This window comes from Mytilus trossulus, chromosome 6 (genome assembly GCF_036588685.1).
Source record: "Mytilus trossulus isolate FHL-02 chromosome 6, PNRI_Mtr1.1.1.hap1, whole genome shotgun sequence".
Lineage (NCBI taxonomy): Eukaryota > Metazoa > Mollusca > Bivalvia > Mytilida > Mytilidae > Mytilus > Mytilus trossulus.
The window spans coordinates 53,432,958-53,547,026 of NC_086378.1; the positions used below are offsets into that span (position 1 = coordinate 53,432,958).

General features: G+C 31.9%; 7 protein-coding genes across 8 annotated transcripts; all 7 read left to right on the forward strand.

Annotated features, from left to right (window-relative positions):
• Window positions 1-10,476: 10,476 nt before the first annotated feature.
• Window positions 10,477-19,144, forward strand: LOC134722812 (uncharacterized). Its single transcript, XM_063586437.1, has 2 exons — window positions 10,477-10,584; window positions 18,872-19,144. Exons 1-2 carry the CDS (start codon window positions 10,525-10,527, stop codon window positions 19,142-19,144), a joined length of 333 nt encoding a protein of 110 aa, XP_063442507.1. The 5' UTR covers window positions 10,477-10,524.
• Window positions 19,145-20,505: 1,361 nt separating this feature from the next.
• On the forward strand, window positions 20,506-41,405 carry LOC134721527 (deoxynucleoside triphosphate triphosphohydrolase SAMHD1-like). Of its 2 annotated transcripts, none has more exons than XM_063584610.1 (16): window positions 20,506-20,573; window positions 21,234-21,300; window positions 23,632-23,792; window positions 24,300-24,415; window positions 25,360-25,430; window positions 26,143-26,286; window positions 26,858-26,884; window positions 28,602-28,649; window positions 30,238-30,402; window positions 31,224-31,315; window positions 32,262-32,318; window positions 36,063-36,255; window positions 36,517-36,606; window positions 38,454-38,558; window positions 39,234-39,365; window positions 40,745-41,405. In XM_063584610.1, exons 1-16 carry the CDS (start codon window positions 20,536-20,538, stop codon window positions 40,868-40,870), a joined length of 1,632 nt encoding a protein of 543 aa, XP_063440680.1. In that variant the 5' UTR covers window positions 20,506-20,535; the 3' UTR covers window positions 40,871-41,405. The 2 variants fall into 2 exon arrangements, with proteins under 2 accessions (XP_063440680.1, XP_063440679.1); XM_063584609.1 differs by lacking the exon at window positions 26,858-26,884 and adding an exon at window positions 40,148-40,186.
• Window positions 41,406-50,680: 9,275 nt separating this feature from the next.
• LOC134723537 (microfibril-associated glycoprotein 4-like) lies at window positions 50,681-55,408 on the forward strand. The gene is made up of 5 exons (XM_063587123.1): window positions 50,681-51,027; window positions 52,481-52,602; window positions 53,673-53,769; window positions 54,125-54,289; window positions 55,031-55,408. Exons 1-5 carry the CDS (start codon window positions 50,721-50,723, stop codon window positions 55,276-55,278), a joined length of 939 nt encoding a protein of 312 aa, XP_063443193.1. The 5' UTR covers window positions 50,681-50,720; the 3' UTR covers window positions 55,279-55,408.
• Window positions 55,409-57,127: 1,719 nt separating this feature from the next.
• Window positions 57,128-64,526, forward strand: LOC134721529 (fibrinogen-like protein A). The gene is made up of 5 exons (XM_063584611.1): window positions 57,128-57,467; window positions 58,712-58,833; window positions 61,874-61,970; window positions 63,349-63,513; window positions 64,202-64,526. Exons 1-5 carry the CDS (start codon window positions 57,179-57,181, stop codon window positions 64,447-64,449), a joined length of 921 nt encoding a protein of 306 aa, XP_063440681.1. The 5' UTR covers window positions 57,128-57,178; the 3' UTR covers window positions 64,450-64,526.
• A 3,251-nt stretch (window positions 64,527-67,777) lies between these two features.
• On the forward strand, window positions 67,778-74,241 carry LOC134722813 (microfibril-associated glycoprotein 4-like). Its single transcript, XM_063586438.1, has 5 exons — window positions 67,778-68,072; window positions 69,130-69,251; window positions 70,554-70,650; window positions 73,032-73,196; window positions 73,931-74,241. The coding sequence occupies exons 1-5, from the start codon at window positions 67,778-67,780 to the stop codon at window positions 74,179-74,181; spliced, it is 930 nt and encodes a 309-aa protein (XP_063442508.1). The 3' UTR covers window positions 74,182-74,241.
• Window positions 74,242-80,410: 6,169 nt separating this feature from the next.
• Window positions 80,411-82,543, forward strand: LOC134722814 (uncharacterized). The gene has a single exon (XM_063586439.1). The coding sequence runs from the start codon at window positions 80,411-80,413 to the stop codon at window positions 82,541-82,543; it is 2,133 nt and encodes a 710-aa protein (XP_063442509.1).
• A 3,560-nt stretch (window positions 82,544-86,103) lies between these two features.
• Window positions 86,104-104,472, forward strand: LOC134723538 (lithocholate 6-beta-hydroxylase-like). The gene is made up of 14 exons (XM_063587124.1): window positions 86,104-86,237; window positions 87,018-87,114; window positions 88,317-88,369; window positions 89,115-89,211; window positions 89,922-90,038; window positions 90,591-90,679; window positions 91,752-91,900; window positions 97,218-97,339; window positions 98,552-98,654; window positions 100,001-100,158; window positions 100,651-100,739; window positions 101,673-101,810; window positions 103,577-103,739; window positions 104,301-104,472. The coding sequence occupies exons 1-14, from the start codon at window positions 86,164-86,166 to the stop codon at window positions 104,373-104,375; spliced, it is 1,524 nt and encodes a 507-aa protein (XP_063443194.1). The 5' UTR covers window positions 86,104-86,163; the 3' UTR covers window positions 104,376-104,472.
• The last annotated feature ends 9,597 nt before the right edge of the window (window positions 104,473-114,069 follow it).

Sequence of the window (114,069 nt, forward strand, 5' to 3'; positions counted from 1 at the left end):
TTAGTTAGTTAATGATATTTGATAATGCCGTATGATATGATAGCATATGCCTATAATTGGCCAAATCAACATCAGCTATAGATATGGAATAACACTGCAAAAACCGTTCAGCATTCGAAGCTTGGAACTGAAGATCACTTATAAACAGAAGAAAAATAAAGAAACAAACCACATACAAATAGTTTTGACAAATATTTCATGGTATGATACTATCAACTGGGACTAGTGTACTAGATCATACTAATCGGTATCAGACAGTATATTAGTCCTAGGTAACACTAGCCGAGAGAGAATACTTTAAACGGTAATAGTATTAGCTTGCTTAAAACAGGTATAAACTGTTCGATAGTAATTTAAACCCGGGTTAATCCACTAAGCCACTGTCTAAGGATGTACGTGTCCGTGTAACAAGTCAGGAATGTGACAGTTGTTTTACATTCGTATGATTTGTTTCAGACAGTTTTGCCATGATTTTTCCATTTATAAAGACAAAGGCGGATCCAGGGGGCCTCTGCGAAAAAAATCGTTGAATATATAGGGAATAACTGAAGCCATGATTAGTGATTTACAAAACTGAAGTTCTGGATCTTTAAATAACTAAAGTCCGGCAGTCTGGATCCGCCACTGTTTAAAGGGACTCTCCGTTTTTAATTTTCCTTCAGTTATCATAATGTCTATTTAATAAATCATAAAGATTTCCAACACTTTTAAAAAATGATAATCATCCAGGTGATGGAAATCTTTATGATTGAGTTGACAGACACCATATCTTGGCTTAATCCGAGTTATTAAACAGTACGTCAGTCTTTTTTTCTCTGTATCTTTAACCCCTCCATAGGCACAGTGTACAAGCGGACAGTGACACAAAACGGAAGTTGCTGATCTGTCCGACGGCGGTCGGCTCGTTGTTTTTCAAAAAAAATATAGAATATCAACACAAAGTGTCCCATAATGGATTGTTCAGCAGCTCAAGGTAAGTGAATAACTACAATGATGTATTTTTGACCATTTAAAGCTTATTTTATGCTTTTAGCATCAACCGTCTTTTTAAAATAACTCCTGATCATGAAGAGGGGTCAAAATTTTGCGATTTTTCGAGTCATAAATCTTAACAAAACTCCGAAAATTCAAACATTTTCAAGATTTTTAATCGATACATAGTTGAATAATCATATTCCGCATACACACACAAAAGTTTGGTTCATTTTTTTTTATTATATTGTCACAATTGAATCTTTTCTATTCAAAGTGTACTGTCCGCCTCGTTGCCACCGTATGTTTTCATACTGTCCGATTCGTTGGTCATATTCATGATCGATATCTTAAGCAAAAGTAAGATTGAAACATGCAATTTATCCACATTCATGACCGATTTCCTAGGAAATATCAACATTTATAAAATGTTACTGATTATTACATATAAAAAGCATTGTTAATGCATGCACATGAAAATTTAATATACCGTTTCTCTAGTTTGTTTTAGGAAAATGGGGCACCATGGTAGGTGATTTTTATGGTATATTTATTCATACATTCATGTGGAACATTGTTATTTTTATCACTTAAAAACATAAATAGGGGTAATAACTTTTCATGAAAAATACAACCATGCAACAAAAGTTATTTCTAGGCCTTTTATAGCTGACTATGCGGTATGGGCTTTGCTCATTGTTGAAGGCCGTACGGTGACCTATAGTTGTTCATTTCTGTGTCATTTAATTTGTTCTCTTGTTTACAGTTGTCTCATTGGCAATTACACCAAATCTTCTTTTTTATATTTATAAACGTTTGACACAGAAAATCAAAACAATAGTTTTTTACACCCAGTTTGCGTCTTATTTCGCCAATAATCAAACAAATCTCATGGCTTGGAATTCAAGTCAAAAAGAATCAATTGAAAAGTTACGGTGTACTTGAATGGTCCATGAGTTTGTTTTCCTATTGCCTTAGTAGAGGTAAGAATACTTATATACACACATTTAACATGAAGTATGCGGTGAGTGCTTGCTGTTTCCAAAAGATCACATGTTTTTCCTATATTAAGAGTTTCCTTATAATTGTCACTATGTATGTAATAACCATCCTTTTGTAGTTGGTTTGGTATAACACAAAAGTTTTTCGTCTGAAGAATGCATTTATTTTGAATATAAACCTTTATTTTAAGTGTTTGTTCCGGATGGCGAATTATATTGTGATCTATGTGGACAGTACACTTTGAATATAAAAGATTCAATTGTGACAATATAATAAAAAAAATGAACCAAACTTTTGTGTGTGTATGCGGAATATGATTATTCAACTATGTATCGATTAAAAATCTTGAAAATGTTTGAATTTTCGGAGTTTTGTTAAGATTTATGACTCGAAAAATCGCAAAATTTTGACCCCTCTTCATGATCAGGAGTTATTTTAAAAAGACGGTTGATGCTAAAAGCATAAAATAAGCTTTTAATGGTCAAAAATACATCATTGTAGTTATTCACTTACCTTGAGCTGCTGAACAATCCATTATGGGACACTTTGTGTTGATATTCTATATTTTTTTGAAAAACAACGAGCCGATCGCCGTCGGACAGATCAGCAACTTCCGTTTTGTGTCACTGTCCGCTTGTACACTGTGATAGGAGAATCACACAGTGTCTGCGTGTTGAACAGGACTTTGATTAAACTGCCGCGACCGGAATGGGAAAACTCAATTTAGGGACACCGAAGAAGAAGGGTCTCACTAATTAGCGACAAGAAGCGTCAAAAAGCGACAAGAAGCAAGAAGAAGCGTCAAGAAGCGACAAGAAGAATAATTTTAGCTACAAGAAGCAACCAGAAGACTATTGAACAACAAGAAAACATTTTTTTTATTAAATGTAAAAAAATATGCATTTTGTATTTAATATACGAGCTGAAATAAATTAAATTGTTTTATTATAGTGATAGATGAAGAAATTAAACATTTGAGAGGACGGAAAGGGGTTGAAACAAAAACAAGAAATATTTCTTTCTAACAGTACAATTCATTGTTCTAGATATGAACAGCATTAGATGTGGCTTCATCCTAAGGTAATAACAGAACACACAATGTGGAACATCAAATGAGATTAACGAGGCGCGTACGTGTCTCTTGTTTTATTGCCATGATAACATCCAATTAACCAGTTGTTAACACCTACAACTTTGTACACGCGTCAGACGATACAATTACAAGCGCCAGAATATACAATCTTTGTAAATAGTGAACACCTGACAGGCTTTTGAAATTTCAAGACTGTAATTAATTTGCTTTAATCTTCAATCGATATGCATTTATATATAAACATGATAAATATCGTAAAATGAGGCAATACAAAATGATGGAAAAATATTCACATTTTAATTATGTTTTCCTATTGTTTGATTTCAGTTCTTATTTTGTATTTCACAATTTGTTTCTGTATTTTCTGGACAAAAATAATGCATTTTGCAAATTTCTTTATATACAGTATAGTACCAAGGATTTGTATAGTAAGTGATTGTACGTGAAAGACTGAGAGTTTTAAAAACAAATTATAAGTTAAATATATTATTGTTCTAAAACACAAGTAAAAGTAATATCATAATACGACAGAGTAAACGTAATACTTGCTGTTATACATGATAAATAATAAAACATCAAATTATCATGTAAATAAATGTAGCAATTAGATCTATGTTTTAACTTGAACCCCCGGCCTGTATCAATATGATTTTATTTAACTTTGTTGTTGCTAAAATTGTTTTCTTTTGCATATTCTTTTAATCTTTAGTTGGATTAGCTATTTTAAGGAAAAAAAATGATATCTTCTTGTCGCTAAATAGTTTCTTGCTGCTTCTTGTCGCTAAAATTAGTCTTCTTGTCGCTTCTTGACGCTTCTTGTCGCTAAATTCTTCTTGTCGCTAATTAGTGAGACCGAAGAAGACGACTGCAACCAGTGATGTGGGAAGAGAGCGCCAAGTTACAAAGAGGTACATAATGCATATATCACAACTCTATTGTTTTATGTATTTAGCTCCAGTTATAACATTGTGTCTGTTGATACAATGTCGCAGACACGAAACAAAGTAGGAGTTTGATTGATCACTCATATCACAAGTCCTAGATGACCGGGTAACACGAATTACCGAATAACAGTGTTATTATCCGAATAACTCCTGTAATTACCGAATAACTCTTCAAATATCAATATTAACACATTTAAGTGACTTTTAAACATATATTATTGAATAAAATTATAATAGAAGTGTATTTTATAACCTAAAAATAAAAAAAAAGTTGCAGGTAAGTTAATATTGATCATTATAAAATTATGGATATCGGTGTGTACTCCCAAGATGGCGACCAAGGAAAACGTAAGAAATGAAGAAAAGAAAGATTGCATACAATCCCTCAACGTGTTCATCTTAGACCACCAAAGTGGAGCCCTCACGCCACGTCACGGCAATGAACAATGTGAGGGTGGGCATTTTTTAAAATAAAATATGGAATAGTAAACTATTTAAATTAGTTTTTGTTTTAATTTTAGTAATTAAAAAAAATATTATCTTTATCATATTTTTATATTTGTGATTTAGAAATGGATGTTAACTAAGCCCTTTTAAATCTATAAAATTACAACTATTAAGATATACTGCACAAGGCACGGGCTTATCTGTCATAGTCCGCGAAAATACTTTATTTAGAATTTATTGTAAAAAATTTATAACTACTAAGATATCCTGCACAAGGCAGGGGCTTATCTGTCATAGTCCGCGGAAATACTTTATTTAGAATTTCAACCTGAAAACATGCGAAACAATACTATACATGCATTATGTATCAAGTGCATAAAACAGCAGTGGGGAAACAATAAAAGAAAAATGCATTAAACAGAATACAAATAAATTGCATAAACAAAACTGTATACTTACTTAAACACTAAAATAATTGAAAAAAGATAATTAAACCTGCATTGGTTGCAACGTAAACATGTACTTACCAGTATAACTACATACGAAATGTACACAATAAAATTGAACATGAACAATATACGAAAATGTACACGAACAGTGATCACCAGTCAGAGCACACGACGATGCCTTGTTCCAGGTTGCAATTAACCTACACTATCATGGTTTGTATCTTCCGTGAATTAGAATTAGAATTTGCCAGAAGAAAGCTTTTTTTAACAGGAAAACTCAAATTAACTTTATTAAAATATCTTTTTTTAATAATTTTTTATTTTAAATAATCAAAAAATATTGGTGAAACATTGAACATTATTACCCTTTGACAGAAAACTAACATAGGATGTACATATTGTATATAGTTGTAAATATTTATTTGTGTTCTATTTTTCATTATTATAATTATTGGTGTTGGTAATGCAGCCTTGGTATACCAAGACAGTCACAAGCCTGTTTAATGCAGAGTGTCCATACTGTAATATAATTTCATTATCTCTTAATGATTAATTATGTAATGGGCACGTGTCAGTAAACAACAACCGAATTAACAATCTAACAGAAGTGTGAGGTAATGATTATTTTGTTTATTGGAACTAATTAACTCATTATCACTATCAAATTATTTAATGTATGAAAATAAATAAAAGTAGCAATAAAAAAAACGTAAATACTAATTTTAGAAGAATATTAATTGAGTATTATTTTATACGGATATAAAGCCATTTTGAAAATGGAAGACAGCACACATGTATTCATGGCTTTTTATACAAAATTAAAGTGACTTGTAAAAACATTTATATTTGCCAATGAAAATCGTATATTTAGTTTTGAGAAAATTTTATTAGAATAAACATAAAAATCATCCATTCAGAAGCTTTGTTTTTATTAAAACAATCAATTATAATAATTTTTTGATTAGATTTAAATTGAATATGTGAAAATTCTTAATTACATTTTATTTAATGTTGAGTAAATTGTTATGAAAAGTAATTAGTGATTGGAGTAATTGCATTGCTTTGATGTACTGGTTAAATTTTCAAATCCTTTCTGAAAAACAATTATTAGACAATTCTCTGTATATACAGTAAATTATTTAATACTATATTTTCATAGCGTTTTCCTTTGAAGGCATATATGCAATCTTTCTTTTATTCATTCCTTACGATTCCTTGGTCGCCATCTTGGAAGTACACACCGATATCCATAATTTTATAATGATCAATATTAACTTACCTGCAACTTTTTTTTAATTTTTAGGTTATAAAATACACTTCTATTATAATTTTATTCAATAATATATGTTTAAAAGTCATTTAAATGTGTTAATATTGATATTTGAAGAGTTATTCGGTAATTACATGAGTTATTCGGATAATAACACTGTTATTCGGTAATTCGAGGTACCGTAGATGACCCCCCCCTTTTTTCTATTACTTCGGTGTTTATATGGTCAGATCATACGTTTTCTTACGTCATATGTTTTCTTACTATGCATACTTTATGATATCCATGTGCTGCTCCTCCTGTGGTGGGTCTATGGTGGACAGGGGGGTTCTTGGGGTTTTATAATTATCTGGAGTAGGTATCAAATGGGGACATATATGTTTAGAACCCCTTCAAAATTGAAAATGACTGCCCTATGTCTATAAGGCTATGGATATATCAGCCTATAGTCTCTACTTCATCTGCTTCTGCCTTTTCCTGACTCCCATCTTTTCATCTGATCATTCTGCAACCTTTGGTCACCCAGTAAGTTAACAGTTTTACAGATGAGGAATTTAAAAGAAAACAAATTCTTATTTTCAACAAGTTCAGGACACAAGGCTGGAAATTTTGCTTACTGACATTGGTAGAAAATTGTATACACCTTATAAATCTCTATTTGTCCGCCATTTACTGATAAATAGACATCACAAAAGTTCCTGTAAAATTTTGACGTCTTAATAGAAAACATTTAAGCCACGTGACAACAGACATTATAGAAAAGCGATTGTTGTCTGATGACAACGATTCTTGTGTCAAATACAGTATATATACCATTGTAATCTTTTTATTGTCTTTTATTTCAAGCAAAATACAATATATAATTATGCCATGAAAAAGATTATGTTTGTTTGCCCTAACCCTACCTACCCCCCAAAAATAGCTGCCTACTCAAAATCTTTTTATTGCCCTGATGTGAAAATTTTTTTTTCTAAATCAGATAGACCTGGAGACTAAAAAAACATTTGACACTTTAATCACTCTCTGTCGAAAAAAAGGAAAAGAAAATGTGTACCTACCTACCCACTGTTTCCACCTTTGGGTAGGGGTTGGACAAACCAAAATGTTTTTGCATATAAGGGTGGCCTTGGCTCATTGTGTGTTATGCTGTTTTGAATTAAAATGTGATAAGTCGGTTACGAAACATGATTAGTGCAGAAACTGCCAAAAAAATAACCCACTATAAGTGAAAGTTTAAATCTGTTACCATATTCTACACCATGTTTATTGATTAGAAATCTGAGCTGATTGTCATGTGGTCTTTTTTTTATATTTTGTCATGCATCTACTTACTCTTATATTACACTAGGTTGAGGGTCTCTTTACTATCTGTTGCCTCTCTTTTGAAATTCAAAGTTTATTTACAAACATTAAAAAAAAAAAGTCTCTGAAAAAGAAATATATATATAATTTTTATACATTTATAGGCAGTTATACTTGCATATATTTAAATTCATATTCAAATTAACATTATAATACAAATATACTTTGTTACTTGGACAGGGAAAAAAAGCCACTGACTTCTATACATGTATATAAACCAAAAATTCTGTCCATAAATATATCGCAAAATACATGTATGTTAGTCAATATTATTTCTAACTTATAATTAGCCATCATGTACAGTTTAATGAAATTATATGTATCTTTAATATAAATTCAAAAGACACAGGAAAAAAAGAGGGTTGAATATATAACATGTATAATAGCACTGGACTCGATTGAGAAACATTTTGTTCAAAATTTTGACTGTGGACGTGCAAATGCCAGCTAGCAGATTGTCATGCTTTGTCCATGTTGTAAATTCTAGCTTACAAATCTGGCTTTCAAAAAACATAAAATTTGAAAATATCAGTATAAAAATATTAAAAATTGAATAAGATTGCAAAGTCATATGTTATAGAACTTACGACTAAGCATTTGTCATGTCAGCATTAAACATTACATGTTGATATTTGTAGGGTTTGAGCCCCACTAACCTTGAAAAGAAAATATTGATTTAAATTCTAATATAAATACAAATGTATCATCATTTTATATGTTTAACAAGTTTTAAATTTATTTTATCTATACACTTTTATCTAGTTTAAAATTAATATATTGTATTATCTATTATAGCATGTCACTGTTAGCATTCAACATTATATTTTTGGTTAATTTTAGGGCCAGTCCCAACTAACCTTGAATCAAGGAGAAATTTTAAAGATGATTTGTTTAAAACTTGTTCATGTTGTTATCAGTTATATTTCACAAGATATATATTGTAACTTAGAATTAAAAGACACAAATGAATCAAAGAGGATTCATGTATTTTGAAATCTATAAAAATGTGCTTGTCAATTAAAAAAAAAATCAACCAGGAAACTGAGTGATGGATTAAGAATTCTATAAATATACATGTACAAAAATTTGCTTGTCAATTGACTTCAAAGAATGCATAACATGTTGAATTAAACTTTTACATAATTGTCAAAATAAAGCTATAAATAGTAACATTTTTTACAAACTTTTAAATTCTGTGTCAGTGATGCAAAACTTTTAAGTTTATGATTATATTTAGATATATTTTGTAGCTAACTAGACCATATATGATCATGTATTTTGTAGATGCAGACACAGATTTGATTATGATATATTAGGCTAAAGATAGAGGCTGTTTGTCGTAAGTAATTTATAACTTATATAATTATTATAATTTAACATCCTGAGCTGTTGACATGTTTGTTGATTGACGTAAAATGACTTCATGGAAATGGGGAATGTATCAAAGAGACAACAACCCGACCATAGAAAAAACAACAGCAGAAGGTCACCAACAGGTCTTCAATGTAACGAGAAATTCCCGCACCCGGAGGCGTCCACCAGCTGGCCCCTAAACAAATATATTCTAGTTCAGTGATAATGAAAGCCATACTAATTTTTCAAATTGTACATACATGTTTTTTCCTCACCAATGAGCTCAGCATTGTTTCTTCTATCAAATACTTGCTCACTCAACCAAAGTATCGTAAACAAGTTCAACAATTAAAGTTTCCTATTATATGATTATATAGTATAAAAAAATAAGAAGAAAAAGCAATCCTTTTTTATAATAAATTGCTCCAATGACATGGGTATGGTAGTTAAAACAATGATGTGCTGTTACAGATTGGAACATTACTTTATAAAGGCATTATTAACATGATTAAAAATTTTCCATTTCTAATTACTTCTTTTCTGCTGAAGTGGCTAGAATTAGTTGAAAAAACAACCTTGTCAACGAGATAGGCAGCAATCTAACAACTATTGTCTGGGGAAAAAAAGAAAAAAAAATATTTTAGAAGATGGTGTTTCTTTTTATGCCCCACCTACAATTATGTTTTCTGGTCTGTGGGTCTGTTCATTCCTTCATCTGTTTGTTCGTCTGTTTGTCCCACTTCAGGTTAAAGTTTTTGGTCAAGGTAAAAGCCAAATTAGACTTTTGACCCCAATTTCACAGTCCACTGAACATAGAAAATGAAAGTAGGAGTTTTTTGTTGAAGTTTTTGGTCAAGAAAGATTTTGATGAAATTGAAGTCCAATCAACTTGGAACTTAGTACACATGTTCCCTATAAAAAAGGAAATGCCTGCTTTATGATATTGTACATGTTACTACCCAGGTACCCTAAGGGTAGGGTACAGGCAAACCAATATACTTTTGTTTTCTAAGTGTTAAAACTTTCCTATAGATTAATTTAGGAAGAGTGTCTGTCAGCAAAATGACCATATGTTATTTAAAAATAAAACTGACAAATGTAGGGTATGTTATAATTATCCCTTTTCATTTAAGACTTAAAAAAAATAAAAATGTCTTGCAATGTGTTTGTGCTTTTTAAACTGAGCACCTCCCTAGGCCTATTGCCAATATTTTGAATTTAAAAAAAAAATGCTCATTAATCTCAATTTTCAGGAAATCTTTCTAGGCTGGAATATTTTTTTTCATGACGCACACTTTCAATTTCCCAGAAATCTTATTTATTTAACGCGTTTTATCCATTTAATATTACAGCACCATGAAATGATTGACCTAAATTCTAGTACTAATATCTTACATTCCAAAATGTTGTTTGCTGTACATGTTAATTAATACCTGTAGTTTTTTTGTGAATTTATACATATACACACACATCTTATTTTAAGAATCTTATCTTTCACCGAAAACTTCTGTTTACAAGAAATCTTATTCATTAAACCAGCATATGTCAAAATTTATGATGATGCTAGCAGTCTGGAAAACCCCTGTTCTATAAATACCTAGGGAGTGACCTGATCATTTCCTTTAAATACACATGAGGATTCAATATTATCCATTCTCACATTCGAAATTATACATTGACTTTGTAAATCATGTAAGTTGACAATATTTCTTTTTATTTGATGCAGTATTTTGTAATTCTGTCAACTTTGATTTCTAGTTTCTATGGAACTTTCAAAACAAATTATTATATGTATAACTGTTTCTTTTGATATCATACTACATTTCCAATCGTGTTGTGAAGGTTTTTTTATATGTCAACTGCAAACAATATTCAATATTTATACACAGCACACGTACACATTTTTCATTCTATTTAATTGTCTATAAATATATATTTCTGTATAAAGAGATTGTGAAAAAGAAGTGAGAGAATTAGAGAGACAAAAAGAGATTTCTCTAGTTTTTGTGCTATTTTCACATTTCCTGACCGGTTTGAGAAAAAATATTTCTCCTCACGAGTGAAAAATTTGTTCTCGTCAAATGATTAGTGGAAATTTAATTATGATGTCTAAATGATTTGTTTTCTTCTGAAATTTCCTATTGTGACATCATGAAAAAAAGGCGACAATGCCTGATGATGTGACATATAAAGAACAAAAGTTTCTGAAAATCTTTGAAAAAGAAGGATACAAATTATTAGAGAAACAGATTTCGACACTATAACTTGTGTATATGATATTTCTCCACTCTCGACAGTTGAAATTTAGTTATTGAAAGAGCTCGGCAACCCTCACGCTTCAAATAATAAAAATTTTACTGTCTCAAGTGGAGAAATAGCGTAATACACTTGTTGCAGTGTTGGAATCTATATATCTACATGTATATCATTCATATTTTAGTTTTTCTTATCAAGCACGTCTTATTAAACAAATAGTCTTTTGTTGTTATAATTTCTTATAACTCTGTAACACCCTAGTCAGGTGGTAAAAGGCTGAAGTTACAACCTGACTATTGAACATGTTGAAAAAAGAAAAGAGAAAAAAAAAACTGAACTGCAAAATTTTTCAAATTAATTGCGATAGGAAATTTCTTTTTTTCCTGGAGAAGAAGACTATTTTTTAACTGGATAGGTGGCAGATGTTACTTATAGTATATAAACAATATTGATCATGCTCTAATAAACATAAATCATATTTATACTGATTAACTGACTTAATTATAGATAAACCGAAAGTATCTATGACAAAATCAATACATTGTGTTTGGCCAATTCTTTTTCATAAAATATGTAGCAAAAGCTAATCAAAGTGAAAATAAGGAAATAGTAAAAGTTATGATAAGGTTACTCTATTCTATGGCCCCATGACTAATAAAATTAAACAGGGTGCTGTTAATCTATTTTGTATTCTATTGAAAGATGTTTTGAAGAAAAGTATTTCTTTTCTTTATTTAAGTGTTTCTTTGGTTTAGGTTATAAAACGGAAATCTGTAGTGATTATGTAATGTTTAAGAAAAAGAAAAAAAACATTTGCAATTTCTGTTTTCTTTAATTTCTTGAATCTGAATTTTCAAGAAATTTTCAGAGCTTGATTTTTGGAAAGAAGCTTCTTGCCAGACAGCTTCAGTTTCCAAGAAATTGTTCTACAAAATGTTTAAATCAGCTGACATATTCAGAAAAACACATTGGAAAGATTGACCTAAATTCTAGTTCAAATTTCACAACTTTTAAATTTGTCTCCTTTAAACATTGATTTATATGGTTTGATTTTAAAGAGATTTGTCCTTAAATGCTTTTAACTTTCATAGTGTCCTCAATATTATATAATTGGATATTTGTAATGGAATTAAAGATTTATGTTTAAGGATAAATGTAGAGTACATTATATATATATGTCATAACCTAAAGATTTTGTTGTTTTTAAAGAATTACGTAATTATATGATTTATTAATATTAAGTCACTATAAGGCCACACCAATTTGATTCCTTGTTCGACGGACCCGCCCGCACCTATTTTTTTCAAAACAGATTTTTTTTATTTTTATTATATTCCCGCTTCCCGCATCCGGAAATAAAATCATGTCCATTTCCCGCACCGTTTTATTGTAAATATTATATCAAGATCGCTACATTTGTTTTTTAAAATCACAGTCTAGCCTTTATATAACGATTTTAAACCTATCAGCACTCCACAACACTGTAAATATCTGCGAGAATATTTGTTTCAGCATGAAACTAATTTATTTCAAGCGGGAGTGCTCTGATATAAACAGAAATACCAGTACAGAACAAAACGTTGGTTTCTCTCCCCCTAACTTATATTCCCTATAAAAAAAAATGTTCGTTGTAAAAATAAAGTACAAAGAACTTCTGAAGGATTTGCCTTCAACTGCAATTATAATGTATGGTGACGGTCATACTCGCTGCAGGTTTGTGCACCTGTCCTGGTTGATTCAGAGACCTGTCGCTCAGTAGTTATCGGTTGTTGATGTGGTTCATTGGTATTTTCCCGTTTGGAAATATAATTTAGATCGTTGGTTTTCCTGTTCGAATTGTGTACAATACTAAGTTGTGGTCCCTTATAGCTTGCTGGTTGGTCTTGATCAAAGCACTGTGTAAAAGGCCGTACTTTGACCTATGTTTGTTATTATCAGGTTGGGACCAACCCTCCCTCAGACAAGGGTCTTGAAGGGGTAATTTTACCATGTTTACTGTTTAGTCTGTTGTAGAAAAGAAAATAGAAATACTAAGGATTTGTACAGTGCTACTATATAAAACCTTTGACAACTTAGAATTTTTTACTCAAAAAGAGGAGAAATACATTATATTTTAAACAACTTTTCTAAAAGAGGGATGGGTCCACTTATTTTGAATAATATTAAACTGTTTAAGTAAATGTGTCAACATGGTTAAAGGAATATTACAAAATTCTTGGACATGTTTTGACCATTTGATACCAAATATTATAGTTCTTTGCCAGTTTGGGAAAATATAAGCCCTTTTGTACCTAAAGTGTTTTTACAAAAAAAAAATATTATAACTTTAATATTTTGACCCTTCAGAAAAGGGATATTCATAACATTAAGGGGTTGTTCTGAACCTGATTATGACTTGGATGGAAAATTGTCTCATTGTCAGTCACACATACATAGACCAGATTTAATTATTCAAGTATTTCTTGTTGAACAGGGAAAAAATACATAAATTAAAGAAATGTCAAGGTACAAGTGATAAATCAAGTTTTAATATAGTCAAAACCTACTATTTTATGTTTACAAAAAAAAATTATAATCGCTCGCCTTTACTTTTTAAGCTTCGCCTCAAAAATTTGCAAATTAAATATTTTTTTATTAAAATTTTCAAATCGCTCGCTCGCCCCAATTTTTGGAGTCCAAAAATCCGTAGAACAAGAAATTAAATTGGTGTGGCCTAAAGTGTATGTAAAATTTATTACTAAGTGTTGAAGGTCATTATAAATGATGATTGCTGCTGTCATGTGACTTTTTACATATGTTCACATGTTAGACTAGTGCAGTTTTTTGCGAATTTTGTGGGAATTTGTTCAGAAACTAACCAACCATCTTTAATGTCAATATTGAGGGTGTTGATATTAATCTTGAATTGATGGTATTGATGTTAATCTGGAAATCCCCATTCTAAAGATTTGTTTCTGGGTTGAGGGCGTGACCTATATATCCACTTTCTCTAAATACACCCTATGATTTTTGAAAAGTCATTTTCATATTTGGAGCAGATGTTGATAGTACTATATTGAATTTGTAAGTTTATTTTTTGGTTTTTGATAGTTTGAAATAGTTTTTAGAGTATTAACTAAAACTACATGTAGTTATATTTTGTTAATTATCTTTATACTAGCTATATTAATTCCAAGGAATTGTATATTAAGTCTTACTATACAAATCCTTTATACAATGCAGTTCTTAAAGAAAAAATAAGAAAACTATGCAAAAAAGTTGGTTAAAATTATAAAAGATGTACAAACTTCATTTTTAAAGGCAGTGCTTTAAGGCCTGACTTTTAAGTCATGAGGTTCATCTTTTCATACGCAATCTTTGCAGGGGGTCTTTTGGCCAGAAATAGATCCGGAAATGTTCGAATTTCTCCTCTTCTTTTTATGGTATAATATGGTTTTTGTTTCTTTCATTTACATTGGGGACTAAAGAAACGATCAGTGTGTATTGTTCGTTTTTTAGAACTTGTTATCAGTGTGTATTTTGCATTATAAGCAGTCAACCTGACTACAAACTATCATTATGTGTATTCCGTGTGGAAAGAGGTCGGGTCAATTTCGAGTGTTATCTGACATCTAAAGTTTCTTTAATTAGTTCAGACGTTGATATAACAATGAAAAGTCGACTGAACATGATTAATATTGCATCTTCTATTATTCAAAGCGGAATTCGGTTTATGAACGAGAAACCGTAAAGCGTTTTCAATTTCGGTTCTAGTTATGTATGTTGTCCACGTTTTATCCTGGTTCCCGGTACTACGTTCCGGGTATTAGCTATTTGATATATATGTGATGTGTAACATTACGATCGGGTACCAGCCAATCTACGTGTGTATGTGTACATGATTTCCCGCCAAAATGACACTTCCGGCAAATGACGGATAAAACCTAATCGACGATCCCGGGTCAATGGACAAAGCCAATGCAATGTTACGCGACTCGGGTTCGCATACTTATTTTATTTATTTTGGTAATCGATCTATTTCCGGTATCATGTAATATTTATCGTCATGAACATTGATGTTTTTACTTGCTGAACATTTGTTTCTCTTACATAAATTAAACATCTCTATACGTTTTGAAATTAATTTTATGTTTTTGTTGGATTTCAACTTTGTCTTGTGTATTTTTTTACTTGTCCACGGGCAACCAAGACAAAAATAATTACTTGTACGGTTGTTCAAATGTACGAGTCGGGCATAGCATTTCCACACCCCTGGTTATAAAACTTTTTTTTCAGGGCACAAACCCACTTTAAAGAGACTTGTCTACTGCCATACCCATCCTATTTTCATGCACCATTTGCAAGCAAGAGACTGAATGGTTTGCAAATTATAAATCAGGACGGTGTCCAATTAAAACAAAAGAACTAAACTGGATGAATATTGTAGGAGAAATCTAGAGGAAAGTTTTGATTTGTGAAATTGGTTTTCCTGAAAAGTCATTCATCCTAGCCTACAGAAAGGAACTATAACTGTCCACCACCAACTGACGAGCTAATGTTGAGCTTCACATATGGAATTACTCAAAAACCAATGTCTATTTTTTCAGCACAGATTTCACAAGTTATGACACAGCTGTGCTTTTTTTATACTTGTTAAAGAGTTGTATACTAAATTTTATTTTTTTATCAATAAATATATATTGTGTCATTTAAGAACTTGTATTTTGTCAAAAGATGCATACTAATGAATGAAAGTGGTGCAGTTCATTTTGCTTTGGTATATAGAATTGAATTACAATTGTTCATGTTATTGGAATGCTTATAAAAATAAGGAGATGTGGTACAATATATTTGATATTTAGTGAGTTTATCAAGCAAAAGTGAATAAGAAATAGGTATAAGCAGTTACAGGTACTACTGTACAATCTCAAACAATGAGAAAAACTCATACCGTAAAGAGAATTTCATATTTACAAGCAAGTTTTGTTTTTGCGTTAAATAATTTTCTTCTATTGTTTTAATTGCAAATATGGGAAGTGGTTAAAATGCTAATGAGACAGCTGTTATGGCCACATAGCCTTAATTGAAATTTTCTTTTTCATTCATACCGGTAGATTTTGCCTGGAGTTAGAAACATATCTGCCAACTTTTCAAAATGCACATGGGGGTTTTACGTGAAAGATGGTCCATATAGTCATACAAAACCTTCAAGGGGGCCTTCAAATGGAAGCAGGACAAGTTGCCCCACTGGCTAATCGCCCCACTTTTTAAAAAACCGCCACAAACTGATTTATCAAATCGCCCCACATGTGAAATTGGTTAAATCATGTTTAATATTACTCCTGCCAACTCGCCCTACTTATAAAAAAACAGTAATATTTAGATTAATATATATACAATTAAACATAAAAACTCGCACCACTTTAATGAAAACTAATCTACACAGAATACAAAAAAACCGAAAATTAATTTAATTACTATTATTGATATATACTGAGATTATAATTCTAAAATAAAACTGATTGTTGAAGAATAACTAAGTTTTGAAGCTTAGTTATTTGCATAACAATTGAAAAGTAACCAGTTAAATGTATCAAAATGCAATATAAGGAATTTAACTTATATTCAATGGAATAACATCTTTTTCCATAAGTGGGTCGGGTTGGCATTACTTAATTCATCCTGGTTAATAATATATTTATCTAGATTTCACCCATTTCCATTAGATGGGACCAGTTGGCAGGAGTAATATTAAAGGGATTTAACACAGTTCACAAGTGGGGTGATTTGGTAATCCAGGTTGGGGCAGTTTTTTTGTCGAGTCTGCGACTTTTGTCGCAGAAAGCTCGACAGGGATAGTGATACGGCTGCGGCGATGTTAGCTCAGTTCTTAAAAGCTTTATATTTTAGAAGGTGGGAGACCTGGATGCTTCATACTTTGTATATGGTTGCCTCATGTTACAAAGATTCCGTCAGTCACATGTCCAATGTCCTTGACCTCATTTTCATGGTTCAGTGACTACTTGAAAAAAAAGTTAAAATTTTTTGTAATGTTAAATTCTCTCTTATTATACATGTAAGTAATTGGATAACTATATTTGGTATGTGCGTACCTTGCAAGGTCCTCTTGCCTGTCAGACAGTTTTCACTTGACCTCGACCTCATTTCATGGATCAGCGAACAAGGTTAAGTTTTGGTGGTCAAGTCCATATCTGAGATACTATAAGCAATAGGTCTAGTATATTCGGTGTATGGAAGCACTGTAAGGTGTACATGTCCAACTGGCAGGTGTAATCTGACCTTGACCTCATTTTCATGGTTTAGTGGTTATAGTTAAGTTTTGTGTTTTGGTCTGTTTTTCTTATACTGTTTGCAATAGGTCTCCTATATTTTGTGTATGGCATGGTTGTAAGGTGTACAGGTCTACCTGGTAGGTGTCATATGACCTTGACCTCATTTTCATGGTTCAGTGGTTTAAGTTAAGTTCTTGAGTTTTGGCCTTTTTTTCTAATACTTTATGCAATAGGTCAACTATATTTGGTGTATGGAAATATTTCATGATTTACATGTCAGTCGCACAGGTTTTATTTGACCTTGATCTCATTTTTTACAGTTCATTGCTCAGTGTTAAGCTTTTGTGTTTTGGTCTGTTTTTCTTAAACTATAAGCAATTAGTCAATATTATTTGTTGTATGGAAGAATTGTAAGCTGTACATGCCTACCTGGCATGGTTTATCTGACCTTGACCTCATTTTCATGGTTCAAAGGTCAATGTTTAGTTTTCTTGGTTTATGTTAAGATTATGTGACAGTTGTAATAACGCTTTATTATTAGGACTATCAACAGACTATCAATGATTAGTAAAGAAGGCGAGACATTTCAGTGTGTGCACTCTTGTTTTTAAAGTGAGGCGAGTTAGTGAAAAAGTGGGGCGATTTGTCATGGATTCCCTTCAAATATATTCTAATGTGGTTTTTGGCTTCTTCATGCATTAACAAGCTCATAGCCATTGTTGAATTAATTGTTTTCCTTAAAATAGTCGACAAAATTGCTCTCACAAAATTTCCATTTGGGAGCCTTGAGCTCGATGGGGGAAATACTCTGCAAATACTGACAGTTGACAGGTATGGTCATCAAAAAAGTTGACATGTTACTATGTACATTTACCATTATGTTACTTGATGTCCTTGCTATACACACAGTACAGAGACTAGTCAATCTTTGTGAACTATTTTTTATGGGAGTGATAAAATATGTGTATACAATCAATAATTAAAAATAGTCTATTTATATTGAAAAGGAAAAGTTCTTATATGTCTAAAGAAGAGGGACGAAAGACACCAAAGGGACAGTCAAACTCATAAATTTAAAGCAAACTGACAAGGCCATGGCTAAAAATGCATTTCATGGGAGGCACAGAAAATATACTGTAAACAGTAGACTAGATATAGGTGAACTAGGTACAAAAGAACTCTAAATCTTAAATTCTACAAACCACCTCTGTTCTATGGAAGATAATGATATAACTGGACTAGAAATACACACAACCTGTAATTAACTGCCTTTACAGCGCTTTCGCGCTTTGATTTTTTATGAATTTAACAATCTTTTGTAAAGTAAAATTCAGCATTGTTGAAAAATGTTGTATGTATGCCAATGAGACAATTTCCCACTAAATTAAAATCCTATAAATATGTCAACTGAATCATGAATTTTTTATAAATTGTTTGGTTTTATTTTACAGAGATATATCACAATGAATGACAGAAAAAGAAAGGCAGAAGATATCCCCTTTACTAACGGTAATGGCGTGCATGTTCTGAAGAAAAATAACTCTGAAGTCTCACTCGGCCAGCCTGTTGTGGAAGAGGAAGATTTGTTATTGAATGGTTTTCCTTCCACACAGGAGAGTAACTATGGTGGAACAGGAGAGCAGTCGTGGTCAGCAGACCATCTTGCTCAGAAGTTGGAGGAAATTGGTTTGAGTGAAGTAGCTAAAAAGTTTAAAGGTGTTTAGCTTTATCTAATAAGTTTTGCTAATTGTGAACATATTATATACTTGTATCTAAGTGATTATAATTTGAATTTGAGTTGAGTCATTTTTGGTCCAGAGTTTTTTAAGGAAAATTGGTTCTGATAATTCATTAGTTAATTCTTCTGATGGAAATAGTCGAAATTTCCATTAGTATTTTTAACTTACTTCTTCTAGAATTCAGGAACGGACAAACTGATGTTTCCAGTTTTATTTAAATTCAGGAGTTCAATACTTCTGAAGTTTTAGAAGCAACTAAATTTGATATATGAGCCTTCTATTGTTTCCATAGAATGTCATACATTTTTAACGATAATATGTTCAAAATTCACAAGTTCACACAGATGTGATTATTTTGAATACATTTTAGAGTTTGAACCACCTTTGTATTAAATTATTTAACATGTTTTGAAAATATATAGACAATAACTTGTACTGTTTAGTGTCTTTTAATATTATCTGTATTTGTACCAAGCTAGAAAACAAGGTGTACGTGACCTTTTAGCGAGCTATTACACCTGTTTCGAGCAGAGTACAAATACAGCTGATATTTAAAGACACTAAACAGTTATTGTCTTTATCTTGCAATTAATTCTATGTATTATTTCTGTTTTGAAAGACACAAAAACACATGTTTTGCATTTAGTTTTGATTTGAAATCCCTTGAGGACCGTGTAGTAATACGATACAGTAATCATGCATTCAGCTGAATTTCGGGTTCGCAAAAAATAAGAATCACAAATGGTCAACAATAATACATCGCTCGATGGTGAATTATTATCTATTTTAACATAACAACTAATTTCAACAGTATAAACAGATAACAAAACATTGTTCAATTTGAAACAGGGATGTACTAATGGTCCTACACTCCAGACTGGACAATCACTATAAAACATGCATGCTGAAATTGACATGGTTGTTCTTGTCACACAATCATACACATTCAAGTTTTGAAATTGATAGTTGTCATTGTAAAAAAGACTGCTGTTCATGTATGTATGAATGTGTATGTTATCAGCATATTGGTATGATTCTTATTGCTTTAAAGAAATGTTTGAAAAAGTAATTGTTAATTCGCAATTAATACGTCATTGGAATGCGACTGTACTGCAATACACATTCTGAGGTCAAGCAGTTTCATATAATACTTAGTTTTGCAGTGGGCGGAGCTTTCAGACGATATCTGTATAGTACATGTATACAGATACAGCATAGCGATATCTGTAGGGCTGTATCTGTATAGACTAGTAGAACACCCAAATGCAGGATAAATACTTGAATTTTACAGCATTTTCATTTTATAATTGAGCAGTTGATTATAATTGTACTTTTCTGATTTTCCAGAACATAACATATCAGGAAAAGTAATAGACATGATAACAGAAGAAAAACTAACAGAAATGGGTATAGAGTAAGTAAAATATACCTCAAGACTTGTGTCAGGTTCTGTGACAACCTCACAACATTTGAAATGTCTGAACATGATTTTTCTTGACACAATTGTTTTCAAAGGCATTATACTATAAATTAACAAATGAAAGAATTCAGGTAGTCCTATCAAACATAACACTTAGCAGTATTAGAGCTAATGCTCAAGTCTTAAATAGGGGGACTTATTAAACTCATAAAATCTACAGTAATGACACAGTTCCATCTCAATATTATAGCCATCAACCAGGAACAAAAAATACAGCTATAAATAAGACTAGATTTTCTTAAACATGTATTAAGGTACAATGTAGCATAGCTAGGTAATATTTGCTTTTATTTATGTTAAAGGGCAATACCATTCTTGTTATTTTGTCTTTGTTGTTATATAATGGAGGACAAAGACAACAGTTAATAATCTTTGATGAATTTAAACTTTATAATAAATGCATAAAGATTTGGTTACACTTGCATTACCCTTTACATTTACATTCCACATCCTTATTATAGAGAGTTGTGTCCCCTGGATACTGACTCATAATTGTATAACTAGTTAAATGAAAAAGCCAGTCCTATGAAATACATTAAACATTCATATTGCATTGTATTTTAAAACTCAAATAAAAACATATTTATTTTTCAGTAAAATTGGTGATAGGTTAGAAGCTTTGAAGTTCATCAGAGGTATTTCTGAACAGCACCAGAGAAAGGTATGACACAATTTTATAATTTATCAGTTGAAAATAAATGTACAATATATTCCTTTTCAGTCTAATTTAGAAAGTCAGGAAAAACTCGGGTATTAGAGCCAAAAAACATACTCAGAATTTCAAGGAACTCTAATTTTAATCTTTCCAGTCTCTGATGAGTCTTATACAAGTCGGAGATAATAGTTTCAACATGTTCAAAGAGCATGACAAATTGGCTTCATCATTTTTGTTACTCTGAAGATGTATATGTGCAACAACTCATATTATGCAATATGTCACACATTTTGATGTTTAAGTCTTTAAGAACCCTATGTCTATTTAGAATGGCCAAAGATTCTCATACTTACAGTTTAACGGCATATACTGTGGATTGATATATTTTTGTGGGTACCAATTTTCGTGTATTGAAGAAAACTTTACACTTTTGTGGATATTTAATTTCTTGTTTTTTCCAATTCTGCATACAAGCCTATGGAATTTTTTGCAATTTGTGCTGAACCTTTAGCTGAAAAATCCACAAAAAAATAATGACTCCACAGTATCAGGGCCCACGCTACCAGGCGACCTGGGCAAAGAAGTTGCTTTTCCGACTGTCAATTTGCTTTCCCCTACCCCCAAAGCGAAAAACAAGTTGCCTTGTGGTTTTCAATACTCACTTTCAGTTGCTTCCGTCATCGGACATTTTCAATTTTTACCAATAGAATTGAGAATGGAAATGGGGAATGTGTCAAAGAGACAACAAACCGACCATATAAAAAAACAACAGCAGAAGGTCACCAACAGGTCTTCAATGTAGGGAGAAATTCCCACACCCGTAGGCGTCCTTCAGCTAGTCTATCAACAAATATATACTAGTTCAGTGATAATGAACGCCATACTAATTTCCAAATTGTACACAAGAAACTAAAATTAAAATTATACAAGACTAACAAAGGCCAGAGTTGATGAAACATCAATTTTTTATTGATAACTAAAGAAATTCAGACTTAAACAATTCAGTTTCTTAAAAAAAGAGGTTGAAGCATTTTCTTTGCAGTGTGCAGCAGGTAATTCAACTTTTCATTACTTCGTGCACTTTCCGCAAGTTCTGGTTCTTGTTACTCGAAAACCTACATTAACCTAATCTTTGACTGTAAAATAAGTTTGATACTTCATTTAAAAGTGATAAAAGTTGCCTTCAGTAAATGTTTAATCCATTTGTCATGTTCCTTTCCAAATAACTTGCCAAACATCGTTTATTTTGTAAATTTTCTTGCACTTGTCCACCATTGACTGTTTTCTAAACTCTGGATAGGAATGGGACCAGCTATGACCGAAATCTGTATTTTTACAATAATTACTACGGACCCATGGATGGAACAGCTGACAGAAGAATATTGATCCCAAAAGGAAAACTTACACATTCAACACGCATTAACAGACTTTTGGTTACATCTTATTGACTGGTGTATATAATTCCCTATAATTTTTTAAATGTTTCTTGTATTGTATACTCAGATATAAATTGAATAATATAAAAAGAGCATTATTTACATATGACCCTTTATACTACATTCTAACATGACGTCCTTCAAACGCTTTGAGTACACACCCGTGGTAAAATATGAATATATTTCATGGGCTGTTCCCATTGTACCCCCACGTCATATGTTTTTTTAATGAATGAGCGACTCGACGTCATAGAACAATGACGTCAGAATATAAGCAATTTACGGGAAAATACACGCTTGTGAAACGGAAAATCATCACAACAAGGAAACGTTAACAAATTATGCTAAAATGAGTTATAATAGCCGTTTTTGTATACATATGAGACATATAAATACAATAATAATTAGATTAATCTAAAATTATCTAAATATGTTATTATAAATAGTTTAAGCATCATCATTTATTCAGTTTGCTCCGTTATTTTACGTCAATTTAATAGTGCGTTTATATATTGGAACGACAAATAATGCCATCACCTAGAGCGCTTCGATCCAAAATAATTGCCGTATTTGTCCCATTAGAATCGAAATAATTCATGGGGGCTTGAATATATCTAGATTTTACCACGGGTTGTCCCTTTATGCCGATATTTTACCCCTCGCTATCGCTCAGGGTAAAATATTTGTCATAAAGGGCCAACCCGTGGTAAAATCACGATATATTCAAGCCCCCATGAATTATTTCTTAATTTTACTATAGTAAAATCCAAACATTCAAATCTCACCACTTCTCCCTATAATTCTGAAGTAGTGTGAGCACTACAGTATGTTCATAATTTGATAAATTATATCTATATATATTGTGATTTTTTTTTTGACTTTTCCAGTAATTTATTTGCAGGTATTTAATGATCCCGTCCATGGTCACACAGAAATCCACCCCCTATGTGTAAAGATAATTGATACTCCACAGTTCCAAAGGCTGAGATATTTAAAACAGCTAGGTGCTTGTTACTTTGTTTATCCTGGTGCTGGTCATAATAGATTTGAACACTGTATTGGGTAAGTGATTCTAGCTATAGGTTGTAAACTGTAAATATAATGGAGGAAAAGGTCTAAAAGATCCATCCACAATTAAACCTTACATTATTTTCATTATTTTGGAGCTTCACAAAAGAGTTAAGGTGGTACCCAACACTTTCACTAAAATTAATTTGACTTGTTTAATTTTCATAAAATTTTGTCGAAGTATTTACTCTGACCCTTTAACAAAAATATAAAAATTTCAAAAGTTTTGAAGCAACGGTTTTGTCAGAAAAATTACACTGGTTATATAGCAGTGAGACAAACACCAATTTTGATCATTGAGAAGCTTAATCTTTCTTTTAAATTTACAACACAACTTAATTAAAACATTTAGCTGACTTTACAGAGTTATCTCCCTGAAGTGTTAGGTACCACCTTAATATATATCTGTTTATGACAACTAATAAGTATTTTTCATTTTAAGTTATTACTTTTCAATACATTTCCTTTAATAAAGATTGATAATTTATCTTTACTTTTCAGTGTTTGTCATCTAGCTGGACAGTTAGCTCGGACATTGAAGAAAAGACAGCCAGAATTAGACATAACAAATAAAGATGTCTTGTGTGTAGAAATAGCAGGCCTATGTCATGATTTAGGTAGTTTATTAAGAAGTTTTTGTATTTGTTATATATTGTATTAACTGATTTATATTTAAAAAAAGACGATGTGGTATGATTACCAAAGATACCACCATTCACAAGAGACCAAATGACACCTAAATTAACAACTAAAATTCATCGTACAGCCTTTAACAATTGGCAACTGTGTTTAGAAAACAAAATAATGTCAAAATGAAGCCATAGGTTATCTTTTGAATTCTTAATGATGGGGCTAGTTTATCCTACTGAAAGGTATTGAATTTGCTCAATGTTGAAGGCATTTGGTGACTTGTAATTGTTCACATCTTTTAAGTCTTCATGGCTGGTTGTCTCATTTGCAATCATACCATATCTCATTATCTTAATTGTCAGAAAACATATTGCAATAATAAAGGAACAAAATATATACATGTTTATACATGGAAATATTAAAACGAGTCCTAATTGATTGTTTTTGTAGAGTAATAACATATAATTTGAATATTTATATATATATGAAATGGTACTTTATGAACTTCAATGTATAAGGCCCTGTATCCCAAAATGATTTAATCTCTTTAAAGAAGCTTTAAATTGAATTATCCTCCCAGTACCGACAATTTTTAAACCTTAATTATAGCACATGTGAGTTGGAAGCAGCCATTTTGATTGTTTCGACACTGTAAGATATGGATCTGGATCGAACCAGAAATAAAAAAATTTCAGGACCGGAAACAATATTTTTCTGGAATTGAATAAAAAGATCTAGGGTTGGGGGTTTGAGTCAGGGTCGGTTGGAAACAGGAAACAGACATATATTTTTTTTGGCCTATTATAAAATATGCAGGAAATATAACATGTACAAATCTGCAATTTAAAAGAAGGTTCAGTTTGTACAAAACATATGGGAAATGCTACATATATTTTAATTCTTAAAATCTTGTTTGAATTTATATTTGCAGGTCACGGACCCTTTTCACATTTATTTGATGGAAAATTTATACCGACAGTGAGACCAACATTGAAATGGAAGGTAAGTACCACAAAGCTGTTCAGCAATCTGATAGCAAACTTTAGACCTTGGGATGATATTTAATGCAAAAGTAATGTTAAAAAAAAAATGGGAGTCTGGAAAAGAATTTTGAAAGAGTAAAGCCTTAAGGAAGATATTTATTAAAACTGACATTTTTCCATGCCTTTTGATTAATGTTTCCTTTTGTTTATTGATGTTATTTTTGTATTTGTCATTGACATTTCTATTGTGAAAAAATGATTTTGATCATAGATTTACCAAAATAAAAATAAAAAATATGCCACTTAGAAATGAAAGTTTCAGGGAACAAATTTTTTATTTGAAATTAAAGAAAGCAATAAGGCCTGTTATCGCTATTTTACGAAATTTCCCTTTGATTTCACTGTCTGATATTTTTTTCTCTCAGTGGAATTGAGTGAAATGAAAATAATCTCTAGAAACTAAGGGAACATGTACTGTTGTTGATGAAATCAACATGAAATTAACACGTTGTCATAAGTAAAATAATGAGAAACAGATTATCATTGGTCATCTCAACTCCATTGCTTTTCTCACTTTTTTCCCGTACTGGCTCAAGCGTGAAAATCAATCTCGTTGAGATGAAAAACAATAATCTATGATAATACAAATGGTCCATACCCAAGTCCAGTATGTATATATTGGTAATATACTTTTTTATCAATAATTATAAACCAAGATGATTTTATTTTAGCATGAAGATGCCTCTGTTAAGATGTTTGATTACCTGATCGAGGAGAATGAACTGAGAGAAGAGTTTGAGAGATTTGGTTTGACAGAACAGGATATTAAATTCATAAAGGAACAGATTGGTGGTCCCTTAAAAAAGAATAAAAACGTAAGAATGTTTAAAATCATGTAATACATTGTTATAATTACAATTTTAAGATTTAATAATAATTTCTTTGTTGGACAGATCTGCTTTTCATTTCTATATTTATTGTCCAATTCAACCTAATTTGTGTGTAAAGTTTTATATTAAATTTTGTTAATGGTAACTTCTCCCACCTGCTTAAATTAGGGCTATTCCAGAAAAAAATGTATGGGGGGGTTGGAAGGCATTTTTTTCAGCACCCGCCACCCAGACAATTGTAATTGAGAATTATAGTGCATTATAGTGTGAAAAGTTGCTCTGATACCTATCACCCATGTATTATTGATACAATGTGCCTTCCAACCCCCCTATACATTTTTTTCTGGAATAGCCCTTAAGAAAAAACTAAAAATATGTAGGTTGAAAAGTAATTTAATTCAAAAAATATTTTAGCTAGGAAATACTTGTTAAAAAACTAATTTCCCAAGTAATCACTTTAAAAAAGGTTTAAGGTTAGTAACATTTATTTGCTTCTTTGGTCATATGACACTTTCATTATATTTTTAAATTATATTTTCAATGCTCGTTAAAACAGGAAAAACTTTTACAGGGTGCTACAGAAGTAAGTACAAAATATAAAAATTCTTCAGCTTAATCATTCATGCAAATTTCATCAGAGTATCTATATTATTTCACTTTGTTTTTCCATCCTCAAACAATTATCATCAGTTTGCTTTAAATTCATGTTAATTTACATTTCATTTCAAATGTATAACAGTAACTGAAGTTTCAGTGCTTTAAAAATTAATTGGTTAGCTCTGATTTTGAATAACTGTTTGCTGTTGCGCTTTTTCTTTTTTTTTTAAAGATGAAGAAAAAAACACAACTCATTGTTCCAATTAAAAGTTTGGAGAGACTAAAATTGCATGGCTATGCTTCTTATTCTTCTTATCGTCTTTTCCACTTTTTTTTACCAATTTTTCTGCAACACATTTCAAGAGCTGGTAGTCCTATCAAATTAATGCATGGTTGAATATTCTGGCTTTAGGTCTAGTTGTGTTAGTAATATTTATGTTATCAGCAGGGGACATTTACTGCCTTGATAGGACATTTTAGGTAAAAATGGAATAACCCCTTAATGGTGGACATCTGGCTGTTCTACTTGCCTTTAAGGACTGATCTATATGTCATATATATTTGAGATATTGTAAAAAAAAATATCAAGTGTTTCAAAACTCATTATTCTGTTTTAATTCTGCATAATTCAATAAGAGAGGTATTGGAATGGCATGACTAAATCTATCTTGTCTGTCAATGTTTAACATTAACAAATTGATATGCACATTTATATATAAATTCATAGTACATGAATGCACTTTGAAAGATGAGTTCAAACTGATTTGATTAAATGTGATAATTTATTGGGTTAGATAAAAAAAGATCTCTCAAATGTTTTTATGCCCCATTTATCTGATTATGTTTTCTGGTCTGTGCGTCAGTCTGTCCGTCCCGCTTCAGGTTAAAGTTTTTGGTCAAGGTAGATTTTGATGAAGTCAAAGGCCAATCAACTTGAAACTTAGTAAACATGTTCCGTATGATATGATCTTTCTAATTTTATTGCCAAATTAGAGTTTTTATCCCATTTTCACGGTCCATTGAACATAGATAATGATAGTGCGGATTGGGCATCCGTGTACTTGGGACACATTCTTGTTTGTAACTAATTTAATAAGTAGTGGCAGAGAATGCTTATGTTTAACACTTGACACTCTGTATGTGAGTCCATTCATTTCTATACATGTGTCTGTACGTCCCAAATTGATTTTCTGTTCTCTTACTTTAGTTTACGTTAATCATATGTTATAAATCTAATACACTATACTTCATACCACCAAACCAAGTTATGTCTCTTTATAAATGGAAAAATTGGCAATTTGATTGTTATGCAATCTAACTTTACTTTGTCTCTACTAAATGTAATGAAACTTGAATACAATACTTACATCCATCAAATACAGAGCCAGTTAGAATTTAAAAAAAAAAGTGTTGTAACATAGTTGAGTTGTGTCCCTTTATAAACTGAATACTTGCTAAATTTGCCGTTTCCACATTCTAGCTTAAGGTTGTCCTGACCAAATGTTATGAAACTGATATTGAATGCTTATTACACCCTACCACAGATCAATAGCTATCTTGCTTGCACATTTTGTCTTGAAAAATATGATTTTACAGAATGGACTATTTGTTTGATTTGATTTCAACTAATAATACACAGTATTCAAAAGTCTTGGCTGTAATAGTATTTCAAATTGCAATTGTTTATGTTGCTTGTTTTATAGGAATGGCCTTATCAAGGTAGAGAGGAAAAGAAAGGCTTTTTGTATGAGGTAATTGTAAAAAAAAATAATGATGGCAAAAAATGGATACACTATTGTCTAGCAAACATTGATTTGAGTTTTTATATATTTGTTGAATGGTGTAACTAGTACTGCTATTATAATGCAAAAGAATTTGGATTTAGCTTTAATAACATTTAAATGTCAAATGATAGGTTTATTTAAGGAAAAGATTCATAAAGAGTTAAAATTGGCCTTAATCTTTTATGTTTTTTCTAAATCTGACCAAAAAGTTACAAATTTCACATAGAAATAAATACTCTTGATAATACTATTAACACAAATATATTTTTTGGCACTTCATAGCAGTAACACCATTCAACAAATTTATGAATATATGGCCCCTCAAATAAACATTATTTGTATTTTAGGTCAGTTTTGGTAAAGTTTTCCATTATTTTAATTGTTTTTGGCATAATTAACTTTGGCCACCATCAATGATCTAAATTTGATTAAAATTACCAGCATCAAATGTCAGAAGAAATTATACACTATTTTATCCTTATGGATCACTCATTTTAATAAATAAGTATAAACACAGCAATAATAACATTTCAAGTTGTTTGTAGTTTAACCATTAACCCTTTCATCGCTATACACGGCATATGCCGCGATGACGTACACCGTTCGCCACTGCTATTCGCGGCATATGCCGCGATGAAAAAGGATTTTTCATTAGGACTCTTAAACCATTCGGTTTTCATTCGGGTTCTCTCTAATTTTTCATCGTTTGAATCTAGGATATGCAAGGTCTCATTTGCGCTTGAAATCCCGACAATTTTTATAGTAAAATCATGCAGTAGAAGGAAAATAGAAGGAAAATAAAAACAAATATTTTGACAAATGCAAATGGCGGAAATCGGAAACGAAGCTGTAAATATGGAAAAATTTCAGCATTTCCTTGGCGAAACTAACAACGAGGATTAGTTCAAAGGTTTCTTGTTATCTCAATGTATTTATTACATTAAGTTCGTGTGGGAAATATGATTTGATCGATCATTACGAGACGTAGAAAAAGGGGGGAAAACGGAGGTTGACTGAATTTTTTTAGGACGGAGCTATTTATTTGTGCCACTACTACATAAAACGTTATGTATGGTACAATACGCTACAGAATCAGGCAACTGGTGTCTTCTTTACAATATGGCAGATAAAACAACAAAATAAATGAAGACTAAAAGTGGTTTTTATTCAAAATTCAACACAAATGTAATTATTACACCTTTTACCTGTTAATTACCTGAAAACGCAGGTAACCTGATAAAAATTTCAGTAAAATAATTGCCTAACATTACAGTTCATGCTCTCCTGAGCATTTTTCATGCATTAACTTTCTCTGTATCTCATATAATAAAAAAGATACAGCAGTCTGAAAAGGAAAATACTGTTCTAATGAATGAACTAAAAAAAATGCAGCAGCAGCAGCCATTTTTTTATTTTTTTGTGTAGCGTTGAAAGGGTTAAGTAGTTCTGTGTTTAAGTCATTTATATCAAAATTTAAATCATATCTTAATTGGTTTGATCTTTTTAAATAAAAAAAAATGTTTAAATAAAAATCCTTATTTTTGCTGTATTACAGATAGTAGCAAATAAAAGAAATGGTATAGATGTAGATAAATGGGACTACTTTGCCAGGGACTGTCATGGTTTAGGAATAAAGAACAACTTTGATCACCACAGGTTTATGAAGTTTTCAAGGGTGTTGAAAGTAGATGGTTCACTACAGATCTGTTCTAGAGATAAGGTAACAATATATGTTAATGCTTGATGAGAAATTTGACCTATTTTTACAACTGGTTTAGAATTTAAAAGTTATAGTTTGACATATGGTCTAGATTATAACTTTAAATGCCCAGAGATATAAGTTTAAAACTAGAGTAGATGTGTCAAAGCGACATGAATACATGAATGGCCCCATTCCAAAAAGTTGAAAAATCAGCAATTTTAATAACACATGTGGACACAAACATGATGGTTATCTCATATATCAAAAATCATCTCAAAATCTGGAGGCGTATAGAAAAAAAGTCTGTATAACTGTGATTTTCAACAATTTCTCGAAGTCCAAAGCCTGTAATTTGACAAAAATTAGTGGAGTGGAACCAAACTTAAACTTGATCTGTAACTCATCATGGTTAAACACATACCAAAAATCATCCTAATATCTGAAGGCCTTTAGAAAAAAACTCCGAGTTAAGTAATTTTGGAATTACGGAATCACGGAATATTGGACAAGGGTAAAACTATTTGGCACCGACAACTTTATTGTGGGGCTATACAAAAAACAGTATACAAAAATATTATTAATGAATGATCATCAAAACTTTTTCATTTTTTTTGGCTGAACTAAATTGCAAGTACAAGTCTGTACAATTCAACTAAACTGCAAAACCAAAACAACTACTAAATAAAGCAAATTTTAACAAAAAGAAATCTGCAATCTGGCACAGTACATCTTTCTTACATAATATGGTTCATGATATATTCTCCTATGTTGCATGTTTTTGCATTCTTTATATAATTTTTTGGTTCAACCACAATTATTGGATTTTAATCTATTTTCAGGAAGCTGATACAGTTTACAGCATGTTTCAGATAAGAGCAACATTACATAGAAGGGCTTACCAACATCGAGTCTGTAATGCTATAGAAACTATGTAAGATTTACCCCAGAGTTTTGAACCAAAACCCATACATGTGTTAAGGGAGTTGTCTTCTCAGTTTCAAAGTAATTAACTTTTCAAAACACTACTTTATATTGATAGGGGATTAATAAAGGAATCCAAAGAGCAAAAAAAATATATAGGTCACCGTGCTTGTTTTTTGAAATATTAGCCATTGAAATTTGGGTGGGAAAATATTCTCTCTTGACTTTTTATAGCTTTATCATTGACAAGTTGAAGCTCTCAAAAACTGTTAAAAAGTAATTAAAATTTAATTAGACTTTTACAGATGGCTTATCATTATCGTTTGTACATGTAAAAGATTTACAAAAAGAAAAATGGGGGTTACTGGGCAAATTTTTTCAGACATTCAACCAGAGGATTCGAAAATCTGACAAAAAGTCTAAAAACAGGACAAGCCAGCTTCCTTAAACAAGTTTTTATTTTATAACTTACTGATAAATTCCAGTTTAATATGAGATGAAATGTAAAACAGATGTATAAAAAGACACACTCAAAATTTTGACTCAAGTTAATTGTTCATGATGGACATATAGATCATTGGCTTTAATGAAGTCATTTATAAAATTATTTTTCACAAAATAGGATCATACAAATGTCAAATTCAATATTCCTTCTCTTTTTCTTTTGTTTTTACTATAAAAAAGAAGCAAATTAAAAATTATGTGTTTGTTTGCCTGTTGTGGAAAATATACTACTGTTCTCCTTATACTTCAGAAAGCTATTTTTAAGTAAATCTGATTTATACACAATGAATTCAAAATATGCACTGAAATCAATAATTAGTTGAGAAAGTGAGTCTTCATAATAAGTCTAAATGATGTGTACTGATATCAAATTTAAGTTTTAAGTTATATGCCAACAAACCATGTTGCAGCAAATATTTGTTACGAAAATATTTACATATGATCTTTTTCAGGATAACAGACGCCTTCATTCATGCAGATAAGAAAGGGATTATACCAGGGAAAGATGGGTATGACATTTTTATCAGTTTAGGAATTATGTTTGTTTATGCCTTTAAAGATTTCTTCTGTCACAATATTGTTTTGCATTATATCAATTTATGCATACAGCCTGGAGAAGCATGAGGAAAATGTCTTAAAATATATATTCTACCATGTAATCCATTTGTGTAATGGGTTGTCTCAAATAATGGCATTTAAAACAATACAAATACCAATTTATATACAGTAGTGACTGCATCAGGACACTTTCTGAAATAAGCTCATAAGATATATGAGTTTTAGATACTGACATAAATATTCAATAACCTTACAAATTCCAAGGGTCTTCAATGACATCTAAATTGTTTTTTATTAGCTCACCTGGCCCAAAGGGTCAAGTGAGCTTTTCTCATCTCTTGGCGTACAAAGTTGTGTGTTGTATGTCGTCGTCGTCCATTGCCGTTAACTTTTTACAAAAATCTTCTTTTCTAAAACTAATGAGCCAAATTTAACTAAACTTGGCCAAAATCATCATTAAGGTATCTTGTTTTCAAAATGTGTCCAGTGACCGTGCAAACCAACCACAATAGCCACCATGGCTAAAAATAGAACATAGGGGGAAAATGTAGATTTTGGCTTATATCTCTGAAACCAAAGCCTTTAGAATGCTCGATGGATGCCTCATGTGGAGCAACAGATTCTGCTTACCCTTCAAGAGCACCTGATATCAACCCTAGTTTTTGGTTGGTTCTTGTTGCTTATTCTTTAGTTTTCTAAGTTGTGTCATGTGTACTTTTGTTTGTCTGTTTGTCTGTTTGTCTTTTTCATTTTTAGCCATGGTGTTGTCAGTTTATTTCCAATTAATGAGTTTGACTGACCCTCTGGTATCTTTCCTCTCTCTTTCAGAGCAAATCTGACATGGATTAAAATTGTTTATCAGGTGAAGATATATCTCCCCTGAAATTTTCAGTTGCATTGGATGAACTAAGGGCTGTTCCAGAAAATACTATGTCCCCCCCAGGGACGGCACTTTTTTTTAACCCCCACCACTCACAGAAATAAAATTTAATTAGAACAGTACTCCCTTTGCATTTTGGTATTTCAAATACAACCACCCACATAATATTTAAAAAAATTGCCTTCCCTGGGGGGGACATAGTATTTTCTGGAACAGCCCTAATGTTGGGTTGCTGCCCGTGAATTTGGAATTTTAAGGACATTTTGCAGCTTTTGGTTATTATCTTGAATATTATTATTGATAGAGATACTAAACACAGCAGTAATGTTCAGCACAGTAAGATCTACAAATATAACAACATGACCAAAATTGTCATTTGTCCCCTCCAGGAGTTATTGCCCTTTATCATGTTTATAGTCAATTTTTTAACAATTTTTCGTAAATTTTTGTTATCTTCAAAAATTATCTCCTCTGAAACAACTATGACAAATTTAACCAAACTAGGGTTGTCCACAATCATCATTAGGGTATCAAGTTAAAAAATGTGTCTGATGACCTCACTGACGAACCAAGATGGCTGACATGGCTAAAAATATTACATAGGGTAAAATGCAGTTTTTGACTTGTATCTTTGAAACCAAAGCATTGAGAGCAAATCTTGCACGCATACAATTGTTCCTTAGGTCAAGATCTGCCTTTCATGAATTTTCAGACCAATCAGGCAACCTGTTGTTGGGTTGCTGCCACTGAATTAGTAATTTTAAGAAAATTTTGCAGCTTTTGGTTATTTATCTATAATAATATCTTGACAAATGGCAGCTGACTGTAAATACAAATAAAACAAAAGTTATGATTTTTCATTCTAGAAATTCTTTTGAGTCAAAATTTTTTTATAAACAAAATCAGTTAACTGAAGTTAAAGAGTATAATTTTCTTGGGAACATTATTGATAATAAAGGAAAATTTAAGAGATCTACACATGAACTATCCAAAAAAGCGCTTAGAGCGTTATTTTCACTAAAAAAATATATGTCTAATTTTCATCATGTCCCTGTTGATTTATCATGTAAATTATTTGATTCACTAATTAAACCCATAATTTTATATAATAGCGAGATCTGGTTTATGGAAGATTATTACTCAATTTATAGAGCCATAAATAGAGCCACTTTGCATGGAACTAACTGTGATATTTTATCATTGACAGATAGATTCAGCTTTGAGAAAGTGCATCATAAGTTTTGTAAAACTGTTCTTGGAATTAAAAAAACCTCATGTAATATAGCTGCAAAGTCTGAGTTAGGACGATTTCCACTTGACTCTTATATTAAAACTCAAGTTTTATTATATTTTTTGTAGAATAAACTGCCATGAAATAAACCCTCTTGTTAAAGAAGCTTTTGCAGTAAATAAGTCTATGTCTGAAGATGGAATATATACTTGGTACACTTTTGCCAAGCATATTTTTAAAGAATTTAATAATGATGAAGAACAATATGTTGATTTTGATAAACCTTTTAAACTTATAAAAAATTCACTCAAAAAAACTTTTAAATGTATAGTGAAGGAAAAGTATAATAACATCACTCTTCAAAAACTTTCAAATATTGATAACAGTTCAAAACTTTATCTTTATAGTAAACTTAAAAATGAAACTAAATTTGAGGACTACCTGCACAATCTAAACAATTTTAATAGTCGTCAGCTTTTAACAAAATTACGTGTAAGTGATCATAATTTGGAAATTGAATTAGGACGTTATAAAAAAATTCAAAGAGAACACAGACTGTGCAAAGTTTGTAAAATTTTAGATGATGAGGAACACTTTTTCCTTCATTGCCAAATTAACAGTAATGTAAGACATTCCCTTATAAATGCAATTAAAACCCATTATCCAAATTTTACCCAGCTTGACTCAAACTCTAAACTTAAAACTATTCTAGATCCCAATAAAGATATTTTGTCTAGTGTTGTAGACTATATAAAGCAATCTATGGAATTGCGAAAATAAGGTCCACATTGGTCAATTATTATCTACATCTATATATAGATATATGTTATTAATATCAACTTCACTTTTTAAAAACATTTATCATGTATAGTTATGTTTCTTGTCACTTGTGTATACAATGTACTATGTTTGCATTTTAACCCGTCAGGATTTCATGTTTTTTGCAATAAAGAAAGATTAAAGATAGAGATAAACTGTAAACAGCATTAATGTACAGAAAAGTAAGACCTACAAATATTAAAGTCAACATGATCAAAATGGTCATTTGACCCCTCAAGGAGTTATTACCCTTTATAGTCAATTTTTAACAATTTTCATAAACTTTGTAAATTTTTGTAAATGTTTATAAAATATTTTCCACTGTAACTACTTGGCCATGTTCATTAAAGATAGAGATAATTGTAAGCAGCAAAAATGTTCATTAAAGTAAGATCTACAAAGCATCACCATCACCAAAACACAGTTTTGTCATGAATCCATCTGTGTCCTTTGTTTCATATACTGTAAACCAACTTATTTTCGCGGATACTTAAATTCGCCTTTTATCCTTTTAAGACCACTTCGCGGCTATTTAACGTCCTGATTTTCTGAAGTTTAATAAGGAATGATCCATGTGTAACATATTCGCGACGATTATTCTTCGCGTTATTTTTCTATTTGCGAAAGTCACGAAAATAAATCGCTCGCGAAAATAAGTTGGTTTACAGTATGAACATAGACCAAGGTGAGCGACACAGGCTCTTTAGAGCCTCTAGTTTGCATTCTTACAGTTACTGTTATCTATTTAATGTTATCCCATTACAGAAAACTTGTAAGATTATCTGAGTGTATAGATGACCCTGTAGCCTATACCAACCTCAACGACAGTATTTTCCATGTGATTCTTATGTCTGCCGACCCAGAACTTGCCAAGTCCAGAGAAATATTACAAAGAATTGAACGTAGACAGTTATACAAATGTGTAGGGGAAACAACTCCAACTGAAGGAAAAACAAAGGTATGAATAAAATTATAAAATGTTTCAGGTCTGTCACTGCTGTAGAAGAAATAGTTATCCTCTCATCCCCAATATATATAGCTTTGTAATTTTGCAGTAAATTAAAAGGCCACTAGTAAAGGTTGGTAAATATTGTTACAATATATTGAATGGAAATTGTTTCATAATGGGGAAAATTTATGCATATAGCTTTAATCATGCAGTAGAGCATCATTTAATTGGTGTAGATTTTTATCTTATTGTTTGTCTGATTTCTTGCAGGATGATGTATCAAAAATCAAAAAAGAGATCATGTCATGTATTGAAGAGGAGTCACGTCACAAGTTACTTCCTAATGACTTAGTTGTTCATGTAAGTTTTTTTCATATCAAGTATACAGTCACATACTTTAGTTGAATAAGGGATTGTTATTTGAAAATTTGATATACAAAAAGGTACATGTGAAATACTTCTTTGTACACTATTTTGAAATAAATAAAATCTTTAAAAAAATATTATATAGGTCATTATACAAGTTAGTTGTGTCAAATATATCAAAGCAGTCAGGTAGCATATTCAAATTCAAAATTAAATTCAAAGTTTTATTGCCATATAAACTTTACAGTTTGTGACATATATAACAACAACAAAAACAAATAAAGACAATAACTAATTCAAAATATATACACAAATTCAGATAAATATTTAAGGGTCCCCTGTCCTCAGTTCCATTGACTTTTTTATAAAGGATCCTAGTTTATTCACTTGTGTTAGTGTTGATGGGTTAAGTATATATATAACTTTGTCATTGTCAGTGAGATTAGCAAATGAATTACTTTCTCTGCTAATGCAATTAAAATATGTTAATCTAATATTCAAATTATGAGAATAATTTATTAAGAAATGTTTCTCATCATCTAGTACTTTGCATTTTTTGCAAAGTCAATCTTCGTGAGGAATTTTAAAATGCCTTCCTTTTTCAATTAATAATGAATGGTCACTGATTCTAAGTTTTGTAATTAATTTTCTAAATTCAAAGTTTGGGTTAGAGAGGTAAGGTTTGATCAATAGATTTGGCTCAAGTGCTTTATAAAAATTTAATTTACTTTTATCATCAATAGATTTTAACTTATCCATCAACAGGTTGTTGTAGTATGAGTTTATTTGGGGTTTAATATAGCTTTTAATATTTTTTAATTGTTTTAAGTCGTCACAGGATTTTAGTCTATTTATATCAATGTTAGATTCAGAAAGAATATCTTTTGCAAAAGTGAACCATGAATAGGAGCCACTAGAATCCAAAGTTTTACTTAATTGAAAAGATTCATGTATTATAAGGGATTCAAATTTGAGGTGAAAAGCCTTGCTAAATACATTATAGTTTGGGTTCCTTGTACCAAAATTTGAGGCACTCTTGTTAGTACCAAGGGTAAACTTGCAATAACCAAGATGCAAGTTTTCTATTGGAGTCTTGTCAATAAAATTAAATGGGTCTACAATTTTTCCAGAAACCAAAGCTTTTTTTAGCTTTGAAATATGTTATATATGAGTCCAAATATGTTATTTCAGAATTATAAGTCAATATAGGTCTCACGAAGGTGTTGAATAAGTTATTTGACACTCTGATAGGAATTCTGCCAAGAGAATTAGTATATATGTTTTAATAGAAAACAAACCTTTTTTGCCTTTTTTGTTAATTCAGCTGTACTATGACTGAGATTACCATTTGATTTAATCAGCAGACCCAAGTACGGATATTCCAAAACATTCTCTATTTTTTGGTTTTTATATGCAAGTATACATGTTTCAGGCTTTTGCTTTGTTGTTGAAAAGACCATATTAAGTCAGCGATATTTATGTCAGATAAAAGTGGGTGATTTAGTGACATGTTAGATCAGTATGTTTTTTGTTGGACATCATTAGATATAGAATATGAAATCATGAATGCTGGGAAGTTATTTCCAAACCTGCATAATTTCTCACCCTTTTCCTTGCTACATTTGGAATTTGACACACCCTACAGGTTATAGTAATCAGAATGAACTTTGATGAAGATTTGTTATTCAAATGAAAAATTGAAATGATAGGACAGATAGAGTATGTTAAAATTGATAACTGATTGAAGAATGCAAAATTTGCTCTCCAATCCACCCTGATGCTTACTGTTATATTGGAAAAGTAACTTGCAAAAAGTATATATTTTTTTTTTTTTTTTACAGCTAGTGTACTTAGATTATGGAATGAAGACAGAAAACCCCATTAAGAACGTCAGATTTTATAACAAGAATGATGTAACTAAAGCAGTTATTTTAGACAAACACCATGTAAGTATGGGGAATTATGGCTTATGGCTGGAAGTTATGAGTGGGGTGAAAATATTCTGGTCAAACATTAAAAAGGTAGCAATAATAACCAGAAATAGTGGATAGTACAACAAAGCACACAAACTGCCAACATTTAAACTGAAAAAATTAAGGTTCAAAGACAAACGAACAATGCCTGGATTAAATAACCTAACTTTTACTGGCACAACAACTACTGTAATGTTGCAGAAAACTCTGTGCTAACATGCATACTTTGACTTTTAAATTAGTATGTTCTGCTCTATCAAACATAGCATAAAGGAGTAATAAAAAGTGGTCCCATTGTAGTTATTAGAATAATGTGTCTGGCTAGGATGATATTGCTTTAAATGTAGGAGGTATTTTGGGGGCTAGTTTTGGCCCTGTAAAGCACTTTTTAAATAAAAATTACATGCTACTATTATTATTCACAAATTTTATAGTTAGGAAAAACACAGTCAGATTAGTAATTATTAGTTAGAAAGGTAACTCAATTTACTTCAGAAATAGACAAACACAATTTATACTTCCCTTATATAAATGACACAGGTTTTGCTAGCATAACAATAGCAAAACCTGTGCCATTAGGGAAGTATCAACGTTTGTGAGTTAAACAGTCTCAAATTTATGTAATTTCACAATTTTATTGATTTTTAGGTATCACTTATGTTGCCTGGAGTCTTTGCTGAACAGTTGATTCGACTATATTGTAAGAAGACTGATGAGGAAAGTCTAATGATAGCCAGGGATTGTTTCCAGAAATGGTGTAATGATACAGGTCTTCTCTCTGTAAGTGTAACTACCTTGATATGAATGGGTTCTTGGTATTGTTTCCTTCTAAAGTCAAAAGCAAGTCTTGTAACTGCTCTTCACCTTCTATTCATTGCCAAGAAAAGGGGATAGTACTGAAAGGGTGTAAAACACCAATCAATTAATTAATTTGTCCATCCATCCATAATTAGAAGGTACCTATATTGTGTCATACCATTACATTATTTATTTATTTTTTCTGACACACTTGTATACTGTAAATTCAGAAATTATTGCAATGTTTTTATTATTGCGAATAATGCTACAGAGTTGCAAACGCAATGATCAAACCTCACATTTTGTAATATTTAAAGCAGAATTTTTCTCAAAATCGTAAATATTAAAATCGCATTTAAGTTCAAAATGACAAAATTGCAATAATAAATGCACGCAATAATTTATGAATTTACAGTAGATGAATATTTTTCAAGTTTCTCATTTAAAGATTCATGGCATATGAATAAAAGAATATGTAGATATTGAGTTAAAATGAGACAGTAACCAAAAGATTTAAACATCTGAAGACAGAAAGAAGACAACTAAAAGTCTTCAGTAAACCAGTGGTGTCTATAAGTAAAAACTATGTCTGTTCATGATCTGATTTAGTTTACCAAAGTTACTTAGTCTATCATATATCTGCAATTGAGCAATTTTAATTCCCTAAATAACAAAAACAAATTTAGTGATAACTAAAGGCAGCCAGGGTTCTTGACTAGGGGCAGGCATAGAAAGTTATTTATACTGCAATGATTGATTTGTAGCTGTTGTATATCAAGAAGTCCCTGCTCAAACTTGATATGGTAATGTTTTCACAAATTAGTTTGGTTTTAATAATTATGTTAATATTGAACATTATGTTGCATGATGCATGAAAATTTTGTGTATTTTAGTTCTATTTTAATACAAGTAATTAGATTTCTAAGGTATTAATTTCAAAAGAAAAGAATTACTCTCTCATACTTTCTGCCATTACAAACTGAAAATTAAATAGAAAAAAAACAGTTTTACTTGTTAAACACAATTAAATTGTTTTTGAACATGTTAAAGTTATAGAAATTAAAAAAAAATATTACAAACATTTCAAATGTTGTGCCTCAACTTTCGCATAAACATGTGTTCTAACTTGTGATTTTTCACAAAATATATAAAAAAACAAACAATGTTAACATGGTAAAAAGTACAACTAATGAGCCCAACGAATATTCATAAATACTGTAAATTCAGAAACTATTGCGAAAAACAAATCTATTTGACATAATTAAAAGAAAAATATTTGATGAATTTATAAAAATATACTGTCAATATTCTAACTTGTTGAAACAGAGAATGTATGGTAACTCAACTATCTTTTTCTTCAGAAACAGGATTCCCTGACACCTGATAAAGACCTGAATGGTATGCATACTCCAGACAAGAAGATATCTACAGAATCTAAATCTACACCGGTATCTGCTGGAAAGTTCAAACAAAAACTGTCATTTTAAGTCAGGACATCACAGTATTTATATACGTTTACTGTTTTATTTAACATTGTTTATCTGTCTCAACTTAAGGTTTGAAATTTGCTAAATGCAATATTTATCATACTGGATGAATATCTTAAACACATGTAAAGTTAATACTTGTATCAATGAATTTTCTTCTGTAACTATTTTTGTTATATTTTATGAAGTGAAGTTTCTCATACTAAGGAATAGAGCAAGTTATTTGATATAACTAAGACTAAAGTGTTACCATACTATTAAGATGTACTATGTTTGTTATAATTGTTTTTGTTAATGATTAATTGTAAGTAGTTAGGGACAACATCAAAAGTTCAATGAAATATAAAAAAAATCATTTAGATTTTTCTCTGACCCCCCTACCCCCCTCTTAACTTAATTTGGGAAAAATTGATTGCCTAATAAGGATATATGTAAAATCGATGTCAATTTATACAAAACTTGCAGCAATTTGACCCCCACCCCCAAACTATTTGAATTAAGTTTTTTATCCTTCATTGATTTTTTGATGTAGTCCCTTAGGCCATGGTTTTTTAATTTGTTGGTTTACGGATTTTCTCCATGAAAAAGTCGGGTCGGTCGGTTGGGAAAAAAAAGAAAAAAAAAATCTTTCAAGACAGAAAACATATGCAAAATAAAAATATATTTCACCTTTCTAATATGTTTGTCATACTATTTTTTCATCTTTCTTAAATTTTAGTTTGATGAAATATTATTGCTCAGCTGTAAACATCGCATGACATTGTCTAATAATTTCCCGTAAAAAAAGGGGGGGGGGGGGGGGGGGGGGGTACACTGACAAAGACGAAATTAAATCGTCATTTCAAAAACAAGAAAAACAGATTCACGTCAGTTATTTGACTTAGCTTTTAATCAAAACTTGGTGAAAAATAATAAGCATGAAAACTGATAAAGAAAAAAAGTAAAAACGTCGTACGAAAATAAGTTTCAACACACGTGTCAAAAACGTAATAGACTCGTCCACTGGAAAAACGAGAATATCAGGTTAAATAATCTGTTGTCATGCATTCCCGTTTTTTATCCAAATGGACGATATTTTTTTATTATCTGTAAAACAAGAAAATATCAAATGATTTGTTAAAATTCAGTATTTTAACTTGATGTCTTGAACTTCCACCTGTCCACATTTGGACAAGTCTATTTATATGAGAACATGCATCTTACGGACTGGTGACAAATAAGGGAAACGAACTTATTGTGTAATTGGTTTTAAACACAGGTTTCGTTCCGCAAAATTATTTGCGCAAACAACATTTCAAGGTCATTAATAATTGATTTGTCTATTTTTAGAAACGTAAACTGAAAGTTTCATTTTTCACAACAGAAAGTGTCATCACTTCTGTTAGTGATTAATGCATTTCATTTCATAAAAAAGGATATTTTAATTATTTTTCAGGGATAATGCATTTGTTAGGGTCGACGAGAATAAAAAAAAGCCTGAAAATTTTATTTTATTTTTATTTTGGAAATCGGCAAAATCGGGTCGGCGGATCCGTAAACCAACAAATTAAAAAATCCTGGCCTTAGTAGTTCATATTTCACTCAAATTATAGGGCTGATATAAAGGATTTTGAAAATTCTTAATGCATTAATCTCCAGATGACAGTTATAAGATGGGCAAATCAATATACCATATCCATATTTAGTATTGTATCTCAAATCATTATGGAAATCCATTGTGTGCTTTTCTGTGATATGTATATATTGTTACTCTCTATTTTTAACATGTCATTTTAAAGATTTATACAACTGTTACGTTTTATACATATCTTTGCTTTAAACTGCAGGCCTGGTGACACTTGTTTTTTTCTTCTCCATTTTAAATGTTTAGTTTTAGTTATTTGTATTTTTATGTTACACAAAAAGTGGGTTTTGATAAACTGTTGGCTGTCTTTGCATCAGGTGTGATGCTGTTTTTTGTTTTAGTCCCCAACTAATGATTGATTTCAGCACATCAAACTTCATAGATAGTACAACATTGAGCAGAATTCAAAACACCTTCAAACATAGTACATGCTTGAAAGAAAAATGATTTATTCAAGAACCCTTAATAGTATCGCTATCATATTTCAATATAACATTTAAACATTAAAAAAGTATTTTTTGCTGTATTTTGGACATTTCACACACTCTATACAAGTAAAGTTTCATGTATATCATAATTTTTATATAATTATGGTATATGGTAAAAATAAGGAGATAACCGTTTTTTATTGTAAGCCTGAGTTTTCCATGGGACATGTGGTAGAGCTAATTAAGTAAACCAAAAATTATAGAATTGAAAAAAGGCATCTTCTCTGAGTTAGAGAAACACTGAGACCTTTTATACACTACTTGTTATCCAGTCAAATCCTTTGATACAAGATAGCTGCATTAGAATAAATTATTTATTGGTTAGAAGTTAATTAAGGAGTTTTTAAACTTGCCAAAGTTAAATATGTTTATGAATTTATTGTGTCTTTATATTTTCTTATTTTTAGAGTAGGATATGCATGTATTTTTGAGTTTTTAAAGCAATTGCTTTCATGCCGTCGCGTATGGCCATCTTTGTGACCCAGATCAGAGACTCCGCCCAGATCAAGCCATAGTATTTTGTTAAACAGGCTCCTGGTCTGTCATTCTTAAACACCTATGTATGTTTTCTAATGCAATACATAGCTTGAAACTTTTGAAAAACGTTAGTGGATTTAAGAACGTTCAGCATACGTTCTTGTAGATGTATTTTTGTATTTAGGGGGACAACCGTTTGACTATCAAAAAAACATAGACGTCCGATTGAAAAAATGCATTTTTATACCTGCGATTCCGTTTTCCGTTCGTACGATGTTTCAACAAAATATGGAATCATTTCAGTTGTTGATTTAGTATTGAAAATTTGACTGAATTATCTTTTATAATATACGGTTTTATATGTTTAATTGGTGTTTTTTTAAGAAAGAGGTCAGGTGCTCTTGTTCATTCATAAAATTGTCGTTCATTCATAAATTTATCGTAAAATCAAAATCACTACACAGGTTATCAGGTTATACGTAGTGTCAAATGATTACCTGTAATCTAAAAATAGACAAAGTTAACTGACCTGTTTTGTTGATTTGTTTGCGCAAATAATTTGGAGGAACGAAACCCTTGTTGAAACACATAACAATAAGTTTGTTTTCCTTTTTTGTCATAACTCCGTAAGATTTATCGATCACCTTACTAATGAAATGGACCCGTCCAAAAGTGATAGATGCCAAGTCCAGATGAAGAGATATCTACAATTTGGAATTTTCTAGTTTCATAGATTAAAAAAAGTACATCCTTTTTGGATATCATATTCAAAACTGGGTATGCATGACAAATGATGAAACCATTATCCTCGTCTTTCCAATGGACGAGTCTACTACGTTTGTTGACCCTCGACGGTCCACCGTGTTTGCAATTTTATTTCACATGTTTTCGAAATATTGAAGATCATTTTCACAATGTTTCCTGAAAATTGGATAAATATCTAAGCAACTTAGAGCTGTTTGTTCTTGTTCGTATAATGACGATTTAATGTCATGTTTGTCTGTGATGGCCCCTCTTTTCGGGATTGCATGAGAATTATAGTTATCTCGTACCGCATGAGGTGACACATATCAACTGAGCAATAATGTTTGGGACTTAGTTTTCAAGAAATGATGACAAAGTAACATTATGAAAATATTTTTAGTCAGCTGAAATATATATTTATTTTTACATGTTTATGTCTTGTAAAATATTTCTTTCCCGTTTTTCAACATTTGCGTCTGGAAAGTTGAAATGTTTTAACTGAAGTGTTAAATTTAAATTAATTATGAAAATTAAATCAATAAAGGAAATTATTGCCCAGTTACAAACACTACTATGGGATAATCCATAATAATTTCTCTTGGAGTTTATATGTTTCAGCACATGTATATTTGACCCTAGTCCAAATAATTATAACGTCTGGGACGGCTATTTTATTTTTTTTCTGGGACGAAGGCGTCCCAGAAAAAAAAATTAAAATAACCTTGCCAGACGTCATAATTATTTGGACTAATTTGACCCCAACTTTAGCCTGGTAAACGTGTTGTCTCCGTGTGAAATATAAAACATATTAAAAATGACTTTCTGCTAAAGTCTTTAATTGATATAAAGTTAAAACCTTCTTAATTCTCACTAGACAACACTCCTGTCATGTTTAATTCTTAAATATATGTGGATGAAAAAAAAGTCCCCAAAACATAAACATGGCAGCAATTGCTTTTACAGCCTTTCAGGCTTTGATTTGTTTGTTTTGTGATGTTTGAGGTGTAGTATTTTGATTTTGTTAATTTTTGTCTCTAAAAAGTTTGTTTAAAATTGATTGATACTCATAATCAAAAAGACTAGATTTTTAGTGACTTCATGGTAGATACTAGTTATACATGAAGAGATTGTACCAGTAGATTGCAATTGTACATATTAATCAATTTCTAATTGAGTTTTAGAATGTGCAATTGAGAAAAAAAATCAGTCAAGTAGGGTGGATATAATGGCATCTACAAAGTATATCAAAACTGCATTTATATCCTTAAAAACCTGTTCATTTACTGGTGCTTAAATTTGATGATTTTACTGTTCTACATCAGTCATATTTCAATGCCATTCTGAAATCCATTATTTACATGAATCAAGAGGTGCTTAATAACTTTCAGGACAATTTTTTTATTTTTCATTAAAAAATTTTGTAAGTGGGCATTCAGAAGGCGAATTTGAATCAACAGTATTGTTTAAATACCTTTGAATTACTATATCAGCCACTGGTTTAACAAGGTTTATAAATAGAAATAATAACATACTTATGTAATGTTATAATGTAGTGCTAGACATATTGTATATACATTTGTCTTTTGTTATAGCGTAAACTGACCTCTAGATGTCATATGGGTATTTTTGTTGTAAGGTTACTGTCACTTTGTAAGTGCTTTGATCATCACATGCAATAGTAATATTACCTCCCTTTTAGAAGTAATTAAGAGAAAAATCATTAGAGATTGTAGAAATCAAAAATTTGATGAAACAATGGGGACTGGTTCTGTTAAGTCTTTCAATAAAGTTTAATATTAAGAGTTATGAATCATTAATGAATTTCAATAGACTACTGTGGATTCATTATAATTTGTTGGATACCACGAAATTATATGTTAAACAAATAACAGATTTTCCATAGGATTGTATGCAGATTTCTGCTAAACCAAGAATTTAAAGATCCACGAACATGTCAGACTTCCATGATCCACAAAAATCGTAACCCTCAAATATAATGAATCTACAGTATATAGACTATTTTTGCATTTATCTGAGGAGAAATATGTAAGAATAATCTGCAAATCTGATTTTCTTTATTGTATTGGTGCTGTATTCAATATTTGTACAACGAAAATCCAATTTTTCAGTATATATGTATTTTATTAATTTCTTTATAGGTAGTCATTTTAAAAACATTTTACTTTCATTTTGCTCAGTTGTGTATACAATTTAATGTATTTTATCTGTCTCTTGCCTGTTTTATTTGGTAAAACACTTGTTGCTGAATTTTTTACTTAAAATGTATTATTTTATTTTTTTGCTATTTTGTTTTTTCAAATTATACCAATCAAGTAATAATTTATTCTTTTTTTCAAATCATCAGTATGTTTTAATTATTAATGTGATTAAAGTATTGACTAGACTATTTGACGTTCAAATTTTCTTAGATGGAAATTCATTTATTGCATTTGAATACTTATTCTCATGAATACATATTTTCTTGGATTTTGTTTTCTTGGATATTTGATGTCTTGGTTTTGCCAATGTCTGCATTCCAAGCTTTGGAAAATTTATACTTTTTATTAAACATTAAATTTAAGAAATATTCAGACATTATATTTATGGTTAACTTATACCAAAAAATACATTAAAATACTCTCTCTAGTATAAATGATATGAATAGTAACACCAGATTGGTTTGTCATTTATAATCATTTTGTGAATGTATTACATTGAATATATCTTTAACTTTTTTCCCTAACACTACCTTTGTTGTCTTAATCAATAATTTTGAATTCTATATATAAATACTATCTTTTCTTTCTATTAATATTTTTTTCTTCATTTTATTAGACAACTAGAAAGATTAGTATTAGAAATAGGTATTTTTCTGACTTTTGTCTAAAAATTACAGTAGGTAAAAATGAGTAGATATATGTAGAACAGTTTTCGTCTGTCTTTAAATGTGTATGTATCAAGTGCTTATTTTGTTAACAGTGTGTGCTAACTTATAATATTTACCTTACATGTTCAATGCTGTGCTTACTTTCAGGAAACTTTACACTGTCATTTACCTATTTGAAAGAATTTTTAGTTCTAGATTTGATTGTTATACAGTGGTGATTCAAAGTATTAAAAAGAGCAAGAATTTTTTATTATGTTAATCTTCTATTGAGCAAAATTAGAAAACTAGTTATTGCATGATTATAAGCAAAGATGGATAATGCATATTTTTTGAAAATATGAATGTCTGCAATACAATGCCATATTAGCGTGTAATTGTTATTCTTGAATAAATGCTATCAAGAGCATTACCTATTTGTTGTTATTTATCAACCTGATTTACACTGACACTTTCATCTATATTTCTGCCTTTTATAAGATATATAGCATCATCATTGTTTAGATCTATTGGTTTATTTATATCAGTCTTTGAATGGATCAGTTGATACCAAAGTATACTGCATCCCTCAATGTACATTCATACTATATGAAAAGAAATTAAAAATAATAAAGATTTATTATGATTAATTAGAAATTGTTACTGCTACTGATGCAATTTTTCTTTCAAAAAAAAAATAAGTCCCTTGTATGATAAGCTGTTCCCTTCATTTTGAAGTATTTAAAGGTAAAAAAAGAAGTTATTCAGTTCAGCTCCAATTTCTAGCTAAGGATTTTATTTGAATGGCCATTATCTTAATGTATAGATATGAAATAGAATAGATAAAAATATGTGGTATACATTCATAACACAAAATCAATACATGCACACAAAAAAAACAACATAGAAAAAGTAAAGGAACAGTGCTGTTCTTCATCTCGAAGTCCCAGTGATGCCTTTAACTTGAAGCTAAAAAAAGTCCATATTTAGTTTTTGCTTTTTGGTATGTTTTTCAATTACCGTAAGCAATATGTGAACTATATTTGATATATTGAATAATAATTGTTAGGTGTATATGTCTGTCCGACAGAATTACTTGCCCTTGCCCTTTGCCATGAATATTTAAAAACATTAAGTTTTTGCGATACTAATAGTAAAACCTTTACCTTTAAGAATTTCTATATGAAATCAATGGTCAGTAAAGCAGGCAAGATATTCAAGCGTTTGCACTCTTGTTTGAAACAGATATTGATTCTTTTGTCCCTGTCCGAGAACATTATAAAATTTGCTGCAAAAATGAAATACACTATCAGATGTTCAAGCATGTCACTAACAGATGAGGTGTTGTGATATCTGTTAGTAACTTACCTTGCTGCCCTTCATTGAACCATATCTGATCTGTGGATGTCATTTTGTTACTATGGGTCACATACAGCGGAGCATATTATGAAGTAGGCCTGACTAGAGATATTAATGCATTTTTTTCATTGACTTGTTTGAGATGTTTACATTACTTTTTAAGAAGCTGATGGTGTTGTTAACTTTGGAGCCGATGGTGCTTATGTGTTTCCCTCATTTAAGATCTGATGAAATGGTGCATCCAAGGTATTTGGCTGATGTTACATGTTGAGGATATGGCAATGTGATTTGTAATTGTACTTATATGGATCTCGCTTCTTGGAGCAGTATTTCAGTCAGTGTATACTTCTTGGTATTACTAGGAGTTTTCAACATACCGACGTATTTATCTCATGGTTTTACATTTCATATCTTTATACTTAAGCGGCATCTCATTTTTCAGATTCGTTTTTCTCTTGCAAGTTCTTTTAAAGCCTTCATGTAGCTTATTGAAATGCGTTTTTATCCGTTTATTTAAAGCAGTTTTCATATGTATGCTTTTATCAATATTGTCTTCTAGTATAATGATAAAAAAGTTCAATATGACATCGACAGATACATTTTCGTAATTTAGTATATAGTTGTTGATTGTGTATTATGAAAAACGTCGTTCACATGTCCCCACTTTGCATTCGTATACATTTCGGGATTTCTTGGCTTCTGTTATAACCATAGTGGTTCCGTTTTCTTAAATTCATATGAAACGAGTGAGTGATGAAAAATAATGTTTGTCCAATTCTTGAACCAATGCATGTATATATCATAAACTTAGTCCTCTGTGCAAGATTTTATCATTATTTTCGCAAATATATCATATAATCGTCACCTTTTCTCTCTCTGTTTGTTATGATTCAACAAATATGGCTGCTCATTAAATGCCGTGTTTTGAAGCTGAGTTTTACCGATTATCACCTTATAGTAAACAAATTACAAAAAGCATGGGTATTGAGCACGTGTTTAGCATGTATAATCCGATATTTGTAAATATCAATGACAGATCCATGCGTATTGTGGTCACCGGATTTTTACGAAGAGGGTTACGCTTGGGTCACAATGCATACGGAAAATATGTCGGCGAATTGCTTGCTGCAAGCAAGCAATTAAAAATAAGTAAATTTCTTCTAAATGTGGACAAATTAAAGAATTTTCCTCAGAAAAAAGTATATGTACATAAGTTGTATAATGAAAACTATCCATTTAGTTATAAAAAACATATGCATATTTTTTTTTAATTTGAGGTTTCTTATGACTTTAAAAGTATCTTGGATTATTTGTTAGTCCTCGATCTAGGTTATTTGCCCCTATTAAAGGAGCTTTAATAAATTTTGTCAACCGATCTTAATCAATTGTATTGGAATTTGTGGTGATTATTTGGTTGATGATTAATTTGTTTATTGTTTAGTCTCATCTAGGTCGGTTGCACTCTCCATGTGTAAGATTAATTCTTAGTTCTTCATAATCATTCCTTTTGTGGAAACCAAAGTTGGCACACAAGATAAACATCCAGCATTTGTACACGTTTGTTGTTGCAAATATGACAACAGTTACACGATTTATTTGTATAAGCTTAGCAAAAAATGCAAGAGGACTGCATATATATCAGAACAAACACAATGTTAATAATTGAAACTTTGAATACGAAAATACAATAAGTATTAAATTAAAAATACAATTGATATATTACAGTTCAATTGATGGTGTATTGAAATTGTTATGACAGTTAAGGTTATGGTAATCTATATGACGAAGTCTACTGACATTATTTCATAATTTTTATGGAAATGTTTCCCATATGCATGTCATAACTCGAACTACTATTTTGTAGTAAATGATATTTAACAATATCGATCAATATATAATACTATCATTTTCAACAGCATTTCCGTTTCATACAACTCTATATTTCACAGATCGTCAGTGACCTTATACAGTATATACACAATCAATACATTTAATATGATGAAAACGAAGCTCTCATCAAAATTTAAAATTTGATAAGCGTGTGAATACCATTTTAGTTCATTGTTTGACTGTAATTCTACCGAATATCTGATACTTCTAAAAAACATGGCTCACTTTGAATATTTAACAAATGTCGTTTTATATTGGCTGATGCCAATAACAAATAACTCTTGTACACACTGTGTATTAGATACATAAGCAAAATCTCTGAAATCTAAACGAGGAAGGAAATACAAATTGAAATTACCTACTTCAATATTATCTTCCTTGACAAAGGTAACAGACAGTTGAAAAATGACATCGACAAAGCTAGTCGGACATTTAATTGTTCTCGTATATGGTTCGCTATGTTTTGGAAACCCAGATGGCACATATATTGCACCACTAATAGATGATACGCAAAGAGCACCTTTAGTAGCTTTGCTAAATACCAGTGATATAAGTCAAAATATAATGAACTCTTTTGGGAAACAACTAAACGAAAAAGTGAACGATTCAATCAACGAGAAAATGGGGGATATTCACCGTCGTATACAGAAGGTAGAAGAAACTTGTGAACATATTGAGAGAGATCGTTCATCAGGAAATGGAAATAGAAAAGGTAAAAAAATTATTTAACTTTACTGTTATATTTTTTCCCACTATGATAGGAAATGCATAAAAATGATACACAGTACTTAGTCTATCTTTGAATAATGGCTGTCTTCATGTAATTGTAAGGTGAAATCATTAAAGGTAATAAATTTAAGTTTAGATTTCCTTAAACTTTAACCATAAGTTCTAGATAAATATCAAAAACATTTTTTAAAGACTTGAACATATGCCAATTCTGATAAAAGAATACGATAATGAAACATTTTTTAGGTCGGACAATTTTAAAATGGTTGACTAAGAAATAATGTTTATAATTCGTTGGTTAACGAAGTCTTAAAAAATGTCGAAGACTTTTGGTCATGTTCTTGTGAATAATTCAGTAGACTTTTAAAAAAATCATCTCTTAATAATTTTAATCAGCCCAATCACTTTGCATGTATTTCAGTATTTTGTTTAGGTTTAAATAATGGCCATTCAATATAAACGAGACAAGACAAGAGAATGCTTTCGTATTTCTGCTATTTCACTTTTTGTTGAAGTACACTCTTAATTGCATGAACAATACAAGATTGTTATATAACATATACATGTTTCGATAATGGCAATTTTATAAAGAAGAGACTAGACAATACAATACAATGCCTAATAATTTCGTGAATAAAAACATAAAACGCTAAAAGATAATATAGCAAAGATATTATTAACTAGCAATATAAAACATGTATTCTTATCATAAACATGTTACTGTGGTTATCATTTATCATTTGAAACCAAATGACCTTTAAAGCAGCAGCCCCTTCTATATTTTGCAAATGCACTTCTGCTTTGTCAAGGTATACTTTGAATAATGTTTGTCTTTACCCTATATATTTAAAAATAATCTCTTAATAATTATTTGCGTAGTTTGCTATGCTCGTTTGCAATTTACTAATTATACCAATACTTCTGCTCTGCTTAGTCAATATTTTCTTTTTTTTTAAAACGACTGACCAAAGCTCACTCTTTTGATATGACAAATGTTTTGCGGAAAGGTAAGGGAACTACCTTTAGATGTTTGATTGTTTGGTTTTTTTCTTCAAAATTTAACCTTTGATAAAATAAATTTTGCTTACACCAACATCTTCTGACGCTGATTTTCTTATTGGCTGTCATGCAATATATTTTCTTATTTATAATCATGATAATACACAATTAAATATTTACGATCCGATGCATTTTGCTTACAATCTGCAAAAAAACAGAATATTTGTGGAGGAAAAATATCTTCTATGATACTCTATGTATGTATATCGGAACCGTTTGCAATCTAAATGCCACTCCTATTTTATATTCTGTCAGCCATATTACAAACAAAAAAAGGCGATAACAACGTGGTCATTTCCTGTCTCGCTCATCTTTGAATTCATGAGTAGTCTCATTCTGTCTTAAATTCTTTTATTGGTGTTTCGATAATATTTTAGATATAAGAGATTGTAGGGATCTTCCCAATGATTACCGAAGTGGTATTTACAAGATTAAACCAGACCATACAGAAGAATTCGATGTATATTGTGAGATGACAGTTGATCATGGTGGTTGGACGGTATGTATGATCGATATGAATTCATGATATTTTTTTTCTTCTGCTGCATAATATGCGTGCAAAGTCTAACTAAAGTATCAAGCCTACCTGTTGTAAGAAGGTTACGTACATCACATTTCATTTGCATTTTCACCTTCTCGTTTAGAATATTTAAGATATCAAAGGATTATGCATGCAAAAAAAAAACACATATTGAACCGAGGCGTTTTAATTTAAAGAGAAATAGCTATTTCAATACCGAGCAATGATTCCGTATAATTGCGTAATGCGAAATAAATATTGGCAGTTATCCATAAAAAGTAAAGTTCAAATAAACGTCACGACAATTGATTTGTTTACTTTCTTCTTCGATTTCCATAATCTGTACACATTTCAATAAGACTAAATATCATTTTAATCAATTCGATGTACAAACAAAGATACATCCGGACCTGAATAAGTCGATTTATGCCTTTTTTTACCTACTATGTTTTAATCTATGCCAACAATGTTCAGGACTATTATTTTAAAATACTTCAGGTCATTTCAATATGTTGTATAGCGGTGGTGGATAATAAGGTATTGACAATGACATTATGTGTTCTCGGTTGTCTCCTTTTGTGTAATAACGAGAAAGACACTTACGCAAAGTCATCCTCTTTTATCTAGGTGAATTTGAATAATTTGGATAAGTACCCGAATAAACCCTTTTTTTATTGAAATATAAATGATAAACACGATGACCAAAGTCTATCCTACTTTTTCTCTATTTTATCATCATTCTTTACTAGGATAGATATTTTTATGTGGTTTGCGAAACTTATACATATACCCACAAGTAAATTTAGCATTTCCAATGACTAAGTAAATGATACCAAGTCATATTTTCTAAATTGAGATTCAAGAGGTGAGCGGGGTTCAGCTCTATTATGCAAAATGACTGATGCTGGTTTGTTTAGTTTAATACGTTTATCATATATTTGGTTGTTTTAAAATTCAATTCAAACTATTGATCTTTCAAAAGGGACAATAAAGCATACGTAAAAAAGCAGAAGAATATATCTTTAAGAAAACATTTTATTTTTTATCAGGTTATACAAAGAAGAGAGAGTGGTGATCTTGATTTCTATCAAGGATGGGAAAAATACAAAACAGGATTTGGACAACTTAATCGCGAATTTTGGTTAGGTGAGTATGTATTGATTAAAAGTATTGAACCTTGTTTAGTGAACACGCAAAGATCCTAACAAAATCTGAAACAAGTATCGTTGCATAACAAATGTATGCTAATGTGCTTTATCTATATGCTTTTTTGTGTTTCTTCGTCACAAATTTGTTTGTTTAAATAATGATTAAGATTATAAGAAAGTTTTGAGCGTCACTGATGAGTCTTATGTAGACGAAACGCGCGTCTGGGGTACTAAATTATAATCATTTGATAACTATTGACTGATGTACCCTAATTATCACATGTTTTTATTCTTATGCGATGTCTATATAAATATACCAGAAAGATAACATTTAAAGCACTATTCAATTCTAGGGAATGACAAGATTCACACCTTGACGTCACAAGGCAGATATGAACTGCTTATAGGTCTCGCTGACTTTGACAACAATCAAGCTTATGCTAAATACCAACATTTTTACATCGGGAATGAAACGTCTAAGTACAAAATCAATATTTACGGTTACAGTGGTAGCGCTGGTAGGTATAATAAACACAGTGATTAGTATCTTCTTATTGGTATCTACTTTTTGTTAAATAAGTTCGTAATATTAAAACCATTTGAACTGTGATAATATTTGTCAGAATTGCAACGTTTTATATAACTTCCCGTTGATATATCATAGTATTTAATGAATGCAATATTTGAAAAAAAAAATCATATTAAAAATCTATAGTCATCAATCCTGTCAAATTCATTTAAAATCTAAAGTTATTGATTTTCTTATTTTGAAATAAGTAATACTATAGCGTAAACTAATGGTAAAATCCTATAACAATATCTGGATGATTTCCCCTCCTTTGTTTTAAAAAAGAAATCTCTTGAGAGAAATTTACAATAGAAAGTATATAATTACAAACCTTAAAAAAGAATTTTAAATGAGGTTTAACGCTATAAAACCAGGTTTAATTCACCATTTTCTACATTTGATAATGCCTGTTCTAAGTCAGGAATATGACAGTTATTGTCCATTCGCTTGAAGTGTTATATTATTTGATTTTGCTATTTGATTAGGAACTTTCCGATTTTAATTATCCTTGGAGTTCAGTATTGTAGTGGTTTTGTATTGGTTAGCGAGGAAATATTTTTATTTACTGACACTATATTTACATAACTTAAGGATTCCGAATATCTGACAAAAAGCTACAAAACAAGAGTAAAAATGTACAACAGCTAGGAATACCTATTACATGTATTTACTACAATATTTTTCATTGAAGGGGACAACTTGAACTACCACAATGGAATGCCTTTCACTACCTTTGACAGAGACAGTGATCTAGACCATAGGAACTGTGCCCTAACTGTTAATGGAGCATGGTGGTTTACAAACTGTTTTGAAAGTCATCTAAATGGACACTATTTCATCAGGACGCCATCAAAAGCTTGGAGGGGAATTATTTGGAAAGACTGGAAAGGTCCAAATCATTCTCTGAGAGCTACTGAAATGATGATTCGAAGACTGTAATTGCAAACCGGGATTTAGAAAAAAGACTTACCATGGATTATGGGTCGAAAAATTTAACGAAACTTATATTTTATTCTTTCGACTTCTAGAATGAATGATTATTGAATTACAAGTTAAGTACTGCGATAAATAAAAATAATTTCTCAAATTTGCTGTCAATATGTTTTATGGTATTTTTATGAATACGGAACAAAGATTCCTAAACTGCAACAAGTATGTTACGATGTTTCTCCACTCGAGACAGTAAAATATTAATACCGGCACTGAACAGGACAACAATTAATAGTTATCAAAGGTACCAGGATTATAATTTAGTACGCCAGTCGCGCGTTTCGTCTACATAAGACTCATCAGTGACGCTCATATCAAAAATATTTATAAAGCCAAACAAGTACGGAGTTGAAGAGCATTGATGATCCAAAATTCCCCAAAATTGTGCCAAATACGGCTACGGTAATTTATTCCTGGGATAAGAAAATCCTTAGTTTTCGAAAAAAATTTATATTCAGGAAATTTATAAAAAATGACCACATAATTGATATTCATGTCAACACCGAAGTGCTGATTACTGGGTTGGTGATACCCTCGGGGACGAAACGTCCACCAGTAGTGGCATCGATTATAATTTAGTACGCCAGACGCGACTATAGTTACATTTTCTTGTTATCCATCACATCTCTGCTAAGGTATAGTAACTGTAAATGGGCTTTGTTGCAGATTTAGCTAAAATGTTGCATGCAACCTTGGCTCGTTGAACTATAACTGTAAATCGAAATAAAGAATGCATTCATCTTTTAAATTATCCACCATTTAGAATGATGTTTACCGTTAAAACAAAGTCAATGACCCTATCTTTATTTTGTGTCGTTAGAACGGAAATTTATGTATCAACAACATATATTTTCTTCAAGAAAAATCTATGGAGTAGAATTAGAGGTGTAATACCACCATGTCATGGTACGTCACATCCGGTTGCATACGAAAGTAGGTCTAAAAATATATTCCCTTGGATTTGACCGTTGTAGGTAATTAATCCTACATTTTATTGCAGTAAAACTATTTCTGTGTCATAAACATATGTCTTGACTATTTCAAAACACCAATATTTTTTATTTCTGATTTCTATAGAAAATTTTGTAATCTTGAGGTTACATGGTGACTAAACCTTGTACACAGATAGAATAAGGGGAGAAATTTGATTGGTTAACTTCCAATGATGGTTATTTTCTTATGTGCAATGAAATCCTATGTGAAACTTTTTCTATAGAACTAGACAGGATAAAACTTAACTCATGCCAAGTATTTCTTTAATTGAAACAAAGATAAATTCTGCACAATTTTTTGAAAAGTGCAAATTTAACAAAGACTAATAGGGGAAAATCAATGGTGGTATTACACCTAGAGATTTATTAGAAATTTATTAAATATATACAATTTCTCCTAAAAAAAATATTTGTCTTCATGGGGACTAAGGTATTACACATTGCCAGTTTGGTAAATAAGAAATTAAAAAAATAAGTGTTTAAGAGATTATCGGCATCTGGAGCTGTTATGTCTCTCGGCGGTGACTCATGTCGTTACATACATCCTCGACCATTATAACGGACCTAGTACATAGAACAGGAACATTATGAAAACATTAATTAATTAATACTATATCGATTATAAATTGAACTAAAAAAATGGGCTCTCAGTGTTTAGGCCGTTTTTTCATTAAATTTGTTAACATTACGATCCATATTATAATGACAATTTGAAATCGACATTTTCTACATTGTTTTCAACAACATGTAATACTATAAATTACAGAAAATTTCCGTTTCATATTACAATAAAGTACCTACTTCAATATCAACTTCCTTAACAAAAACAATATACTGTCACAGATGAAAAGAGTGTCATGAAAATGCTAGTCAGACATTTGATTGTTCTCACCATCGGTTCCATATGTTTAGGAAACCCAGATGACACGTACATTGCACCATTGATAGACGACCCACAAAGAGCACCGTTAGTAGCTTTGCTAAACACTAGTGACATCAGCCAAAATATATTGAAATCATTTGGGAAACAACTAAATGAAAAGGTGGATAGGTTAATCGAGCAGAAATTTGGAGATATTCACAATCGAATTCAAGAATTGGAAGAAAAAAGTACAGACCTTTTAACCGGAACTAGAATCGGAAAAGGTAAAAAGTTGAACCTCTTTAACTAATTTCTGTGAACATGATTTCAATCAGAATAATATATTGTAACGGTTATGATCGGTGACAATTTTCACGATAATTTTATCGACATTTGATACCAAATAACCAAAAAATATCTAGTAAATGATTATTTGAGTGACACAATTATTTTGGATGGATTCTAAAATGTTTAGGCTCATAAATGTTAGCTATTTACACTGTTAATAATCTGCAACCATCTGTAAAAGAATTAACGAGTAGATAAACGCATTCAAATCTGTAATTTTTTTTGTATTTTGTTTTCATTATTTAGCAAGCGCAAACATGTCAACAGAACAGTGATTGCCTACAAGCTAATTGTTTGATTGAATAAAAAGGACAAACAAAGGAGACAAATGTCAGATAAAGAAGTCAAACTATGAATGGTAACTTCCGATTTGTTGATTGGTTTGACCTTCAAAAGAAGAAGTTTCACACATGTTTTGACTGAATTAAAATATAACTACGAAAATCAACACATTACTGTTGCACATTATTAATACTATACACTTGGTCGTGTTTAAAGTCAGATTGGTAGAAAAGTTGAAAAGCGAGTGTTGTTTTCGGTGTCGGTTACCTGATTGGTGGTTTTTGTCTTAATTGGTCCTCATTTAAGTTCGTCATTATTGGATATTTCATGCTTTCATTGCTACTCATCAGCATACTTATATTTTCTATTCAATAAACTTATCATAGATACCAATATTAAATTTTATACATCAACGCGCGTCTCGTCTACAAACGACTCATTAGGGAAACTGTTTTCCTGTATTAAAAATAACTCTTCCAGCCATTAAAGTGACTTTTTAGTTTCAAACAAGCTGAAATAACCAAAAAGTAGAGGACACACATTGTCAAAGAACCAGGACAATGACCCAGAGAGACATTTCCTTTGATTAAAACCATTTCCTTGATTCTTTATTTTCCGATTAATTCATTTTCGTCTCTCTTGAGTTAAATTGCATGTGATTACTTCAACATCAGACACATTTATCTTGTCGACACAAACGCTCTCGCTAATGTTGGCGTTCATGCGTTTTCCTATATATTTGTCAGTAAATCATGACATCATGTCTTGGTAATGCATAACTGATTGTGTTTGTGTTTTGCATATTTCAAATAAACATAAAATATTTAAATTTAAGTAATCTACTGTTGTCATATTGTTTTAAATGTAAAGCATTATTGGTGTTTTGCTTATGTTTCAGTGATTAGAGATTGCAGCGATCTTCCAAAAGATTTTCGAAGTGGTATCTACAGGATAAAACCCGACAAAGCAGAATCATTTGATGTTTATTGTGAGATGACAATTGACTCTGGCCGTTGGACTGTATGTATAATTGGTATAATCCTTACTGCTATGGGCCTTAAATAACAATAAGTGCTTCGAATTGTATTAAAGTAGACTTTTTTGAACGATTTATAAACGGTAAACTGTTTCTGTTCTTTTTCCTTGAAAACTGTTGAACTAACTGGCGCGAACTTCCTCACTACTAGATTAACTTCGTATAAATGTATATGTTCTCACACCCTGTTTTGCTTGTTTAATATTTCTAAATGAAAACCCAACTAAAGTTTAAACATATTTATTTATAGTGGATTGGGAAACAAGTTTTGCAACTTATATTAATCCCTTTCCACTTTGCGGATGCGAGTGTTGCCTTGTAGCGGCATAAGCCTACTCTTTTTCGAAATCTACAAGGGTGTCTTTAACGTGCAAGAGATATGGCTCTCTCTTAACACGGGGTCAGCCATTTATCGTCCCCTTCCGACGGACTACCATCGTTTCCTCAAGACCATACTCGCAAATGGTGTCAAGGGAGAGCCGAAAATTGAGTTCCTGAAATTTTCAACCCAAACGGGAATCGAACCAGGAACCTTTGTGCTAGTAGTCCGATGCACTAAAACCCGACTATTGTACATGTTGTAAATAAACTTTTATACAACTTAACTTAAACAAACAATTAGAAATGTGTAAAAGGCTTTTATGTCGATTATGTTTCTACATTGGCTAGATGTATAGGGAGATGGTTCAGATCTCCGAAAACATGTTTAACCCCGCCGTAGTTTTGCGCCTGTCCCAAGAGCATCTTAAAATGTGTCTGTTTTTGCATTGTTTATGGTTACGCAGTGTTTTATCGGGTTAACAATCTGCTGTTGCACAGTCTCGGCTATGTATTATTCATATATTGTTTGACAACTTTATAGTTATTAACTATATATCTAATGCAAAATCAGTCATTGATAAATCCCCTCATAAGTATTACCCATCAGTAAAAAACACATAAACATAAAGAAACCTTATAGATAATCACATCGGACAAAAACAGTCTTGAATTTGAAATCACTGTTAATAGATGTTCATCCTAAAATTGAGAAAGGAAATGGTGAATGTGTCAAAGCGACAACCACCCGACCATAGAGCAGACAACAGCCGAAGGCAACTAATGGGTCTTCAATGTAGCAAGAATTCCCGCACCTGTAGGTGTCCTTCAGCTGGCCCCTAAAAAATATGCATACTAGTACAGTGATAATGGACATCATACTAAACTCCGAATTATACAAAAGAAACTAAAATGAAAAAATCATACAAGGCTAACATAGGCCAGATGCTCCTGACTTGGTACAGGCGCAAAATTGAGGCGGGGTTAAACATGTTTATGAGATATCAATCCTCTCCCTATACCTCTAGCCAATGTAGAAAAGTAAACGCATAACAATACGCACATTAAAATTCAGTTCAAGAGAAGTCCGAGTCCGATTTTAAAAGATGTAACAAAAGAAAATAAATAAAATGACAATAATACATAAATAACAACAGACTACTAGCAATTAACTGACATGCCAGCTCCAGACCTCAATCAAACTGATTGAAAGATTATGTCTTCATCATATGAATATCAGGCACAATTCCTCCCGTTAGGGGTTTAGTATCATACTATCATAAAATATATGAGAAGAACATAACCCGTGTCATGCCAACAACTGCATTTTTAGAAATAAATGTGTTTAGTTCCGATGCAAAGACCCTATAAGTGAATCGATATTAAAGCTAAAATATGCAATCTTCAATGACCTAACAACAGTATCGTAACTATACCCATTTTTAATAAGTCTATTTCAATGTTAGTTTCTGAGGAGAATACTGACATTTTTGTGCTTTATAAAGAATACTTCCATAAAAAAATGGATGTAAAATACCTGAACGTATAAGATGTCTGCATGTTGAGTTGTATTTATGAATTATTTCCTTATAACGGTGATAGAGTTTAGTAAATGTTTTGACCAGTTTGTGATATTGAAAACCCTGGTGTAATAATTTTTCATGAATACATAAATTTCTCTCGCAAAAATTTAATACGTTGTTACATACACGAGCGAATCGTACAAGTTGAGATATATAAACACCATAAGATGGTGAAAAGGGAACGTCACCATCTAAAAATGGATAATTAACAATAGGAAATGAAAAATCATCTCTTTTATCATAAATTTTTGTATTGAGCTTCCCGTTAATGATAAAGATATCAAGATTGGGGAAAGGGCAGTGGTCATTGTTAGTATTAGCTTTATTTAAAGTAAGTTCAGCAGGATAAATTTCTTTAGTATACATACTGAAGTCGTCATTATTGAGAGCCAGTATATCATCCAAATAGTTAAAAGAAATGTTAAATTTTTGTATCAAATGTTGTTTTGATGGGTCTTTTCTAATTTTAGTCATAAATTGTAACTCATAGCAATACAAAAACAGGTCCACAATAAGTGGTTCACAGTTAGTCCCAATTGGAATTCCAATAACTTGACGATATACGGAATCTCCAAAGCGAACAAAAATGTTATCCTGTCTATCTATATTGTAACTTTGAAACTTATAACCATAAATCATACATTAATTAGCAGTTATATATTATAAACTAATCAACAAAAGAAACGATAAACATGTTTGAACTAACATTTATCATAAAATATGATAAATAGGAAAACACAGGGGCAAATTTATGTTGTGGAAAAAAAGTCAGCACTAATTTAAATTGATTAATTTTGAATATGAGAATAAGGTATTCAAATATTTGCATGGGCATTCAACATTGTTAGCAGATCATTTTTATGTTTAAAAGTTTTACGTTTTTATATCTATGTTTTAATTTTTGGTTAAAAATACTATTTTTGAACTAACAAACATCCTTTTTTTTTCTTTCGCATATTTGCCTAAAATCAATGGTTTAAATGAGAAAATAAAACTCTGTAAAATTTTGACTAATTATAGTTCATTTATCTACCTCGGTACAGTGTGTCCTATTTCATTATATAAAATATATTGCCTTGTATCGTGTCTTTTGTTGACTAGTATATCTTAACACACTCACCAGGTTATACAGAGGAGAGAGAGTAATGATCTTGATTTCTATCTAGGATGGGCAAAATACAAAACAGGATTTGGTCAACTTAATCGAGAATTTTGGTTGGGTACGTATGCTTTTGTTAAACAGCTTTTTAAAAAGCTCAAAGCGTATGCTATCATCGGGCCAAATCAGTAGTGGTTTTGTTTGGCTTTTAAAAAAATACCTTTATCTTATTGATGTTATTCAGTATAAAAAAGGAACATCTGATACACCTTTATTGTGTACTTGAATTGTACCTTATATTTTAAAGAAAATTTGAATAAAAGACATCTTTCAACAGTCCATAAAATTTCACAAAAAGCGTTTGAAAGTTCTCCCTGATACTTTCATGTTAGTTGAATCAAAACGAAATCCACGTTTTCATGTATTTTATGTAGTTTGTTGCCAAAAGTACAGAAACAAATTGTATGTACAACGCATTTTTTTTTATCTTATCCAACGGAAAGCTGATTTTCTACCAAAATTGACATTCAGCTTTTCTTTATGTCCTTACTAAGCAAGTGTACCACTGCAGTTGCTACTAGAAAAGCAGAAGTTTTGACCGTTTAAAGACTGAAAAACAGAAATAGGTATTATGTCATGAAACAGCTTCGAATGAGTTGAAATGAGTTGAAATAATAAAATCAAAAACATTGTGTATTTGGTATGCAGATATTTTCAAGTATAGGTATAATGTATTTCCTCAGACGACATGATTAATATTGTAATCTTGCCATAGTCAAACCATTATTTGAAGTTTACTATTAATGTTTGCTTATAAGCTGGATAACCAATTAAATAAAATTTTACTGTTGCATTGAACTTTGAATTTAGGGTAACAATAAAGATTAGATATAGGAAGATGTGGTGTGATTGCCAATGAGACAACTCTCCATCCAAATAACAATTTAAAAAAAAGTAAACCATTATAGGTCAATGTACGGCCTTCAACACGAAGCCTTGCCTCACATCGAACAACAAGCTATAAAGGCCCCTAATTACTAGAGGTGTAAAACCTTTCAAACGGGAAAACCAACGGTCTAATCTATATAAAAAAAACGAGAACCGAGAAACACGCATATATTAAATAAACAAACGACAACTACTATACATCAGACTATTGACTTAGGACAGGTGCAAACGTTTTAATGGATCCAAGCCTTCTCCCTTTTTCTGAAACGATAGCATAACAACACAACATAGAAAAACATACGATAAAATATCAATTGGCAGACTTAAGATTAGTCTAGTGTTTGGGAATTTGGTTTGCATTCACATAGGCTATTGATATTTTGCACATGGATGCATCATGGCAAGAACCGTCATGCAAAAATAAATAAATTATAAAGTAAATAGATAAATGCCTTAATAGTTTTGATTTAAATATTGAAAGACATGTCTTTTATTACACTAGATATCACCAGATTCATATACTAGACCTGAATATCAAAATTTAATTTCAGGTAACGACAAGATTCACACCTTGACATCACAAGGGAGATATGAATTGAGAATAGACCTATATGACTTTGACAACAATCAAGCTTATGCTAAATACCAACATTTCTACATAGGCAATGAAACATCAAAATACAAACTAAATGTCTACGGCTATAGTGGGAATGCGGGTAGGTATAATAAGCTTTTAGTTTACAGGTAAGGAGAGATCTCTTGTTGAAAATAGTTTCGAAACATTAAACTCATTTGTGAATTAAGCAATCCAACGATAATCAATTCAACAGTTTGTTTTTACTTTCCACCTTTATGAACATTTTATTGTTGTTATTCTATATTTCAAGTTACCAAATAATACCAAACCCAAGAGCGTAATTCTTTTTTTCTCATTCAATAGCAGATTTGTATCTTTAAATTTAAAATTCCAGAGATTGAGATTATCAGTGTTAGATCTTAAAAAAGACTTAATTATTTCATTGAAACCAACAATAATATGTATGAATGAAAAAGTTTATAATTAAAAAATATCTTCGAGGGATTTTTGCAAACAGATTTTAAGAAAAGAGTTTTGTGTACTCTTTCACAGAAAGTAACACAAAACGTCTGCTCCTTCGCCATTTTCTTTAAACACACTTTTAATGAGAGTTTCTGAAATTTTCATCAACATGACGTGTGTAAATCGGTTTGAAAACTGTTTACAGTAATTAATTAGAACTGAGAAACAAAATCATAATTCAAGATTTACGTTTTAGACTTCAAAATGAATGCCATCGAGTTTTATTCGTTTGTCGTCCGGAAAAGTCTACTCGAGGATCTTTACGGTTTCTACATGAATGATTTTTCAGACTTTTCTAACTGCAGGTGACAGTCTTGACTACGCTAACCTTGGAAGATTTACAACTCTTGACAGGGACAATGATGATGCTAAAGATAACTGCGCTCGACGCCATCCTGGTGCATGGTGGTACACGAATTGCATGCATTCTAATCTCAACGGACATTACTACATCAAGACTTCTGTGGGAGGTTGGAATGGAATAATTTGGAGTACATGGAAAGGCTATAAGCATTCACTAAAGGCAACTTCTATGAAGATTCGTAGACTATAGATATATTCGATATTTACAATAAAACAGGATGTTCAATAGCACATTTGTTTAGTAATAATTAAAATAAATATGATGCATTCAATTATTAATCAGTCTGGCGTGGATACACAAACATGACTGATTGTTAATCTAATTAATTCCTGTCGTACATGTTATTTTTGTATATGACCAACATACAAATAACCTCATAATGTGGGTGTAGAAATGACTTGGTGTTTGATACACCATAATTTGTTAAATTACAATAACATTTCCATAAAAAAATATCTTAGTATGTACATATGTCAGGTAAAGGAATTTGTGTCAGTTGTTCGGACTTCTTCCTGTTTTTCCCTATGATACAAGGTGAAATATTTATCCCCATTACAATGTTTTTTTCTTTTGACATAAGACTTCAGTAGTTCATGAAAGGTTATTTATCACATCATCAACATATTCTAGTCTTTTGATATTAGACAAATGTGCAAATATAGGATACACTATTTTGTAACAGAATTTGGAAGACCCTTTCAAATTTTCAAAACACTGTAGCCATTGTTTATGTTACAAAATCAATTCTCAAGAAAGACAAAAAATCGACACACTGGTCAACACAACTTTGCATATGATAAAAAAAAGAGAATTGTATATTTCGAAAGGAAAATGAACTCGACATTGAAACATTTACACCTAAAATAGATTTGTTATTTTGTTCAATGTTACCAATGGAACACAATTCTCAATCAACTGTTAGCATAGGAACACTTTTCATCATTACGTTATCACAGATGGGAAAACAAATTGATTCCTTGTTTATTTAAGAAAGATATGAACAAAGAAATAATTTAATTATTGATATTACAAACTTCTCATGCTGTATAAAAGAAAGTAAGAGGATATTTTCAACAACAAAACTTAAAAATGATTCATTTTATAGATAATGTTGCAACTTGTCATCAAATAAATTTAAAAAGACAATAAACAGCTGCACCATGAGCGCATGATACGCCCGACGTCTTATGTGGAAGTAATATGCAATAATCATAAATAGTTTCTGAGAAAGTTTAAAGCAAAAACCATATATAGTTTTTGAATAAGAATAAGAATAAGAATTTTATTAGTTTGAAATCCAAACAATAGGATTGTTACTAAAATACACAACAAAAAAAAAACCAAACAAACAGGCATATTAAAATTACAAAACGATAATCAGTAAACAGTTACACTACAAACATGTAGCATTGAAAGAAAAACAAAAACATAGATTAATAGTATTAATTATAATACTATTTTTGACAGCATGCCTCCTCTTTAAAGTTATGAATTAAAATATTATGCTTATGTATCAAAAAATATGTTATAATATACATTACACAGTTCATATATTGACATTATAATTGTTTCTCTCATTATACATTTCACTTATGTAGTTAACAATGATAAGTAAAATATCACATTCTTCGCAGGAAAATCACAGCGGGAAACCCCCCACCCAGTTTTTTTTTTACAAAAAACTAAATATCACTAAAATAAAATTTTGAATCAAAACCAAAAAGTATACAGATCTTAAGATTAATATAACAAAAAAGTGTGTAAAGTTTGAAGCAATAATCATAAATTATTTTTGAGATACGGCGCGACATGTAAAAAAACCTCCCCTGTTTAACAAAATACTCAATAACTCAAAAATAAAATTTTGAATCATCACCAAAAAGTATACAGATCTTTAAGTCAATATAACAAAGAAGTGTGTAAAGTTGTAAGCAATAATCATAAATTGTTATAGAGATACGGCACAACATGTAAAAAAACCCTCCCCCTTTTTTACAAAATACTCAATCACTCAAAAATGAAATTTTGAATCCTCATCAAAAAGTATACAGATTTTAAGATTAATATAACAAAGACATGTGTAAAGTTTGTAGCAATAATCACAAATCGATTTTGAGATATGGCGTGACATGTAAAAAAACCCTCCCCCCTTTTTACAAAATACTCAATAACTCAAAAATGAAATTTTGAATCATCACCAAAAAGTATACAGATATTAAGATTAATATAACTAAGAAGTGTTTAAAGTTTAAAGCCATAATCAAGAATCGTAAATCAAAAAGTTAAAATCTAATTTTCACCAAAAAGTATACAGATCATTTGATCATCATCATAAACAACTATATTAAGTTTCATGAAATTTGGATTAGTCGTTCTCAAGTTACGGTGCGACATGTTTACGCCGGACAGACGGACAGACAGACGGACAGACAGACAGACGGACGAAAGGACGGACACTGGAATAAAAAACGCGCGTCTGGCGTATATATTAAATTTAGTCCTTGTATTTATGTTGAGTTTATTTACAACCACTAGGTCGATGCCACTGCTGGTGGAGATTTATTTCCCCGAGGGTATCATCTGCCCAGTAGTCACCACTTTTTGCTCTGACATGAATTATCATTGATATGGTTATATTGATAAATTTACTGTATACAAAGTTTTGAATTTTTGAAAAACTGAGGCTTTTTTACCTCAGGCATAGATTACTGTAGCTGTATTTGGCATAACATTTAGGAATTTTGGTCCTGAATGCTCTTCAACTTCGTACTTTGTTTGGCCTTTATAACTTTTTTGGATTCGAGCCTCAATGATGAGTCTTTGCAGACGAAACGCTCGTATGGCGTATATACAAAATTTAGTCCTAGTATCTATGATGAGTTTATTTCTATACAACCGTATTTGACCTTTTATTGGTATTTTGATCTGAAAATTCAAAATGGTCATTATCATAAATTAACTCTGTAAAAAAGTTCTTAGGCTTTTCTACCTCAGGAATAGATGACCGTAGCAGTATTTGTCAAAACCTTTAAGCATTTTGGTCCTCAATGTTCTCTAATTTCGTCCTTTATTTGACCCTTTTAACCCTTTTTTTTAATACAGCGTCACTGATGAGCCTTTTAAAGACGAAATGCACGTTTGGCGCAAATACAAAATTCAATCCTGGTATCCATGATGAGTTTATTTAGTAATTAGAATTATGTACTACAATTTTTATCGAGTTGGATTATAGTCTATTAAAAACGATATACTAATCAAAATAAATGATGCGTTGGAATCAGTAAGTTGGTACACCTATATAGGCCGTGGACTTTATTCCATTAAATTCATTAAAATTACGATCCATATCAAAATAACACACTTATATTGACATTTTCAAAGTTGTTATAAATTGATTGATACAGGATACTATAAGTAACAACAAATTTGCGTTCCATGATATAAAAAATAACCTACTTTAATATCATTTACTTCGACAAAAACAACACATTGCCACAGATGAAAAATTGTCATGAACATGATAGCCAGACATTTGGTTTTTCTCAAAGTTGCTTCAATATGTTTTGGAAACCTAAATGAAACGTATATTGCTCCATTGATAGGCGACCTACAAAGAGCACCGTTAGTAGCTTTGGTAAACACCAGTGATATTAGACAAAATATATTGAAATCTTTCAAAAAACAACTAAATGAAAAAGTGGATAATTTAGTCAAGCAGAAATTAAAGAATATTAATCATCGCATTCAGAAATTGGAAGAAAAATGGAAATCATTTGAGAAAGACATTTCCACCGGAACTAAAAAAGGAAAAGGTAAAAATATTAAACCTCTCGAACTAATTTCTGTTAAAATGATAATATTAACAATCAAAATAACACATTGTTATGATTGCTAACAATGTTCATTTCATTCTTACAGATGGAATTTAGTAATAAATCATATCATATCTCTAGGTAATGAATATGTGCATAACATAACTTTTTGGGACTGATATATGAGATATGTCTGTACGTTTTAAAGTTTAATACTAGATTGGTACAGTTTTAACAGAATTCTTCCTCTTTTGCCTGTGTATTAATTTCTAGTGTAATAGTGCGCTAGCAGAAGTGTAAATAGTCGTCTAGACTTGGAGTTCAATCTCTTTAAATAACACACGGCTAGAAATGGTCTTAACATATCTACCTTATTTTTTGCCCTGTCGTTCGAATTTCGTATGGTCAAATTTTTCTAAAAAGACTAGAAGTGCATTGCAACCCAACTTGACAAGTTTAAGTTCTTTTACCATTAAAAAATATTTAAGATTTTATAAGACTTTTCAAGATAGCTTAGAAATATGCATGTAAAGGATTTATAAAAAGAAAAAAGTGGGTCAATTGGCATTTTTTTAGGCATTCAAAAAGATAAAACCAGAGGATTCCGAAAATCTGACAACAAGTCCAAAACATGACAAGCAAACTGAGAGGTTTAGCGCTTTGAAACCAGGTTTCTGTTCATCGGAGTTCCGTACCTTTTGTTATTTTACTTTTTCCTTATACTAATAACACATGTTCAGGGATATTTTTCAAATTGAAAACTTTTTTTGCTTTAGTTTGTAATATCAAATTCGTTTTTTGTCAATCTTGATTAGGATTGCATGTGAATACTACTACAACCGACACATTAATCTTGTCGACGCAACTGCTCTCGCTAACTTTGGCGCACATGTGTTTTCAGTTATCTTGGCTAAAGAAATTGTAACTATGTCTTGTCATAACTTGTGACTATGTTTTGACATATTCCAAATAAATATACGATATTGAGTTTAGGTAAACTACTGTTGCTTATTTGTGTAAAAAGTAAAACGTCATTCGTGTTTTGTTTATGTTTCAGTGATTAGAGATTGCAGCGATCTTCCAAAGGATGTTCGGAGTGGTATTTACAGAATAAAACCAGAAAAAGAAAAAGCGTTCAATGTTTATTGTGAGATGACAATTGACTCTGGCCGTTGGACAGTATGTATATTAAGTATCGTCCCTTTCTGGTCTAGGTTAAAAAGGACATGACTTGCGCCTGCTTGTATTAACAGAGGTAGCGTCAAAAGTCAAATGCTTATCTGGTCTGCTTTTCATATTTATCAATTAGGTGGCCAAAACTTCAGAACGATAATTCGGGAACAAATGGTTGCCATTCAAAGCGGTACATATACCTAGATGTCAGCAAATCAAATAAAAAAGACTCAGAAGAACATTGACAAATTGATGATTTTTGTCGGTATTAATTTGCATGTTATGATCTTCAGAAATAAACTTCGTCTAAATTAATATGAAACATTTCAAGAAAAAAACGAAAAATGATATTAAAGGAACAGTCAATCTCATAAAAAGAAATTAAACTGACAAAGCCATGGCTACAAATGACAAACAGACAAATAATAGTACACAAGAAACAACATACAAAACTAAAGACTGAGCAACACGAACCCAACCTAACACTGGGGGTGGTCTCAGCCGATTTGGAAGGGTAAGCAGATCTTCCACATGTTGCACCTTACTTGTTGCTCATGTTATTACGAACCCGATAAATAGTATAATTCGTTATGTCCAATTCATCAAAAAGGGAAAGGGATTGTAGTTATGACGTAAAACATATCCGATATCATCTGTGAAACGGTTCTTCCATAACTGTCAACCAACTCATGATGGCGTCCGTAAAATTTACGAAGGGAAGATTTCAACTTCATCATTTGAAACTCTTGGTTTAATAGCTTCCTTGTGAGTAGCAACCCTCTATCAATGAATTCTTGATGGGAAATACAAGCGAGGGCATTTCGTATGAATTGAGATATATCCTCCGTTTGCAGGCGCTGCTGGAGTATAGAAATGGAATGTTCACAATTCGGAAGCTGAAATAATCTCGTTTGTCGTAAAGGTTTGTTTTCAACCGACTTTTAATAGGAACAAACCTTCAACCTTATCTAAAACAATAGTGTAAAATCACAACATAGAAAGACTCACAATAAAATATCTTTTAAATGGCTTAACTCAATCAAAAGACATATCAACACAAGTGAATATACACTGAACGAATACATTTGATGTATGACACAATATGAATACGAAATCAATAGAATAAGGGGGTAAAAAAATAAAGGCAACTGTAACAGTAGTATACCGCTATGAGATGATTAACAATTTTGAGGAAAAAAAAGTCTAAACTAAAAGCCAGCAAATAGAAAAATGTGAACAGGTAGTCTTTAATCTTATAACCATCAATTATACATGAATGCGGATTTGTATATCTTTCACTCTCGACAGGTTATACAGAGGAGAAAGAATGGTGATCTTGATTTCTATCTGGGATGGGCAAAATACAAAACAGGATTTGGTCATCTTAATCGAGAATTTTGGATGGGTACGTATGCTTCGGTTTAGTAAACATTTTTATCAAAACTTAGCGTATGATATACTCATGACAAATCAGTAGAGATTGTGTTTGGCTGGAAAAAAAATATTTGTTTTATGTGATGTCATGCAGTTTAAAGACGAGGTATGTTATCGAACACACCGTTTATGTTTATTTGTATTAATGGTAAACACCGGTTGTACCTTAAAGAAGATTGCTTTCCGAATCTAAGACACAATAGTTGTGTTTCAACAGTCCTTGGAATTTCGTAAATAACTTTAGAAAGTTGTTACATGTACTTTGTTGTTAGTTGGACAAAAATATGTATGACGCTTTTTGTTATCCAAGTGAAAGGAAAGCAATTTTATCTCCAAAATTTCCACAATACCTTTTATTTTGACGTTCGTAAAATGCGAGTGTATAAGGGCAGTTCTTCCATTGACGCCCTTAATAGCTTGCTGTTTGCTGTGAGCCAATGCTATTTGTTGAAGGCCGTACTTTGAACTATAATGGTTTATTTTTTTTTTACAAAATTGTGACTTGAATGGAAGGTGATCTCATTGGCACTGATGCCATATCTTCTTGTATCTATATTTTCATGTAAATGTAAAGGTATAAGCATAGTACATAGTCTTTCAATTTAGTTTAACTTTTATTATACATGTTACTATTGTATTTTTATTTATATTGTATATTTCTCTAAATGTGTATTTAGTTTTTGGAGGATAACGTATCTCCTTGCCGAATAGAAGAGCAGCCTTTTATTTTAGTACTTCTTTTAAAACTTGTTCTTGTACTTTTACAATCTTGTCATGGCCAAACCATTTGTTCACTTTTGAAGTTTACTTTAAATATTTGCCTTTAATATGGATAAGAAAGTACCTATTAACATAAAACTCTGGACTTCAACGTCAGGCTTAGAATAACGGAAAATTACGATTTTTTTTCTTGTTTGATTTCACATAGGTCATTGATTTTTTGCGCATGAAAGCATCATCGCAAGGCACTGCTTGATGTATCATTTAAGATAACCTGGTATCTGGTCTTTCAAGGTCAAATAATTACTTACTTACCCTCTTAACCCCCAGTGGGTCATAATGCCACAACAAACTGCCTCCACTCTCTCTGTCTTACGCCATGTACTGGGCTTGGCCCAAGGTGTAGCCCTTTGCTTCTAATTTTACTGTAACAGTTCTTCGCCAGGTGATTCTGGGTCTCCCTGGTTTCCTTTTTTCTAGTGGTGTCCAATATAGAATTGGTTTAGATATGCGGTGTTGTGGCATTCTCAGTACATAGCCTAACCATATAAATATTCATTGTTTAATTTCTGCTTTTATGCTCTCTGCATTACTTATCTCCAAAAAGCTCTTGTTGCTGATATTATTTGACCGGAATATTCTGTTGGTTTTTCTAAGCCAGCTAGTATAGAAAGCATATACTTTTTGAAGATCACTAACTTAAGCACGTCAAGTTTATGAACCATACAGTAGGACAGACTTTACATTGCTGTTGGAAATTCGCAGTTTGGTCCTTCAACTATACTGGTTGGACTTCCAGATTGTATGAAGTCTTGTTGAACGTGTCTTAGTTAGTCTTGCCTTCACGGTCAAATAGTTGATTGCAATTTCAATCCACGAAACATGTATAGTCCTACTTGCCACGGAAAAATCTGTGATTCTGTTCCAATAGTTATCAAAGACCAGGATTATAAAATGGTTATAAAGCCAAACGACTATAAAGTTGAAGGGCATTGAGGATCTAAAATTCCAAAAAGTTGTGCTAAATACGGCTAAGGTAATGTATACCTTTGTCTACATAAGACTCATCAGTGACGCTCATAACTAAATAGTTATAATACCAAACAAGAACAAAGTTGAAGAGCATTGAGGATCCTAATTTTCAAAAAGTTGTGCCAAATACAGCTAAGGTTATCTTAACATGGGATAAGAAATTTCTTAGTTTTTTAAAGGTTTTGTTAACAAGAAATTTATGAAAATGACTACATAGCTGATATTTATATCAACATGGAAGTGATGACTACAGGGCTGGTGATACCCTTGGGTACGAAACATCCACCAGCAGTGACATCGAACCAGTGGTGTAAATAGTTATCAAAGGTACCAGGATTATAATTAAGTACGCCAGACCCACCTTTTAAAGAAATTTTGCAGATGCTGAATCTTTAACAATATCAATTCTGAACTGTCTTGATAATACCTTCCTAATTCAATAAAGATTTTCTTTCCAACATACGGAAGTCCTCAATATCTTGTAAACTACCTATATCTCTTACACTAAACTGTGTATGCTATGGGATAAGTTTCTAATTTGTAACTCTTATGTTGGTTCAGATAAATATACCATAAGGGATAGTAAAAATTTAATTGCAGGTAACGACAAGATTCACACGCTGACATCACAAGGGAGATATGAATTGAGAATAGACCTGTATGACTTTGACAACAATCAAGCTTATGCTAAATACCAACATTTCTACATAGGCAATGAAACGTCGAAGTACAAGATCAGTGTTAACGGTTACAGTGGTACTGCTGGTAGGTACTTATTTTTTTATAATAAAAAAGGATAGCTACAAAAAAATCAAAATGTTATCACTTTGTTCATGACATATGGTTGCCTTATATTTGTAATAAAGACAATTATGAAAATATATTTTAGTTCGTGCCGCACAAACTAATCTCTAGAAACACCGCCCGTTAAAATAAAAAAAAAATGTTCGAAATAACAATAAAATCCGCTTTCAGAGAGAATGTTCGATTTTGTGTCCCTTTCTTTGACAAAATTATTGAAATAAAAATGAGAATGAAAGACGCCACTGACTAACGTCTAGACGATTTGAATATGTTTGATTATACATGTGTTGTTGTTATTTCTCTGCAGTTTCAAAAGATTGCCCAAGGTAACTTTTCAGTCTTTTCATTCGCCAAATGTCGATAAACACAATTTGTATGAAGGTTTCTGTAATTGTCATCAATACGTTTTTAAGTTATCTTTGATCACTGTTAAGTGTGTAGCATCGATTTAATGAAAAAAAAAAAAAAAAAAATCAAAATCCAACCTAAATGATAAACAGTTGAAAATAAATGCTATTGTAATACGGAGAATCTAACGATGTTCTTTCGTAGGGCGACCGGAAACGTCAACACGAGGATTTTTTGTTTATGGTTTCTACATAAAAATGAAAACAACACATTAAAACAAATTATGCGTACGAAGCACTTTTTGTGATTTTTCAAACATACTGATTTTTCATACTTTTTCCGAGCAGGCGACAGTCTCCATTACAGTAACGGTGCAAGATTTACAACTCTGGACATGGACAATGATGACTCTATACATAACTGTGCTACATATCATCCTGGTGCATGGTGGTACAAAAGTTGTATGCGTTCTAATCTCCATGGAGATTATTATATTAAGACTCTAATTGGAACTTGGAATGGTATAATTTGGAATACATGGAAAGGATATCAATACTCACTAAAAGCAACATCTATGATGATTCGAAGGCTGTGTTAATAATAAACTCTTCATAATTACCACTTTATTATATACTGGTATTCGATGCATAGAATTGATTAGCACGTATTTCCGTTCAGTAATGATTTAATAAAGATTTTTTCAAAATCAGATCAATGTGTTTGTGTTTCAGATCATTGGTCCATCAATCATGGGAAAACCTCTAGTCAATCTGTTCTTGTATTGCAGCAGGTCCAAGAGCATGAGTATTGTAAATAGGTTTGCAGTACCAGTAATTTGGATTTTAATGATTTCAGTGTTGATGATCTAACATTAACACCGTGAAATGTTCCTTAAGCTTAAAAAGACAATTGGTAAAAGACAAAAGTCTAAAAAGTTAAAGTATTTATTAGAAAATGCAAAGTGAACTTTGTAATCTCGATTTTGTGGTAGACAGACTAATAAAATATGACAAATAAAAAAAGATTTTGGACATTTGAAGCTTAAATTTTGATTAGGTAAGCTCTGTGAACAAAAGTTACATTCAAGGATACCAGCTCAGTGAAGAAAATAATGGAAATTTAAAAAACAACTGTAGACAAACATTTTACAATTCAGTGTGTTTCAATAATACAAGTTATTAAGCAATAATTGATAATACCTCGAAAGAGGAGCACACATGACATCAAATTATATACATATGCATTATATGTAATCATGGTTAATACCAATTATTAAAAAAAAAAACACCAACACAAACGAAACATCTTAGATTTTATGTCGCAAACAGATGCACCCAGATTTTGATTGATGCCTAGTACCACGCTTTCTGTTTGTAAATAAAAACTCTTTTCAGGTATGTGTTGATGATCTGTTTCAAGACAAAATTTGCGCTTCTGCTTATCACACCATCTTTTTTGAAGTGGTAGAATTATGTGTGCACGTTTCGACCAGGTCGACCAACTTTTCAATATACACTCATAATCATTAAGAAAACCCGTAAGATTACAATCCTCTTGGTTAATTTGATGATCGATTAAAAAGTGATACTGTTATCCAAGTTAAATCATGGAACTGGTTCTTAACTGATAATGAGTTCACCACGGACTTTTCTTTGAATGCAAATCATAGACCTTTCAATTTAAACAAGGACATTACGATCAAACCACATTTATGAGCATTCAAATTTGCAAAACAAAAAGAACCATTTCATACTTCAAGCGTCAAAAAGACCTGAAATTAACGGATATGAGTATTTATTCTTTAAAGGTTCTATTTTATGCAAACTTTAAAAAAATGCAAAATATATCCTCATTGTATTATCCTGTTATTGATATTGCGATATACTAGTCAGCCAAGGCTTTACTCAAATAAGTCTTTTAGTTTAAATGTATTTGATAACGATTTTCATAAGTGTTAAACATATTTTAGAGTTAAGTATTAGATCAAATTATAATTAACATATTTTATGAGTTTATGAGTTTTGAACAGCGGTATACTACTGTTGCCTTTATTTAGAGTTAGGTATTAAATCAAATTAAACATGTCCAAAATCCATGCATGATATGGTCATTTTTAGGTCAAATGTAAATTTCAATGAATGTATGCTGACATAGTGACATCACACTAATCTTTTCGTATCAAAGTGTCCAGATAATGCAAACCTGTTTACATATAAATAGAATTAGGATAATTTTTAAGGCTTGAGTTAGTTATAATTTTTTGCAATATCAATGGGTTTTATCATCCATCCGACTTTCAGACTTCATAATATTTTTGAATAGTATACATTATTGTATATAATATGAAACTACCAAACCGACATATAGCAAAATGGTGAATTCCTATGACATACAAACAGTTTCTGTGTCTCTAGATTCTATTATTTGACTCATGAATAAAAACAACATTATTTTAGACTTGGCGAATTTGTCATGGCTTTAATTTTTAACAAAATCATAACAACAATTAGATTTTCAAAAGGCCAAAGAATAAATCATTCAATGACAATATAGTTAATGTTTTTCATTAATTCAGTAAAGGGCAACCAGTACTGAAGAGGTGACAACTGGGCTTCCAGCACCACAATACGATAAATTCCGCCATACACATTGCTTGTAATGTTCAGCTTTGTTAGATCACATCATCATCCATCAAATGTCAACATGTTTAAAAGCCATGACGATTGGTAAAGACTGCATACAAAATCTGTAATTATAAATCATAACGACAGCAAACAAATATTTAATTGGGGTAGGGTGTGGTGGGTTTTTGTCCTTGCACCCGTCTACAGTTTGTTAAAGAATGAAATAACATTACCAAAACAACTGGTTTTATATTGAAATTCCCGCCTATAAATGCACGAGATAATTGCGTATTGCTTATGAACAGATGTATTATACAACCGGTTTTAGTGTCGCTTGCAACAATCAAAACATAAAAAGGGAGACAAATCCAAGTCTTATCAATTCAATAAATAAATTTAATTCATATTGATTAAATTTCATTATTGTAAAGGAGCAAAAGGAGGCTGACTCCAGGTATGTTATTTTCGCGCTACAATAAAGACCCTTGTGTGAAATATTTCTGTTTCAGTCGCATATCGTTGTGATAAACTATAGCTAGAACTTGAATGAGTATAAAAAAAAACGATCTCCAAGGTAAATGACAAAAAACTGACAAAATTAAAAGTTATCAAACATCAAAACGAGTGAAAAACTACTGCAACAAGTGAATCAAATCCTTGGGTATATGTGACAAAAGTACTTCATTACAGTCAACCAAATCATAATGTTGTCTGTACAATTGTGCAGTGGGATTATTATAAGAATCATTTTAAAATCAGATGTATACCTGTAAATATGGTAAAGTGTAGCTAATGGGAAAGAAAAACTAAATAATAAGATATTATGTTTTAATGACAGTTTTGATACTCAGTCATCTTGGTGATAAACAATAGAATTTCCTGATATAAAACCTTGAATTTTCGAAAAACTAGGGATTTTCTTGTCCCAGGAATAGATTACCGTAGCCGTATTTGTCACAACTTTTTGGAATTTTGGATCCTCTATGCTCTTCAACTTTTTACTTGTTTGGCTTTATAACTATTTTGATATGAGCGTCACTGATGAGTCTTACGAAGACGAAACGCGCGTCTGGCGTACTCAATTATAATCCTGGTACTTTTGATAACTATTTACACCACTAGGTCGATGCCACTGCTGGTGGACTTTTCGTTCCCGAGGGAATCACCAGTCTCGTAGTTAGCACTTCGGTGTTGACATGAATATCAATTATGTGGTCATTTTTATAAATTTCCTGATACAAAACTTTGAATTTTTCGAAAAACTAAGGACTTTCTTGTCCCAGGACTAGATTACCTTAGCCGTATAGCTATTTTGATATGAGCGTCACTGATGAGTCTTTTGAAGTCGAAACGCGCGTATGGCGTACTAAATTATAATTCTGGTACTTTTGATAACTATTTACATATTTTGGTGATCTTAATTCAGTTTTTGAGAATTACGTTATGCGACTTAAGAAAATCATTTTTTTTTTATTGTTTATAATATATACACTTCGGTAAATGTGGTTTCCTTAATTGCAGTTACGTATATCCAAAGATGGCGGACGATGTTTCTGGTCAATATTTCTTCGGTCAATTCTGTTTTAATTCTGTATTAGTCCTCGGTATTTCGTGTCTTATTTAAACTATAACTAATAGGTTTAAAACTGAAAAACAAAGCTTCTTTTCATAGTTCAACTGCTAAATGGAGAAACATCATTTTGAAAAACGTTGTTATAGCAACATAAGAAAAAATCTACTGTTTAAGACGTGTTCACACTCTTCAACTTCGTACTCTATTTGGCCTTTTGAACATTTTTTGATTCGAGCGTCATTGAAGAGTCTCTATAAGACGAAATGTGCGTCTGGCGTAAATATAAAATTATAATCCTCGTAAATTTGATAACTATTTAATCCTGGTATCTATGATGAGTTTATTTTCACACTTAGTCCCTTGGATGTCGAACGTGTAACTACAGATAGCTTAGTCTCAGATGCATGATTTTTTTTATTAGTTTTTTATTGGCTTTGAACTAGCTCTCAGAAGCTGCGATTACTCTCAAATCTGTGTTTCGTGTCTGTTTATTTTTGGGATGTATAAATACCCTCCCACGTTCACTTTGTTTGTGATTTTTTTTTACTTTTCATTTCACGGTATTCACCTTTTAAACTGATTTTTTTAGTCTGATCTTATGTTGTACTGTTACACCATTGTCCCAGGTAACGTGACGCAAACTAACATGTTTAACATCGCCATATTCATGCGGACGCCCCATTTTGAATATGGTTTAAAGAGAGGAACACTTCGGGATACCATTTTTTCAATCCCGAGTCAATCTTGGGGGTCTTGAAATGTAATGTTTAGGAACTTGTTGTTAATTATCTTATGTAGGTGATATTGTGCTTTTTTGGGGTGGCTTAGTATTCATACATACATGTCCTATGGTCATTTTGTACTCTTGTCTTCAAATTTGGCTTATGAACTTTATCTTTAACGTGTTTCAATGCCATTTTGTGTTTCTTCTATTGAAATTGTTTAAAGTACTGTTTTATAGTGATTTAGATTCTAAAATTATGTTGACTGATATACTGTCCCCCAAATTTTGATATTTTGACCAATCATGTTTGTTTGCTTTGCTAAGGCTACCAAATATCTGTCCTTGAGCTCACTATACATGCTGCTGAATGTATAGAAATACAGAACTGGAAGCCTGATCAAAATTTTCATATAATAATTTTTAGACTTTGAAGACCAATTTTTAATAATTGTTTATTACCTTTTTAATAACTGGAGACATTTATTTCATTTCAAACATGATTGAATTGTTAAGAAATAAAATCAGTTACGGATATCAAGTTTTCCAGTTACGTAATATCATTGACAATTTATATACTTCAGTTACCCATATCATCAGGATAGTTTAGTTGGCTGTTTTCTCCATTTGACTGTAGAATTTAAAAAAAAACACGTAGAACTTCACTTTCAAATCTAGTTAAAGGCGTTAAAAAAAGACACGACATACTGAAGAATAATACATCATTATTACAAAATTGACAAAAGATATAGTGACCAAAAACATCGTCCGCCATCTTTGGATATACGTAACTGCAGTTATTGAGATCACCAGAGACATATAATACATATGTCTCTGAGATCACATTAACCCCAGTGATATAGTTATGTAATGTTTATTGGTCGTTATGGATATAAATCAAGTAGAATCTTAGTGTAACAATGTATGGTTTACGCTCGAGAAAGAGTTACGCAGATTTAGACGTTTGGCGGGGAAATTAGTGGCAGGGTCGAAAGTTATAGGGGTGATCGTAAAGGACTTGCTATGCTCCGTAAGGGTAACATTTAGAGAACACCCCTATCAAGGAAATAGTATAGTCGCCCTGGGGTATATAACAGAGTGAGAAAAGGCACTCGAGGCTGTCGGTTGGCTGTCGATGAGCTGTCATCCTTCAACTGAGCGTACGTCGAATATATTAAGTGCTAGAAGAGCCTTGATATTCAGAGGACACTTTGTACCGGGTACATAGTGGACGTACGCGTTGACAGGATCGACATAGCAGACTGTCCCACTCGGAGGACAGGCTGTACCAGCCCGTACTGTCTGGTTGTGACAGGTTGTCCCATTCGGAGGACAAGTTGTTCCAGCCCGCACTGTCTGGTAGTGACAGGTTGTCCCACTGGGAGGACAAGTTGTACCAGACCGCTCTGTCTTGTATTGACAGACTGTCCCATCCGGAGGACAAGCTGTACCAGCCATACTGTCTATCAGTGACACATCGTCCCATCTTGAGGACAGGCTGGTTTATTGTATTATATTTGTATATATATAATTGTCCATTGTTACTTTATATCGACAAAGAGTCAATGTGTATATTTTAGTTCATTGTGCATAATTTAGATAGTTGTAGTTTTTAGCATTACCGTATTGTTTGTGGACAACTTGGATCCAAGTATTGACTGGAACGGACGTTTGGGATATTAACGCCTGGTTACACGTTACATATTTGGTGTCTAGCGGTTGGGATTCAAGTTGTCTATCAATTAATTTTTGGATTGATTGGTCGTCATTTAATGTGTTTTCAGTATTGATTTGAAAGATTAAAGCGGATCAACCGTGAGGCATAGTTATAAGTCACGGCTGAGTTGTAACACGAGTGTATTATTTAATAAAAATTGTATTATTTTGATTACACTGTACTGTAATAAATATGTCAAATATTGACGATCAGATTGCAGAAATAAGTAGACAAATACAGTCTCTTAGTGAAAGCACAATACAACATGGACAAGGTTTTATATCATCTACACCTAAAGAGCAGGGTGTACGTCCAATGGTTGTTAAAGATAAAGATAGATATTTCAATCATAAGCAGGAATTAACGAAAAATCAAAGTACTGCTCATACTGTTTGCTCTGGTTCGAATGATTTGAAAATCAAACCTTCAAAATATGATGGCAATACTCCTTGGATAGATTACTTAGCACACTTTGAGATGTGTACACTTGTTAATATGTGGTCTGAATACCAGAAAGGTTTGTACTTGGCCGTGTCACTGGTTGGAAAGGCTCAAACAGTCCTTGGTGATTTACCAAAGGAAAAGAGACAAATATTTTCAGACCTAGTATATGCATTGGAGGAACGCTTTGCTCCATCTTGTCAAACTGAACTGTATCGTGTACAATTCAAGGAATATCGACAAAAAGCAAGTGACACTTTGCCGGGGTTAGGTCAGTCAGTTCGAAGACTTTCTAATCTGGCATACCCGACTGCTCCGTTAGAATTAAGAGACACGCTCGCCAAAGAACAATTTATAGATGCGTTAGTAGACTCTGAAATGAGATTGAGAATTAAACAGTCTCGTCCAAAAGGTCTTAACGATGCTATACGGTTGGCAGTTGAACTTGAAGCATATAACAAAGCTGAGAGTAGAGCAATAGAAAGTATAGGTCACTTACGACGGACTACTAGTGACGAACGGACAGAAGCACCTACTAGTCCTGATACGGCTGTATCTATGGAACAAATGACGACGTGGATGCAGACAATTGAAAATAGTACACAATCCTTAACAAAAGAGATTAAAGATTTAAAGTCCCAAAGAAAGTTCCAACCACGGAGAAAGATAAATAACTTACAAAGTAAAGGTAAAATGGGTGGTCCTTGTTTTAGTTGTGAAGAAATAGGACACTTTGCAAGAAATTGTCCCAATAATATTCAGATACTTAGTACTCGGGAAACAGATAATAACGGAACATATACGGACGGTACGGTCAAGACACTGAAGTCTGAGGTTAAGTATAATGACAAAGGCGCTGTTGTTGTTACAGCATCAGAGAATGCAGGAATGTTTGTTGAGCTGAGCATTCAAGGTGTACCAGTCAAATTTGTGGTTGATACCGGAGCTACACTTACTCTAGTTTCTACAAGAGTATATGATTCAATTCCTGACTTATGTAGGCCACATTTGAATAAAACTAGGTCACAGATAAAGTCCGTCAGTGACAAGTATTTAAGCCCTCGGGGAAAAGGTAATTTTACACTTGATTTTGGTCAAGAGAAGCTTACTTCAGAGGCTGTTGTAGCTGACCTACAAGTCGAAGGAATTCAAGGTTTAGACTTTATGAAGAAAAATAAGTGTTTGATTGACGTGTCTGCTAACGTATTACACATCGATAACGTCAAGGTCCCCCTATGTGTTCAAGGTACCCAAAATAGAAATGCTGATGTTCAGAGAAAACAATGTCGGTTAACATCAGACAGACAGTCAATAACGGTTTCTGATTGTTCTAAGAGAGAACAAAGTCAGGTGAATACAGTTAAAAGTCAGATGCCAGACAAAAGTAAAGACTTGACTTTAATAGAGTTGCAATCAAATGACTCGGACCTTACACTTGTTAAGCGGTGGCTGACAGAAGGTCAAAGGCCACAGTACAATGAGGTATCAAGTAAGGGATATTCTCTAAGGTCATTATGGAGTCAGTTTGGTTGTTTAGAAGTCCTTCGTGATGTAGTAGTTAGACGTCACGACGATCGGGAGCGGAACATTGTGAAATTACAAGCGGTAATTCCAATGTCGGAGCGCAAGCAAGTATTAGAATACTGTCATGACACAGACTATGCTGGTCACTTAGGTACGCGTACGACTCGAGAGAAGATATGTCAGTCTTACTATTGGCCTGGTATACAGTCCGACGTTAGGGCATATGTCGCTAGTTGTGCTAAGTGTTATAAGAGAAAACGCCCAATGAAAAGGAAGCGTGTCTCAATAAGATTAGAGGAGGGTAATGGTCGTCACGAGAGTAAGAGACCAGCATGTATGGCTGATAATGTAAATAAGTGAAATTCATATTGTGTATAAATTTTGTTGAATTATATTTTGTAATTTTGAATGTATCATGCGGGACGCATGTAGATTGAGGCGTGGGTTATGTAATGTTTATTGGTCGTTATGGATATAAATCAAGTAGAATCTTAGTGTAACAATGTATGGTTTACGCTCGAGAAAGAGTTACGCAGATTTAGACGTTTGGCGGGGAAATTAGTGGCAGGGTCGAAAGTTATAGGGGTGATCGTAAAGGACTTGCTATGCTCCGTAAGGGTAACATTTAGAGAACACCCCTATCAAGGAAATAGTATAGTCGCCCTGGGGTATATAACAGAGTGAGAAACGGCACTCGAGGCTGTCGGTTGGCTGTCGATGAGCTGTCATCCTTCAACTGAGCGTACGTCGAATATATTAAGTGCTAGAAGAGCCTTGATATTCAGAGGACACTTTGTTCCGGGTACATAGTGGACGTACGCGTTGACATGATCGACATAGCAGACTGTCCCACTCGGAGGACAGGCTGTACCAGCCCGTACTGTCTGGTTGTGACAGGTTGTCCCATTCGGAGGACAAGTTGTTCCAGCCCGCACTGTCTGGTAGTGACAGGTTGTCCCACTGGGAGGACAAGTTGTACCAGACCGCTCTGTCTTGTATTGACAGACTGTCCCATCCGGAGAACAAGCTGTACCAGCCATACTGTCTATCAGTGACACATCGTCCCATCTTGAGGACAGGCTGGTTTATTGTATTATATTTGTATATATATAATTGTCCATTGTTACTTTATATCGACAAAGAGTCAATGTGTATATTTTAGTTCATTGTGCATAATTTAGATAGTTGTAGTTTTTAGCATTACCGTATTGTTTGTGGACAACTTGGATCCAAGTATTGACTGGAACTGACGTTTGGGATATTAACGCCTGGTTACACGTTACAGTTATCAATGAATGATCGTACGGCTGTGTTTGATCTACCCAGGCAGCTACATAAAAAGCAGCATTGCTGTTAAGAATGTTAGGAAAGAATCAATACCGACGTCACCGTTTTGCTATTTTCGCTTTTGTTTTTTAGAACGACATTACACCCATTAACCCTCCACCGCATGATTTAAACCTGGATCGATCATGTTTTGAAATTTAATCATTAAAATAACTTCAATTACTTCGTAAATTGCGATTTTGCAAGGATATATTGTATGATTATTCTCAGATCTTCTCAATGTGACTGAATATCAGTATCTTGATGAAAAACCATAGCGTTTTGGAAAAAGCGAAGATTCTTATATATATATTTAATATCTACTAGTATTCGAATTAGGTCTGAATTTACAGAAGCTATAGCCTGTGTTAGAGAAAGATTTACATGCGTGTACTTATAACAAAACAACAGACTAACTTGTAGTTTTATGTCATTTGAACTGATGAAGAATAAAGAATGGTAAAAGAAAACGAGGAGTTCTATTTAGCACAACGTGCCCCTAGTCCGCATCAAAAGCGACTGAAATGGTTAAAACTGACGTTCCTTAGGGTAACGGTTATGCACGATGAAATATATGTTTATTGTTTGCGATCATATAGTTTACAATTTATTGTTGCGTTGTATTCGTAAAACAACTGACTATAATAGTATCATTTAACTTATTTTCATTTTTTCATAAATTAGCGCGCGTTTTTGTAGGTAAGCAAATTCGGTAAAAAAGGTTACCGACATATTTCAATCTGTTGTGAAATGTAAGTGATAACAAGGTTTACCGTTATGTTCTTTATCTTGTTATACTCAGACAATAAAATAAAACAACACTTCTTATAATTCGACTGATTTTTATAACTGGTACAAAATACACACAATATTCTTCGAGGCGATATAAAACATAATGATGCTGTATAAGCAATATAATTCTGTCTTAACGTTTACTAATTTAAAAATACTAAAAATATTGATATCACTGTTATATTGAATATTACAAATGTATCGACGGTTTCAATATTGATATTTCCTTAATTATTTCTTTTAAATGAAAATAAATAACTACAAAAATATAATCTAATAAATAGATAAAGTGAGTATGAAGAATTTTTTTCGCGTTTCTACATTCAATTTCCTCATCCTGTATAATATTGAAATCAATCCCAAAGATGTCATACGAAAATTAAAAGACTTATAAAATCAAGTAGATGTAAAGAAGTTTAAAAATAACAACATAATACATGCAAGCAGCGGCCAAGGACGAGCCTTTAGACTTATGAACAAATAAAGGTGAACACGAATGTGTCCCGAGTATACCGATGCCCCATCCAAACCTTCATTCATGATCAGTAGATTATGAAAAAGGGGCAAACACTCTTATTTGGCATTAAAATTAGAAATATCATATCATAGGGAAAATGTGTATACTAAAAATACCAAAAACGTTAACATTAAGCGTAAAAGACGAACGAACGGACGGACGAACGGACGCACAGACAAGAAAACATAATGCCTATAAATGGGACATAAAAATAAATCAACCAATTACCAGTTCAACTATGAACAATGAATTTAATTCAATCTTGCCATGTTAGATTTTTTTTTTACTATTAAAATTTGAGTTATATAAGTAACAGTAATATACGCTTCCATTCGTTATATCGACGTTTTTATTTAACAGAAAATAATAAATACAAACAACAAGCAACAGTACAATTTAAAAAGTTTTAATATTGAATTGTTTAGCATTTGTTTTGGATGAACAATTATAATCATTGAGAACTATGGGATTTTAAATAAGGCAACACATACCTTAAAGGATTTACACCTTTGGTTAACAGAAATTCTGTTAAAATTAAGAAATAATTCTTTCGTGTCATGCTCTATGCTAATTTTAACACGAGTAGGCATTATATTTGTCGATATTTTACACTGAGCGTTAGCGAGGTGTAACATGTGGTCAAATATAATGCCTACCCATGTTAAAATGAGCATAGAGCATGACATGAAGGAATTATTTCGATTCTAATAGGACAAATGCAGTACTGTATTTTTATAGGTCGAAGCGTAAGAAAATACAGTAAAAACGTTTGGCTTTTCCCGTTTCCTTCCCGAGGAGTCTGTGCATTACAATTCATATTTGATAAGTTAAAAAACCGCGAGCAGAGTAAATATATGTTGCTTTATAAAAATATATAATTAAAGTTTATGCTAGCTGATTAAATGTATACTTTTTAAAGGATAACGATGGAAATAACGTTTATATACATAGTAATTAAGTTCGTACGCATGTGTCAAACATATTTTTCATGCTCATTAGAATACGGATTTTTTTACAAAGCGTAATAAGGACGTCGTATTAGAATTTTAGTTTATTTCCAAAGAATAAAAAAATATAAATCAAGAAATGGTCTAAATGCAAGACGATAAGTCAATTTCCTATATAGACATATATATGACCCCCTCCCCCCCTAAAAAGGTGTATTATGTAATAATGTAACAACGGTTACAGTCATACAATTTAAAATAGTGAAATCTGTTGTTTTTTTCATTTTTATTTCAACATCATTTTATATGTTGAGTATACAAGATAAATAATGCTATAAATACAACACTGTAGAGGTCCAGTTGAATACCACACCGTAGACATCTAGTTGATCATAATAATGGAGATTTTGAGTTTAATTAACATACCATATTGGATTTTAACAATAAGTTTAATATGCCTGTCTCTGTATCTGTAAGTATTTTAGTACCTGTTGAACAGAAAAGCAGTAATATAAATTATTGACAGGTGTAATGATTAAAATAAAGATTAAATATATCCGATGTAAGCATATACCACCTATATATATAGCTTATCTGTATGCATGTGTATGTGTGTGTAAAAATAAATCATTCAAGTGATACATGTATACTATTTGGTTGAGTGTCATTTTGACAACGGCCCTGGTGACGATACTGCCTTTTTCGGTGTACAACTCGTAACTTTACCAACTCGTACCTTTAAAACTCGTACCTTCACTCTCTCTCTATATATATATGATCATATATGATAGCTAGTTAGTACTTTTTCCAGCTCATATTTGATATATAGCATTGAAAGTTGTTTTAAAACATACTTGTAATATTGGAACTGATAATTATCTCATTTTTGTTTGCAGATTAAGCTTTATTAGTACTACTTATATATTGTATATTTTTATGTAAGCAATACATTTTTATACTATTGCCAGTAATATGTCCTTGTTGGAAAACTACTATGATTGCAATGTGAATTATACTATCTTTGGTTGAATATTTCAATGGTATAGAGAGCTTGAACTTTAGTCTGAATTTCCAAAGCTTTGACATTCGTTTTGCAATATTTTGAATGGAATTATGTTAAATACGTGCTAAACTGAATAGACCTCTAAGTAACCCAAAGTAAATCTAGGTGGTATGAATTAAAACACACCAAATCTTTAATATGCATGATGATAGTTATAATAATGATAATTATAGTTTAGTAATTTTGTAGTTACACGGTATGGCGACATGGTATTTGGAAACGATTAGGAATTCCTGGACCTAAGCCCTATCCATTTTTAGGACTGCTAAAACAGCTCCCGATTGATGTAAGCCATTTAGTGATTGATATTAAAGATATGATGACCTTGAATCCTGATAGAATATTTTCGATTTTGCAAGATTGCAGAATTGAGAATATTCTGTCAGGATCCCAGACTAAAGATATGGTTAAAAATTATGGATAACAGCAACACTATAACAGAAAAAATAGGAGATCAATGTCAATAGTAATTAATTACACTTTATTTTAAAAGCACATAACACAACTGTTTTCATGATTTACCAGCTGTAACCCTCCATTTTTTCTCCTGTATTTTCCATTATAACTAAAGTCGACAAAGGAATTCCGTGAATTAATGAATACATATGGTATAAAAATAGGTATTTGTTGCTTGCTACCAAGCACGCGCGGAATTGAGAAAATATCTAAGGAAGGTTTTTCCCAGAGTCAGATTTATATATCTGCGAAGGGTTACATGTGGACCTTAAAAGCTAGCATGTTCAAAATCTGTCGCAGCATGTTGGTCTGGTACAAAGCATATATTTTATTACACAACATTAATATGTTTTCGTCCAGAATATGTATTTCATTTGCAACTAGAACCTGGTCCGTTCAACACAAATAATATTGAACTGACACCGTATTCATCATCATCATTTAAGATTTCCCATTACAAAAGTTTTCCTAATAACAAAACAAATAAACTCATCATAGAAACCAGGATTAAAAATTTTATATATACGCCAGACGCGCGTTTTGTCTACAAAAGACTCATCAGTGACGCTCGAATAAAAAAATGTTTAAAAGGCCAAAAATATTCTTCTCTCTCACCCTACATGTACATGTATATGGAATTTACGGACCCCATATATATACAGTTTTAGGTCACTAACACACCGTGAAACTAATAGTATTCTAGTAGTATAATATCATCATTTTAGTAATTTTTATTTTGTTAACTTTCTGTTATGAAGATGAAAAGGATGAGGTTCCGAGGAAAAAAAGTTTAATACCGTCATAATTTTTGTTTGTTTGTTTGTTATTGGAACAACTTTTGGAACTTTTCCCCAGACATAATCACTCCTCACTTTAAATTTGCGAAACAATTAGAAAGTTGCATGACGATTGAAAAGGAAGATTTAAAATGGCGGCATAATAGCAATAATGATTTATGAAATGACATTTTCAGTTGTATTATCTCATCTAAAAAAATGACTTAAAAATGTTTAATTATTTTGTTTTCATTAGGGATTTGCAGCAACTGATTTCAACCTCATACAGAAATACGGAAAGGTTGTAGGGTAAGTACAGAGAACGGAAGTAGATTATAAAACACTTATAGCCAAGCAGTGAAGGACGTTCAGATTAATCTTTCTTTTCTTAAATTTCAGAATTAGAGTAAAACAAAGAGCATCCGACATAAAAGTTATTTGATATATTGCGTCAATCTTCGTATCAGTAATATTAATAAATTGTGTGCTTCATGTAGCCTGCATTTAGGTGTGAGATTTTTTCGCCGTTTCTACTCGTTGGGCGGGTTGTTGTCTTTTAGACACATTCTCCATTTCGTTTTTCAATGTTAGTCAACGATCTCTAAACTTCATCGATCAGTCACCACTTATTCAAGGACTTTTAATTATTGGGGACACCGTTTAATTTATTCCCTATATATACCATACAGCGTAGGGATAGGCGAGTTTGTAGCTAAAAAAACATGTATATTTATACGTATGTAGATATACAGATCGAATTATAATAGAATACACATCACTATTAAGGTAATATGATGCGGTATCATTTTTAATGAGACAACTCTCCACCAGAGACCAAATGACATATAAGGAATTAAAAATGAGCATCATAAATGCATAAAAAACTCTGAAATATCAGTTTATTCTTCAATATAAAATTTCTCTGGTCAATACCGGGACCTTTAAGAATAGAAAGTATACAGAATCAAGCCAGAGTTATATCTCTAAGACACTAGTGTATGAAAAAGATCTTCAAATAACGGAAATAATAATTCTACATGTTTTTTTTTAAAAGGGTATACCAAGGAACCAGACCAACTTTACTGATATCAGATCCAGATATAGTCCGAGATTTATTTATAAAGGACTTTTCAAACTTTACCAATCGTCCAGTAAGTATCGAGTTCACATATGTTCTCCTTTTTATTGTTGCATCTGTTCATGAGGTTCTTGATTTGAGGAAATCAAAACCCATTGAATACAACTGCGTTAATTTTGTGTACGTTATAGAAAATTTGCTTTTTTAAGACTCTATGTACATTATTTCATGAATATTGGCATCTTCTAGACATGTATTTGTATCTTGAACTAGTCTGATCGAATTCTTCATTAATTAGCAATAATAACATTAATATACTCAGAGACATATATACACAATTTAGACTTGTGATATACATTTGTACTTATAATGTAGATCTAGACATGCTTTGTACTAAAATATTTGCTTTTTTCAAAAGTTCTAATGATGCTGTTGGTTATTACATGCATTCTTTTTATTTTCGTTTTCCCCGATTTAAATCATCAATGCACCTTTCGATAGATAACTAATTTGTTACTTTAATTGCTATAATGGGTTAAAAGAGATTAATTAAGTCATGTTTTTATTCAACAACCTTTGTGGTCTTTAAATTCAAGTCAACAGCTTTTGTGGTCAGTAGATACAATTCAACAGCCTTCAATTTCTGCAATTTTCAAAAATGCAAAGCTCTTATTAACGATATTTCGACCTATTGACGATTTTGACGTTTAATAAAAGTTAAAATTTATAAAACAAAACATAACAATATTGTTTAAATCAGAGTAACCAGCTTGATTATTTTAGGACGTCATTAAACCAGACAAATTTACCTCGCACAGTATGACAGTGGCTCGAGATGACTATTGGAAATTCTTGAGGACTAAAATATCTCCAACGTTTACAACAGGAAAGCTGAGAAACGTAAGCTTAGAAATAGGAATATATAATGTTAGATTAGAAGAATGTGGGAATGCGAGGGATGCACATGATCTCATTCTCATTGAGAATCAAGTTGATATTGATACTGTACTTTCGCGATTCCCAAATTAACTTGGAAGTACAAAAAAAATGTAGTTATCCAAATTTTATATTCGCGCGTCGATTCATATTTGTGTTTTGTTTCTACTCGCGAAAGTCGCGAAAATGAATCACTCGCGACCATTAGTTGGTTTACAGTATTTAGAAAACATGCCAGTACAGCATTCATTAATAATTGTTCATTCCATGTATTAACTTGAGATAGCCAGATTAACACCGGAGGCGTCAATCTTACTATCTTGTTCAAACCAAATAATCAGAAACACTTTCCCTAGTAGTATTAGCCTATTAAAGGCGATTTTTTTTGTTTTTATGTTCTACTGTTTTACGGAACGTGGAAATAACCAGCGTTTATGATGTTAAAAATAAAAGTAATGCTCTATCAATACGGGGTTTATAACACTATCATACATCTGCGTGTTTGTTTTATTCTAGATGACCCCACTAATCCAGCGGTGCTGTGATGACTTGGTGGATAATATTAAGAAGCAATCTGAAGGGGATTCTGTTATTGACATGAAAGAGTAAGTGTGCTGATCCTCATCATGTACGTCTAAGGTTATGAATTCAAGGTTGTAGACATTTTCCTGTAAAATAACACTTATGAGGGGGGATAGGACCTCTATTGGGACTCCGGGATCGAGTGTCTTTAAGCTCGGGATTTCGGGAATAACCCTTTCGGGATCCAGGAATTCTTGTTTTTAAATTTCGTGACCCCTAGATTTCATCTTTTTAAGCCCGGGATTTCGGGATTTCATTTTTTTAAGCCTGGGAATTCGGGATCAGGACCCCTTCCTACCCTCCCTCACTTATTGATCTCATATTATTTTCTGGTACAGGGCTCCTTTATCGAGATCTAAAAACGGTTAGTGTTGTAGGCTAAACTTATATGTAACCTAATGGCTTTTTTTCTCGTCTCAATATTTTAAAATACAGTTTATTTTCTACGCGAGTAGCAGAAAAAACTTTAGATGATCTTTATTTGAAAAGTACAATAATAAGAAGATGTGGTATGATTGCCAATGAAGCATTTATCCACCAGAGACCAAAATACGTTGATGTTAGGAACTATAATATTTCAACACACTGCATATATAAATGATCGACGTATCGTATAACATTGGCTTAAATAATTTGCATTCATCTGCTATTTAAAATTTGAATGTGTTATTGTACTCCAATTAAATAGACCTCATTCTAAAACGTCTTATGGTTATATGATAAAAGAATCACCAGGGTGTTCTTCTGAAAAGGATGAAGAATTCATAGATATAAGAAGATGAAGTATGAGTGCTAATGAGACAATTTATAAAAAGTAAACCTTTATAGGTCAAAGTACGGCCTTTAGCATGGAGCCTTGGCTCACACCGAAATACAAACTATAAAAGGCCTTAAATGCCGTGTGAAAAACAATTCAAACAGGAAAAAAAGCCGGTCTAATGTATATAAAAAAAAGAGAAACCAGAAACACTTATAGAACAGATTAACAAACGACAACCACTGAACAACAGGATCCTATGCTTATATGATAAAAGAAGCGAAAGAATCATAAGGGTGATCTAATAAACAGATTAATGATTCATGCACCAATTTCAGGATAGCCAGTGGCTTTACAATGGACGTGATTTGTAGTACAGCCTTTGGTATGCAGGTGAATTCACAGACGGAAAAAGACAACCAGTTTGTTAGTTATGCTAGGAGAGCAATGAGGACTCAAGTTAAAGCCATCTTTTTCCTGATATGTAGTAAGCAATTTAATTAAACGAAAATGGCATACCGTCTTTATCATAAACATTTACCCATCAAACGGAAAAAAAATAAAAACCAAACTGAGACATTATATTTGACACTTCCATCACAGATGCAGATACATGATGCTTACAATTTGTTATCCATGTCTTTGGCTATTAAGTCAACCAATTCTACAGAGTTGCTTAAAGGTGATAGATAAATACATATGGTTTCTAAAACGTAATCATGTACACAGCCATGTATCACCATCATTGATGGCGATCCGATGGATACCTCTGTTGTAGGGTTGTCACTGACTCAGACGTACTTAATATATATATATATATATATACAACTCGTCTAAACATCAACCCAACAATGTTAGATCTGTAAATTTGCTTTCGCAAATTTTTGGTTCTTCCCTCGCCGGGATTCGAACCCATGCTACTGTGATATCGTGACACCAAATCGCCTGCACTGCAGCCGTCCCGCTAGACCACACGACCACCTGGGCTCTCAAAAAAAGAGCTTTCGGTGGCCATATGTTACCTTTCCACGTCAGTTTTAATCTAGCGGCGTACTACAGTACATGATATATTAGGCATGAAGATGTTATTGTTACAGATCAGCTAAATTATCTATAGTAAAGGATCCTACAAATTAATGTAAGATACAGTCACAGAAAATAATTATATTCATAAGTACGTCTGAGTCAGTGACAACCCTACAACAGATGTATCCATCGGATCGCCATCAATGATGGTGATACATGGCTGTGTACATAATGTATATACAACTCGTCTAAACATCAACCCAACAATGTTAGATCTGTAAATTTGCTTTCGCAAATTTTTGGTTCTTCCCTCGCCGGGATTCGAACCCATGCTACTGTGATATCGTGACACCAAATCGCCTGCACTGCAGCCGTCCCGCTAGACCACACGACCACCTGGGCTCTCAAAAAAAGAGCTTCCGGTGGCCATATGTTACCTTTCCACGTCAGTTTTAATCTAGCGGCGTACTACAGTACATGATATATTAGGCATGAAGATGTTATTGTTACAGATCAGCTAAATTATCTATAGTAAAGGATCCTACAAATTAATGTAAGATACAGTCACAGAAAATAATTATATTCATAAGTACGTCTGAGTCAGTGACAACCCTACAACAGATGTATCCATCGGATCGCCATCAATGATGGTGATACATGGCTGTGTACATAATGTATATACAACTCGTCTAAACATCAACCCAACAATGTTAGATCTGTAAATTTGCTTTCGCAAATTTTTGGTTCTTCCCTCGCCGGGATTCGAACCCATGCTACTGTGATATCGTGACACCAAATCGCCTGCACTGCAGCCGTCCCGCTAGACCACACGACCACCTGGGCTCTCAAAAAAAGAGCTTTCGGTGGCCATATGTTACCTTTCCACGTCAGTTTTAATCTAGCGGCGTACTACAGTACATGATATATTAGGCATGAAGATGTTATTGTTACAGATCAGCTAAATTATCTATAGTAAAGGATCCTACAAATTAATGTAAGATACAGTCACAGAAAATAATTATATTCATAAGTACGTCTGAGTCAGTGACAACCCTACAACAGATGTATCCATCGGATCGCCATCAATGATGGTGATACATGGCTGTGTACATAATGTATATACAACTCGTCTAAACATCAACCCAACAATGTTAGATCTGTAAATTTGCTTTCGCAAATTTTTGGTTCTTCCCTCGCCGGGATTCGAACCCATGCTACTGTGATATCGTGACACCAAATCGCCTGCACTGCAGCCGTCCCGCTAGACCACACGACCACCTGGGCTCTCAAAAAAAGAGCTTTCGGTGGCCATATGTTACCTTTCCACGTCAGTTTTAATCTAGCGGCGTACTACAGTACATGATATATTAGGCATGAAGATGTTATTGTTACAGATCAGCTAAATTATCTATAGTAAAGGATCCTACAAATTAATGTAAGATACAGTCACAGAAAATAATTATATTCATAAGTACGTCTGAGTCAGTGACAACCCTACAACAGATGTATCCATCGGATCGCCATCAATGATGGTGATACATGGCTGTGTACATAATGTATATACAACTCGTCTAAACATCAACCCAACAATGTTAGATCTGTAAATTTGCTTTCGCAAATTTTTGGTTCTTCCCTCGCCGGGATTCGAACCCATGCTACTGTGATATCGTGACACCAAATCGCCTGCACTGCAGCCGTCCCGCTAGACCACACGACCACCTGGGCTCTCAAAAAAAGAGCTTTCGGTGGCCATATGTTACCTTTCCACGTCAGTTTTAATCTAGCGGCGTACTACAGTACATGATATATTAGGCATATATATATAACAAGTCAAAAAGAGTACAACATCACCATAAAATAACTATAAAATATACAAATATTAGATATTTCGGATAACAGATATCCTTCTTCAATAATAGCACGATGTCAAATGAATCGTGTCAATTCAAATTGAGACTCTATCAAAATCTTGATTTATACAATTTAAGCGAACGCTGGAACAATTTTTAAATTTCCAAACACACCGCAAAGACTACAGAAATATGCCAAAAATAAAGATAGTTATTAACGATGTGAAATGGCACAACTTTAGATTTCCAAAGGATGTGACAGTTGAGATGTAATAACTGCATTGAGGGCAGTCCTCAAACAAAACAATCAAAATAATCATCAAAATAATCAAAAATGTCCTTACCGATCCAGGATAGTATAAATTAGACAACGGTAGGGCGATTACAACGGAAACTACATATTAAAGCCTTCCAAACGAATAGCAGTGTAATAGTGATTGAAAAAATAAGTTTTGTATATCGAGCTTTAATAATTGAACGTGGCAACGTACTTATACATCATCCCGAATCAATGAAAACCTGTAGTTTAAACGGTAATTTAAAAAATAATTTCGAACTGTAAAGCCAGTACTAAATCCGGCGTTGTTTGAAACAGGTGGTCACAGGAAAATGAGGGACTCGTTCTATGTTTTTTCATTTATGCCCTCTGGGGAGACTGTCCGTAACTTTCTTATCCAAAATCTTTCCCGAGCGACCCTGTCGACCTTCGACCAACACTCGTTGTGGTCTATGATCGTGATGGTAAGGTTTTTGAGATCAGCTTGTGTGTGTCCAGGTGATCTCAAATGACGACTTACGGGTAGGTCAGGCTTGCAAGTGTAGTCACTTCGATGACCATTCATGCGTTTGTTAAATGGCTGCTCTGTCTCGCCAACATACTGCATGCCACATCGACACTGAAGGAGGTATACAACATTCTGGGTTTTGCAAGTTACATTGCAATATATAGTGTATACAGACCCAGTCGAGTGGCAAGTGAATGTTTGAGTATTCAGTATTTGTTGACAAGTCAGGCAACGTCTGTTACCACATGACTTGCACCATCCTGCAGTTGAACAGCTTTTATTTGAGGAAACGTCAGCTCTAACAAATAAGTCTTTCAGACTTGCTGGTCTCCGAAAGGCTAAGACAGGAGGATTGGGAAAGATCTTGGATAATTTAGGGTGTTTGGCAATAGTTTGCCAATTGGCACGGATCAAACGTGAAAGGTTATTAAAGGCTGGATTGTATGTAAGAACAAACGGGACTATTTTGCTGCGCTTCTTCCGTTTGTACTGTAAGAGGTCATTGCGGCTGTTATTGCTAGCGCGCTCAAACCCCTTATCTATGTCCAATTTCTTATAACCTCGTTTTGTCAAAAATCCGCGAAGTTCCTGTAACCGTTTCGTGACAGCCTCCTCAGAGGAGCAAATCCGCTTGACTCTGAGAGCTTGACTGTACGGGATACTTTTTGTACAGTGTTTTGGGTGACAGATTTTGGATAAGAAAGTTACGGACAGTCTCCCCAGAGGGCATAAATGAAAAAACATAGAACGAGTCCCTCATTTTCCTGTGACCACCTGTTTCAAACAACGCCGGATTTAGTACTGGCTTTACAGTTCGAAATTATTTTTTAAATTACCGTTTAAACTACAGGTTTTCATTGATTCGGGATGATGTATAAGTACGTTGCCACGTTCAATTATTAAAGCTCGATATACAAAACTTATTTTTTCAATCACTATTACACTGCTATTCGTTTGGAAGGCTTTAATATGTAGTTTCCGTTGTAATCGCCCTACCGTTGTCTAATTTATACTATCCTGGATCGGTAAGGACATTTTTGATTATTTTGATGATTATTTTGATTGTTTTGTTTGAGGACTGCCCTCAATGCAGTTATTACATCTCAACTGTCACATCCTTTGGAAATCTAAAGTTGTGCCATTTCACATCGTTAATAACTATCTTTATTTTTGGCATATTTCTGTAGTCTTTGCGGTGTGTTTGGAAATTTAAAAATTGTTCCAGCGTTCGCTTAAATTGTATAAATCAAGATTTTGATAGAGTCTCAATTTGAATTGACACGATTCATTTGACATCGTGCTATTATTGAAGAAGGATATCTGTTATCCGAAATATCTAATATTTGTATATTTTATAGTTATTTTATGGTGATGTTGTACTCTTTTTGACTTGTTATATATTATATTTTGTAGTGTACAGAATCATATTACATGATCCATCGCCCTGTAAGATTGATCGTTGACTATTTATTCAGTCATTTTATATATATATATATATACTAGAACACATCCGTGATATCGCGGGTCCGTGACTGAATTAAAAAGTATATCAACTATGCGCAAGCCTTATTTTAGTATTCTAACTGATTAAAATACCTAAATGGGTAACAATTTGACAATTTAGTAGTGTCAACCATGTGATTATGACCCGTGTATAAAGCATATTAATCCTGAATACACCGTTTGGTGGTGCGCCTGTCAGATGCGGAACGTACAGATAAGGTAATCGGTAACGGGTGATTATACTATTGGTATCGGTATCGGACTCGACCCGGAACTTCTTAATTATTGGCATATTAATTACGTGGAAAACAAAAGAACTTAGAGTGGTGTAATTTTTAATCTACACTTTTGTACTATAATAGTTATATATACAGTTGAATTCTTTGATTCGTCGTTTTTACGTGATGACGGCTGACAAATTGGACCTCGTAATTTTAGTATTATAGATATAAGGAAGTGGGGGACTTAACTGGTTAATTAAAAAAAAGGATTATTTCTAGAAAACTAAGTTTAATAAAGGCAAAATTTATCGTTTAAAGTTATATTTCACCTAAACAAGAGGAAAACGCACACGAAGACACACACCAAAAAATAATTATATTACTGTTATTGATCTAACTGCTTATTTCATTTTCACTAGTGACATTTCCATTCATGAAGAGCATTATGACGGCACTATTTGAAACACCACAATTTGGTGGAACAGAACATTTCTTCAAGAAAGTGGTTTCTGATATTTTGAAAGACCGAAACAGTTCGAATGTATGTATCGAAACCTGTGTACAAATTGTTTGTATACACTAGTATTGCTTATCATTACACCGTTTGTTGTTTTCTAAATTAGATTGATATTTTTATACCCTCGCCGTTGTGAGGGAAAATTTAGTTTTACCCATGTCCGTCCATAAATTTGTTTCATGTCTCCAACTTTAATTTGCCTCTACCAAATTTTATGAATCTTTTACACAATGCTTAATACTAAAAAAAAACCTTATACGTTTGAATTTGGGTGGTATCAGTTTTATCTTTCTAAAGCATTTAATTGAAAATTTGCTAAATTTTTCGTTTGCGTCTTTTGATTTTTTATGCCCTTGCCGCTGCGAGTGGGGCATTAAGTTTGAACGTCCGTTCATACGTCCGTACGTGCCGAAATTTGTTTTCGTTGTCTAACTTTAGATTGCCTCCACCAAATGTTATAACTTTTGTATACAATGCTTAATACCACAGCCTAGATCATTATAAAAATAAGGTAGGATTGCCTAAAAGACACTATTCACCAAGGTTCAAATGAAGTCGATTTAAACAATTGTATGTAGCTGTATGGCCTTCAACAATGAGAAAAACACTTACCGTATGGTCGGCTTTAAAGGGCCGACATGACAAATACTAGACAATTAGATTGAGAAAACCAATGGCCTTATTTATAACAAAGTAATCTCGGAATAAAAATATAAACACTTAACCCTCCCTATACCTGGAGTAGTGATGCGACAGTACAATACAAGATCAATCTTTAAAAAGCAGTTTCAAAAGCCGACGCGTTGTATCATTGGCACTAAAACCACATCTTCTAATATCTATTACGCAATAACTCGACATATAGATACATATAGAAATACATCTAACACAAGCTCAGAGTAGACGTAAACGGATACTTATACATCATAAAATCCAAAAGACACTTAGTGCATATTTGAAGATACTCGCAGTTGCTGACATCTCGTTCAAAGTACTGGTCAGAATCTTTTCTGAATGTATCTTCATCAGGAACACTCAAAGCCAAATATTTGAAATCTACGGATTTATTTGAACCGACACGATTGAAGAGTAAGAACACTAAATATAACTGTGAAGGTTCTTAATATAAAACATACACGAAGAAGAAAAAATAGTTCTAGTCGGAGATGAAAGTTAAAAAAAATGATAAGCGTTGTTAGATAAAGCTGGAATCAAATAATGTTTTGTCCATAATAGATTCATCGAGATTTCATTCAAATTGTAACTGAAGATTCATCAACTAACGACAATTCAGAAGATACCGAAGCTCCTCAAGGTTCATCAAAATTTCACAGCAGAGGTACATGCATTATATAGATATAGGAATATGCGGTGTGAGTGCTAATGAGACAACTCTCCATCCAAATAACAGTTTATAAAAGTAAACCATTATAGGTCAATGTACGGACTTCAACACGGAGCCTTGGCTCACACCGAACAACAAGCTATAAAGGACCCCAAAATTACTGGTGTAAAACCATTCAAACGGGAAAACCATCGGTCTAATCAATATAAAAAAACGAGAAACGAGAAACACGTATATATTACATAAACAAACGACAACTACTGTACTTCAGATTCCTGACTTAGGACGGGGTATACTTTTTTTGAACAATGTGCATTTTTTGATAATAGAATCATATTCAAAACAGTGTGGTCCTGGCCATTGATTGACGACCTAAGTTATCCCTTTGACTGGGACAGATAAGTTGAACGTCTGTCGGTAACAATCACTGCTCACTATGTACTTGTTAAAGACACTGAATCCGTGGGGTCACCAAAGGTTCTCAACACCTAACCAAAGCAATTCGAAAAACGAATCCGGAATAATACGATGTGTTGATTTATATCAATAATATTAATCAAAACATAAAGGCTATTCCTGAATAATTTTTCGAATTATTTTATTATTAAAGACGTTAAGAACCTTTGGTGACCCCACAGTTTAAATTCTATAATTAGTAAGAAGTGTGCAATGGTCGTTACAGACAAACGTTCACCTAATCTGTCCCAGTCAATGGGATAATTTAGGTCGTCAATCAATGGCCAGGACCACACTGTTATGAATATGATTCTATTCGAGTAGGCTAAGACCTTAATTGTCGGGAACAAACTATTTATAATCAACAAAATGGATAAAAAAAAACCCACAACAATCCATACAGAAAGATTACAAATTTCGATAATAATTTTGTTATCAGTAAAGTAAAACAATGCTAATTATTATTATTAAACACGTTCATTGTATGTACTTTCACATGTACAGTGCTACAATCTGTCGCTACATATTATATTTTGGCATTGCACAAGGTCATAGTTTCCCCCTGATTGCTGTTGTCATTATAATAAAACTTTACGCGGCTGTAATATTATGCTTTATTTGGTTTTAGCCATCTATAGTAACAGGTGCAATCCATCATTTCCTACATACGGAAATGCCTTTACCAAGTTTGTTACCAACTGACAAAATCAAAAGTTCAAACACATCAAACGAACGGGAAACAACTGTTATATTACTGAGTTGGTACAGAAATGTCATTATGAGGAGACTAAAAAGTTATATATGTATCATTATACTTAATTGCAGGAAGTTCCCAAAGATTGTAACTGATATATTAACGTTGTCTTTTTATATTAATATTTCAGCGTTAACAGAAGATGAGATAGCTGTCAATTCTCTGATATTTTTCTCCGCTGGATTCGATACAACATCCATAGCTGTTTCATTTTCTTCCTACTGCCTGGCAAGGTACCCAGACATACAGGACAAACTCATACAGGAAATAGATAAAACTCTTGGAAAGGTTCACATTTATAAATTTGTAACTCAGCAAATAGGATTTGTTTTATTTTTATTTTGATATTATGTTTTGAGGAATACAGTGTGTTGACTTCTCTTGAATATAAATGATAAATGATACATGGTATCAGTTAGAAACCCAATCTTCCTATTTGATTTTGAATGTTAAAAAAATATAAGGCAGGTATCTTAAAAGTAAAAATTGCATATATACGCGTAATTCAGAAATGCTAGATGCTTTCTTTGTTTTATCTATTGATTATTTTCCGGTTAAAACTTTAAATGTTTAATAGTGATAGGATAACATGTTGTTATTTGTCTTGATCTTAGAAAAAAATCTTAATTTAAAAGTTAATCTGTAACCCCCTATTATGCTGAATTGACTTTCTAAGTTTTCATAAATCACTACGAAAGTTTTATTTCGTATTTGATTTTTCTTTTTTTCTTTTTTTGAGTATGACTAAATGTTCAGATGATGATGGTTCTACCATTGTAGGAAATTCCAACACATGATATTGTAATGAAAATGGAGTATCTGGACTTGTTTGTGTCTGAGGTCCTGAGACTTTACGCACCATCAACTAGGTAAGGGGACATTTTTTAATTTAACCTTGGAAGATATTGCCGTTTTCTACTCTAAGGAAATGTTTACTATTTAACATTTTGATATACTAACTAAACGAAACTTTATTGAATTTAAAAAAAAACTAGTTCCTTAATGAAAAGGTGTATCTGATCCTTACCTATGTATATGTAATACGTGTTACTCAAACATTATATTGTCTTTCTGTATAAAATATAATATTTGAACCAATGTGTGCTATTTTACATAATCAAATGGGATATGATTTTTTTAGTACAATTTGGGATAAAAGTCGAAGAAAATTTTGTGATAGGTTTTCTTAGTGAAAAATCCAAATAATTTAAAAACTCTGAAAAACGTCATTATTTTGCAGAGTTTAAAATACTTGATCATAATTATTCTATGATCTGGCATATATTTTTGACCCTAGTAATTGAAACAAGTAAAATATCATGGCGTACGATTTATAATTTTGTTCCTTAATTCTCGGTTCCTGCTGGATATGATCCATTTATCATCACATCGAACCATCAAGTTCTTGTTAACCTCTCAATTGTATATGCTTGCAATCTTATCTGCTTAACAGAACACCATAATTGTGCTTAGTATGTTGCGCATAGTGATATTTGAGTATGTGGGTAGTTGCTGATAATTTATGGATGCTTGGGTGTTTGTTTTTGTGTATGGTGTTATTACCTATAAGGTTGTTTTCATCGCAATATATGTATGTATATTTCTGAACTGTTGTAACTTATGGTTTATGATAATATAGATTATTTATTGTTTTTTGAAAATAAACTCAAAATATCTTGCAAAGTTTTTATTCGACTTCATCTGCTATCATCAAATATGGCATTCTTTCACAGAACAATATAACTGTTATGCATTACACTAGCTATATATATATATAGTTTGTTCTGGTTTTCTTCACTCAGGTTTTTCAGAGAGGCAAGGGAGGATGTGTCTATAAACGGTTGGTTAATTCCAAAAGACGCTGATGTAACAGTGTGTGTATATGCGTTACACAGAGATCCTGAATACTGGCCCGAGCCAGAAACATTTGACCCCGAAAGGTGAATATGTTGCACATGATGTATAAAATACTCTTCTATTTGGAGAGGAGCACAAACATTTTAACATTTCACATTTGCTTATAATCGTTGTGGTTTAAGACTGTTTTAACTTTTTTTTAACATCATACATGTACATAGTATGCTTTCCCTTTCATACATGTATAATAAAATTAACGGTACCAATTTTCTTGCACCAGATATAGCACCAGGAGGGTGATCAGATCCTGCTCCACATGTTGCACCCGTAATGTTGTTCATGTTATTACAAAACCGACAAAAAGTAAAATTCGGAAGGTCACATTCGTGGTAACGGAACGGGACGTCGACTGTAGTTACAACATAAGGAATGTATCTGATATCACCTGTGAAACGGATATTCCATAATAGTCAACTTACTTGTGATTGCGTCCGTAAATTTTACGAAGGTAAAAATTCAACTTCACCATTTTGAATATTGTATTAATTGGAATATATATACCCCGGAAGCTGGCACTCTGAAATGTTGCTACATTGAAATGACAAGTTCACAAAAGGGAAGCTGAAATTATCTTTTGCGTCGTAAGATTGGTTTTTAACTGACCCTAATTCGTATAAGAAGAGAGTATGCGTGTAGGAATACATAGTCATCTTCTGATATCTGCAGTATTTTGTGTGTTACTATGCGTTATGTTCCGAATTGTATGGTTGTAAAACTATATTCCATAAGAAACAGTAATGGCAAATAAAAATATAAGAATAAAAATAGATTTGAAATATGTCAGTTGAAAATATTTCCCAAACTTAACAAATAAGGAGAAAATAACCCGCAGTAAGCATTTTATTTAATTTCTATCTAGACTTACTTTTATTTTTTTTTCAATCCTGAGATAAAATAAAACGGATCATTAAATACGAAGAAAAATAAAAAAAAAATATGAACTCGATATTGGAAATAGAAATCAGTAGGAAAAGACTGACCCCATCACCTTATCACTTTCAAAAACACTACTTGTGAACGCGTTGCTAAAGGTGTAATACCACCAAATCATGGTGCGTCACATCCGGTTGCATACGAAAGAAGGTCTAAAAAAATAGTCCCTTGAATTTGACCGTTGTAGGTAATTAATCCTACATTTTATTGCAGTAAAACTATTTCTGTGTCATAAACATATGTCTTGGGTAATCCAAAACACCATTATTTTTTATTTGTAATTTCTATAGAAAATTTTGTAATCTTGAGGTTACATGGTGACTTAACCTTGTACACAGATAGAATAAGGTGAGAAATTTGATTGGTTAACTTCCAATGATGGTTATTTTCTTATATGCAATGAAATGTTATGTGAAACTTTTTCTATAGAACTGGACAGGATTAAACTTTACTCATGCCAAGTATTTCTTTATTTGAAACAAAGATAAATTCTGCACAATTTTTTGAAAAGTGCAAATTTAACAAAGACTAATAGGGGAAAATCAATGGTGGTATTATACCTAAAGGTCAATTGCAATATCTAGCAGATTAAATAGATTTCTCTATTGAGAAACCCCATTTAAACACACAATTATGAAGTACGTAGTATCATAAATGTAAAGCAATTCTGTCTATATTTCTACTTCGTTCTTAATTAGACCTTTATAACTTTTTTAATTTCGAGCCGTGAGCGTCATTGTTGATTTTTTTGTCTGTCGAAAATACAAAATGTCAATCCTGGTATATATGATGAGTTTATTTCAAACTTATCTGCAAACATGTAATGTGATATTAATAATTGATGGTATTTATGTAGGTTTACAGAAGAAAACAAGGCAAAGCGGCATCCTTATGCATACCTTCCATTTGGTATTGGACCACGTATTTGTGTAGGAATGAGACTAGCCTTGCTTGAAACAAAAATGGCAATTGTTTATATGTTACAGAACTTCAAGTTTGTGACTTGTGATGAAACAGAGGTAATAAATTTACGACGAGGTTTTGACCTAGTATATAATTATAGCATTTAGGAAAGTTTCGTTTTTTGTTCAGTAGATCATTTGCAAGTCATGTTTTGTTATCTAAACAGGTACCTCGTCAAAAAAACTAAAATAATAAAAAAACGAACCCCGAGGAGAAGAATTCAAATCGGAAAGTCCGTAGTCAAAGATCAAACACATCAAACGCATGGATACATGTAACAACTGTCTGTTATTTTCTTATGTAGAAAGTATTTGAAAACAGCTCACTTGAATGACTGACTTCAATGAGTTTTTAAAATGATTGCTCAGAACATTATGCTGCCCGTTAGCAGACTTCTTTTTGAAATATTTATGAGATATAGAAAACAGTTTTTTTGTTGTTTTGTTTTTATCTGAAAACATTCACTTTAATCTTTTTATTCTAACGATTTTCTGATGTATTTTTCTTTAATATGTAAATGGTTATTATAGTTAGGTTAATTTGAAATACATTATTGTATATATGTAGCAAGAATACGCAATAACATGACCAAAAATACGTATAACACTATATTTTAGATTCCTGTTATCTTTGAGAAAGGATTTCTTCTTAGGGCAGAGAATGGAATAAAACTAAAAGTAACACAACGTTAGTGCATCCACGAGGCTTGCATGGTAAATAGAAAAAGCTAACGTTATCACTTCGTCAGCTAGGATTAAAATTCGGAGGATCAGTACAATGAAAGTTTCGAAGATTCTGTTATATGATATATTTAATTAATTCACACCATGAAACATGTTCATGTATTATTTCTTTTCTAAATATTAAAAGACAGAAGTTTGTGAGTTTTTGAACACACAAAGTTTAATCATTGGACGCATTCTTATAATAAACTCTACATATACATTGTTTGGTTGAATGGTATATTTGCTATCGACACAAATATATGTTTATTTTACATATGCTTTGAGTTTTCTTATTTCGCATTGGTTTATTTCAAGTGTCATCCAATATGTATTTTGTATCTTATCACAATTGTGACCAATTGACTCGATATTACTTTTTTTAGATATTTTATTGACTCTATTTTACTTAACATAGTAACACCCAGTTGATTTGTTTTCTTAGTATAGTAAAACCGAGTCAATTCCATTTTTAAACTAAGACTGTGATTTACCTATGTAATATATAAATTACGGACATTCACTCAGTCAACACGTTGTAGGGGTAAATTTTGGAAAAATTCATATATCATTCATGAAATTACATATCTTTTGCAACAATAAAAACATAGAGTCATGCGGCATTTTAAGGTTGCTTACAAACAACGTAGATTCGCACTGAATTCCTATACTGACCCCCATTACTTTTCAACCCTGTAGGAAAAACAATTAGTATATTCAGCATTTATTTTGTATTTTTTTTTTCAAATTTAGATTTGATCCATCTACCAAAATATATTTATTACAAACACTATCTATCAATCAGAAGAGCACATGACTTCAGTTTTATACAGAAAGCTCTCCCCCAAATGGGGGTTCCCTGATGACGTATATTTATTTACAGAATTAACCCCTATATATGGATCGTTAGACTTTGTCCTCGGTCAGTATCATCCGAGCATGTCCATATATAATGTTTTTGCAAGAATATATGGTACGACCATTTGATATCCTGGGGGGAGGGGGAGCAGGTGAATTTTGAAAATAAATAACTCGGCCCTGATAATCACAAACATAAATGGTTTGTTCTGTGGTAGGTTGAAAATAAATTACTTGACTTACAATGTATTGAAAATAAATAACTCAGCAGGTCTAATCGAAAGTATGAGATGGCACCAGATTCTTGATAAATTCATCTTTTTTCCCCTAAAAAATCGTGAAACACTTCCAAACTTTTAATAATAAAAGTAAAAATATTATTTAAAAGTACTTTAATTGTCTAAAAATTGGTTTCATTTAACTTGAGGTTTTTTGTCTCAGGAAACCTTATCTCACTTTTATTTTAACAGGGCCGTAACTACATTGAGGCAAATGCCTCATGTAGGAAATTAAAACCAAACGCTTGTCTCTATATCAAATTGTGTTCACAGCGAGTGCCTTGCAAGAAGCAAGTTCTGTTTTTCCTCAGACGTAGCCCTCATTTTTCGGGATGAATGTTTCTTATTCATTTGTCTTTTTTCATTGATTGCCCTTCTGTATTCTGTTAGTGTTGCATTCCTGTTGTAATCTATTATTAATTTTGTTATGAACTTGATCATGAGTTAAAAAAAAACCAGCAGCCACAGACTTAACTATCTGAATTCAATATTTGCTTCATCATGCAGATTGGTCTTTTGATGTTGTACCTAGAAACTTAAGTCGTACACTGAATTTATACATTTTGCGTTGAGACCAAAATACTGTAAAAAAAATATTAAAACAAAACTTGCATTTTCAGATTATGAATGGGTCTTCCGAACACCCAGAAAGCATTATTTTGCATCATTTGTTCTATAGCTTCTTGGGCCTTCAGCGGCTCCAAAACCCATAAGAAATAATTTTGACTTGACTATACTTGTATTATTTATAATAAACAAATAATTAACAAATTGTATGTTTTCGAATATCATAAATATAGTAGTGAAAATGAATAATCAGTCCCTTGTTTTATGAAAATAAAAAATCTTGCTTCAATAGTACAGAAAAAGAATAGTCTGTCCTCTTAGTTTACAAAAATAAATTATCGATGAAAGATACAGATTAAGAAGGCATCATTTTCAATCTCAGATGCGCTTTTCGAAAATCAACATGATATTATTGATCTTGATGACCAAATATTTAAAAAAAAAGTCATATAAATTTTAATTATACACATGGAGAAGAGGCGTTAAAACTATAAAAAAAACATATTGTGCAGCAAAATCTGTACAAGGAATCAAGGCTTTTATAATAAATAACTTTTACAATTTGTGACATGGATGGAGAGTTGTCTCATTAGCACTCATACCACATCTTCTTATATATATGTGCATGCTTCATATAAATACAGTAATTTACCGTAATGAAAGGTAAAGATAATTAATCACCCTAGGCCTGTCAATTTATAAGATTTTAGTTTAAAGCAACTATATGTACACGAATTATTTGTTTTACAGTTTGGTTTAGAAAAAAATACCAACATAGCAAGATAACACAATTAATTATTTAGTTACTAAATCGATTCTTTATTAATATTCTTGTAATTTTTATCAAATAATCAAATAACATAATTACAAACCTCATCTTCAATATATCCAATTTTCTTTAGAAATTTGGCTTTGACGTGACTTTCGTGGCGTTGATTCAGTCGTGTGACGGACAGCCCGTGATTATGTGGTACTGTTTTGTGTGCTATCCCAGGTTGTTTAACTTGTTCGTTTTTATTCTGTTATTAGCATGTGGAAATGTACCAGTGTATTGTGAGCTATGTGTGTATTTCTCTGTCATGAATTTTCTTGCATTCTTGTTCTGGCGTATAAAAATATTTTTTAACCTGTCTCCTTTTGACGGCTATTATTCGTTTGTTTTTCTGTCCCATATTTTTTTTTATCCCGTGTATCTGTTCATTTATTGTAACCCTGTCGTGTAGTGTTGTTATTTTAATGTAATAGTTAACACTGCCTTTAAATCAAGAGATTTGCATGCCACAAAACCAGGTTCAACCTACCATTTTTGTCATAAAATGCCCTGTACCAAGTCAGGAAAATGGGCATTGTTACAATATAGTTTGTTTCTGTGTGTGTCACATTTCGGTGTCGTGTCTCTGTTGTGTCGTAGTTCTTTTATATTTGATACGTTTCCCTCAGTTTTAGTTTGTAACCCAGATTTATTTTTTTCTCTATCGATTTATGACTTTTGAACAGCGGTATACTACTGTTGCCTTAATTTATATACGTACAGTATTCCTAGCATGTATTGTTGGCATTTTAGTGATACATGCATATTAAAAATTGACATAAAACGTGAGGTTTGGTTGGCCACAAAACCACAATAAACTCATCCTTTTTTTCTCAAAATGTCCTGTAAAAAGTAAGAAATTTTCAATTGTTAATTTACAGTTCGTTTCTGTTTATGCGTGTGTTCCATTATCGTTTGTTTATTGTAACCTGGATTTGTTTTCTCTCAATCGATTAATGAATTTCGAACAGCATTACTAATCAGCTGGTACAAAAAGGTATATGAATAAAAAACTAAAGTTTTGTTAAAACAATGGAATCAAAGCATTTGTTGCTCTACTTGTATTTTTTTGTTACCTGACAGAAGACTATGACCATTTTGTTTCAACTTGTCACTTTTTAGATGAGTTTTGGGCGGGAATATATAAGACATTTGAAATAGTTTATTTGTAGACACATTTTCACATTTTTGTGGCAAATTTCTCTAAACGTATTTAAGAATTATTACCAAAAAGTAGCTGTAAGGTTTGCTTGTACTCTTTTTTTATTCTAATATTTAAATACTTCGAAAGATGAACCCAAAGGATTTATAATATTATATATCATTATCAATAGCAATTTTATATGTGTTTATTTTACATAATTTATAAGCCAAGACGTATAGCTTAATCAATAATAATTATGAAGTAACACATAGAGTCAGATATAAATACTCATACGGGGAAATATTTTCCAACAATCAATAAAGTTCGACAAAGGGCGTTTATAAACAGGACTCAAAAGGTCTCAAATGGAGTTTCTTTGTTCTTCTAAAGAATTGTCACTATCAACTGTATATGAAAACATGCATCACTTAGCTAAAAGCGAATAATTTCTTATACCAGACCGAAGATTAGATACCTGTTGAAACTAATTCAATCGAATAATTTGCCTCACACACCTTTGATAGAAAACACAACAAATTGCTTCAATCCGACCTAAATTAAACTACATTGGGCAAATGGAAGTTAAATGAAAACAGTTTAATCTTTTAGATTAAGAGATACATGTACTATTAGAAGCTGTAAATCCAACAAAATTCTAGTTTTTCTAACATTTAAAAAAAATACAATTTGCAGTTTGTTCGATAAAAAATTTACTTTTTAATCAGGCAAACACGATAAAGCCAAGTTGGTCTTAAAAAGAAACAGAATTTTTATTACACCAAGTACATAAGGCCAAGTTGAAATGTTAGAATTGAACAAACCTATATATATATTTGATAGATTTTTCATATTTAAGCTTGAATCAGAGCGTTTTTAATGACTAAATCAGTTCAGATATTTCACATAAACTAATCGAATCAATTGAAATAGACACTTAAGTGTTTAAAAAGTGTCAAAAGACTTTCGTTAGATGAACCTGAAATTTGAGGCCAAAATCGGCAATTACCAGACCTACTCCTTTTGTATTATACATTTAGAATTGAACAATATTTATATCATTTACACACTGAGGGTCTCATACCGTCATACTATTTAAACTTTGTGTGTAGATAATTATTGAGCCAGCGATCCGGAAAATTACTAATTAAGATAAGGTACTAATAATGATACGAGTATCTATTTTGCACTTATTTACTATTTAAAGTATATATAGAATGTTTTGAAGTATATCAATAATGGAGGATTGTCTTCTTATTTTGGTACCGTCTGTAGTGACAGTGTTCATTGCTTTGTATGGATACACCGTAGAACTAAGAATAAATCAAATAAAAGACGAGTTAGTTCAAGTAAAAACCCAACACATACAAGAAATAAACGAACTGAAAGAAGATTTGAAATCGAAATCAATGATTGAAGAAACTAGTGCACACGGTAAAGAACTTGAAGACATAAGATCAATATTGAAAGAAACTGATAGTGTAAGAAGGACAGAATTTCATGAAATGACGAAAAACATAACGAAATATTTTAAGGAAACAGACAACCGCTACTATAGTGGAAAAGGTAACAAATTGATTTAAGTATGAAGCGCGACACTAAACAAAACTATTTTCAAATGATAATTTATGGTGAAATATGAAATTTGAACCAACAGTGAACTGGTGAACTAAAAAACATGTTAAGCGCACCTGGCCCAATGGTCCAAGTGATCTTTCCTCATCACTTGTATGGGCGGCCGTCGTCCGTCGTTATAATTAAATCAAACTTTGCAACAGTGATCATTGGGGTATCAAGTTTAAAAAATGTGTCAGATGACCGGCCAACCAACTAACCACATATCATGTATTTATATGATTAATGAGTAATTGTCCTCTGCTTTTTTAATATATATTTTTTATTCCTGAATTTAACCCAAAATGAACAGTGAAGGCAATGTTTAAAAATATATAATTGCTGACATTTGATCTCAATTTTGCAAAATTCCGACCACTTCCCAGGATTACGGCACCATTAATCTGAAAGTTTATAATTTTCTCTTTTCAGTGCGACATAATTCAGCCGTGTGTTTGTTTGGTGCATTAATTTTTTTTTATGTTTTTACCGCAGCTCTAAATGAGAAATATATTTGGGGAATAACTCTTACGAAAAGTGTTAGGTTAAACAGGGTCAGTTTCAAAAGCTCAACAACTCTTCGATATCATATGCAAAAAATCTTACCGACATCTAATAATCAGTACAAATACAATAGGTCTTTCCACATGAAAAATAGTTCAACTGTCAATAGAAAGAGTTCATTCATTATATTTTTTAGCTATGAATCGCGTTTTATTTGACATTTTTTTTCAAATTTGTTTGCAAAACAAATAGACAATATTTAAAGATATAATATTTGGAAAGTTTAGGAAGATTCAGATATCGTGCATATAATTAAACTGGTTGCAAGGAAGAAGTAATCCAAAAATGTAAATATCGAAAAATATTCAAATCGTGACAAACAGCAATTATAATTAACTGGAGCGCTACGGGTATTCGTGAATTCAAGTGTGGTTCGGTGGCTCGTTGGATATTTTTCTTAATTTGATTTTTTAAATTAGTTATTTTATAACTCGATATGCTTTTTGAACAAGTTATTATTTTAATGAAAACTCTTTTTTTTTTTTACTAACATCTACCCAAGTAAGGCGTTTGGTTTACTTAATGAACAAATTGCATTGTTTGTCCCCCGAACGAACAAAATAAATAAATGTAGAAAAAAATGACCTCGTTATGATAAAAAGCTGATTTGATCAGGCGAATGCTGGATTTGTCTACTTTAGTCAACCATGATAGAGCTACATGTAAGTGCTTCGTCTCATACAGATTTAACTTATTTGTTATTTAATTACCTTTTGTAATCCCAAGGATTGTGGATTGAATTAGAGAATTTCAATACCAAAACACTAATCATGCTAATGGTACAACGCCACATATATTTATTTGCATGTCAGTTTATATTTTAATAGCCTTATGAAATAATCCTTTTTACTATTTGGGAAATTAGATTCGGTATTGATAGCTGCTCTGATAATATTTGTTAAATCTAGTTAAATCTTGTATAATCTAGGGTAGAACACATCTAAAGACCTTCATCTTATGCTCTAGATTATAATCAATTAACAATATTGTTTTTACTTTTGTGTCGACAGGTTGCTGTCATGTTGGTAATGCCAAATTTCTCTTTTTATTCATAAATATATCCTGCAAGTAGCATTTTCTTTTTTTTTTTTTTTATTATCTTTCTACAGCACTGGGTGATTGTAGCGACCTACCAGAAGGATATCGAAGTGGAATCTACAAAATTCAACCAACCAAGTCCGATGAATTTGATGTTTATTGCGAAATGGTAGATTATGGAGGAGGCTGGACAGTAAGTTGATATAAGATTACACCGAATCAGAATCTAAACGACTATGGGTAACCTCATTGTTCGTACACCAAAATGAAAATCACGTTACGTCATTGTTTGAACTTCCATTGTTTATAACGTTTTAACCCAATCTAAACGTGTTGGTGTACGCTTTTGGACATATTACCCAGGATGCTTTAGATCCTGAAACGGCGAACTGTCGATGTTCCGATGAAACAAAATGCTATGAATCTAAAATACAGAAAAAAACCCCGAAAGGTTGCATTTCTGTAAATATTGACAATGCAATTTCCCATACGAACTTCTTTTACGGCTAAAACTGTACTACTTTTACTATGTTGTTTTGAAAAAAATCTTATCCTAGAATTGAAAATTCATATGCACTACAATTTTTTTAAAAGATCAAAATATAGGGCTATGCGGCATATTTTCAACGTTTATATGCCCTGAACTTTTCAGAGTTTAAACTTACACTAATTTTCTTAACAATCCCTACCTCTAATGAAGGGTTACCACATATTTTAATGTAAACAATATGCACATGTATATTTACTGATAACATTCCCAAGTTATGTCTCTATGAGATGGAACACAGAGAGCATAACTGGGAACCAGTATGTCAACAAAATTAATTTTCTATGAATATTCTAGATCTCCCCAAAAGAGGCGTGGTTTGAGAAACAGCTGTATTTACAAAGTGCAACCTAAAAGGCTTTAGACGAAGAAATGTATAAATCAAAACAAACTAGAAATATCACTAAAACTAATATCAAGACAAAAACACTAATAATAACTTGAGAGTGTCCAAGAGACACACCATGTGCTTCATATTTCACATATCATTTTGATCACTCCAGGACACTTAATCTTCATGTTTTAAGTATTCAATAATAATAGTTGTAAAGAATTAAAACTCGTATAATAAATATATTTATACAATTTCATTAGGTAATACAGAGAAGAGAAAGTGGTGATCTTGACTTCTTTCTTGAATGGACAAAATATAAAGAAGGATTCGGACGACTGGATCAGGAATTTTGGCTGGGTACAATATTTGTACACTTATAGAACAGATTTATTGAGTCAGTGCTAAGAGCTGATACTTTATTGATTTGAAAATGAAATAGATTGTAAAAAAATCATTAAAAATCCATTGTGGCAATTGTGTAAGCGTGATATGGGTTTCGCCAACAATGGACTCATCAGTTAAAAACGAATCTAATGAAAAGGAAAAAATAATGAACTAATGTGAATGAGCATTCAGAACCATACAATCTAAAAAAATTTGCCAAAAAAAAAAAACGGTTTAAAAAAAAATATTAATTCGGCAAGATATTGTAAGTATTCGAAACATTTGTACAGTTTTTGGTAACTTTCAAGTTATGAACAATGGCGGGTTTCCAATCAATGATGTATTCACATTACACGCCATAAAAAAAGATACTAATGATGTTATTGGTATTGTCTGGTATGAATAGTGATTTTAATCAGGGTGAATATTATAAATTTATAATTTTATGATTCCGAAGCAAATTATAAAGATATGCATTTTAAGAATAACAACAAAAAGAAGAATCCGTCTCCTTGTTTACTGTGAGGTGAAAAGGATCCCACATCTTCCTATATCTATTCAATTTCTGTAAATTTTAAGTTGTATACAAGTTGATATATTTTGTTGTTGTAGGTAACGATAATATTCACGCAATAACATTACAAGGGAGGTATGAACTAATGATAGATCTGTATGATTTTGACAACTATCAAGTGTTTGCTAATTACCACTATTTCTATGTCGGTGATGAGTCATCTAATTATAGACTCAACGTCTATGGTTACAAAGGGACAGCAGGTACATCTAAAAACTAGTATAGCTATAAAAAAGGCAAATTGACTGATGATATTGTTAATTGATTAGGCTAATCATTTCTTGAGTATGTTTTTTTTAATAATAGTAGAAGATTTAGACAAAAGGCAAAAGGCAAATGTACCACTTTGTATGACATGTATGACGTGTTGCTAACAATAAAAGTGATGAATTGATAACATAGATTCATAGAAAGCTACGTGCTACTCGTCCTGGGTCATGATTCTTATCTGCAGAGCCTTGAATCCTATCAATAAACCGTTGAAATGAAACACATTGTGCACCCGGAACAAGATACAATCTCACAGGGAGCTCTACGATACAATAAGGATGAAGCCTTAAGAGGAGAGCCCGTGTTATACCCATTCATTATAGGATTTTATCCAGAGTTAGCCAAATAGTGGTGCGGTGTACTACCATACGAAATTTAAACGTATCTTTGACCTGAGTTTACTACATGTACAAATATTTTGTTAGAGTTAATGCTTCTCAATCTTTAGTTAAATGTTTTAAGGGTTGTTTCCTATTTTTTTTTTCTGTGCGTTTCCTTTTTTACCATGGTAGTGTCTCCGACATATACTTAGTTTCTATTTGTTAATCGTTTCAGAGACACGAACACTTTTGAAACTACAACAATATTTGTTTATAAAATAATGCACTTACTTTAATGATTCAAATTATTTTTGTATGTTTTGAAACAAAATGAACAGAACTCTTTGTTCAACTATTGATTTAT

What these genes read in the sequence shown, in the direction of transcription:
- LOC134721527 (XM_063584609.1), top strand. Translation starts at nt 20,536, where the DNA reads ATGATAACAGAAGAAAAACTAACAGAAATGGGTATAGA. An exon ending in CCTTAAAAAAGAATAAAAAC is followed by an intron (nt 26,287 to 28,601) that starts GTAAGAATGTTT and finishes CTTGTTTTATAG; the next exon opens with GAATGGCCTTATCAAGGTAG. An exon ending in TTATTTTAGACAAACACCAT is followed by an intron (nt 38,559 to 39,233) that starts GTAAGTATGGGG and finishes ATTGATTTTTAG; the next exon opens with GTATCACTTATGTTGCCTGG.
- LOC134722814 (XM_063586439.1), top strand. Translation starts at nt 80,411, where the DNA reads ATGTCAAATATTGACGATCAGATTGCAGAAATAAGTAGACAAATACAG.
- LOC134722812 (XM_063586437.1), top strand. Translation starts at nt 10,525, where the DNA reads ATGAGGATTCAATATTATCCATTCTCACATTCGAAATTATACATTGAC. An exon ending in ACATTGACTTTGTAAATCAT is followed by an intron (nt 10,585 to 18,871) that starts GTAAGTTGACAA and finishes TTTATTTTACAG; the next exon opens with AGATATATCACAATGAATGA.
- LOC134721529 (XM_063584611.1), top strand. Translation starts at nt 57,179, where the DNA reads ATGAAAATGCTAGTCAGACATTTGATTGTTCTCACCATCGGTTCCATA. An exon ending in CGGAACTAGAATCGGAAAAG is followed by an intron (nt 57,468 to 58,711) that starts GTAAAAAGTTGA and finishes CTTATGTTTCAG; the next exon opens with TGATTAGAGATTGCAGCGAT. An exon ending in TAATCGAGAATTTTGGTTGG is followed by an intron (nt 61,971 to 63,348) that starts GTACGTATGCTT and finishes ATTTAATTTCAG; the next exon opens with GTAACGACAAGATTCACACC.
- LOC134722813 (XM_063586438.1), top strand. Translation starts at nt 67,778, where the DNA reads ATGATAGCCAGACATTTGGTTTTTCTCAAAGTTGCTTCAATATGTTTT. An exon ending in CGGAACTAAAAAAGGAAAAG is followed by an intron (nt 68,073 to 69,129) that starts GTAAAAATATTA and finishes TTTATGTTTCAG; the next exon opens with TGATTAGAGATTGCAGCGAT. An exon ending in TAATCGAGAATTTTGGATGG is followed by an intron (nt 70,651 to 73,031) that starts GTACGTATGCTT and finishes ATTTAATTGCAG; the next exon opens with GTAACGACAAGATTCACACG.
- LOC134723538 (XM_063587124.1), top strand. Translation starts at nt 86,164, where the DNA reads ATGGAGATTTTGAGTTTAATTAACATACCATATTGGATTTTAACAATA. An exon ending in CAACAGGAAAGCTGAGAAAC is followed by an intron (nt 90,039 to 90,590) that starts GTAAGCTTAGAA and finishes GTTTTATTCTAG; the next exon opens with ATGACCCCACTAATCCAGCG. An exon ending in CTTTACGCACCATCAACTAG is followed by an intron (nt 100,740 to 101,672) that starts GTAAGGGGACAT and finishes TTCTTCACTCAG; the next exon opens with GTTTTTCAGAGAGGCAAGGG.
- LOC134723537 (XM_063587123.1), top strand. Translation starts at nt 50,721, where the DNA reads ATGACATCGACAAAGCTAGTCGGACATTTAATTGTTCTCGTATATGGT. An exon ending in TTGATCATGGTGGTTGGACG is followed by an intron (nt 52,603 to 53,672) that starts GTATGTATGATC and finishes ATTTTTTATCAG; the next exon opens with GTTATACAAAGAAGAGAGAG. An exon ending in TAATCGCGAATTTTGGTTAG is followed by an intron (nt 53,770 to 54,124) that starts GTGAGTATGTAT and finishes ATTCAATTCTAG; the next exon opens with GGAATGACAAGATTCACACC.